At 25.6% G+C, this 133837-nt stretch overlaps 11 protein-coding genes across 21 annotated transcripts in view; 7 read left to right on the top strand and 4 right to left on the bottom strand.

Annotated features, from left to right (window-relative positions):
• The window catches only part of LOC112689555, a 77369-nt gene extending 70139 nt beyond the window's left edge, over nt 1–7230 (top strand). For both annotated transcript variants that reach the window (XM_025563328.1, XM_025563327.1), the window contains exons 7-12: nt 1517–1751; nt 1914–2129; nt 2328–2601; nt 3004–3504; nt 5556–6269; nt 6908–7230. In XM_025563328.1, the coding sequence (XP_025419113.1) occupies nt 1517–1751; nt 1914–2129; nt 2328–2601; nt 3004–3504; nt 5556–6269; nt 6908–6916 (1949 nt within the window). In that variant the 3' untranslated portion in view covers nt 6917–7230. The remainder of the gene's footprint in view (nt 1–1516; nt 1752–1913; nt 2130–2327; nt 2602–3003; nt 3505–5555; nt 6270–6907) is intronic.
• Nucleotides 7231–12268: 5038 nt separating this feature from the next.
• LOC112689488 (2-oxoglutarate dehydrogenase, mitochondrial) lies at nt 12269–27710 on the bottom strand. Of its 5 annotated transcripts, XM_025563221.1 has the most exons (18): nt 27305–27710; nt 25300–25556; nt 25019–25231; nt 21922–22027; nt 19443–19505; nt 18926–19181; nt 18600–18834; nt 18355–18535; nt 17821–18000; nt 17285–17412; nt 17074–17226; nt 16680–16908; nt 16176–16454; nt 15934–16112; nt 15745–15867; nt 15208–15674; nt 14502–14612; nt 12269–12470 (listed from the first exon to the last, which is right to left on the bottom strand). In XM_025563221.1, exons 2-18 carry the CDS (start codon nt 25549–25551, stop codon nt 12371–12373), a joined length of 3255 nt encoding a protein of 1084 aa, XP_025419006.1. In that variant the 5' UTR covers nt 25552–25556; nt 27305–27710; the 3' UTR covers nt 12269–12370. The 5 variants fall into 5 exon arrangements, with proteins under 5 accessions (XP_025419006.1, XP_025419007.1, XP_025419008.1 ...); XM_025563222.1 differs by lacking the exons at nt 19443–19505; nt 21922–22027 and adding an exon at nt 23299–23413; XM_025563223.1 differs by lacking the exon at nt 19443–19505.
• Nucleotides 27711–36411: 8701 nt separating this feature from the next.
• LOC112689489 (N-alpha-acetyltransferase 30-like) lies at nt 36412–38721 on the top strand. Its single transcript, XM_025563227.1, has 4 exons — nt 36412–36944; nt 37035–37155; nt 37215–37270; nt 38532–38721. Exons 1-4 carry the CDS (start codon nt 36510–36512, stop codon nt 38667–38669), a joined length of 750 nt encoding a protein of 249 aa, XP_025419012.1. The 5' UTR covers nt 36412–36509; the 3' UTR covers nt 38670–38721.
• A 2441-nt stretch (nt 38722–41162) lies between these two features.
• Nucleotides 41163–60949, bottom strand: LOC112689497 (transcriptional regulator ATRX homolog). The gene is made up of 29 exons (XM_025563237.1): nt 60637–60949; nt 60332–60435; nt 60051–60172; nt 58965–59069; nt 58751–58884; nt 57800–58556; nt 57614–57684; nt 57467–57546; nt 57374–57427; nt 54779–54898; nt 54199–54341; nt 52643–52794; nt 51453–51638; nt 51321–51387; nt 49385–49510; nt 49192–49323; nt 48929–49048; nt 46919–47082; nt 46547–46836; nt 46004–46179; nt 45471–45680; nt 45321–45408; nt 44495–44618; nt 43495–43695; nt 43246–43423; nt 43024–43188; nt 42671–42887; nt 42034–42101; nt 41163–41421 (listed from the first exon to the last, which is right to left on the bottom strand). Exons 2-29 carry the CDS (start codon nt 60387–60389, stop codon nt 41350–41352), a joined length of 4380 nt encoding a protein of 1459 aa, XP_025419022.1. The 5' UTR covers nt 60390–60435; nt 60637–60949; the 3' UTR covers nt 41163–41349.
• A 170-nt stretch (nt 60950–61119) lies between these two features.
• On the top strand, nt 61120–62767 carry LOC112689492. 2 transcript variants are annotated; one of them, XM_025563231.1, is made up of 4 exons: nt 61120–61342; nt 62050–62196; nt 62302–62466; nt 62564–62767. In XM_025563231.1, exons 1-4 carry the CDS (start codon nt 61250–61252, stop codon nt 62669–62671), a joined length of 513 nt encoding a protein of 170 aa, XP_025419016.1. In that variant the 5' UTR covers nt 61120–61249; the 3' UTR covers nt 62672–62767. The 2 variants fall into 2 exon arrangements, with proteins under 2 accessions (XP_025419016.1, XP_025419015.1); XM_025563230.1 differs by having other exon boundaries at nt 61151–61342; nt 62050–62241.
• A 2795-nt stretch (nt 62768–65562) lies between these two features.
• On the top strand, nt 65563–69919 carry LOC112689509 (ATP-dependent RNA helicase vasa-like). 3 transcript variants are annotated; one of them, XM_025563255.1, is made up of 9 exons: nt 65564–65856; nt 66125–66635; nt 67050–67271; nt 67381–67557; nt 68288–68483; nt 68556–68753; nt 69220–69392; nt 69469–69567; nt 69725–69919. In XM_025563255.1, the coding sequence occupies exons 2-9, from the start codon at nt 66144–66146 to the stop codon at nt 69758–69760; spliced, it is 1593 nt and encodes a 530-aa protein (XP_025419040.1). In that variant the 5' UTR covers nt 65564–65856; nt 66125–66143; the 3' UTR covers nt 69761–69919. The 3 variants fall into 3 exon arrangements, with proteins under 3 accessions (XP_025419038.1, XP_025419040.1, XP_025419039.1); XM_025563253.1 differs by lacking the exon at nt 69725–69919 and having other exon boundaries at nt 65563–65856; nt 69469–69639; XM_025563254.1 differs by lacking the exons at nt 65564–65856; nt 69725–69919 and adding an exon at nt 66043–66067 and having other exon boundaries at nt 69469–69639.
• Nucleotides 69920–70290: 371 nt separating this feature from the next.
• Nucleotides 70291–76103, bottom strand: LOC112689551. Its single transcript, XM_025563322.1, has 3 exons — nt 75733–76103; nt 71349–71615; nt 70291–70630 (listed from the first exon to the last, which is right to left on the bottom strand). Exons 1-3 carry the CDS (start codon nt 75821–75823, stop codon nt 70473–70475), a joined length of 516 nt encoding a protein of 171 aa, XP_025419107.1. The 5' UTR covers nt 75824–76103; the 3' UTR covers nt 70291–70472.
• Nucleotides 76104–76281: 178 nt separating this feature from the next.
• LOC112689524 (ATP-dependent DNA helicase Q4) lies at nt 76282–81460 on the top strand. Its single transcript, XM_025563282.1, has 14 exons — nt 76282–76503; nt 76592–77831; nt 77902–78038; nt 78094–78187; nt 78251–78480; nt 78537–78791; nt 78852–79151; nt 79256–79364; nt 79434–79609; nt 79671–79982; nt 80390–80549; nt 80723–80909; nt 80982–81108; nt 81205–81460. Exons 1-14 carry the CDS (start codon nt 76411–76413, stop codon nt 81448–81450), a joined length of 3666 nt encoding a protein of 1221 aa, XP_025419067.1. The 5' UTR covers nt 76282–76410; the 3' UTR covers nt 81451–81460.
• Nucleotides 81461–83457: 1997 nt separating this feature from the next.
• LOC112689526 (sushi, von Willebrand factor type A, EGF and pentraxin domain-containing protein 1) lies at nt 83458–113622 on the bottom strand. The gene is made up of 13 exons (XM_025563284.1): nt 113310–113622; nt 107353–107559; nt 92102–92314; nt 89702–89925; nt 89227–89438; nt 88910–89142; nt 88271–88447; nt 88031–88210; nt 87779–87961; nt 87531–87694; nt 87207–87366; nt 87042–87123; nt 83458–84996 (listed from the first exon to the last, which is right to left on the bottom strand). The coding sequence occupies exons 1-13, from the start codon at nt 113347–113349 to the stop codon at nt 84636–84638; spliced, it is 2436 nt and encodes an 811-aa protein (XP_025419069.1). The 5' UTR covers nt 113350–113622; the 3' UTR covers nt 83458–84635.
• Nucleotides 113623–113863: 241 nt separating this feature from the next.
• LOC112689525 (nuclear pore complex protein Nup153-like) lies at nt 113864–124338 on the top strand. Its single transcript, XM_025563283.1, has 11 exons — nt 113864–114085; nt 114437–114677; nt 114737–114859; nt 115061–115195; nt 117607–117687; nt 118237–118334; nt 118415–118621; nt 119191–119345; nt 121695–123921; nt 123986–124116; nt 124179–124338. The coding sequence occupies exons 1-11, from the start codon at nt 114062–114064 to the stop codon at nt 124246–124248; spliced, it is 3492 nt and encodes a 1163-aa protein (XP_025419068.1). The 5' UTR covers nt 113864–114061; the 3' UTR covers nt 124249–124338.
• A 4008-nt stretch (nt 124339–128346) lies between these two features.
• On the top strand, nt 128347–133257 carry LOC112689542. 3 transcript variants are annotated; one of them, XM_025563311.1, is made up of 9 exons: nt 128347–128638; nt 129360–129504; nt 129815–130035; nt 130463–130559; nt 130631–130706; nt 130766–130933; nt 130999–131205; nt 131274–131471; nt 133159–133257. In XM_025563311.1, exons 1-8 carry the CDS (start codon nt 128536–128538, stop codon nt 131466–131468), a joined length of 1212 nt encoding a protein of 403 aa, XP_025419096.1. In that variant the 5' UTR covers nt 128347–128535; the 3' UTR covers nt 131469–131471; nt 133159–133257. The 3 variants fall into 3 exon arrangements, with proteins under 3 accessions (XP_025419096.1, XP_025419095.1, XP_025419094.1); XM_025563310.1 differs by having other exon boundaries at nt 129815–130158; nt 130631–130703; XM_025563309.1 differs by having other exon boundaries at nt 129815–130158.
• Nucleotides 133258–133837: the final 580 nt, after the last annotated feature.

Below are 133837 nucleotides of genomic sequence, written 5' to 3'. Positions count from 1 at the left end.
ATTCTGCGATTTCTAATATTTATAATTTATGTGGACCCGCCCGTACTGTAAGAGTCGTAAGGACCTACATTCATGTATGTCCGCAACAGAATATTCAATTTATTTAAATAAAAGTATGCAAAAATTAATTGTTTATTTTTAATTACACGCAGTTAATTGATTCATTCTATTCATTCTCCATATCAATTTTACATAATCGAATAAAAATAAATTAAAAAGTATAACGCTTCAAAATATGTTTTTAAACGCATAACCCTTAATTTTCTACTGCATGAATTATGGTTGAATAATCTCATTTATATAAATCTTTCGGAAAATAACAACCCAATTTCAAACTAATAGTTAACAAATTTTAACCTTAATTTTAACTACATAAAGTTTCAGCATAAAACGATAAAACACGCTTTATGTTTTCCAAAATATAATCTTGTATCCTATAATTTATTCACGTCCCTCTTTCTCCCCCCTGTAATAAGAATAATGATTATTTAAATTTTATATAAGGCAGGAGTAACATATGAAATATTTTTCTTTGAAAACCTTAAATTAAATGGTAATAGTTTGAGCACTAATTTGTTTTTGTTATTCTCTTAATATAATCAAATCAAGACGGTTTTAAAATACTTAGTTATAACTTATAACAATATTAGATTGGTAGATAAAATAATGTTAAAATGTAATAAAAGTTTTTAATATTGTTATTTTAACAAAAAAAAAATAACCAATTAGTTTTCTTAACGTTACATTTTTTTGAAATAATAAATCGAGTATTATCATAGTACATAAATGTACGATAACACCAAAATAAAAAATATAAATAAATTCCTATTAGAAATGTTTTAACTGTAAAATAACTGTAAAAATTTATCATGATAAATTATTAATATTATCATTTTTAGATATGCAAATATTGAAATATACTTAGTTGAGTTAGCTTGATTAACTTTAACTGTAATTTAATTTTCTGATAAAAAATTACGAATATTATAATATTTTCTGAGTTTACAATATAATATTATGATTGATGTTTTTATTTATCCAAAAGCTTATATAATGATTAAAAAATATTAAATAAATAATTCATATTTTCTGGATGTATGTTTTATTTCAATAACCACTTAAAGTTGAGCTATTTTTTATTGTAAATGTAATTTGTTTCATACATTTAGGCCTAAAATTTTATCTTAAAAATTATACATTTAAAAATTTGCTTCAACTATTATTATCAAATTTAAAGTAAATTTAAAAAAACCATAAGCAAACTGTGTTTATTATTTTGTATTCATTTAAGATAATTGTATAGTATTTTTTGTCTAAAAAATTATAATAATTAAATTAAACACCATAATTCATAAATATAAACTTTTCTGAATCAAATCCAAATTATATAATTAAAATATTAAATTTACAATATGAAATTGAATATTAAGTATGAATATATAATTATTTATTTATCAAATACAATAATATAATATACTAAATAGTTTATTTTATTTTTCAACTAATTAATTCATAGGGCCACTTTTAAATACGGGATTTCATTTCAATGTTGGTAATATGCCCGGGCATATGCAGACTGCTGGCAAAAAAAATGGTTCTTGTGATTGGATACTATCAAGTGAACATTTAAGTAGAGATCATCATACTGAAGGAATATTTATGTCAATTGCTCACTGGTATCCTCCACATACTTCTTGTACATATCATTTACTTGGACTACCAAATCAAGTAGTTCGAGTTTATTTTCCTAGGTAAGTACTTGTTTAGCTCCAAAATTTAAGTCGAATCATCAAAAAATATAAATATTTATATAAACATAAAACTTCAAAATTAAAAATAAATGCCGATCATTTTTAAATACGTAATTTTGTACGAAATAATAATTAATATAATTTAAAATTTTATATGATTAGCTTTAGAGTTAATAGCATCGAAAGTCCTGTAACAAGCGATTGGAATGGAGACTGTGGTGAAAGTCTGACGCTTTATGATGCCGCAGAACCAGATGATACAAAAATAATAAAAACCTTTTGTGACACGTTTTCCAAGCCAGCTGAAAAACACGATTTTATTTCAACGGGAAATTCTATGTTCATTCGATTCGAAAGCAAAACTGGTAGCTATTCAGGGTAAGAATATTTTACAATACAAAACTAATTCACAGTTATAGTCTTATGTAGTACCTACTCATGTATTTAAAACAACTATAATAAGTTGATAAATAATACTAGAGCTAATTACGTAGATAATAGTAATACATAAAAAACATTACGAGTACCTATAGTTAATGTTAATAATTAATACTATGCGTATTTATTTTTACATAGATCGTCGTTGTATTATTGGGCTCATTATGACTTTTTTAACAACACAAAATTTGGTACTGCCGTACCCGACACAGCTTGTGATGAAGAATTCGTTAGCTGGAAACCTTCATCTGGGTATTTTAGATCACCCGTGAATACACTAGTGTATAAACGTCAAGGAACGGCTACGAATCCTGATGCTAAATCTCAACCAATAATTTGCCATTATAAGTTTATAACAGATGTACGGTTATTCGCACGGATTGTCCTAAGAATCGAATCAATCAAATTCAAGGTATTTATTCCCATTAAATAAATTTCATGAAAAAAAAAAGTCAGAAATATTTATAACCTGGTTGGTTATAAATAATGTTGTAAAATATAAACTACACATTATTTTGTGTAGTGAATTTATTTTTATAGTTAACAACAATACTGCACTGCAGTAATAAATATATATTATACATATGTATTTACCTATGTCTACGTATTAAATATTATCACCGAAAAATTCAAAAGGAACAATGTATATTTTTCAAGTATATTATATATATGAACAATATACATAATATGAACAGTAAACAGTTGTATATAAAAGAAAATATTTCATTTTTAATATTTACCATTTCATTAAATCCTTGATAGTTTGTTATTTTATAAATTTTGATTTATTGTGTTTTGTAATTTATGTTTTTAGGACCATAATTATAGAACACCTATTGAAAAGGATAATAACTGCTGGTACAGTGAACGCGATAAATTACTAATATGGGAACCGGAAGAGACAGACGAAGGCTTTGGTCTAAACCGAACAATTATCAATCAATCGAACGCAAACAAAAATAATGGTCTGTGTTTATTCAGCAACGTAAATAAAACCGAAACAACGCCGTCCAACCCGTACACCAATGAAATAAAATTCGTTTCGTCGGGGAGTTCTTTGAATGTTGAGTTGAATTTAAATCCACTGCATGCGGCTCTGAGTTATTTCAAGTACGATTCGCCATTGTTCGAAGCCAAATACGAATTCGTGCATGGTCCTCTGTGCGGACCCTCCATTATCAATCCGATTGACGAGGGAGAGCTTATATTCCCGCGATTAGATGCCATGGGATTTGTAGAGCCCCCAAAGACTCTTGAATGTATTTGGGAGATACGTGTTCACGAGGATAGAGATTTATGGCTACATTTCAATCAAGTAATTACAATCTTTTTTCATGGAAATCAACATATAATTCGTAATTATTTTAATATAAAATACGTTGAAATGATATCTAGTGTCGTCGTTTATACAAGCATACATGCATACATTAGCTGATAATGAATATAATATTGAATATATATATTGTACGTTTAATGAGTAACGTGATATACTTGAAACAATTTAAAATACAGCATGACTGCAACTTTAAAACTAAACAGTTACTTTATTTGACGGAATAAGATTTTGAACAATGTAAATTACGATTATACGAGTATTAAAAGAGTATAGTCCCTTTTTGTGTTTAATGTTGCTATAATATAATCATTGTTGAAACTTATTTGTTTTATTTAAATTAACTAAAATCTGTATGTATGATTTTTAAACATGTCTAGTAAATTCTACACGCAAATTGTATGTACAAGTAAACAGCCAACCGGCTCCGTTTCTTAAAGCCGCCTATTATGTAAATACTATAGCACTTTATTTCGTAAATCTCACACAAAAGAAAATAAGTTACATAATTCATGCAAAACCTTTCTCACCTCCTACAATCGTATACTAGCGCTCCTTCTGTTGCTACGTTCGAAATCATTTGGTATACGTTACAAAAACTGTAAATTAAAAACTAATAACAATAAAATACTATGAAAACCATTGATTTTTGTTCAGTACAACGGGGCCAACAAAATTTAATCTCTCATGTTTATATGAAAAAAAAAATACAAAAATATTTACCCGTGTGCTTTGAAAAGCTAAAAAATCCTTTACGTAATAGAGGTTTCGGATTCAAATGTTATACTAATTGTGCCCCATGTTAGAAATCATACTGTACTAGTTGGAACCCTTATAAAAAGTATTATGTTTTCAATTTCAAAAAATTTGAGACTTAACATTAATTTATTATCTAGTTATTATAGGTATAGTTAAAATAGTTTTTTTTGTTATATATATTATTTAATGTTCAATATAATGCATATTTGTACCACATTATATGTTTTAATAATTAATACAACGGTGTAGGGTTGAATATTTTCAAAATATAATTAGGTAGAATATTAGTAGTGAAGTTAAAATGTATAGTCAACAAATATTTACAGATTTTAAAAAAAAATTTTAACAGTTAATTTTCTTAATTTTTTTTGCGAAAATTTTCGTTCGTTAAATTTTACTTGTATATTAAATAGTTTTTTCTTCTACAATTTTCTTCTAGAATTGTAAACAATAATTCGATATGTTAAATAAATGAAAAACAAGGACACGAACGTCAATTCTTGAGAACAGCAATAGTAAATACACTAGGAGCTTAAACAGAATATAGTCTTTGGCATTATAGAATCAATTCGTACATAGTATTGTCATAGTATAGTATATTCACGATAAAAATTTGGACATATCGACCTAAAATCCAATTATGACTTTACCTGAGAGATCAGAAAACGTTTGGGTACATATATAGGTAAATTAATGATAGAACTGCTGCTGACTATTATATTCATTGCCCATAAATTATAAATGAATTAATTTATTAATACATTTATAACTAAACGATTAAAATCGCAATGGGAATGACGGACAGTTAAATATTTTTCACGCATGGCGAGTAAATATAAATATATTTTTTTATTCGACCAGTTTGATTCAATTTTCTAAGTAGTACGGATATACGGATGTTCATATTTCTGAAGTTTTTGAAACCCGTCATGGTAAAAGTGCATTGCAATCGATTAGAGAATTAGAGAATAAAAGAAGATTTAGATGATGTCGAATGTTTTAAAAATGATTGTATGAATTTAAACTTGATTAGGGTCTTATAAAATACTTTTATTACATCGGTTCACGTTTTGTCGAGAAAATAATATAGCACAATTTTTTTTTTTTAACATTTAATGTACCCGAACGTTGAACGTTCACTTTTGGTGTTGAAAAAAAAAGACCTTGAATCTAAACGTGTGTACCCAATCGTTTTCCTGATTTCCGGTTAATAATATCGTCATGTACCCAAACGCGTTACGGCCCGTTGTATGACGCTTTTTTTTCTCGTGCAGGTAAACTTCGTGTCGGACAACTGCAATCAAGGGCGGCTGGAGGTGTACTTGCCGTCCAGGTCGTTGGACTATCCGTTCATGTCGGCGTGTGGGCACAACGCGACTGCGCTCAAGGACCTGCCGCTTCTGACGTCCAACGACGTGGAAGAGCCGGCCGCCACGTTTGCGTCAACCGGCGAAGACGCGTCGCAGCGTCGCGTGCCGCAGCAGCACCGACGGCAGCGGCGACGCCGGCGGCGGTACGTTCACGTGCGATTCGTGGGCAACGAGTACCCGCACAAAGCGCAGTTCAAGATCGCGTGGTCCGAGCTGAACCACTTGCCGCGCAACTCGGACGGCACGCTGCGCTCAGCCAAACGGACGGCCGACGAGTGCGTATTTCCATGCCCCGGCGACGGCAGCAAGTGCCTGCCTGCCCAGCTGGTATGCAACGGCGTGGTCGACTGTCCCGGTTCCCGGTTGAATGACGAGTCGCCGGTCACATGCGAACGTTGGGACGCCGAGTCCGCCACGTCTTCCGCTGCCGGCGCCGGCAGCGATCACACGCCGTCGGCCGTTGCGCTGTTCGCAGCAGTCACTGCGGCCATCGCCATCTTCGGGGTCGCGCTTTTCACGGCCAATGCGTACTGCCGTCGCCGGCGGTCCGCGTCCATTCGTCGAACGACGATGATCACGATAGCCGGTAACAGATCATCCGACCGCATTTATTCCACGGTATGTAAACGGGTGTTACGTGTTTCGTTTTCAGTGCAAAATAAAAACCTTAACGCTGCAACATCAATTACGTCCTAAGTGAGCGCGGTTATTAAATATAATCGACAAATGTTGGGGAAGAAAGAAAAAAGGAAACAGAGTTAGCCGAAAGTTCGGGAAAGTCCACTAAATGTTTGATTAACAACAGTCGAAATCGGTTTGAGAATACAATTTTCTTAAATTTCGATAGAAAACCCTTTTCAATCGAACCTGAAGTGAAAACTGCATTCTCGTTCGATACCCGTTTTTACGTATATTTTTTTCCCCCAACAATTGATAAAATATATATTATATAGTCATAAAAATGCTCACCTCGCCTACTGGAAAATTTGATCTCTTCGACATTATATGTTTTTTGTAATCCCCTAATATATGTTACCGCATAAACATGTACACTCGAACATTCCGTTTCGGAGAACGTTATTCTTTTTTTAAATCTAAGCGTTCCTGGTCAGTTTTTACTTTATTTTAAAAATGAAATATAACACTATACCTATGCTATGTAATCATTCGTATGTGCTTTTCATGATCATTAACCTTTGTAGGAAAATTATAATATAGTTCTGTTACTAATTGATCTTTACGCGTGTATTTTATAGGACTATTAGAAACGATGATTCGCCTAATCCCATATGTAGGATATAATTGTTTGCCGCAGATTGACATCGAATGATGATAAACTGTTAATACACACATCGACACACCGAACGCATTGAGAAAAAAATTACACTCAGCACTCAATAATAATAGCTTAATAAACTATGGATAACACTACAGAATATTAATTTAGTGTTTACGTTATTCGAGTATATAATAGAATAAAATAACAATATTAATGTAATACGCTCATTTAATTATTTCAATATCTACATGAGTATAATATGCACATGATCATATTTATAAATTGTTTTTTTTTTTTTTTAAAAAAAAACTTGTGATAGTTGCATTATATTGATGTTGTAAAATTGTATTCAAATATATTCAAATGTATTAAAAAATACAAGAGAAAATAAATTAGTTCATGTACATAATTTTTTAATTTTAACTGTATGTATGAAAACTGTGCTTAAATCATTGTAATACAAACATAGAAACTACAATGGTTTATAAGTATTTTTAAGGAAAAATCTATTAAATTATCAATAAGGTCATAATTATAAAAATTGAACACTTTAACCCGTACACATATATACATTTATAATGTACCTAGATGAAGTTAACCATTAATTCGCTTTATTTTTGAATAATTAATAAATTATGCATCTTAATCTAGCCTAAAGCAAACAAAAAAAGGGTAAATTACCGAATTATTTTGTAACAGAATCTAAAAATTAATGCGAATTAGTCAAATAACTAAACTAACTTTTTAATCAGGAAATTTTTTAGTCAAAGGTGTATTATTTATTATTTTAACTAAAGGTAATAGTTATACATACATATCTTGGCAGGATTAGTTGTAGTTACCAAAATTATACATGTGTTTAATTGATCCAACGACGTTGAACAAATTACAAATGCAAAATAAATTATAAAAATTAAAAATTGAACCTATCTACTTACAAGATATTTACTTTTTAATAGGTACCTAAACCCACCTATCCAAGATTACATTTTAACGATTTTTCATACTCCTTAGAAATATATATTAAATTAAAAATATTGCTTACATTTTTTTGTTTGACTGACACTAAAGTGATTTTACTAAAATTAAGTATTTATAAAAATTTCTCAAATTTACATTGGTAATAAATTATTAAATAATTATTTACAAAAATGTTCTTCTATTTATGTGCTTATAGTTATAGTAAATAAATAACTTAAATTTGGTATTTAAATAAAACAACTGATACATAGATATACTCGTATAGATTAATTTAGCACTTTGATACATACCAATAGTGCAATGAAAAAGATTCAATAAATAAATACATTGAGCTCCACGAAATGTCCACTAAATCTTATTGGGGGAATAAGTAACAACAAAATATTTTCCTGTTAATATCATATAACATAATACAACTGTCTTAATATTTATTTTTACAAAATTATATTTGTAAAAACCTAACCACGTCAAGGTCAAAAAGAGTATAAGTGCAATAATGGTTCATTAAATTAGACAGGACAATAAATGGAATTTAATGGAATTTCATAATGATACTTAGGTAGCATATTGAAAATGAATGTTTTCAATGTTATAAAGACATTTTTATTATTATTATAAGATTCGGGAAGTACCTCAGACTAATATGTATAAAACTTAACATATATGTAGTTTCTAAAAAATCTGACAGATAACGACAATTTAAAATTGTAACTAGGTATTGATATTAATACTTACTTATACTAAATAGTACGATTTACTAAATTGGATAATATAATATAATTAGTAGCAACTGACTCTAAAATACTGAACATTAATAGTAAATACTATAATATAGTATAGACTATTAATGTAAACATACATATATGGTATGGGCATGCTTAAGGACTATATTTCAAGTTATCGGTAAAATTAAATTAAATTTAAATTTAAAAAAATAATTAATTTAATTTGCTATTGTTTAAAAAAATAGACATGAAATAATTTTTATTTTTGTATTTTTAAGACATGGTCAATTTCAATTCTTGCTTAAAAAGTTTTCACGTTTAAGTATAACACTAACCAAATACATAAGCTGCAGATAGTTATCGAGAGATAGTTTGCAGACCATGACACTAAACCACTATGTACTAATATTTATTTCATTCTTTCTTGTACAATATCGCATAGTACTCTAATGATAAATGCAGTAAAAATAATAATTTTTTTATGAGAATTTCCATAAGAAATGTAAAAACTCTGTTCTTAATGAATACTTTTTATTTTTAAATCTAGGTTTTCATTTGTGTTTGAAGTTGACACATGAAATGTTTTTTTTTAGTTAGAGAAAATAAAATGCCTATAAACTCGTTTAGTTTTATTAGTTCATGCTTTTACGTAGATAATTTGTTTAAAATATTTCATAGAAAAATTAACTATCACATGCAATTTAAAAAAAATCTTGTAGGTATATGCGATGATTTAACAAGAAAATTAATAATTTAATTAACGCTCAATTTGATGTATACACTAATAATGAATGACCAACGTTAACCTTAATCATTGGGTTTAATCATATTATGTATATCCAACTAAAAATCTAATCTCAAATCTGAGTCTTCCGCTAATTTTACTTCTCTAGGCAGATGCCTTCTTATGGAAAGCCACTAGGAACAAATTACTCATCCAAAATCTTCCCTTTATATTATGAATCACTGTTGGCAGTTGGACATTATTTGAACAAACTCAAGCAGATATATTTACCAATCACTTTTTAACTGCACTATAATATTATTTCTCCAACCAAAATCAAACAATTTAAAAACTATCTTAACTCTCCTCTACTCTTCATCTTAGTGAAAAAGGATTTAATTTTAAAAAAACCGTGGTGTTGACCTAATTAAAACTGAAGTAGTGAAATACCTACCCAGAAAAACTATTATTTTTCTATATTATATTTTCTATATTATAACTACAATTGTAGGGTTTCATGTAAACTTTCTAGACACGTTAAGCCGCGTACATACGAGCGCGCCGAAATAATTTTTTATTCACAACAAACACGCGCTGCGCAAACGATCCACTGTCAACGAGCGCAGTTTCCCGCGAACATTTTCACGTATAGTTCAGACGTTCGGAGTCGTACCGTGACTGACCATAGTCGTTTTAATTAAGTAATTTTAAATTTAATTATTTGAATATAAAAAATGGAGGCTGAAGAAGCTTTACTAGTTTGTAGTGCAGCAATAGTTGTTTTGGGAAGTGCTGTACCAAAAGAAAGGGGTCGCAAACGAAGATGGTGGCACACTGAGTTATTTAAAAAACGTAGTGGAAATGAACTTTTAATGGATTTAAAATTTCAAGAAATCAGTGGGCAATATAAAAATTTTACTCGAATGAGTTCTTCAACTTTTGAAATATTATTGACAAAAAATTACAAGTAATTACAAGTACAAATTACAATAAAAACTTACAAGTACACAAATACGAGTACTAGTAATAAGTAGGTTACGACAGTGTACTAGTGTCAAAGCGGTATGCGCGTTTCAACGATGATAAAAATAATATAAACACGTCCACACTGCGCCGAACATTTCCTTTGTGTTCGTCGGAAAAACCGACAAAAATTGGTTCTCTCCGCGCGGTTGCAGTAACATCGCGCGCGTGTTTCAAATACTGTCCACACGAACGAGCGCGCCGCGCGTGCAACGTTGCATTACAGGTTCGGCGCGCTCGTGTGTACGCGGCTTTATGCAATAAATACAAAATAATTACCCTGTGGATCATATTCAAAATTCATCAGAACCCAAACGAAGTTTGATTGGATAAATACGATATAAATTATCATAATATAATTATAACATCTACATTAATAACTACGAGTATATGACAAAACAATTGATCCAATAATCTCTATGCGACCGGAGGATTAACAAACAAACCATAATCCACAGTATTACAGGCCTTTTTCATTATTTGCAACGAATTGCATCCTATACCAGTCGTTATGGACGTATAAAATTCAACATGTGTAGATTCATGTCCATTCTGAAAGGGCGTTCCATATTTATACCAAGGCAGGACCGGCGAGAACTTTTGAGGTCTCCAGAGCTGAACAGTTCCAGGCCCTCTTGCACTTGTTTGGCCAAGATATACAAACGTACTACTTGTATATACTTTAGTACAGTATATTCAAACTTGAATCATATGCTACAGCAAATGAGATTATAAAAAAAATATTGTATAGAAAACTGAGACAACAGGCCTGGGGCTCTAGCCCTCCTTGCCCCATCCTCTTGTCAGCTCTGTACCAAGGCTACAGTATTTATTAATGTCTATTCTGTAATTTGATTATAAAATATTTTTAATATTACATCATAATCAGGCACTATAGGGGCTGAAAAATAAAATAATTTAATCCCCTCTAACAAATCAATCCTGAATATGTGCTTATTGTACAGCAATATTAAATAAAATATAATGGTTTAGTGATTATTTCATTATTAATCCCTAAATAATTAATTTAATTTAATTTAAAGCATTATTAAAAATAATAGCAATTAGCAATTATACAGTTTAGTATATGATAATATTTTGGTATTAAAATTATGTTAAAAATTCATAAGAATAAAAAATACCTAAATATCATATTTCACAGTACATACAGTGCTGTCATTAATGAGCAGATAACTTAGGCAATTGCCTCATACTTAAAAAAATGTAGGGCACTACAATTTACCAAGTTAGAATAGTTATATATATTTAGCTGTAAGGAAATTGTACTGCTTTGCCTAGGACTTCACAAAAGCTTGGGAAGATACTAACTACAAATACTATGAATCAATAAATATACACCTATATATTTTTTGCATGGATCACAATATATTATAACAAATAACATAATACATCTTTAATGACACAAGTTGATGCAATTGGTGCTTTAAGTAAATAACATTAGTGATTGTTTAAAATAATAAACATGTAGTAGTTAAAAATTCATAAAATTATCAACAGCTACCATTATATTAAACTTAAAATACTTCAAATTCAGTTAACTAAATACATTTTTGATAGTCAATTTTAATATTTACTATCTTACAAATACTTTTACAATGAATGTTGGTATAAGTACATAATTTTTTTTGAATTAATAAACAAAGTCTATAGTAGATATTATTATATTTAAAGATTATTGAAATACAAGATTAAAGCTATTAAGGAATTTAAAAAGTAAATAATTGATTTTAAAATTTGAGTTACTTAAAAAAAATACTTATTTTAATCTGTAAATCAAATACTATAGAACAAATAAATACTAATAACAATTTTAAATAATAAATTAACAATTTCTAATACATTTCATGTATAAGTTTAAATTATACATAAATTAGAAAGCATAATGTAAGAATACAGATAATTGGATTTATAACATCTACCACATACTTGAATATTATGTTATACTTTATATTTTATTTAATAAAATTTAAATGGCAAATGAATCATCAAGAAGAGCTTTCAGTTCTTTTAAATGTTGCATTTTACTACCTGTAGAGGTTGATGCTGCTGTTGGTCGTCCACAATACCTATAAAATAATTTTTAATTCAGTATATAATATATTATTAATATTAAAGTATAATAAAAACTTAATGTAGTATTTTTATTCAATATATTTTATTTTTTGAAAATTGTACAATAAAAAAGGATTTATTATTAAAATATGTTTAAAAAAATAAAACAAATCACACATTTTTATTACAATGTATTTAATTTATTATAGTTAATTATAACCTAACAAGTTAAAATCATTAAACACATATTCTGTTTAAATTAAACATTGCACTATACTTTTAACTATGCTAAACCTTTGAACTAAAATTTCCAAAAAAGATATTCTGCTATTCAAAATAAAACATACATGAAAATTTTCAATAATTTTACTTTGTAAAGAATTTATTAAGAACCTTATAACATGTCTCAAATGGATTATATTTTGAAATACACAAAAACTTCATAAAAATTGATTTGATCCTACAATTATGTGAAATTAAAGAAATTAAAACTCATTAAAATTAATTAAGTAATTATAAAATTAATTGGATATAATATATAGTTATTAAAATAATACATTTTATTTAATTGTGTTTAGTTTATTTATTATTATTTCTTCTTCTTCTTCTACCTTGCTCTTCTCTCAACTATTTGGGGTCGGCCACCATTGTCCTAAACTTCTACTAGTCTCGATTTTCTACAATCCCTACACACAAACTAACAGCCCTTATATCATTCTCAATTGTATCCAATCATTTCTTCTTTTGCTTTTCAGAAAATTAATTATGAAATACATGTTCAATAAAATATAACATTGTTTGAGATTAACTTTAACATTAAGAACCAAAATTGGTAGTTTACAAGTGAGAAATCTACAATCCTCAGTAATAACTTACTTAATTTATTTATATTTTATACTCTATTTCAAATAAGAATTATAACAAAACAAAAAAAGCAACCAACTTTTATTGGTGACCATCAGATTTTATTAATTGTATGTAGTTCCTAGTTTAACTTAAAACCAAACAATATATTTTATAACATGGAATGCTATAACTACCAACAACAGAATTATATAATATTTGGCTATAAAAGAGTACCATCATATTTAAAATAGAGTTTAAAAACAATAACTCAAACAAGATAGTGTAATTTTACTGTATTCGGTTTGAATGCAATGATTGCATTTGATAAAAACGATTCTGAGCGGACAAGGGAATCTTTTTTATTTAATTTTATTTATTTTTATGGTGATAAATAAAGCGTTTTAAGAACAGCTTAAGAACAATTTATATAAATAGGTAATTTATAAAATTACCTTTAATTATAATTTATAATTAGGAAATATCATAAAAATGAAAAAAAATATAAAATAAAAGAAAAAGCTCAAAAGTCGCTCAAATGTTTTGAAAATGCTATCATGTCTAGGTATATAATATAAGTAAACAATACTAATTTCAAGTTTTTATGAATATATTTAACCGAATTACAACAAAAAAACTTTAAAGAAACTTTAGAACTTTAAACCGTAAGGAACAAAATCCAAAATACAACAAAAAAGATCTCTAGTCATTTTTCATTTGAAGTAATATTTCTGGTAGAAAACGTCGTCCGTAATTATTGATATTATAAAATCGTGAAATCGTAAAATTTTCTCCTTTAACCACTTTTATTTCGAGTACCATTTAGAAAATCGAAAAATTACCTCCCTAAAGTACCAGCTCAAGAACATGACCTTTCAGAAAAGATGCTACACTTGATACTTTTGAGCAAGTTTAGAGAGAGAAAAAGTGTTTACAAAATAAAAAATAAAAAGAAATAAACATCATTGTAAAACCATTACATTCCTCGCTCCGCTCAGAATCTAAAATTCAAAAAGTTTTCACATAAATATTTATTCATTTTCATAAGTGGTATTATACTCAAAATAAGTAGAAGTAATATTAAGCACAAAAGATGTATTCAATGAAATCCGATTTTAGTAAAAATATAAATTAAAAAAAAGTTATAATCATAAATCAAAAGATTTTTAACTAAAAAATTAATTGAGTCATTGAAACCTCACCTAATACTTCGAGTAGAATTTTTCTGTTCAGGTAAACTTGTTTTTGAAATGTTGTTTGATCGCAAAGAAAATATTCGTGAAATAAATCCTTTAGAATTTTTAGCAAGAGGCCTGCACAGAGAACAAAATGCCTAGGTTCTATTGTTTTTTATGAATGTTTTATCATGAATTGTTATTTCATACTTAATTTAAAAAAAATTTAAATTATTGCGGTCATATCATTTATTCATCAGTACAAATACAATTACAATTATTATTTAATATCAATATAAGTATTTATTTAAATTTAAAAAATCTATTATGAGGAAATTAAATTAAAATTATAGGTATAATTAGAAAAATAATTTAAGTCTTGCATTTTGAATGCTAAAAAGAATTATAATAAATTATTAATTTTAATACACTTTTAAGATTTATTAAAATATGGTACCTATGAACATTCATAATACTAGTATCAATTAAAAAAATATTAACTTCTAATATATGACGATTTCTATAAATAATTTTAGTAAGAAACATGGAATGCACTTTAAAAATAATGAATTAAATTTCATATAATATTAAATAAGCACAAAAAATTATGTTTCGTTTTTACATACTTTTTTACATGAAGTTAAATTTAAATTTTTATTACTATTTATGTATAGGATTTTTTTAAATTTCAATTGTACTATTGGATTTATCAACATAATAAAAATTAACTTACCTAATAGGTTTAGAGTTGTTCAGTACAGTGTGGAACCTAGGTTGTACATACGGCCAAGATCCTTGATTTTTATGTTCTTCCTGTGACCAAACAATATCTGCATTGGGATACTTGGCACATTCTTGTTTGATTAAATCAAATGGAAATGGAGATATTTGTTCAACTCGAGCAATAGCAATACTATCAACAAGATTACGTTCTTCCCTTGACTTAGTTAAATCATAATATACTCTTCCAGAACAAAATATTAATCGCTTAACATTTGATGCATTGTCAGCAGCAGCACCTTTTTCTGGGATTATTCTCAAAAAGTCTGTATCTTCAGTCATTTCATCAAAACTAGATTTAGCTTCAGGATGACGTAACAATGATTTAGGAGTCATGATGACTAATGGTTTCCGGAATGGCAAAGCAATTTGACGACGAAGGATATGGAAATAATTAGCAGGAGTAGTACAATTAGCAACCTAAAATTAAACAATTTTTTTTTTTATTAAAATAATTTTGGTCAAACATTTTTCAAAATATAATACTTACAATCCAATTACCATCATGTAATTGCCGAATAGCAAATTCATCACTTTCTGGAGGGAAATAATCTGGATCATCAGAACTCAATTGCAAGAATCTTTCTAATCTAGCTGATGAATGTTCTGGTCCCTAATATAAATAAAATAATTATACTTAAGTTAATTAATATTGACAGTAATATTGATAATGAATTACCATTCCTTCAAGACCATGAGGCAATAACATAACAAGAGCAGATTGCCGGACCCATTTTGCTTGTCCAGAACCAATAAACTGATCAATAATACATTGAGCAGTATTACAAAAATCACCAAACTGAGCTTCCCAGCATACTAAAGCATTAGGATTGGTCATTGAGAATCCCAATTCAAAACCTTAAATGAATAAATATAAAACATTAATTATGTGAAAATTACAATTTTTTAAAGAATAGTTACCTAACACAGCAAATTCAGACAAAGAACTGTTGCATACAGTATATGGTGCTTGGTCAGGATATAAATTACACAATGGTCTGTATGTAGCTTTGTCAACGAGTTGGTGATGAAGCACATGATGTCTATGAGAAAATGTACCTCTTTCAACATCTTGTCCACTTAATCGCACATGAACACCATCTTTCAAAAGAGATCCAAATGCCATTGCTTCTCCTAATGCCCAATCAACTGTACGATTTTCAACCATTTGCATGCGAGCTTTTAAAATTCTTTCAATACCTGTTTTTAAATGTAATTGAATTCAATAAAAATGTATTCATTATTAAGCACATTTATTTTTTATCAATAAAATTTATTTGAATACATTATGAAAATAGATCAAATTGAAAACCATAAATTAAATAACTTAAAAGGTTTTAAAATATAGTTGTATAATTAATTCAATAAAACTCATTAAAATTAATATATTTATATTACAAATAACTTTTTTTAATTTTTTAATACCTCTATGAATAACAAATTCAGCAGCATTGGGCGGAGGTGATGAAAATCTTTTACCGATATGTACTAATGTTTCTTCTTTAACTCCAGACTTTGAAGCTTTTAATGGATCTTTTCCTTCAAAGAAACCAGACCAAGGGGAATCTAACCAATCTTTGTACTTAATATGTGTTTCTTTTCGTGAAGCCGAGTAATTATCTTCACAAATTTTATCATATTTATCCCAAACATCCTTCAAAAAAAGAACAGTATAATTCAAAATCGGATAGAAAATATAACAGTATTTAATATATATTACTAAATGATAAAATATAAAATAGTTTTATAAATTATCAATATTTGTTGTAATATTTTTGAAAAAAATGTAATTAAATTATCAAAAAAGTTGTCTAATTACCTTAACTTCTTCTTTGGTGACCACTTTTTCTTCTATTAATTTTTCAGCATATTTGTCTAAGACTGGCGGAGTATTTTTTATCACTTTGTACATAATAGGTTGAGTGAACATAGGTTCATCTATTTCATTATGGCCATATCTTCTATAACTTACCTATAGTTAAAATATAATATAATAAAATGAATTTAAGTTTTAATAAATTTAAAATTACAAGATCAATGACAACATCTTTGTGGAAAACATTTCTCCATTCTGCTGCAATATTACAAACATGCATAACTGCTTCAGGGTCATCTGAGTTGACATGGAAAATTGGAGCATTAACTACTCGAGCAACATCTAAATGTAAAAAAAAAAAATGTAAATAATTGTATTAGTAATTAAATTAAAATAATGAATACAAGTACATTTTTTTTTCATAATTTAAACTCTCTATATATATAATTTTACTCATACATAAAATGTAAATTTAAAGTATAAAACTTTAAAAAGAAAATGATACAATTAAACTACAACTTAATGACTCAAAAATAAACATAAAAATAAAAGTATTTAAAATATTTTTTATATAATATAAACATTTTAAATATAAATATATTATATAAATATACTTTAATATAAACATCATAAGATGAATCATATAAATAATAAAATTTGATATAAATACTAGATTAATTAAGTAAAGTACAAAAATACTCATGTTACATTATAAATATAATTTGTATGTATTAGTGCTGTATACATTACCAGTACAATAGGGTGATGATCGAGAATGTCGTGGATCAGTAGTAAATCCAATTTGATTATTGACAACAATATGTATAGTTCCATGGGTAGTGTAATCAGGAAGGTCAGATAAATGGAATGTTTCATACACAACACCTTGACCACAAAATGCTGCATCTCCGTGAAGTAAAAGAGACATTACTTAAAAAAAATAAAATTGTTATACGTATATTAAAAATTATATTTTTAAAATCAATTCAATATTTTATCAAAATACGACGAAAATTAATTTAAAGAATAAATAAAATTATGAATAGCATTTATATTTAAAAAAAATAACACAAATATGCTTCATTTGTTTTGTTAGAATTCTTAACTTTCTTGATTTTTTACTCTTCAAAAATATATTTAGTGCTAAAGTTCAATTCAATAATTCAAAAATCAATAGCAACTTTTATTAGTTATATAACACAGATAAATTAAAAATATCAACTATTTATAAATATGCTAATATATATATATTTTACTATTTACAAATATCAGAGTAAATACAAACTTTTTTCCCTTCTCCATCTCCTTTATAAAATTGTTCAGCTCTGGTTTTTCCTTGCACCACTGGATCTACAGCTTCTAAGTGGGATGGATTAGCCACAACAGCTAAGCGTACATTTTTATTTGTAGCTCGATTCAAACGTTCTACGTATGTACCTAAATGATATTTGACATCACCTGATCCCTAAAAATAATGTACATGATAAAATTGTTTAGTTGATTAAAAATTATTAATTAAAATTAAATACATCATCTTCAGCTTCTAGAGCAGCAAATTGTGTAAAAATTTGACTTAATGGTTTACGGCAAATATTTGCTAAAACATTCAATCGTCCACGATGAGGCATACCCATTATTATTGATTCTACACCATACTCTGTGGATTTATCTATAACTTGTTTCATAGCTGGTATTAAAATTTCACACCCTTCTAGACCAAAACGCTTTTCACTAGACCATTTACGGGCTAAGAATGATTCAAATCTAATAAAAAATAAAAATTGTTATTTAAATAAAAAAAGATACTACAAACAAAACGTGATGATTAGTTTTATCTTGTATATTTAATTTATACCCAGTAGCTCTGGTGAGTCTGGCTAAAATACGCCTTTTTTGTTCTTTATCCATTTCCATTATTCCAGGTGTTTCCATTCGCTGTCTAATCCAATTACATTGTTCTAATGAATTAATAAACATGAATTCTACGCCAATTGATCGACAATAGGTATTTTCTAAACGGTTCAAAATTTCTTTTAAAGGTAATGCATTTTCTTTTCCTCCAATAAATGTTGTGGATGGTAATTTGAACACTCGTTCCATATCTGCTTCTTCTGTTATTCAGTTAAATAATATTGTATTATAACAAAGAAATAAACAAATTTAATGATGAAATATAATAATACAAATTTAAGATACATTATCTTTTTTTGTGTAGGTGCACCTAAATAATGAGATAATACATTCACAAAATGTAATTTAATATGTGAAATTAGTGATAATCAACGGACACACAAAATGATTAATGATGTTTTATATAGCATGCACACAAAATAATAAAATAAAGGTATAAATTGCACAAACTTACTACATACCCATTAATTCGGCTACTTTATTCTGAAGGTGTTGAGAATATGTAGTATTATCGGGTGGTTTGCCTACAAATAAACTCTCAGTTTTTAAAAAAAACAAGTTCAAAAATCAGTAAAATGTTAGTTAAATTTAAAACAGAAGTATTTATTAACAGAAAAATTAAAAATTAATGATTAAATAATTATTTCTAATCTGCTTATAAGCAAAGAAAAAAAATTAATATTCTATACTACTACAAAAATAAATTATTAAATTAAAATAATATCTAATAAATAAAATATATGGGTATACTAATTTAAAATTATAATTTAATCTACAATTTAAATACTTGTTTGGAAAATTATTTTTTTAAATGCTTAATGTTAAAAATATTAAGTGAATAATATTGTAATATCAATAATAAAAGAGTCAAAGAAAATCTTATTTCCTAACACAATTTATTATCCTTGAATATATTTTTACTATTAATAATTATGATCTTGAATTAAAAATATTCTTATACTTTGCTTATTAATTTATTGAGATATTTTCACAATAAAAGTTTTAATCAAACTTACATAATTCATAAACTAAATATCTAAGGTTTGCCTTAGAGTAAAAAATTAACATTTATAAATACAAGTTTGTTGTTAATAAGTGGAGACAATAAGAGAATAAAAAATTACAATGTGAAAAATAATGAAGAAAATGTTTTAATAGTATAATCAGACAAATGTATGTGAAATATAATTATTTATAAAAGAAAATAAAAATATTTTATCTTAAACTCTTAAATCTAAATTTGGTTTACCAATCATAATTTCAAAAATAAGATAACTAAGCCAAGTTAATTATTGATAGATAAACATAAATCATAGAGTAAAAATAAACAATGGAATCAAATTATACAATACCAACTTTTAGTTTAAAATTATATGGTGTATGAAAAGCAAAATGGACAAAACAGGCGGCTAATAAAATTTAATAGTATTTTCAGTTCTTTTTAAATTAAAATTTACCTTAAACAGTTAAATCTCAAAATGCATAAATTAAAATAAAAAGCAAATTGTGAGTAAGTATATCATATAAAAAAATCATTTAAAATGTATGCTATACAACTATAAAATTTAAATAATTTAAATAAAAATATTTATCAATAATACTTAATCTCAACTTATTAAAAATCAAATAAAAGTAGCTGATGTCAAATAATAAAAAATGTTTAGTTTAATAATTAATATTTAAAATTTAAGTTTATATGATACTAATGAACACTAATGATATTAATGAAAATGTCAACAAATTGTATACATTTTCATAAAATTAATTTATTGGTTCATTTTGAAATTGCAAATAATTCAGTTTTTTTTAAATTATTAATAAATTAATATGTATTGTCAATTGATTAATATCTAATTAATATTATTAGTATTAATTTAAAATAAAAAAATGTGTAATATAAAAATTATAACTATTAATATAAATTTACCATATTATTATTCAAAACTTTTAGTATATTTTAGAATGTTAATTGTAAATCATAAAAATTGTAAATGGTTAATTCATTAAATAGGGACTATAAACTATAATAATTATTGGCAAATACACGGTGATTTTTTAAGCATGCTTGCACATTTTTTATGCTTCAGTTATTAAATTTGTCCAATTCTGAGTCATATAAAATTGATGTATACAATAAGACTATTATTTTATTTAATACAAATACTTTTTATAACTCTTAAGGTCTACTCAGAGATAATATTAACTTATGTTTTACAAATGGAAACCCTATTTTATTTAAATGATGAATTGATATAATTGAATCATAAATTTTATTAAATAATTCAAATAATTTTTGTAAAATTTTTTGTTACATAATCAAAATTTGGATCATTACTTTAATTATTATTATAATTAAAAGTTGCATGCGTATGAAAAGTGTAACATATAATAAAAATATTTTGATAAGCATTTAAATTAAATCTGCATTATCTTGAAGCAGTAGCAAATAGCGATTAAATAATTACGATTAATTACATCATACTAAACTAAATTAATAGTAATTTTCTTATACGATTCAAAGAAACTATACTAATTCATTCATAAATTAATTTAATAACTCCAAATGTACTGGTCCAAATTTGGACAATGTATTCTATATAATGGATTACTTATTAGTTTAAGTGAATTAATAATCAGAATGATTTAGATAAATTACATGTATATAAATTATTATTTAAAATAAATTAGATATGAAATCAGAATTTTTTTTTAATTTAAGCAAAAAAGGATGAGCGTACTTAAAAAATAACTTTGTGTACAGTCATAAGAACTTAATACAGTTAGTAAAAATTCGTGCAATAGATGCATTAGTATAAAAATTATAAACTATTAATATTTCATAAGAAAAATTAATTATTCATAGAACAAAAAAAAAAAAATGATTCAATAGACATGAATTACATTCAAATTTGAATGTATGATGCCAACTGTATTACTTACCAAATGGAGGATAACAACCATATAAAATCTCTTGTGGAAGTCTATCATCTTGGTCATCTTTACTTAAATTTAAAGGATCAAGGCGTGCAATATGATGTCCTCGTATCTAATTGGCGGACAAACAAAAAAAGCACAAACATATTTATTTAAAACAAACATTCAACTCATATTAGTAATAATTTAAAACATATTAAATAGAAAAATTAAATCTCACTATAGCTTGTTAGGGTAACAATTAATTTATAAATGATAAAAAACAAATACATTGTAATAAAAATATGATAAGTCAATAACATATAACAATAAAACATAGAATTCAAATTTCTTATACATATTTTAATAAAACCAATTTTAATTTTATTATTATATTATTATATTTTTATATAAACTACTAAATTTAATGTGTAAAAATGAATAAGAATTATATTTGAATTGAATTTTTAGCTAATAAATAAATACAAAATACATTAATAAATGCACATTAATTACAATTAAGTCAAGAAATCTTGTAAAATATTTCTCTCAATAATGTTTCATTATTTAAAATTTATTACATTAATTTATTATTTACAAATAAAATAACATTATTATGTCATTATAATATTATTATGTATGTAAAATATTTCTATTATATTTTACTTTTTAAGTATTAAACCTCAAATGCTTTTTTATTGAATACTGATCGTTTACAAATATTATTAATGATATCCCAATTAAAATTGTTTGAAAATACTTTACATAATTAATGACAATAGCCTAATGTGTTGACTATATTTTATTATATTATAGAACATATGTAAAGTATGAATGATACTTATCAAAAATTATATTTGTATATATAATTATATAAACAGAAAAAATAATTAAAATACAATATTCATCATTTAATTTGAATTTATTTTACCACTTAATACATTTTTGCTCATCAATATATGAAGAAAATATAAATATTAGTCAATCATGTTTTGGTTAAAATAAATCATTAACATGTACTTAAATATGTATTGAAAATATGAATATAAAATTTGTTGGTACATACATATACTTAGTGAATAAATTGAGATATTATATAATTACACCAAATATTTTGTCATTTTATATTGAATATTTTTTGGGCAATAATTACTTGTACAATTGGTAAAGTTACATTTAAAATAAAGATATTTTATGTTTTACATAATTTTTACACATATTCTTACTTGTATTTATACATATATAATTGTATAATATGCATATTTTGTATGAATAATTAATAATACAATTACTTGTTATAAAAATAAATTAGTTAAGACATGCACACACAAGAAACTAGAACTGAGATATAAAACCAAACTATTTAAAAATACCTTACATGTACCTACTATTGCCCAATCTTACCAATGGAATGTTGTCTTAGAACAACATCATGAGGTCTACCTTTTTTGCGAGCATCTACCAAATCTGCATTTGTAAATCCAAGAGGATCAATTTGAGCTACAAAATGACCTCGTACCTATAGTGTATAAAACTTTGGTAATAACTTTTTTAGGTATAATATTTAGCCTATCAAGTTTATTATTTACATAATATTAACATTAATCATAAAATAATAAAAATAATCAATCAAAATGTTCAAACATTAACATATAAGAATGTACACACGACAAGTATATTAAATGTATGTCTAATGTTTGACAAATATACAGATAAAACAATAAGTATATTACATTTATGTAAAATTATAAACAGTAGTTAAGTGGAGTGTACATGATTAATAATTAAGTCTCTGTTTATTATTCAATTGTACCTATATTCATAATATATGTAATAATACAGGGATAATATATATATATAAATACATAGATTTAAAATGATATTCTACAGAAATACCAAAGAATAAAAAATTTAAAGTAACGCAATATTAAAAATGAATAATATATTTTTTATCATACTATCGTGTTACAAACATTTTAATTATCACGTATATTAAATACATAAAATATTAGAACTCTGTTATTAATATAGTTATTTTTTTAACGATTACAGAATGATAATTGTATTTTTAGGTGATAAGAATTAGTTACTTTTATTAGTTTTCATGGTCTACACTTTTACAGCAAAACACTAATTAATATGGCCAATAAAGACAACAAAAATAACAAATAATCATAATATTTAGGTGACAATAATAAATGCTATTGTTGAATACCTAGTGTTTACTATATTGTCTAATACCACAATACAAATTTAACAATTTATACTCATATAAATTACTTTATCTAAATTTAGACAATCAATTAAATGGCTCATTTAAGAAATACTAAATAATAAATAATTTAGTAAGACTTTACCTTTAATTATCTTCATAGTTGTAAGCTAAAACTTTTGGTATATAATTAAGACTTTCTTTTACAAGATATAAGATTCTAATTGTTATTTAGAAACATAAAAATATTAATAGTATTACTCATATTAATATAATTTTTATTTTTGCTCTTTAGAGAATATTATAAATTTATATACATTTTAATAAAATATTACATTGATTAATATTTTAAATTGTATCTTATGAGTAAAAGATAATAAAAACTATAACAATTCATAAGTAATTGTATTCATATTTTTAAAATTATTAGGTTTTAATTATAAAATGACTTATCTTTTAAAGAACAAGAAAGGAAATTAACCTATATTTCCAACTTGTTTAAATTTAAGCATTATTGTTTTTATATATTAAATTCAAAGATGAAGATATACTTAAATTGTTTTCGCTCATTATGTAAGAATTATTATATACCACTAATAAATTAGTACATTAAAAAATTTAATTTAAAAATCAAATTTTTCTTACATAATAAATAAATTAATAATTGATTAATATTTCCAGTAACAACAAACAACTATAACTCCAGTATAACTATTTATGTGAAGTATTAAATGATAATGCCATGTAAGAAATTTGAGTTGGTTTCTTAAACGAAGTATTTTTGGTAATTTCTAATTGGGACTTGTTTCATTCTTTAATATCACTAAATTGTACCAATTCAGTTATTTTACCATTTCCTTTTTTTTTATTATTTCAAAACAAAAACTTAAAGAGTTGTGTGAAATATTTTACCTGATATGATCTTATAATTGCTTGTACAGCCAAGTGATCATCAATCAATTTTTCACTAAATGTTCCTCCCATAGCAGCTGTACTTTGAATAGAAGGTAATATATTAGATAATAACATTTGATTTTTTCCTGGTGGAGCCAGTGAAGGAGGTGCTTGATATGCTGAACCAGGTGGAGCTCCAGCATCACAATTTTTGAAAAAAGCATCCCAAGACTATAGAACAAATAAATAAATAAAACCAAAATGGAATCATAAAATAAACTCTATGGTGTCTTACTTACAACATTAACACTTTTTGGATCTGCTAGCCATGCATTGTACATATCTTCAATATATGAAGCAGAAGTACCATTAAGAAATTGCTCTTGATTAACATTAGTTGAATACTTATTCTCTGACATTGTTAATGACTGAGTTGCTCTTATGAAAGATCTAGATTTAGGTCCAATTAGCCATGTGGCAAATTTTTGTCTGCCAACAATTGTTGGCACACAAGGGACTAATTGATTTACAACCGACTGTGCTCGATGCATTATTCCTAAATAAAAAAAATTATTTAAGTTACATATTTTTTAAAATGCAAAAATATCATGTTGTATGATATAATTTAAAATAATTTTAAAAATCAAAAAAACATAGTAATACAATGTTACTGGTAATTAAATAGAATTACAATATTTTTCTTTGTGAAAATAAAACAGAAGAGGTTTAATATAAATCATGAAAATAATTTTAACTCAATAATATAATTCCTCGTATAATTCAAAAATTATTCAATATACCCCTTTTTAGGAAATGTTTAAATAGACTACATGTTTCTTCAATTATAGTAGTTAATAATAATAGACAAATGCTTTTAAAAGTAATTTTTGAGTTCCACATTAAATAGTATGAAGATATTTTAACAAAAGATATAATAAAAGTATATATGTAAAGATATAAGTAATTAATAATTACAAGTTCAATTAACAAATTAATTTCTTGTTATAAACAGGATAAAATAAACAGGACTGAAATATAATAATTATTATAATCGTACTATTGTAATAAAATCTAGATTCTAGATATTTCACTATTTTGAGACATTACGTAAGGTCATGAAAATCTAAAATTACCAACTATTAAAATACAGGAAAGAAATAAATTAATTTACAAGAAAAAACTAATTATTATTAGTAACCCAGAATTTTTTCTTTCAATTAAATGTTTCAATTTTTATTGAGGTAAGTTAGGTACCTGTCTCATAAAATGAATATGTTAATTCTATAATTTAACATAACAATATGCAGAATAAATAACAATTTTATAAATAGAATATCCAACTTATTTTACTGGTACAAAGCCAAATTGAAAGCAGTACAAGGACATTTATTTTTCTTTTTAACACAATCAAATTTTCCAATAGGTAAATATATTGACATTAAAAATATTTTAATTTTTGAACATGGTTAATTGGTTTTAGGAACAATGGTTTACTGCTATTATTAACATTACTGGCATCAATCATTATTTTAACCTAATTTCTAATTATATAGGTATTTTGTAATAAGTGTTCTGAATAAGTGATTATCAATTATTTATGTCAATGCTAGCATATTTATTAGATTACAAGAATTAATATCAAGCATTTAATCACTTAAAAAATTAATTAAATGAATATTTCACAACTGACACTATGAAATATGTGGCAACCAATTATCTGTGAGTGATTATTAAATTGTAAAAATGATTTATACGGATTCAAAAACAAAACAATGTTATTGAGACTTCCTAGGTAAATCGGTATAAGTAATGAAGTATAAATGACAATGGCTCATTTTCTTTAAATCATAAATAGAAAGTGGTCTATTTCAATCAAAACAACAATAACGAAAGCAACACAGAAACAACAGACACAGTGTAGTTTATGGGAAATTAGAGCACGTCAAGTGCAAAGATCAGTAAAAAAAAAAAAAAAATTGTAGACAAAACGACCAGATATATGAACGTTTAATGGGATGATTGGACATTCGGGCCTGAGCCGATAATCAACAAAAATGATTAATTTGTCCGATCGCAAAAGAAACATCACCTTGACCTAGGATAACTACTGAGCGGTGAGCATTCGAAACAGCGGCAATACGGATTGGATTGTCCTACATCGTTGGGGTGGAGAGGGAGTGGGGCAACGTAAAATCGTAAAAATCGCACGGAGAGGAATGGGCGACACGCGGACCGTTAGAGACGGCCAAGAGGAGGGAAAACTAAAAGTTAAACGATACCGGTACGGAATAGGAAACAACTTACTTTTTGGGATCGGACGAAGTCTACGTTTAATCAATGCTGCTTGCAGCCGTACGCGCAATGTACCGACAGCGCCGTTATCGATAAGCGGGTCACGGGAAAACTACCGACTAATTGAACGGATCAGCGTTACGTTGCATATGGGACAACCGAACGCAGCAAGAGGACCTGGAACGCCGCGGTACGGGTGACGACTACGGTGCGATCGTTGGTTACTGACGTTGCAGACGCGCGCGCAAACAGCTGCTGTGGGCCTCGACGGTAGTGAGTGGGAGCACGAGGGAGAGAGAGGGCTGGCGGCGTGTGTAATAGCCAAACCAATATGTGACCAACGTCCAAGGAGCGGCTGCGACAGCGACACGCGAATGAAATAATCAAATGTTATGCTTTACGCGTGCAAGACGTTGTCACCACTCACTTGTAGCGATCCGACCGAAGGAAGAATAAGAAAAAATAACCTTCCTACTGAACTATTATCACGTCACGCGGCGCGGGAGACGTACGGTGTTAAATCTCGAAATCGATAAAAACCTTAAAAGAAAAACGTACTCTTGATAACCGACTATCTCGTGGCGGTGAACAGTTTACCCGGGCAGAACGTACTGTGACCACCCTTGTCCCGGTAAGATGTCGAATACTACCAATATTATCGTACTATAATGCTAATTCGCTAATTTCAATTATAATTTATATTAAACTGCGTGTCACATTGACTAAAATAATACTAAGCACGGAACCTACATTTTACCGCGAATTACTTAAATATATTTAGTTAATGCAAGTTCAGAAGTAGTATTATTCGTTAATGTAGTCGTGCTCAAGATAGTGTAAATGTATGTTAAGTTAATTTGTATACTTCTGTTATAACGCTTTTTATTTTTTTTATTTTACCATCTACATCCCACATGGACTAAACGTAGATGTTGATTGGTATTTTCCCGTTACGCGCACTTCATAAGCGAAACGTGACGAATTTAAGTGTTACTAGATAGATTATTATAGCCGAATGAGCTCGAAAAAAGTATTTCAAGTACATTATATTTGTAGAGTACATTTCACACGAAGGGGGTGGAGCAAACAACATTCTTGGTATAGCCACATGAGTATACACAAGGAAATTTAATCGAACGTAAGAAGTAAGACTACGGTGACGTATCGATTAAATCTAAACACAACAGTGAATGAGAGGGTGGTATTGCATATGTATATATATGCTCGAGAACATGACCTAGGTACTTTAGTGATATACATAAATGTTTATAATCATTTTCAAATAGTAGAAATGACCTGTGAGCGAGCGTTGAATCACGCCCGACTGATAGGGAGGGAATTCCAATTATCGCAGTAACGACTAAGTGATACGGATAAATGTATCGGCAACTCACACGTTAAAGGTTTTGAAGGGAAAATTAGAAATACAAGTCCTGCACATTAATATCTAATTAAAATTTTACTGCTCACGATACTTCGTGAAGCACAATAAATAGTTGTTATAGCTATTTTGATAGCATCACTCATCGATCGAATGCCGTGACGTGTGTGTAGGTAGAACGTGTACATGTCCTCTTACTGTACACATGGCGTACTAACGTGTAACCTAACATGACGTGTACATGTTCTAAACGTATTCGAGTACAATGTATATAGTACTTGAATATTGGAATAATAATATTATTGCGTGATATTGTGTGTCAGTATAGCTCAAGGTTTATAGATAATATTATTATTCTTTATTTATTATCTACATAAACCTTAGATTCAGCATGTGTCAGTTCAAACACTGAACTGGTGAAATTATATAGATATCTATTTTGTGGTTTTCAGTCATTGATCACATATCTTTACGGTAAATAACATTTCGATTTATAAAAATTCAAAAATATATTTTTTTAATTTTTTTATTTTGTAATTTTAGAATTGAAGTGCTATCTGCATAACATTTTTTACGATTTATTTTAATTACTAACGTATTTTAATATACCTACTAATAAATAACTGATAATAATATTATACACCTGTGCCATAATAATTAGTTTCAAATACTGTTTCAAATGCTATTTGACTCCTACTTCTCATCTCACAGACACTCAAATATACATTATTGTTTATATTGACTCCTTAAATTATTTAGAAACTAAAAACTTTTAGTTATTTTTAGTTAATTTTTTCTGATAATTGAGTTCATTGCCAAAAAAACATGAATGATCTTCGTGAAATTGAAAACATTTTAAAATCAATTTAATTTTTATTATAACACAAATGATTATTATTTATAGAGTAGGTACATTAAAATCATGAATCATATGATATTATGACACACATTGTACAAGTAAATTTATATGAACATGATTGCATTGCCGATAAGCAATCTATCTATCTATACTATACTATATATAAAATTGTAAGGGTTTTTCTTCGACCGCGCTAACCGAGAAAACTACTGAACCGATTTGGCTGAAATTTTTTTTGGCTGAAACCCGACACTCTGCTGAAGGTTTTAGTACCACTTTTGTCAGTAAAAAAGTTCATAAAAGTTCATAAAAAATTAAAAACAATTGTACCTATATTGTGCGTGTACCTATATTCTCAATCAATTATTTAAATACCCTATTTTCATAATTTTACTATTAAATTCACACGTAGTGTGTACAAATAGACAACATCTACGTATTTCAAAAATTATAATGGAAAAATGTCGATTTAATTGTAGAATAAAAATACGGCTTGCAGAATTTTGCGCCCCTGACGTAGTCACAGTTCGCCATACCCTTGCTACGCCACTGTTCCTTTATACCTATGAATGTTAATCTTAAATTTTATATTTGGTTATATAATATGTAATATTTTTGAGTATATTTTGATGATGTGTTTCCTGATACTCAAAATTAAAAATAGCGGGTCAGAGAGTTCATAGTGGCAAAAAAAAGGAAAGAATATATTTTGTATTATTATTTAACATGAATATAAACGGGATTTAACAACTATTATTTAATAAATCGCTTCCTCGTAATGCATCCTGCGCAATGTCATTGACGGATAAAGATCTTACTCCATTTTTAGCTGCTATACCTATGATATTGCATCATCTGCGGGCAATCATTAAAAAACTATCTTTTTCAGGGGTCTCAGACTTGGGATGTAGGCCCTCCGCTTCACATTCTTCAAGTTAATATTGAAGGGTTAATATTAGTTAAGATAAATCGGATTACTTATCAAGATTGAACGATGTTCACATAGGGTGGTCAGGTAAAAAAATAAATGAGGGACAATAAATTCTAACTTGACCTAATCTTTCTATCTAATCATAACTACTAAAAATTTTCATCTTAACATGTTTTACTTGTGGGTTTCATTATGAAATATTAAACGCTAAATATTAAAATTAAAGAAATAGAAAATATATATATTTTAGTATACTTTTATTTTCAACAAAAATTAATTTTAAAATTTTAAACACAGTTTACATATTTTTGTGCTTCATAATGACATAGTGGATATAATGCATACACAGGTAAAGTTTTTTAAGCTTTATCTTCAGCTGTCATCGTGCATTTTTGCATATTGTGGACGTTCTTCAGAAAAGAGTGATTTTTTCTAATTTTGTAGTAAAATTCCATGCAACTTAAATCATATGTTTTGTTAATCAAACAACTTTCTACAGTTGCCACATCCATTTGATTACAAACGCCGATCTAAGTGGAAGTCATCAATGAAAATACTCGTTTTATTGATGCTTTAGAACCAGGTAATAATAATAATAATTTAAGAAATAAGTTAAATTCTTGGACATTATTATGTTGATAGCTAAACCCGGTAACAACGCCCTGTCCCGAAAAACTTTTTCGGAATACCGGGACATGAGTTCCTAAACCGATAACATCCCGGAAAATTCGGAACGAATGGCCACCCTATCAACCTATGTACGGTACACAAGATTGATATCCTACGACTACAAGAAACATACAGGAAACAAAAGTCAACTATTATTGCGTGGAAGTATAACGTAGTTCAAACTTATAGAGCAGCGATAAATGATTACGGGTACTAAATAAGAATTACATAAAGAATAATAAAACAAATTGGAAATTAATTAGTGTGATTGAGGTAAATTAGGTTTTGTTAATAACAATTGAAGGCAATACGAATAAATTAAATAATATAAGTGAATGTAGTTTTTCGGTTCTAATATTTTCTTTGTACACTCTATAAGACCTATAAGCTGATAATTGGAGCCAGTACAACTATTCCTTGAGTTGTTTGTGAGAGTTAGTCCAACCCTGATTTTATATGTGTTTCAATGTTTCATGATAAATTTATTTAAACTATAAAACTTATAAATATGCATTATGATTTATGATTTGTATTGGTCAAATAATAATTTTTTCTAATTAATTTATGTTTATTTACGTGATTAATGGGTGTAATACAACTTTATTTTAGAAATATGAAAACCCACTTTAAATTTTAAGCATTCAATGATATGTACATTGTTTTTTAGTATACATATTAAATGGTGTAAACTGTTACTGTCAAAAACGATATAAAATCTAATATATTTTTATTGAAATATTACATATATAAATTAAATTTTAATGTAGATAGTTTAAACCTTACAAATTATTTAGTAATATTGTTATTTAGCACGAACTATCAAAAGTCAAAATATTAATCTGATCTATTATGATTATTTTTTAAATTTTTTATTTAAATTCTTTGTATAAGGATAACTATAGAATAATAATAAAAGTAATAATTTATAAAAGTATCAACCACCAAAATACAGAATAGATTAAAAATTGTCAGTATAGTCTGGCTATAGAGTATAAACTATATTGCATCGATATACTTAATATACCCATCGGCTTTCAGTGGCATCAACCTAGGTAAGGTATGAAATTAAAAAAATGAATTAAATGTTAATTAAGCAAAATCATTCTCATTTGCTTACGAGTGGGATGCTTTAGTTGCTACTCACTAGCTATTTTATTTTCTGGCGAGAAAAATCGCTTTGTGTTAATCGATATGATTAGAAAAACCGCTTGTGTGCTCGCGAGTAGTCGCGACTAGTTGTGTTTTTAAGTCTTTTTTTTTATTTTTTTCAATTTTATCTTTTTCGTTTCGATAAACGTCTTTTATATTTTTTATTTTGGCTTTTATGTCTTTTTCATCTATTCTCTCTACTAATTTTCAATTGTCAAATTCTGAATAGAAGTTTTTAAATATTTCTTTCTAATTTGATATTACAGTTTTCCTTAAGTTATATATTATAAAGAAGTGGATAGTGTACGTACATTTTTAAAAACAAAATCACTGATATTTTGAATATTCAACTTCAATATATAAATAAAAAAGAAATATTTTAATACTTCAAAAATTAAAAAACTATTAAATTATAATTCAATATTAATATTAATTTTTACTCTTTAACGTTTGATTGTCATATGCATCAGCGAGCAAGTTGGTTAGAATGTAATCGGACAAGTTGGTGCACTTTCACTCACGAGTAACTTAACAAGCATCAAATAAATTTGCCAGAAGTGTACCAAAGATTATATTTAGGTTAAGTTTAGGTTTACTGAAATTTTAACAAATATTTAAAAATTTAATAAAGTTAAATTTCATGAGCTTTTATCGATATTGTTTTATTATATAAGCGATTGCTATCACGGATAAGATTACGGTTGTACCTCTATTTACAATTATATTCCCCTGTCAAATGAAAATTATTAAATTAACCATAAAAAATATGTCTAGTCATGCCCATTGAACATCATATGATAACATATATATACATAATATCTACATGATATACATGATAACATAAGATCGGATTTAATTGATATTGCAACTTTTGTATTGATACCCAGTAAATCAAATCTGATCATTTATGTATACGAATTAGATTAATTACAGTCTTCCTATTTAATTTAATAATGCAATTTTTTGCAATTATTGCAATTTTTGTATACTTCACGTGATAAAATATAAAAATTATTATTTCCAAAGTGGTTTTACTTAAAAAATATAACTACGACGTAAATTTTTACAAATAGTTAAATGTAGTTTAGGATTTTTAAAATTATACTTATCTGAGTTATCCACAAAACTCATAAGTTTAGAAGAATCAAATAGTCAATTACTTAATAGTTTAAACATATTTAGTATAAATACTAAACAAATACTAACTAAATAAAAATATTTATTATAAATATTTCTATAAATATTCTCGGTCCCAATGGAAAACTAGTTAAAGATAAATTAAAATATGTCTTAGAAAAAAATGAAGGGCATAAAACTATTAAAACTTACTCTGAGATTATGACAGGAAATCAAACTGCTTATTTAGATACATCACCCAATTTTTTAAACTATTTTAAATATGCATCGATAACAAGTATCGACGTTAAACATACTTTTTTTATTATAAAAACATATTTTAAGTAACAGACGATACAATTATACAACTTTCAAGAACACAATTTAGAGATGTATATAATTATAAATTTTAATTCAGAATAATGATATATTTTGTAAATGTTATATTGATGTTCATAATATTATTTAAGTAAGTAATTAATGATTATATATTTGATATGATTTTACTATGTAATTTTAATGTATTTCATTGCAATTTTAACATATTTATACTGCAGTTTTGATACATTTTCATTGCAATTTTGGCATATTTTTAATGTAATTTTAAGATATTTTTAATGCAATTATATCCGGTTTTTAATGATAACATATAGAGTTCAATGGCCATGCCTCCAAAATTCGCTTTATGTAATTGAGCTATTACTTCAACTATTTTATTTATGACATACGTATTTTAAATCCTTATCCAAATCCTTATAAGAATTGTCTTTTCTGATCCCCAATATTTTAATGATTGGTTACAATTTATTTATCTTATAATATTTATACTTATTCTAAACTACTAAATATTTTTCAATATGCTTGAGTTTCAGATAGTAGGTAATGTGATAGATATATTGATTGCTGTCCAATTTCATTTTTCGATTTCTTTTTTCAATTTTTCAATTCTGTTTTGTATTACTTTATTAAGAAAGATAGAAAATATATTTCTGATTATTAAATATAAATAATATCTGTAGTTTGTAATAATATATGTTCGTAAACACATTACGCATGTTAGCCACAAAAAAATAAAAAACAAATTAAATAGAATAATCAATTATAAATGTAGTTACGAACATATATTAATTATTAAATTACTTTGTACATTAAAATAGATATAATTTTAAGAATAACATGTATATAAAAATATAGCAATAAATACCATTGTATTATATTTAATCAATAAAAACATAATGATAGAAACGCACAATAACAATAACAATTAGAAACATATAAAAAAACAAGAGAAATGCTCTACCAACCTCTTCTCGGGTAGTCTCCATGAACAGTGTTGTGTCGTGAGTCTTTTACAAAGCATTTACAAAAGTCATGGATATATCAGAGTAATATTTATTTCATTAAAACTTATCATTATTTTTACCAATTAACCACGTCAAAACGAGGTAAGAAAAAACATTTTATACAGAAATATAAAACAATATTTCTTCCTACCACAGAGAAAGGTAATAAAGGTGTTTAGCTTGGTTAGTATATTTATATATCCCTTTGTTTCTTTAAGCTAGATTCTAATTATTACAAGTTTTTAAGGTGAAATTGTTAAGGCGGTTTTGTTTTTATGAGTGAGTTTACTTTTATTTATTGTATGGACATACTTATTGCTTATAACGTTCATACCTACCTAATAGGTAGTACCTTAACGTTTACTGCTGGACGTTGAAGTTGATGACCTTAAAAACATTAAAAAATTATCAAAAAAAAAGATGCAAATATGACATAAAAATGACAAAAAATGTCCTTAAAAATTGACCTAAAGAATTACAAATATTTATTTTAAATTAATAAAAACATATTTTTTTTTATATTTTATTCTATTTTACTATAACATTCTATATAAATTTATCAAAACTTACAAATTAATCAAAATATGACATAAAAATGACAATAAATGTCCTTAAAATATGAAATAAAAAATGACAAACATTTGTTTTATAAATTTGTGAAAACTTACAAATTACTCAAAAATCAAAATCATTGCATTGTATGATTAGAGCCTATTTGATGTTATCAAAAGTAAATCAATGACGATTATCTATTTATAAATATTTATATTTGGAAAAATTTCTCTCCACGTCCACTGAAGTGATTGGGAGACGTAGACGAAAACTAACCGACGTTTTAATTTTCGTCGTTTCGAAAATATTACGAAAAAATAATAAAATTTAGATATAATATTTATTATTCACTACAACAAGACAACGACGAATATAATCGACGAGATAAAATCAGAAAAGTCTTAAGTTATCGACATAATGTTCGATAAGAAATAATAAGAAATTAAATAGTGAAAAATTAGTAAAAATATGTAAAAAATTGCCTAAAAATGTCAAAAAATGACTTAAAATGTAACAAATACCAAAAAATGTAAAGTAAAAATTAGTTATTTGGATTCACATGCTAATGAAACACATTTGTGGCCAGGATAGCATCTTCTAAAAAGTTCGAAAAAAAATGCAAAATGCATCAACTTCCGAGCCCTAGTATACTGCATTACAAATTTTAATAAATTTTTAATTAATTTTACATTTTATTTTATACTCTATTAAATGAAAATATAAAAATTATGTTTGTGTATTACAAGTGTTAATTGTACCTATTTTTAAATTGCTATAATGAAATATTCTATATTTTTTTATATATGTGAACAATTTATTTATGTATTCATAATAATACATATAAGAACTACGTTATTGGATATTTATGTTTCAGACTATCAGTCACGGGATTGATTTTTACAATAACTAAACACTGATTTTCAACTTACCTCCAAGTGATATTATTTTTGTAAAATTAAAAATGATCTATGCCGTCCCTTTATTTCTTCCATGGAAATGTGTTGACAGTATGGTTGTTGATATTTTAAACCATGGTCTTAGAAGAGGTAGAACCATATTTTAAGCCATGGTCAACAGTCTATAATCAATTGTATTATAATTTAATGATAATGGTATGTATTTTTGAGAATTTTAAGTCAACATGTATAGTATTTAGAACCAAAAAATATGTTATAAGTTATAATAATTATTAATGCCGGAAATAAATGGTAACTTAAATGGCAGACGTACGACTTCAATCCCAAGAGCTAGACACAAGAGATGATGAAAAGACGGTGGTGTCTGATGTCAACCATGTAAATGAATCAAATGTTGACTCTAACACCGACCTTATTGCTGATGTGAATCTTCTATCTATATCTGAAAATAATGTCCATTGTGACGACGTAGGACATAATAAATTATATTTAAATTCTACATTATCATCATTGTCTAGTCAATGTAAACCGTCATCGTCGTATTCATCAAATGCTGTAAATAATTGTGAGCTTACCGAAGACGTACAAGAAATTGATGGTGTCAAATATGTTTGTTATAAAAATGAGCAACAAATGAAAGATATCATGCGATTAATACAAAAAGACTTATCCGAACCATATTCTATTTATACGTATCGTTATTTTATACACAATTGGCCTAAATTGTGTTTTTTAGTAAGCTATACACGTACATCTATATATTTAATACTTAAATATTAAATTTAATAAAAACATAAGAATATAAATATTTTAATCATGTTTTAGGCTGTGGATGTTGACAAAAGTGTGGGAGCAATAGTATGTAAGTTGGATGCTCACAGAAAAGTTAGAAGAGGTTATATCGCAATGTTAGCAGTGGATGAAAATTACCGAAAACAACATATTGGTATTATAATTATTTATTAATTAATGTAATATAAATTCTAAAAATAATCTATATTTTAGGTTCTAATTTGGTGTTGAATGCAATTGAAGCTATGGTTAATGATGGTGCAGATGAAGTAAGTTTATTCTATTAATTAATTACAATTATAATTAAATTCATGGATAATTGTATTTTATAGACTAGTGATTTTCATTCTTTTATCTTTCATGACACCTTTAGCCACTAGAATAAAACACCACGTCACCTTAACATCAAAATAATAAATAATCTTAACTATATATATTAGAATAATTCTTGAAATAACAAAAAATAAAAAATAAAGTTCACAGAAAAATAATAAGTACACCTACAATTTATTTGAGTTGCAGGGTTTAATAAACATTAACAGTTAAAATTTTAAATTTGCAAAATAAAAAAAAAAAAGAGAAAAAATAATAATGATTTGTATGAAAACTGATGAAAAATTGGGCTCTAGTGGTTTTTACAAAATTGAAAAAGTCGAGGGCTTATGGTAGAAAGACCGAGTCTCATATTTTCTAAAATTATAGAACTATAACACTACATATCTAGTTACTGTAAAATAACTGACTAACGATCCCAATTAAATCAATAAGATAATCGATAATGCAGAGATTTCGCAAATCAAAATAGTGTATGTATTTATCGGTTCTAAATAATATAAAGACACAAACCTAAAGGTATACTATTTACATGACAGTTGTGAAAATAATATGATTTTCTTAAAATTTTTTTAATTTTCCTTTGGAGATTCTGTGTCACCCCTATACTGCGTCCATGTCACCCCGATTGAGAACCATTGGTATAGACTATTAGTTTTAGTGTAAAGAAAATGCAAATTTATTAATAAACAAAAATACATGTAATAAGAAACTGTTTAATATTTTTAAAATTGTATAAATAATTGTTTTCTGCTTATGTTATTTTGGTCTAGTTTCTTAAAATGATTTATAACAACATTATTGAGTATTTGAGCCAACTGGATATGATTTAAATTATATTACAGAATTAACTTTGGTTTAAACTTATGCTTTTTCTTCTATTGAAATAACAAAATAAGTAACTGAAAAACTACTTTATTAATACTAATGGAAATAATATTATTTTTCCCACTAGAGCTTTAAGCATTAATATAAACATATTATTAAAGTATCAATGATTTTTTGTTACTTTATAGGTAGATAAATAGTTGATATTACTTATAAACACTGATAAAACTACTTAAAATTTTCATATATATTGGTTTATTTAAAGAAAATTAGTTTTATTCAAAAATTATATTTACAATAAATTAAAATTCTATTAAAAAACATTTAAAAATATTTATAATACATTAATTATATTATGTAACATTTCAGGTTGTACTTGAAACAGAAATTACTAATAAACCAGCATTAAAATTGTATGAAAATTTAGGCTTTGTTAGAGACAAACGCCTCTTCTGCTATTATCTGAATGGTGTGGATGCTTTACGTTTAAAATTATGGCTCAGATAAATAACTATGAAACATTTTATATAATATTATGCATCATATGTTGAACAAATAAAAAAAGCAAAATATATGTATTTTATATTGTGCATACAGTGTTTAGATTTATTTAAAATATAATTAACTCATGTATTTCAATATTGTTATGTATAAAAATGAATAAGGTGTAATTTCCTACCCATTGTTGTATAAATTTACTTGAATTAATAAACTTAATTGATATTCAACAATTTATTTTTATTTGTATTTTAGTTAATCTCTTAAAAAAATTAACTACTTTCAGAGTTTTTGAATTTGGACTGAGTAATTCCAATAAATTCATTGTTTTCTATGAAAAATATTATTGTCATGTGTAGGGACGTTGTCATACTATCGATAACAATAAAGTATCGATACTTTTCTTTCAATACAAGTACTTTTTGTATCGATACCATGGTTTCGATACTCTGCTTGTAACGATAAAAAAAACTGGTATCAAATGAATAGTATCGAATCATTTACTAACCACCATATTGGTTCAAAAATCAAAAGTACTCGAATTATTACAATAATTATTATGGTTAGCGTGATGGAGGATTTGTTTACATAAATCTGTCATCACACTATAGTCTATACTGTCAATGATGGATTAGGGGACAGGCTAAAAGGCTTAGGGCAGCTTTTTTTTTTTTTATAGAATTGAGTTTTATTATTGACTTATTAGGTATATTTATTTTAATATATTTTTTTTTTATATTTATCATATAAACACGAATAAAAATAATTTTAAAAAGTTATAGGTAATAATATATTAATATGAACATTGTATATGCTATAGTAAGAATATTACAATTTGAAAATATTTCATTTGTAATAAAATAATTACAATTACTTACTAGTTATTATTAATAACTTATTAATACCTATGTACTTATTGGGAACATCCGACTATCCAAGTATAGGTATTTTCATATCTGGCTATTTATATTTCCGTTATGTGACTGTATAAGCATTGTTTATTTGTACTGGTTATAATGGTATCTGAAGTAAAATAATAGACATGAAATATTTTATTTTTAGAAGTTTTCTATTTTAAAGATTTAATATTAAATATTTTTTTTGATAAAAAACTAAATAAAATTTAAAAAAAAGGTTTAGACCAAATATTGTTGGTTCCATAGTAGAATGATAGGGGAGGGAAGAGTGATTAAGCCTAGGGGCTCCAAAACACTAAATCCGCCACTGTATAATGTACACTATTATGTTATTTCCAAACTACTGTCCACAATACATTAAGTTCACAATTCAATAAGTCAATAAGTTTCCTATTAATCGGAACAATTATTCATATCGGTCGTTATTATACTATATTTTAAACATTTAAATTTACTATAATAATTAGTATTAAAACTTCTATTCAGAATTCAAAATGTTGTTAATGAAAATGTCTAAAAAAAATAAATTTTTCAATATTTTCTATGTAAAACAAAATAATGTAACAAAATATATTAAAGCTATTTAATATAATATGTTATTAATCAAGAATCAAGTTTTCTTGTTTTATTCTAATTATAATTAATTTATTAATTAAGTATTTTTTATTTACTTGAAATTTACGTTACTTTTGACCCAATTTAATGTCACCATAATCATCAGACTGTATATTCAAATTTAAAACATCCTTTTTCGGTTTAATTTTTTCATCATTGTCATTATGTTTATAACGTCCATGGTTACATATTTTATTTGCTTTTGAATCATCAAATGATTCTTGACAGACATTTCAAAATTATTTATTCGTGTTTATGTTCTCTGTTTCGTTTTGTTTTTAATATTCAAAATTTAAGAACATACTTAAAATTAGTCTAACTACTTGTCATGTTTTTGTTGATTAAAGTAATTTCACAAAATGGGTACTGTCACTACAAGTATGTTTCCTTCCCAATTTTACAGGCTTAGGACTGACAATTTTCTGTGCTACGTAGTTCTTGTCGAATTATTTTATTCGGTTTCGTAAATAAGTCACTTTCAAATTTTCTTTTTATTCTGGAATTTTTTATTCGTCTACTATGCTTTCAGAAATTATGTTGTGATTGTGTTCATTGAGCACGCTAAGAACTTTTGTCACATCTTTGTCAACATAAATACTCGTTGGAAAATTGTTAAAATGATAATCTAACCTAACTTAAACTTTGAGTTTTACACTCAGACTGAATTTTAAATAGTATATTTGAAAATTGTTAGAAAGGCAAGACCTTATATTTCACGGAGCGCTATCGAGCTAATTTGCAGGGCGTAATCGTGTGGTGTTATTACCTGTATTAACCTTACCATAAACTGGTAATAAATATTACTCCAAAACCAAATGAGCAAAATTAAAATAAAATACACTTTTATAATTTTAAATATTTAAGTGTTTTTTTTTATTGTACATGGAACTATTCTGTTTATCATCACGATTATACTACAATGTACAATAAAATTAATAAAAATTATACTAATATAAAAAATTCAATGTGAACAAATTATAGGAATACAAATATACTATGGGAGTACAAAAATAATTCAACACTAGACTTTTCCTTAAACACTATATTAATGTATAATTACTAATATTAGTTTTAATTTATCAAATTTGTATGGAACAAAACAAATCAATACATTTTTCAAAGTAAAAATTATAAATATGTTTAGTAAAATTATATTATTATTGTTCAGCTTGTGATTGCTTTACTTGAATTAACATATCATTCAGTTGAACCATGGAAGCTTTAGGAAACTGTAATTTAAAAATAATTAACATATATATTGTATGTTCTATTTTACATTTTTATGTACTGCTAATTAATAAATATATAAAATGTAAAAATTATAATGTAAAATTTATTTGATATTTAAACAAAAATAATAAATTTCATCTAATTCTTCTTCTTCGTCTATCTCCCAAATATTTGGGGTCGGCCACCCTCGTCCTAACCTCCACTTGTCTCGATTTTCTACATTCCCTATACACACACCAATGGCCCTCATAAAATTCTCAATCGTATCCAATCACCTATTTTTTGGTTATCAACTTCCTCTTTTCCCTTCAACATTCATTTTCATAACAATTCTTACTGTATTTGTTTCTTCTCGTCTCATCACATGTCTAAATTATCTAAGTCAATTTTCTCTCATCTTATACACCAATACAGTCCAGCATGTTCAATGCTAAGTTGGAAACCCAGTCGAATAAAGCTTTTTTTTTTTTAAAAAAAAATTGCATACTTAGAAAAGATGAATCTTAAGTTACAAATAATGGGGTTTTATAATCAGCATTAGCATCAATAATTTTGTTAAATGTTATAGTAATTTCATTTAAATTCAACATAATAATATTACAAATACTTACAACATTTCTTAGTGTATTGAACAGTGCTACATCTTCGGGTGATGTTTGCATTCGTGAAGACAGCATATCTATAAATTAATTACAGCATTAAAAATTAAAATCTTTATTTTTATGTAGATGTATTCAATTCAATTAATTTGTTAATCATTCAGATTAGAGTCTACTTTAATTAATTTGATAGATACAAACCATAAATGTAATTTGATAAATATTCTTAGGTTATTACATATTTTACAAAATATGTGTTAATATTTCAATAATTTCTTAAATTACTGGTTTTAAAAATAAATCTATAATGGGAAAATATTTTAGAAAAAATTTAGGTGTTAATGGTAAATAAATTAATTAATTTAATTTAAGTTGTGATGTAACTAGTGAATATAGATATATCATTATCATTATATAATTATAAATTATTACAAATAACAAATAACTAATGCACTAACAAAGAAGTATTATATACATTGTATTTAGAAAAAATTGATTACTTTTTTTGTGATTGATATGGAATATTTAAGATACATAAATCAAAATTATACTAATATAAAGTATTATTTTAGTATAATTTAATTGAGAAATTAGTAAGTTTCTTCGTTGATTAAATTATAAAATATGGAATTAAAACTTCAACACTCACTTTTTAAGTTGTCTATTGAACTGTTATGATTCATATTTAGTACAAATTGCTCTGCACTAATCAGTCCGGATCTTTCTTTTTCATAATCATCCCATGCTGCATTTCTATCATTTTCATCTAATTCTTCTGCTTCATTATTTTGCAGTAATGAATCATGTTCCAATATGTCTATTACAAGATCTTTATGCTTCAAGATCAACTCGGCCATTAAACGATCCTATAAATAATTAGAATTAAGAGCATAGAAATCAAAATAGCAAATTATCTTAAGATTAGTTATAAAATATATTCATAATAAAAATAAAAAAAAAAAAAACTAGAATAATGAGTATTTTTTTAAACAATTTAAATACTTTAGGTAAATTAGTTGTTTTAGGAGTTGTTATGGGCTCAAATTCATATAATTCTTCTTGATTTTTAGCATTAAAATGACGATCAATTTGATGTTCATCAATAACACGGAAAGCCATAGATAACTTTGATATTTGGCGTTCATACATTTTTTGTTCCATTGTACCCTTAAATATAATAAAACTGTAACACATCATAATTTATTTAAGTATTAAAAAATTTACTTCTGAAACAAATCTATATATGTAGCATGGTTTAGTTTGTCCAAATCTGAATACACGAAATATACTTTGAACATTTAGAGTTGGATTCCATGTCACATCAAAAATAATAACTCGATTTGCAGCAGTTAGATTAACACCTAGGTTGAAAGCCTTTGTAGATAACAACAAAAGACGCATCCTGAATAATTAATTACATCAAAATAGTATAATACATTTATGGAATATTTAAATGAATGTAAGCAAAAATACTTTAAATTTGTGACATCATTAAATTGGTCACAACATTCTTCTCTATCTTTCAAATTCACAGAACCATCAATTCTAAAAAAATCTTCACCTTGATACCATGATTTACCATATGGACCACCCATATCACTGCTAATTAATTCAGCATTTTCCAAAAAATGTTGGATGAGATCAAGAGTATTTAATGATTGACTAAATATTAATCTATATTAAGAAAATAAAAAAAAAATGTGTTAAAAAAATATATATAAAGTATCATCAACCTAAAATGTTCACTTTTTAAAAAATAATTTGATTTATATTCTTTATCAAGTTTATTTAACTAAAGTAGGTAAGGTTAAGTACAGCAGAACATCAATTACCAGCACTACAAAAAGTTTTAATATAGCTTTATCAATTGTTATGTTCATTTTACCGCATACATATTATGAAATACAAGAATATTTTATTATCTACTAGTTCAAGTTCATTGGAAATGAAAAAAGTTGATTGTTAATAAATATAAATACATATATTTATATTTATATTTATATTATGTATAAATATTATACTTTTAATAATATATCAACATTAAAATATGAATAATGAATAATATAAACAATATATATAATATTATAGGTACATTATAGACATAGAAAATTAGTTTTTTATTTTATTTTTAATCATTATTTGATTCCCCTCGGCCTCATGTATATTTCCCACGAGCTTATCGAGGTATTATTTTTATATTTATAGACGTGAACATAGTCAGCCTAGCAAAATTAAATAGTAACTTCTCTCTCTCACTGATGTTCTTTTTTTTATTTATATATTATTAAAACATATGCAATTTAAAACTTTGTTAGATTTAAATACTTATCTACTTAAGTACCTATGTATAGAAGAAACATAAGTGTAAGCATGTCTTGTTTATAATACAGTCCACCAGCTAAATGTAACTGAAATTATAGCCTACTTCCCAAAATAAATTGGATAGACTTGGCTTAATAAATATTATACTAACACTTTATCCCCTATTTCTTCACATTCTTGAAGTAATGAAAACATCATTATAAACTTTGAATATGGGTACACACTTTCTAAATCCTTCTTTGTCACTAATTCTTTCCACCAATTGTAATCCACATCTAAAATTTTAAGAGTAACATTAAAACAACTTTGAGTATGTATTAAAAATAAAATACATTTAAATTAAACTTATTTTAATAAAATGTTGAAACTATATTTATTTAAATTAATTAAAAAATGTTTTCCCATTTATATTGAGAAACAAAAAGAAAAAACTATAATTATTATAATTATAGTGAAATTATTACTAGTTTTTTATGAGAATAAAACATATTTTTTATATCTATATAAGCTTAATATCAGAATCACAAAGGTGTTGACTCTAATTAATAAATAGGAGGACTTTTTTTTTACTATCAGTGTAAAGTTCTGTATTAAATTAAATAATATAACTTTTTGTAATTTGTAATACTATACAACATAAATTTTTATGCATATTGGTTTGAACTATATTAATCACAGATCTGTGTATTTTGACGTAAAAGATATACAAAAAAACTCTTTTTTAAAAAAAAGACAAATTTATGGGCGATAATAGGATGATAGGGGCAGATTTCTTTTTATTAATCCATACATTTAAAACAGCCTAAAATATTTTTATTCTAAGTTTAATTTTGAGATTTCATAGAATAATAAAATAATTAATCATCAATATAAATTAATTGTTATAATTTCTAAGTTTATTTTTGGATAATTTACTACTTTTTAATTATTGTTGATGAGATACTTTCATTTTTTAATATAAGGTTGAAAAAACTTACTTTCAATTTGCTCAATTGAACTTGAATGAGAATCAACATCAGAAGTATTGTCACTTGAGGTTGATTCCATATCTTTCAATTTTTGTTTCTAAATACACAAAATATATTATAAGGGCAAGGCCAATAAATTAAAAATGTAGCAAAATATACTTTTTTTTCAACTTGTTTGGAATATATTGCTAGCAATTTTGGATGAGTCCAGATCATTTGAAGCATATGATAATTAGCAAATAACTCTGATTGTCTGTATTTATCTAAATAATACTTATATAACTCAATTTGTTTGCTGGACATTTTCAAATATATGACATATTCATGTTTAGGAGGTAAAAAAGGTGTAAGAACAGTGTAATCACATCTCTAAAAATAAAGACATAAATAATAATTCAATAATATTCTTTACAATTAGTAAATAGTAAAAAGTTTTTATGTAATCTGTTCTTTCAATAAGTAAAGTACAACAAAAAACTTATTTGTTTAAAGTATCCATAAAATTAATATTATTATACACTAAAACATATATTACCTAATAATTTTAAAAATATGTATATTTATTTACTGTAATATAGAATGCATGATTAAAAATATATAAAATATGAATGCACTTGTTTTCCAACAAACAAAATATAATTTATATAGAGATTTTGCACTAAAAAAGAAGAAAATATTAATATAAAAATTACTTGAACAAATCCTTCAAGCATTCTATGCAGTACATGTGATCTTCTCTTCATTAATTTAACATCTAATGGAGTTGAATCAGAGTATTGACCATTAGTGATAGGATTAATAAAACGGTTAGTAAAGTCTTTTAATGAACCCAATAAGTTTGGACGAATAAAATCTACCATACAATGATCTGTATAAAATGAGAAAATAAATTAATTACAAATAAATATAGTAATAAATATATATTAAATAATTATTAATAAATAGTTCTTAGTTGTAGGATTATAGTATTGATTACAATCACAGGTTATATTAATGCTTTAACTAACCATGTAAACATTAATGTATATTATCTTTGGTTATATTTTATATATTATAATTATTGACATTGTATTCATCTCTTAAAATTAAATTTTTTCTACAAAAAACGATTAGTAAAAGTTAAAAAAGGTTTGTTCATATTATATACAATAGTATTAAAGAATAAAACTTAATTTGGGTTCACACACAACATTTAAATTACAATATATAGAAATAAGATACTAAGTAATACGTACATTCTTTCAAATTATTTTGTAGTGGTGTTCCTGTCAACACAATTCTTCGAAGTGTTTTAATGCGATTTACTGCTTTTGATATAGCAGAATTGTGATTTTTTAATAAATGTCCTTCATCACAAATTATTAAATTTGGTCCTGGATCAACAAGAGTTTCTAATAGGGTAGGGAATTTATCAATTCCCTTAAATTTAACAATTGTTCTATATGATTGGTAACTTGTAACTAATACTCCACTTTCTCTTTGCCACTCTTGTACTAAATTGTTACGACTTTCATACGTTTTTGATCTTAAATTCAATTATTTAGTAATAGATACAATTAAATATGTATATAAAAAAAAAGTCTTTATACTTGAAATAGTATTCTTACTCAGAAAGGTTGAATACAAGAAAATTTTTTTCTTCTGGAATGTCTTTTAACCATTTTTGAAATTCCTTACACCAATTTTCAATAGTTGAATGAGGAGTAATAATTAAAACGGTTTTAATGCCTATTTCTGGGTATCTAAATAATGTATGAACTAATGTTATAATCTGAAAAAGGAATTAAAAATATATCACAGTGAATTATTATGCAAAAAGGTCTTAAGTTAGTCTTTAATTTGGTTAAATTAAAATACAATAATTTAAATAAGTATTATACTTTCACAAGCTTGATTATTTTTAATTTTATATCCAATAAGTAGTAAGGATAGTTCATACTTAGGTAACGGTCCAATGTATGATCTTAACTGTTTGATAAATATATACATGATGATTTAATATTGAGTACACTCTCCATTGGTCACTATAAATTGTCATTCCAGTTTTTATTTCATTTTTAATAATTTATTAAAGAGTTTTCCTTTAATAAAAAAATTGCTGTTCTAATAATCTTTACAAATCGATTGGTAAGTGTGGCAATTCTGTTTTATATATTATAATCAGGGTTCGTAAGTTCATGCCCTAAAAAATGCCTGAATAAGCATGCATTTATGCACTTAAAATTGGCAAAATATGCTATGAAATATGCCTTAAATAGTTAAAAATATTCATTTATATGTACTAAATATCTAAAATTATGCACTTAAAAAATGCTTACTTAAATATATCATAAATAATTTTTGAAATTACATAAATTATCTATTCAATTTTTTATAGCTATATTTTATTTTTTTATCTCATAATTAAAAAAAAAATAGATTTTAAATACTATTTAAAACTATTCTTGAGCCTTCATGAACTATGTATAATGTACGTCTTTGTCAGTAATTAATTTTAAATCTGAAACTTTTGGAACAAATTTATTCATTAAATGTCCGAGTATCAAGAATATAAAAAAAAGAAAAGATAGTACAATTTCTATTTTTAATTTTATATATTTTCCATTTAGATTTTTGATAGATTCTAATAGAATGTTGTATAATATACCCGATAAAATAGAAATGTGCATAAATATGTCAAATAAACAAAAACATGCCAAATATGCAAAAATATGCAAAATAAGATTTCACATATTTAACCGTGGTACCTTGAAATGGATTTCTGTGTCATCTAGCATTAAATACAACTTTGCAAGATTGATATGCAAATGCATGTACTTACGAGCTCTGATTATAATGTTACAAAATTTTCTCATAGTGCCATCAAAATTTCGTTTTTATTATTTTTTAAATATTCCACAAGTTAGCCATTACATACAAAACCCTCTTTCACCTTTATACATGTCATTGGATTATCGGCTAGTAATAACCCTCAGTCTTTTAAATATTGAACATATGTCACTTCATCTCTAATAATGTGCCTAAATAAGTGACAAACAGTAGATGTCATGAGGAGTTAAAACACAAAACAAGTGCACACAAATTAAAACGGAATTATACTGACTGAGGATAATGAAGGCAAGTATTAGTTATTGTTTTGGAGAACAGAAATAAAATATAATAAAATACCCACAATGACAATAATCGCGATAAAGAAATCTGTAGAACAAGGATCGGCAAGTAATTTACATTGGAGCCTTAAGTTTAAAATAATAAATCAATGGAGTCCAGTGAAAAAAATCTTTTTCAAATTTTTATATTTTAAAAATAGTAGTATAAAAATAAAAATAATTATTTGGTTACTACAATTAATTTATATTAAAAATTACAATATTAGAAGTATGAAAATAAAAGTTGAAAAGATTAAGAGCATTGCCTTCCACGGTCCAGATCCGGACCGCGGTCCGTCAGTTGCCGACCCCTGTTGTAGATCAACACAATCTTATCTTTAGGTCGCATATTGAACTGTTACCCATACTTATATAACACATAATATATTATATAATGGTTTGAAATAATAAGAATCGCATATAAGCATATATAAGCTAAGTATGAAAAGTTTAAAGTACTATACATACTTGAAGCGTTTTACCTAGGCCCATACAATGAGCTAAAATTGCTCCACTTCCTTTTTTCTTTTTTTTTGTGAAATCCAGCGATTCAAACACCGAATCCCATAAAAATTTCACACCCGCAACCTAAATTTTTTTTTGCATAATATAATTTAAAAACAATTTACTAAGAGTTTATGTAAGATTAGAAATTATTTTGAGGTATAAGTACTAATTAAAAACTTAATGTTTAATAATAACTAAATTAGAGTGATCAGTTATTGTTTTACCTGATGTGGTTTAAGAAATTTTACAAGATCTGGATGAACTGTTACGAGTTCTTTTTTTGTTTCAGAATCAAAATCTAACACCAATTTTTTACAAGATTCAATTGGTGTTGGAGGATCAAATATTTGATTATACTAAAATATTTAAAAAAAATTAAAAGAAATAAGAAAAAGTTAAAAAATATAACATGAATACAAGTTGTTGACGTTTTTCTAGACGCATTTTTCGTGATTTTTCTTCTTGTAAAGCATCTTTAGTTAATTCACTCAGTTCATCTTCATTTTTCATTTTACGTATATTCTTTCGTCCTTTAGTGGGTGTCTAAATGTATAAATTTCAAAATCTTATATAATATTTTATTAATAAAATATATATGATTATTTGCATATTATATTTATTGTCTAAAGTTAAGTTTAATACAAATGTCATTAACATTGGAATTAGAGAATCTTCAAAAATATTTTTTTTATTATTGATGCATTGATTTCTAGAAGGAGACATAAGTTTAGGGCTTTGTAAGTACCCACACAAAACATAGCATGTATACATACATACATAAATAGAAATATACCAGTACATGAATTAACAAACAAAAATAAAACTATTTATTGACTTAAAAAAAAAAAAAAATTATTTTCATTATAACTCTTATTATTCATTATAAGCCATGTGAAATGTAGTTAACAATATTATTATTTTATGTACCAATTATATAGTATTATATACATGGACTGGATTTAATAAAAAATTTTAATAGAAAATCTTTAATGAAACACAAAAACCAACAAATTTAAATCACACCAATTAAATTTAAGTAATCAGTCATAAATCTGAATAAAATAATATGGAAATTGTAATTATTTTCAATTTTTATTCACACAGAAACTTAAATACACTAATCCCCTAATGTTAGTTATTGGGTGTTTTTTGTTGATTATAAACTAAATGTCAAAGAGATTTTCTCATGGATCTTAAATATTAGGTTAGGTCTCATGGTTTGCTATGATAATGTTTATGATCTATAAATCTAAAGCTGTGAAGATATTGAAATTATTATATTTCTATTAAATATCAGTGTTGAAATTATTGATATTATATTAATATTATTGTAGATCCTTAAATTCAGACTATTTTATAATAAAATAAGAGTTAGGGAATCAAAAAAATTTAATTTAAAGGATAATAAATTTAAAGACAATATGATTAAATTCTTTTTTTTATTTTGTAATACATTTTTTTTAAAATATATAGAAAAACAATCATAATCAGGGCTTGTAATTTCATATATTTACATATATATTTTTTTTTTTAACATCAGAAAACATTCTAAGTGAGATACAAATCTGTTTTATTACAATAGTAATAAAAATCTTAAGTTTAATAGAGCATGTTTTTAAACGTTTCGTGTATATTGGCATATAGCTGATTTTTTTAAAGTTATAAGCACATATTATTTTATGTAAATTCAGCGAAATCATTTTACAAATTAAAAAAAAAAAAAAAAATAAGACCAATAAATGTTTAAATTCATTTTCATTTACTTTTCCGAATATGCTTACAAAATCTTAGTATCTTATCAATATTTTTTATTTTTGTATGACATTAGGTATTATAAGTTAAAAGCTTTACCACGAAAAATTTTATTGTATATTACCTTCCTCCTATTGACATGTGCATTGCAATCAATCAATTTAATTTCGTTGCAACGTGTGTTCATTAATTATAATTTTAATAAAATGTGATTGAAAAAATAAAATATAAGTTTAAAAAATATGAATGGAAAATTCTAATTAATATAAAAATTTTTATATATAATTTTTTTCGAGCATAGTTTAAGATTTTTAATACATATAAATTGCATATTTTATCAAATGTTAGTGCATTATTGCATACTTATTAATGCATTTTTAAGCCCTGATAATAGTTATTCTTAAAAATGTAATTATGAGTTATTTAAAAATAAAATATCTTACATAATTATAATTAACTCAAATTAAATTAAGTCTTTACATAAATTATACTATTAATTATTAGTAAATTATCAGAGACAAATTTAAAGCTCCAATGATATTTATAGAGAAAAAAAATTTATTTATAAATTCATAATATACTTATTGGTTATAATACTTACAGTAGTAATATTTTTACCATTTTCCTCGTCATTTTCTTCACTAGATTCATCATATACTTTCCTACTGCTAAATAAAAGTAGAATTGTAAAATTCAAGTTAACAATAAAGTTCAAATTGTTTTCACAACTCACATTCTTTTATGCTTTTTAATGATGACAGGTGAATCTTCTTCATCACTATCACTGTTACTGTCATTACTACTATTATAAGCAAAATCAACACAATTATTTTTACTTTTAGTAAGTTTTTTTGGTGTTTTTTTAAAATATTTTGATGATGAATCTGAGTCATTGGATGAACTAGATGTGGTCAGCTTCCTGTTAGTCATTATAACAATAAATAATACAAATATATATATATATATATATATATATATACTGTGTAGATAATAAGAAATAAAATATTTAATAGTATTTTACTCTAGTTTAAGAAAAGAAAATTATTTTGTGCATAGTTTAAGATTTAATAAAAACTTAATAAATAAATTTTTTTTTCATATATAATACTCAATATAAAATAAGAAATGTAATAATAACAATTAGAATAATTTCATTATACATTTCTTAATAGTAATTTTTTTATGTAAATAATATTTTAAAATGTATTTACATTTTTTAATAAATGTCTTACATAGTATGTAAGTAATTAATTCAATTATTATTTAACCATTGTCAAAAAACTCAAATTTAAAAATAATTTTGTATATTATATGCTATTCCAATATTGTGGATGGCTGTATTGCAATATATTTTTATATTTATAAAAAACAGAAAGAAAATTTTGATAGTTAAATGGTTTAATCTTATAAAACCCATAAGATACTAGATGACGAAATTATGAACTGCAGCTAAAATGCAATAAATGACTGAGATAAAGTAAGGTTATTTAAAATATATTGACTTATAAAAATGTCACCCATAATTAGTACATTTCTTTTTAAACCTAGTAATTATTCAAAGTTTATTATTATTTATCTCTACAATAATTTTAACTTGATCATATGGTACTATTGTTTATTTTGTTGCGCTACTTTATAATTAACACTTAATAGTTTAAATGCAAATTTTATTAAAATATATATAAATAAATCATAAAGAAGTTCAAAACTTCAAAAATCATAATCTTATTATTATAATAAAATAAATATATTTTATAATATTATAATATTAAATGTATGAGAATACAATTTAAAAGTATTATTAAATAATAATTATGTCAAGTGCAAAAAATAATAATAGTATTTTTAATTATTTTTGTATTCTGTCAATATTGATTAAATTATTAAACACTATAATAAAATTAAACTATAAGAGAAAATTACCTTTTTTTACTGCCCGTGTTTTTTTTAACTTTCAAATCAAAGTCACTATTGTCACTGTTATCACTTAAAGATGGCATTTTAAATGGAGAAATATTATTTGAACGATTTGCAGTTACCATCTCATCATTTTTATCTGAAAGTTCTGAAAATTCCTACAAATTATGATTTAAATAAGTTAGTTAACATAAAATAACAATTGTGATAAAAATATTTTTTTCTCTTATTTTATAATAAAAATTACTATTTCAAAAAAAAAAAAAAAGATATTACTGAATTTTTATTAACAATGGAATATTAATATTAACATTAACGGTATAGATATAATGTCAAAGCTAATATAATAAAATACACATTAGTATTATAAACTATTTATTTTTCTAATAATAAATACAGTATGTGTTATTAATTACATATTAATTACATTTATATGATATTCAAATTTTTTTAACTTAACTATACAGGCTTACACAGTAAAACGTTTTTTTCTTAAATAAAAACCACCTATTTTAACCACTAATTATTTTTCACCTAATTTTTTTAAAAATTTTAGTTGCTTCGTATAAGTCCAAAATTTACCATGTTATAGCAATTTAAAAAAACAATGGTAAAATGCATGGGATTTTCAGTATTTATACTGTAATTCTGAAAATAATTCATTAAAAAACTAAGTGAAAAATAATTAGTGGTTATTTAAAAAAAAAAAAGTTATACTGTGCATGCGTCTGTCTAATTTAGTAAAAAAAATTCAATCATGAAAATGTGTATTTTTATGTAATAAAAACCATCTAAAAAACAGAATTCAAAATGCAGGTCTCTACTCAAAGATATTGAATATTCTTAATTAGCATTTATACACTGCATATTTTAAATAATAAAATTAATTATTTGTATACTTGTTTTGTTTTTCATTGAAAATTGTACTAAAAACTAACAAAAAAAGTAAATTGGTAATTTTAAGAAAATAAGACTATTGAAGTAATATCCAATGGAAAAAATGAAATTTTGAAAATTGTTTATACAATTAATATTTTTTACTGAATTTTTTTATTTTTGTTGGCGAAGGTCTTAAAAATGTCTTAAACTGAACGAGTAACTAATGAAGAAGTGTATCAGAAAATAAATGAAACAAGATCAATATGGACAACAATCGTGGAGAGAAGAAAGAAGTGGATAGGACATCATATAAAAAATATATGACTAGATAACTACTATATTTAATGAAAAACTAAAAGGGAAACCCTTATAATAAGAAAATATAACTAGAAAACCTTTTAACTAGAAAAGAAGACTTAGGCAGTCATATATAAAACAAATTATATTAGATATAGAAAAAGTTATAAAAAAAATTGAAGATTCGCATGGAATAGAGAAGAATGGAAGAGTATTTCATCATTCAACTAATCTATGGATTGAAAAAAAAATTGATTTTTTTTTCTTTTACACATATTTTTAAATTTTCCTGAACTCATATGATAATAAATAAATTTAATTATATTATTTAGAAAAAAATTATTATTATAATAATTATTTTTTTTAAAAATATTAATGAAAAATACCATATTTTCTTCATTTTGTAATTCATCAGGTCCACCATTTATTTCTAATTGGTTTTCTTGACTTTTCTTACGATAATGATCAATGTTTTGTTTTCTACAACCAATTAAACATGAATTTATCACATCATTTATTGAACTATCATCTGAAACAGAAACAATAAAATTAAAAATTAATACTGGTTTAATGATGATTTGAAACAAAAATAGATATACAAGAGCTGAAAATATTTTTAGTTCAACTCCGTTTAGTACTTTAAAAAAATATACATATTAAAGTCCAATCAACATTTTAAGTCTTAATAATTATCAAGCGAAAAAAAATAAATAATAAATTCACAAAATAAAATGTAAAATTTTTACTTTATTTTTTCAATATTTAAAAAATAATAACAATTTTTAGATTTTTTAAAATAAAATATCATTTGAAAAAAAATGTATCTGCAACTGAAATTTTTTTTTTAAATTTCTTTTTGGTATTCAATCTGTAGATTGGTATAGAATATATTTTAATGAAAAAAAAATATAAAAGCCTTAATAGTTTTAACTAATTAAACATATTTTATAAAAATAATATAATTACCACTTTCACTGCTGTTGACATTTGAGTAATTTTGAGGTATTAACAGAGAATTTTCGACTAACAAATTATCATTCAATGATTTTTGTGAGTTATCATAATTTTCATTATAATTATCAGCATCTAAAAGAAATGTATTCACTTTAAAAAATTTCTAAAATATATGTTAGTACTCAGGAGTGGATCTACAGTTGGAGAACTGTGGGTCAGGTTATTTTAAAAGACTACTTATAAGAGCTAAAACTGGATTATAAATGTGTATCTTGTTATAAAAAAAACACATGATGATATAATTACATATTTTGTGTTTTTAAGCCTATAATCATTAAAAAATTTAACATTTAATGTATTTTATGGAAGTGTTATATGGGGTCCGGCATACAAATGTTATACTGTACTATACAATTAAACCAGTGGTAATTTATCAGTCGTAATTTAGGGGTGTAGCAAATATGGCATTTGGCCTAGTATGGTATTAACTTCAGCCAATAATCAGCACATTCAAAACATATGAGAAGTCCTCTAAAGGCCAATTTCATCAACAAATATTAACTGTGGGTAAAATGATTTTCTGAATCCCTTTTACCCTTATTTGTAGTAATAGAAAATACTCATCAAATTTACAACAAATAATAAATAGTAATATTCAAATTGATTTTAAAATTATTTTTTTGAAAAATACAATTTTAGTGTTAATGTAAATAAATGTAATGTTACACTGTCTATGTATAATGTAGATAGTTCATAGGTCCAGAGTGGTGCTCTTAGGTTTATAAAAAATATTGAAGATAAAAACAAAAAAATCCACTATTTATTCAGACATCATGCTTATAAAGATTATTATTTTTTTTAATTTTAATCAAGAATTTATACAATCTATACAAAAAAAAGTACAATAAGCATAATATATTTTTTAAATAAAGTGCAATAATTTGAGTGTCTTATGGGAAGAAACTGTCCAGTGAAAGTACTTTGATGTAAATTTACAATTATTTAGGTATTTAAGTATTTATATTATGTTTACTTTATAAGGTCACGTGGCCATTATCGTTTGAGTCTTTTGGGAGGATTTCCTGGGATGGAGATAGATAGTAGCTTTTTAATATGGGAATTAGGGTGATTTTGAAGGTGATTCCTACATTTTGAGTAGTATAGCTTGGCCGTATCAGTGACTTTAGAAATATGAAGATTTGTATGAAGTGTGAGATTTGAAATATACGGAGGAGCATTGATTATGAGTCGGAGGATTTTTGATTGGAACACTTGTATTTTTTGTGTAATTGATATTTTTGCTATGACCCAGAGTGGGATACCATAAAGCCATAGGCTTAAGAAGATTATAGATGTGAATTTTAGTTTTGAAGGATAATTTTAAGAATTTACCAAGAATAGGTCTGAGAGAGTAAAGTCGTTGATTTAATTTTAATTTCATTGTGTGAATGTGTTTAGCCCATGTTAGACGTTTGTCGAAGGTTAGACCTAGATATTTAGGTGTGTCAGTTTGGTATTGGTTTGCTGTTTATATGTACCGGAGGAGGTTTTTTGTGTTGGAGTGCAAAGGTGGTGTAAACAGATTTGTTTTTATTAATTCTGACGCGCCAGGGGAGTACCAGTGTGATAGGTCATTCAGATGGCTTTGGAGAGTAGATAAAACTATGTCAGGATTGGTGTAGGTGGCATATATTGCTTTTTTGTCGGTATATACAGCTATTTGAGTATTCAGATTGATGGGTTGGTCTGTAAAGTATAGATTACAAAGAGTTGGAGATACGACTGCGCCTTGAGGAACACCGGCTAATAATGGGAATATGCTGAAGTATTCGATTCCTAAGCTAACAAAAACGTGCCGTTTGTTGAGGTATGATTTAAAAATAAGGTAATATGAGAGGGGTAGGAACAATTTTAGTTTAAAAAGATCGGGATGCCAAACCTTGTCGAAGGCTTGTACAACAATCAAGAATATTAAATTCATAATATATTAATAAACATTTTTTTCATAATAATTTATAAATTTATACTTCTGATATGTAGGTATAAGACAATGTAATACATATATAAAACATAGGGCATATTTGTTCCTATGTAATTGTGTTCTCAATGCCAAATATTTTTTTCATAATTTAACTACTATGATTAAATCACTTAGTCTATCAATGCAGTTCATAATATAAAAAATAAAAATATGTACATATAGTTGACTAAGAATAGCATTATTAGTTAGTTCACATTTTTTTTTATAAAAATGAAAACAAGATTAACTTTAATTGAGTAGATTCTACTTCAACCGTTATATTACAATTAAAAAAATTAATTATATGTACTATTTATAATATTTTATAATGTTTTGAGTATGCATTTGTAATAGAATAAATATAATTTTATTTCTAAAAATAGTTTATATAAAATGTATTACTTATTTTAACTTCAAATAATTTAATTTTTAACAAAAACTGTACATGACTAATTAATTATAACAATTAATAATCAAGCAAGTCTAAATATACAAAATATGAATTAAATTTTTAATTAAAAAAGTTGAATATGCTACTTAATAATAAAAAAGTTTAATAATCAATTAAATGTATTAATATTAATTACCAGAGTCGTCATCAATATTATTAATAGCTTGTTGCATTGCTTCCATTTTATTTTCTATATGATTTGAACTTTTATTTGTAATGGTTATAGAACTATTATTTATATCAATGAGATTAACTTCAGTTTCATTTTTGTTTTTAAAGCCACGATTAATTGTATTGAAATTAGTCAGTCTAAATTAAACATATGATTAGTCTTTAACAAAATGTATTGAAGTTATATTTTTAAAAAATATTAGACCTGTCATTTTCTTTTTCATCATCGGATTTTTCATCTATTAATGGTTTACTTTTTGTCATATTATTTATTTTCTAAATAATAACAGATTAAAAAAAAAAAAAAAAATTAAATTAAAAATCACAAATAAAAAAACATTGAGTACTGTAACAAATAGGGAAATATATAATGATTTTAATTATTTATTACCTTTTTTTTAGTTAAAACTTTACGATTTCTTAATGTTCTTGAATATCCAGCATCACTACTAATACTACTAAGATCATCAAATAAATCTAAAGGATGAACAGTTTCATCTTCTTCTGTATTAGGAAGTACATTTTTAGTTGAATTGTTATTCCTTTTTTTTAATAAAATAGAATCATCAATTCGTTCTAAAAGAACAGTTGGTTCCAAATGAAATATTGTTTCATTATTCATTGTACATACTGTAGAATTTAAAATACTTTGTATTTTGTTTTGTTTAATTTTTGATGCAGACCTTGTTTTACAGATGGTGGACTTTTCATTAATCTTATTATTATTCATAACTTTACTTTCATCTCCTATATTGTGCCTTGAATTAGAAAATATACAACTATCTTCATCAACAGATTTCAATAATGCTTTTATCATAGCAGTCACACCTGGGTTTAAACTTGAACTTAAATTAAATATTTTCTTAAAATTTGTCAAAGTAGAACATGTTTTTTCTAAAATATATTCACAATTCTCAATAAATTCACTTAAACACTTATCAAATGGAATATAATTTGTTTTTGGAAAAAAATCAGAGAGTTTTTCAGTTAGAATACATTTGTATGATTTTAATATAAAATCAAGACATAAATGATTTCTAACTTTCTCTGTTATAGAATTTTGACCAATTTTAGCTTCATTTACTAAATATTTTCTAACGTTTTGTTCACGTTCTATTTCATTAACTAATAAGCCATTTGGCAAATCTCTGAAAAAATAAAGTATTATTATTTTACAATTTTTCAACTACATCAGAAAAAATAATTGAGTATAAAAAAAATAAAAAAAAAAAAACATAAATAAACAACTTTAAATTGAAAGTTGAAAATATTTTTAAGGCACTTTATAAAAATAAAATATATTTTCATGTTCGTAATTGCAGAGAAAAATTTATTCACTTACAACTGAGAAAAAAATATTTTTAACACATTAGCAGCTTGAGCTCTTTGCTTCCATAAAGCCTGTGGTTCACAATTAAAGCATTTACTTATGACACCACTTGATACTTGAACTATCTTGTGATTTTCAACACAGCGCTACATATATAAAGTAGATAATTTTTAATATTAAATAAGCTAAATAATTTCAACTTAGATTAAAATAAAATGAAAATTACTTTACAAACATTGAGGTTGCATTTTTCACAATTAGATAATTCATAATTAGATTTACATGAAATACAACTATATTCTTGACCTTCAAATAGTTTATAGAAACAGTTCTAGAAATATAAAGTAAAATTTTATATAATATAATATAATTTATAATTATTTTGTTTGTTTTAAAATAAATTTACCATCAACATTTATTTTCAACATAATAAATAAATATGAACAAGAATAAAAAAATTATAGGAAACTTGATCAGAAAGGCTATCATATTTAATAATATAACACTTCAGAATCAAGTTTTTTTTGTTAACTAATTTATTATTCGTAAATATTTAATACATTTTATTACTCAAGATATGCAAGAAGGAAATTTTTGAAAATTTAATTTTTAAGGATCAAAAGTTATAGAATTCAAGTTGGATAAATTTTTTTCACTTTTTAGTTAACTAGGTTATACTTTATTATATTTAATATGTTGAATTTAATAATTACCAATAGAGTTACATGTAAAATAATATAGTATAAATTAATAACAATTAATATAAATATATTTAAAGATTTTGGATTTTTATTGACCTAATATTAATTTTTACAACAAATATCAATTGCTCTAACATAACATGATTAAATATCTTCAAGATAGTCTGAGGATTAAACAATGATACATTTATAGTATTTATTTTGGTTATGTGAATTTTTCTATAAAACTGGTCAGTTTAAGTCCCAGTTTTTACTGTTTGAAAACTGCAGATTTTAATATATTTATATAATTACTAAAAAAAACTTTGGTATTTGTATATTACTTTTTTCACTATTTTTTTGTTAATCATTAAAATATACAATATATTTAAAGCTTAAATTATTTAGATTTATTTAATAAATTTAAATAATTAAATAAAACATTAAAACTAAAATAAATACTAATTTTATCAAAAACAAATTTCTCACAATTTTAGTAATTTGAATTTTTTATTCAGGATAAGTAATGCATGATTTTTTAAGATTGATTTTTTTTTTAGAAATATACTCAGTAGTAACAACACATTTACATAATTATCTACATAATAAACAACTTTTTAAATAAAACTTACATAGCAACACAGAAATAAATGAGATTTATGAACCATTATCATCTTTTTTGATATAATTTCATTTAATAAATCATTGTTGCAAATTGTACATTCAACTTTATCATTCAATAAGTCTTCTATATCTAAACATATAAGTTATTGAATTAATAATAAAATATCTAAAATTATAATTAGAAAATAATTATAGACAGATAAATTTAAAATAAGTAAAAAACCATTACTTTTAAGATAGTTATGAAATGCAATTTATTTAAGTTTAAGTTTATTTGAATTATATTTACTTCTATAATTTTCATAACGAAATTTTATTTCATCATTATCAGGATAAATTGTTGCCATTTTGATCGATAAATGCCAACTTCCAAAAAACAAGTGATTCACTTAACTGCAAACAAGTGGTAAAACAATTATTTGAAAGATATAATAAAATAATAAACCTAAGATAAACCATAGAGTAATTTGTATAAACCAGGATATTGTTCATGGTTAGGAGGAAAAAATTATTATAAGCAAAATGTTATTTTTTATTTTGTTTATTAATGCTAATATTATAAGAATTAAAGATTATATCAATAACTATCATTACCTAAGAGAATAACGTTAGGTTAATGGAAACCGCATATCAGATGTCAAAGCACAAATCCAATTTCCATAATTCCATATAATACTAGTCGCGCCACAACACTAGAAGTCACAGCTAAAGAAATCGGTAAATAAAATTAGATATTATTTCCACTCAGCAATACCGCACTAATAATCCATGATGACAACTGATAAAACAAACACGCCTACAACACTACCACAGGGTCACCACATGTAAATTATTTAAATCCTGTGTTTTAATACATCACTCTGTTTTTCTACCAGAGCCTACCATAGAGTCCTAGAAATTTGGAAATTTAGATTCCAAAATTGCACAACTATATTAATAAATATTTCAATGTGTAGAAAATTTACATAATATGGTTGTCGAATGGAAAAAAATAACCATTGAACCAAAAGTAATCCAATGCATACCGTGACTCTAGTATGCGTGATCGTGCTGTAGCCTATCAATGAGTTTGCCTCCAAATGTTTATTTGTGAATTTGTGATTACAGTTTATTATTTATCAGTATTCAATTTGGCCGTTGAAAAAATTAAATTACTCGTTTATTTGTATAATTTGTAACGTAGGAATTTTATTGAAATTGAATTATCATGTCAGCGGCCACTTCTTCGAATTGGTCAGATGAACCAAAAGTATTCAAATGCAATGCAAAATCATCAACCAAACAACCATTTTCCATTCTTGTAAGATTTAAATATTCTTTTGGTGTTCTATAAGTATGCTAATATTGATTGTGTTTACGTTAACTATGTTAACAATATAATTTTTAGTTATTTGTGATTTGAATTCGTATGATTAATGGTTGATTACTAAAATAAAACAAAACTGGTAATTGTATGTTATAGTTGTATTTAGTTTTTATTTAATTTTGACTAACTGAATCTTTTTAAAAAAAAAATCTTACAATACTTATATTTTAGGTGGGGTAAAGAATATTATTTCGACTCAACCTATTTGCTCTTGTTTATAAACCATCTATTAATATAACTTATATTTTATTATACTTTATGATTAATATAGATCAATACTGGATTGTAATTTTATTAAATGCAGACATTACGGTAGAATATATAAAATATTTATTAATTAAAATATTTTTAAGTGTGTTATGTTAATTTATTTACATTGCAATAATAAGATTAAGTTTTAATCATATAACCTAGTTATTCAATATAACAGAAAATCAAAAAATAAGATTAGAATATGCCCTATTTTAGCCGCTATATATTACTAGTGTAATGAATGTTATTTATGATGAAAATGAACACAAGTTCCAAAAAAGTAGGTTAATTCAAATTAACACTATCTGTGTTCGTTTAAGAATAAGTTGTGCATTTCTTTCAAACACTGCTATATAATATAATAATTTAAATTATCTTTGTTCAACTAGTTGATTGGGAACACTACTTGGAGTACACAGTTGTCAGATTCATTAATCGAGTATAATGAAAACAATCATGTTTCTCCAATTCAAGTACACAAGGCAATAAGTGTCAAATCAGCATTGTCCACATTGTCTAATATATATGCTGATCTTGTAATAATATTATTGGACATAAGAAAAAATGATTGTTTAGTTGATGTATATTAATGTCTACAACATATTCTAATCAGTAATGTTCATAATTGGTTATTTTTGTAGGTAGAGATGAATTTGGTAGCTCTTGAACCAGCATTATTATGTGGCAGAACTATTTTAGTCAATCCAAAAAATGATTTAAAGTTAAAAGAAATGGGAATTTCTTATGAAAATATTGATAATCTTAAAAAAAAATATGATTTACTTATTATACATGGAAATATAGAGGTAGAAATTACTTTTTATCAATATTTATTTTAGAGAAATTTTTCTTAAATTATATAAAAACAAAATAATATATTTTACTAAAATATATTTGTTTCAGGATCATTTAAGTAGAATATTTATAGCAAGGAGAATCATGACATATTCTTATAAAATTAACAATAAAGGTTTACCAAATATTTTAAACTTTACTACATTTGACATGTAGCAAATTTTTTGCATGTTTGTATGATTGTATAAATAATAATATATTTTCTACATTTAAATCAAATAATTAGTAAAATATATATAATTTAATAGCTTTTATGATTTTTTAATTTTTTAATTGCTTCTCTGTTCTTTCCCGTATGGGTGGCCACCTCTTCCCACGATGATGAAGCGTATAGCAGCTTGCTGCTCACTATCGTTCCCAGCAGCATTTTCTTAAATGTTGAGTGGCTCCGATGTTAGGCATAAGCTGCCCTATGGCGAGGGTGGACTGTGTAGCCCTGGCCGACACACTCGCGACGTACGCAGTAAAGGACAGGCGGGTGTCGAATTCGATGCCGAGGTTTCAAACCGTCCTGCACACCGGGATGACGTGGCCGTTTAGAGATAGAATCGGATCGCGGTAGACCTTTTACTTCGTAAGAACTGTGGCCTCGGTCTTCTGGGGCGCCAGGCTCGGACCGTGTGCCGTCATCCAGCCTTCCACTCACCTCATCGCCTCATTGATGATGACCTGAATCCTCTCCATTGTTATTGAAAATACTTAAATTATAATTAATTAAGAATCACCCGTTCTGCAATTTATTAAGTGCATATCCACTTCCCTACCCTAGAAAAAAGTGAAATGATGCCATTGATGAAGGAAACACTTCGAAACGAAGCTAATTTTGATGCCATTTATAATTTGTACAACACCGCTAAAGATACAAATCTAATGTAGACTACTATTAAGTAAATCTATGTAAAATTGTAGGCAATGTTCCCAGATATCTAAGCTTTTTCCTAAATAAAAGAAAAAATCTAAAATAATTAATCATAACCGTATCAAAGTTTAAAAGGTATCTTCCAATAACATGATCACGATTATAGATTTTATTAATAATTGTGACCATGATCACACCCAGGGCCGGTTTTAGCTTTCATCACTCAGTGCAAGAATTATCTTGGTGATCTAAACATTTAACTTAAACAGACAGAATATGGGGAAATGGAGAGGCCCATTCATAAACAAAATATTTTTTCAAATTACAATACTTGCTACATATTTATAAATAGGGCCCGGATTTCAATGCAAAGTGCATATTTTTTGGTTGATCATACACAATGCTTTCCAAAAACATAATTCGTTTCATATAACGAGGGCTTCAAAACTACAAATTTTTTTTTTGCACATTTCGACGTTTTTTCATTTTTAGAGCATTTTTAGTATTATTGGGTCATTTTGTTGGTTTTTAATGCATATTTGTTCGATTTACTAAACAAATTTAACCTATTCAAAATAAAATCAAAAGAAATTATTTTCTTGATATTTAAGTAGATTTATCAGGTTTTTCCATACACATTGTTAATCTTTATTTTTCGATTCAGTTTTTATCTTATCTTAATTTATTATTGACTATTGAACGTCACCAGTATTAGGTCAAATAACAAATCAATTTTAGTTCGTATTACCTCGCAGACTTTGCTCATATTACGTGTGAATGTGATTTTAATGGATTCAATAGTGTGTTAAATAATGCCCAAAACAAAAAAAAATTTCATTTTTAATGTCATATATATATGTATATTGAATCTATGTTGTCTTATTATTATTAGGCTGACTATATATTCATATAGCATGTGATACCATACATGTTGAGGTGGGGACACTCGAGCGCGCAAACCTGTAAAACGGCCTTCACACGATCAATATTACTGACAATATTTTTGATACTGACAGTATTATTGATCGTGTAATGTGAGTACTGATGTACTGTCAGTATGGAAAACCCATACTGATGACTGATGGAAAAATCGGATATCGAGTCGTCAGTATTTATTTACTGATGATTATATTGATAATGTGAGGTCGATATTGACATGTCATCAGTATTGGCATCTCTGAGATGGATGATGGAAGTGAAACCACTAGTCACGAATTCCGCGATCGGGTCATTTTGCGTGATTTTATTTCAGAGTACAAACAATTACCCGAATTTTGGGATGTTAGTTGTAAAGAGTACTCCAATAGAGATAAAAAAAATTCTGCCTATAAAAAACTTATAGTTTATTATAAACTTTTGAAAAACGACTCTACAATTGAAAATGTAAAAAAATTAATACATTTAGAAGCAACTTCAGAAAAAGAAGTGGTACTGGGATAAACGACGCCTATCAACCATCATCTTGGTTATTTGAAGAGCTATCATTCTTAAATGATTTGGAAAAACCAATTAAAAGCGTTTGTTACAGTATCAAAAATTGATCTAAACTACTGTGAAAGTAAAAAATACTGAGTATTGGCTATAATTTGTATTGACCGTTTGAGGAGTACACTGTCAGTAATGTAAATACTGTCAATATTACTGATCGTGTGAGGTCCACTTAATAAATGTAACCACGGATTATATGTATATAATATTCATATAATCTAGGATGTAACGTTGCAAGTGCGTAATTTTTAATTGATTACGAACACGTGCCGCGCAAACGACCATTATCTTAGGGATGGGAATTCCAACTCATTTCGCTGAACTGAATCTTTATTGGCGACGTTTGTTCTATATGAAAGAATATTTTCGAAAGCCGGCCAGACGATAACTGAGAAGAGGAATAGGTTGGACAGTAATAAATTTGAAAAAATGGTATTTCTAAATGTAATTTGTAAACACAACTTTTATTATAATTTTATTGGTAACATATACACTTTCAATCATTTTAATATTTTTAATGTCTAACGTTTTTATAGTTAATAATTTTGTTTCATATTTTATTTATAAAAAAAATTATAAAATGTTATGTTATGATGATGGTAGTAAATATTTATAGTAACCAAATCCGAGGGCAACTATTGTTTAAGTTGGTATTGCATTTTTCGATTGAATTTACAAACTGCTTTATCATTAAGGAAGTCGAGAATTGAGAGCATAGAGAATTATTACTCTATGTCACGGTTTTAAAAGATCTATTAACCGTGCTCTATGTATTAACCACAGAATATAATACTAACCACAATGTCTGGTTTACCTCATGATTACAGAATATTTTTACCTTCGTACTGTTATCAATAATTTAAAATTCGCGCGTCCATCATAGGGCACGAAGATACACTTATTTTACGGCACGTATACTACGACCCGTAGGTTTAACTAATGTATGAAACTTTGTAGCGCAATTTTGTTTTAGTTCTTGTTTCAGAGAAATTAGGTAGGTATCTAAAATAGAATCTAATGAAAATACCTCTTTTTATTTTATTAAGTGATGAATGTATAGTGAACACGTACAGGTTATAGAATAAGTTTCATGATGTTTATTGTTCTAACATTTACTAATGTGTTTTTCAATGTATTTTAATAAATAATTAATTTAATCTACTTTTTTTGTTTAGTTCATTATTAGTTCATTATGTGTAACTAAGGTTTGTCATATTTTAATTCTAATTTAAAATATTTCAATATTGTAAATATTTTTTTAGTATTCTGACAATAAGGACGATGAGTGAAAGTTCTCAGAATATATTTAGCAAACACTGTCAAAATGATGAGTGTTCTAATAACCGTGTTCGAGGACGAGGCTATTTAACTAAAATGATACAACAAACTCATCATTTTGGAAACATTCAACTTTTACCATCAAATATTGATTCTTCTAAAAAAATAATGGATCAATGCATCTACAATAATGAAGTTAAACCAATAAGATCAACATATATTCCGCCTGAACCTGATGAAAATGATGAATCTATTTATGAAACAGGAATTAATTATGGAATAAATTTTGATAAATTTAACGATATTGAAGTTAAGGTGTCTGGTAAAAATGTACCAAAAATAGTTGAAAGTTTTGAAACATGTAATGCAATATTAATGGAAAATATTAAAAAATGTAAATTTATGAAACCAACTCCAATACAAAAGTATACCATTCCAATAATTTTATCTGGAAAAGATTTAATGGCTGCTGCTCAAACGGGTTCAGGAAAAACGGTAACTAATTATGTTTTAAAATAATTTAACAATTTTTATTCTAAATTGATCATGATTTTATTTCTATGAATTTGATTTATTTCTAAGAGATTATAGTAATATTTTTTTAATATCAAAAATATTTTATAGCACAAACTTAAAATAAAAAAATCTGATATTTGATTGGTCTAAATTTATTGAAATTATCTATAACATCATGATATTTAGTTTATGGAATTAATTCAACTTAATTACCTAAATTATGAAAAAAATTAAAATATATGGTCACATATATTTAATTACTTACTATTTATTTTTACCTCCAAGAACTTACATGTTAATCTTCAAATTTTCTTTCTTTCAGTTTTAAATTATTAACATCATTTCTTCACATGTTATTATTAGATCAATTATTTAATTTTTAATTTTTTTCAGGTAGCTTTTGTTTTACCAATTTTACAAAAACTGCTTATGGAACCCCATCCAATAGTAAAAGATATTGATCATTGTGAACCTCAAGTGATTATTATGGCTCCTACTCGAGAACTAGCTGTACAAATTAAGAGTGTTGTGTTGAAATTAAGTAGAGGTACTATGATTTCTTCATTAGTATGTTATGGTGGTACTTTGGTTTCTCATCAAAAAAATCAAATTCTTGTAAGTAAAATTACCTACCTTTTTAAAACAAATAATTTAAATTGTGTTAAACTTTTACTATATAATTTACTTGTTATTAATATTTTAATTCTTAAATGTTTTTAATTAGAAAGGTTGTCATATTCTTGTTGCTACACCGGGTAGATTAAATGAGTTTGTTCAACATGGTCTTATTTCATTTGCATCAGTAAGAATTTTTGTTTTGGATGAAGTAGATCGAATGTTGGAAATAGAATCAAAATCTGATGTTGATAAAATTTTAGATCATTCATCTATGCCATCTGTTGTAAGTTGCTTATTGACAAGGACATGAAATTTATAGCTTTAAAAATTTAATGTGTGCCAAAAATATGCTTAATAAGAAATTTTCATTTTATTTGAAAAAAAAAAGGTTTTTTCTATAAAAATAGTAAGTATAAGTTAGTTCTTCATGAGCTTAGTATTTGGAGTAGCTAAAATATATTCTACCGTATCAAATAAATATAAAATAACTCAAATACTATTTTACCTATATAATGTATAAATTCTAATTTTATTTATTTATCTTTATAATAACTCTAAATTATAAGATGAATTTTAATGATTAAAGGTTATTTGCAAGTAGTATTTTTACAATAAATGACCATTCTTAGTCATTGGGCATTATCAATAAAAATATATTTAGGACAGCTTCTTTTTATATATTTCAAGTAGTTCCAATTCTTATTTTTAAAAATTCATGGTGGGGCGATAAACGAGTTCAAAACATAAAATTTGATTAAAATGTATTCAATGATATTTATACATTGAAATATACCTTAAAATAACATTTTTAGTTCTAAATCAAAGTATCTATAACAATTATAAGTAAGAAAAACTGATTAACAAAAATTAATAATAAGAGAAGTATAAAACAAATTTGCATCTTGAGATGTTCTAAACTTTTGAAAAAAAAATAGTATGCAAATGCTATATCTTTCAAGCTCTGTAGATGGCTATATAAATCATTTAACAATTAAATGTATTTTTTTTTAAAGATGAACAGACAGACAATTATGGTATCAGCAACATTACCTGATTCTATACAGGAATTAGCAAAGTTTTATTTAAATAGAAATTATCTATTTTTAGCAGTTGGTATTGTTAGCAGTGCTTCAAAGGATATTAAACAAAATTTTTACCTAGTAAACAAATTTAAAAAGCGAAAACACTTGATCAACATTTTACAACAAAGTTTCTATTTTTTTATAATTTATAATAGTTAAATATCTAAATAATTGTACTATAAAATGTATTATTTTCTAGATTCAGAAGGTACAATTATATTTGTCAATACTAAATGGATGGCTGATTTTCTAGCAACATACCTATGTGAAAAGAATATCCCATCAACAAGTATACATGGCGATCGTTTACAAAGTTATAGAGAAGAAGCTTTAAGTGAGTTTAGTAACAGGAAAAAAAATGTGCTTGTAGCAACAACCGTAGCTTCTAGAGGTTTAGGTAAGTGTTTTTTTAAAAAAATTTAAATTCCAATTAATAATTGTTTTTATTTCTAAGTTAAATTATTGAAATAATCTAATATAGATAAATAGATTTAATATTCTTGATTTATTCAATTTTGATACATGTATAATTTTAGTTATTTGAGCTCTCTTTGAAATAAATGTAGTTAAAAAATTATACTATAAAAATAATAACAGTAAAAGTAACTTTATTTTTTTACATATGATAGTAACACTAATAATATAAACAAAATTGAATTAAGGTTACTGTTTTGATTTAATGTATGTATACAAACTTTTCTTATTGTAAAGATTATATTCTTATGAAATTCTGTAAAAAGGTGGCCTAAAATTTAAAATTACTATGCTGTATATTTTATACTTTTATTGTATAACTTTAATTGTTAGTATTTAAATAAAATGTTTATTCATTTTTTAATAATCTTAATTATTTTATATTCTAGATATAAAATATGTAAACCATGTTATTAATTATGACATGCCTCAAGAAATTGAAGAATATATTCATAGAATTGGGCGTACTGGTAGACTTGGAAATACGGGAATTGCCACATCTTTCTTTGATATTGAACATGATTATCATTTAGTAGAACCAATCATAAAAACTCTTTCTTCGGTATAAAATTTATATTTTCGTTATAATAATTTAGATTATTTTAAGAAAAGTTTTTCACAGACACTTTTTAATTTAGGCAAGTCAAGAAATACCTTACTGGTTGCTTAAACTTGGACAGGAAGCTAAAGACAAGAGTGTTGATGATGATCAGTATGGAGGCACCGATATTAGAATTGTAAAAATAATTATTGTATTTTCTATTATATTTTATCAAAAATAACATTCAAATATTAAAATACATTTTTAATTAGCGCGTGAATAATTTTTAAAGGTTAATTCCTTAAAAATAGATTATCATCATTTTTATTGTACCTTTTTATTTATGTTTACAGAAGTCAAACAAATTTGATGAAAATGAAGAATGGTGATTTTGTACTTTATATTAAATGAATAATTAAATTGTATAAGTATCATTTTCAATATCTCTTACTACAAACTATTGTTATTTATTTTATATTATTTTGCAAATTTATCTAATATCTCTTATATTAATGTAGTTGACGAATAACATTTTCTTGAATATAATTAAAAATATGAGTTTCTTATAATTTGTTATACAAATGTATTATTTTAATGTTTGATTTTTGATATTTTGTACATTAACTGTATAATTATAAAATACATACAATTTTTAGGTGGCCTGAAATTTATTTATGTTTTATTTTTTTTGCTTATTTTTTGAAAATACAAATTGTGTTAAGTTAAAAAAAAAAAAAATAGTGAGAGACTATTAAAAACTTCTGAAGTACAATATGTGATAATACTATATTAAATAATATACTAATACCAGGTATTGTCAAATCAGTATACATTTTTTATTATTTTAGAATAAATATTTTTGCCTAATTTAAATCAATCAAAATAGTTAACGGTAATATAAATAATATCTTACTTCTGTCAATTATTAATAAATAAAGAAAAATTGTCTTAAAATTATAGTATTAAATATTGAAAAAAAAAATAACTATTTCTCATATTAATTTGACGTAATTATAACATTGATGAACAAATACTACATTATTTTACCATCAAAAATATAAATATTTTAATTAAGTACTAAAAAATTAATGAAAATTAAATTTATTTAGACATCATCATTTTCCTAACTTGCCACCGAAGTTTATCATGGTTTTTTTCACCTGGAACTTTATTAATTTGCCACTCTGTTTTATAATATTGGTGTAAAGAAACAGGATCCATTTTTTTTCTTTTCAAAACTTGTGAATAACTGTCATCTTCTAAAACAACAAATTAGAAATTGATTTATTATTTGCCAACTATATATTTTTTTTTTTACTGTACCAAAAATAATGACAAGTTGGTGGATATTATAGTGGATAAATATAATTTATATATTTAAATTATATAAATAATTAATACATAAAATAATTGTATTATTAACATTTGGTTGTATACATTATTTAACCATTATATAACCATTATATTTATATAACCATTCATTCACAAGTTATATATATTTAAATAGTTTTATCACATCTTAATTATTTAGTAGGTATATATTTGTCATAGATTATAGTTACTATATTACCTATGATACTTGTAAACAGGTAAGAGTATAAAAGATAACATAAACTTATAATGTAAACTAAATTAAACAAATTTATTATTAATTTGTTAATGTACGAAATATATCAATACATTTTTCAAAAAAAAAAAAAAAATGCAGCACATTATTTTTGGAACAAATCCTGTACAATGTTTTCTACCCTAAGTAATAAATATAATATCTGTTTGTTATATCTCATTTATAGTTCTCTGTATAAACCAATTAATTAACTTTAGTTAATAACTTATGTGATAATGTGAATGAGAAATATCAACATATGAAGTTATTGTGATAAGTAAAATTATTATAAAATTTAACTATTATTAATAAAATCCATATAAAACTAAATAATTTATCATAAGCAAGATTTTAAATAATCTATATCTTACTTGTATGTTTATATTGTAAATCAGTTTGAACACCAATAGTTGAAACAGCTTTAGAACAAAGTTTCATTTTTGAACTTGGGCGTGATAATCTTACAAATACATCATTATTTTTTTTATTACAACATTTGTTTTTACAATGAGTATCAGGAACAATACATTTTTTTTCTTTTAATACATTTTCATCTTTAATATTTAAATCTATGTTATCCCTTTTATTCATATCAACAAGTTTTTTTTGTTTTTCATATTTAATAAGTTTCTTCAAATCTGTAATTACAAATATAAAAATTTTAAATTATTAAGTAAATTAATAAAATTTAAATTTAGAATGATAAATACCTACTTATAATATAACTATAACCTTATAAACATGAAATTACAAACAATCTAATGGTACTGAACAAATCATTAAGTGATGTACAGCCTTACAATTATTATTATTATTTTTAAGTTATTATTTAAGTGAATGCATTTTTAAATTCAAGCTGTATAAAATAATTTTTTTTTTTTAAGAAACTTATATAGAAATACAATGGTCTCTATGATTAAAATAAGGTAAAAATCAGAAAGAAAGAAAAATAGATTAAAACTAAATTAAAGAAACCTAATTAAAAAATACATACCTACATACACAAAGATAGAATGCATACAAACATAAATGCCTAAATATTTATATAAATATAAATAATAAATTTGTGTGACAATAAGAAGCCCTCAGAAAGAAAAAAGTTGATAATGCTTTTAATCAAAGATGGATTGGAAAACATAAGGTAGAGTAAAAGAAATTTTGTTGGTAAGACATATAATAGAAAGAAGACACCTGCTATGGAGACCGGGACAGTTAAACAAGAGATGAGAGGCGTTGCATAAAATTAGGTCCACTTGACGGGTGCATAATATGCGGATGACATCGTCATTCTAGGAATTTCTCAGAAAGAAATTGAAGAAAAGGCAAAGAGACTATTCATAGCTAGTCGTAATATGGGCTTACTAGTTAATGAAGCCAAAACAAAATATATGTTTATGTCAAGGCAGGGGACTCCAAAGATTAATATCAAAGTAAATGGATATTTACTAACTCATTCGAGCAAGTGGAAGAGTTTAAATATCTGGGTGTAAATATTAACGAGAAAAATAATATGCACAACGAAATCAAGATTAGAATGTGCACAGCGAATAGAAGCTATTACGCTATGAAAGAGATGTTCTCAACAAAGCTTCTGTCACGCCGAACGAAAAAGAGGTTACATATTACATATTTGCGCCCCATAGCAACGTATGCATGTAAAACATGGGCAAGTACAAAAGGAGATGAAGAAAAACTCTCAACTTTTGAGAGGAAAATGTTGAAGAAAATATATGGGCCAGTGTGTAATGTGAATTCAGGGATATTCGAAAGAAGAAGAAATGACGAGATACAAAGACTTTTTAGCATTCCAAGTATATGTCAATTCATTCGTAGTAAGAGAATAGAATGGGCAGGCCACGTGTGGTGAACAGAAGGATGCCTCATACAGAAGGTTATGGGGGGGGGAACCCAACTGGTAAAAGACCCCTGAAGAGACAACGCCAGAGATGGTTTGATTCGGTGAAGAGAGACCTGTCAAAAATAAACAACACCTTCAACATCGACATGGCAACGGATAGGGATCAGTGGAGAAGGATTGTGGAAGCGGCAAAGGACCTTAATGTTCCGTATTAACAGACCAGAAGAAGAAGACATGACAGGTGCAATAAGAAGAATCATCCAAGGATAAATAAAAGGAGTGAGTCGGGAGGCGATTGTGGCCAAAGCGGAGGCAAGAATAGGAAACTATGATTTTGCGCGAAATAAGAATATTGTGAAACCAGGGAAAAGATAAAATGGAAGGATAAACTAGACGAAAGGATGAGGCAAATGTCAGGGGTAGGTTAACTCATCTTCTATTCCAAGTCATTAATGCAAAGACTTTAAGAGCTGGTGAAAGGCCGGTATGGAATTTTAATAAGCGAAGGTATGAAATTGGAGCATGAAGTGGCGAAAAGATCCGCCATTTCATTGCCTAAGATACCAGCATGGCCGGGGACCTATAGAAAAATAATATTAAAGCTATTACTGACGAGTGTGAATAAGATTGTGCGAATTAAAAGTAGCAGTTTGAAAAGGAGAAGAATTTAAAACCAAGAGACAAGCTTGAGAACAGGAAAGAATGATAAAGTTACGATTAGGTAAAGACTTAATAGAATATAGAGCTTCTATTATCGCAAGGCATTCGGTTGTGAAAGAAGAGGTGGATAAGGGAACATTATTAGAAAACTTCATAGAAACGCTAGGAATATAAAAAGAATAACCAGCGGAAAGAGTCGAAACTGAACCGCTAGTGAAAATTAAGCAATAATTGGGATAATGAGTTGTAATTAAATCGTTAAATAAAACATTTACGGTGGATGGAGGGAAGGATCGAATAGTTGAAATAGGGAAACCCAGAAACGCAGGACAGATAAATGAAGGAACATTTAACAATAAAGCCCAAAAGATGTCTCATAAAGAGGCAAACGGCTGGGTGAAACGTGTATGAAAGGAAAAAATAGGCGAAGGGAATCCGTAATAATAGCTAATAGGAGGGTTAGTTCGGTACAGAACCGCAAAACACGAAAAATTGATAAATACAACGCCGAGACAGAGTTGGATAAAGGGGGAGGATAATTTATTAATGATGAATTTACTGCCTAAACAACGAGCACACACATCCAAGGGAGGAACGCATAGCTCGACTTCCAAAGCTGAGAAGGGGGCGGAACGAAGGGCACAAAGAATCGAACGTAAACACATGTCTTGGTAGGAATTGAGTTTAACGCGGATGGATTTGCAGGCAGTACCGAATAAAAAAAGAGCCATAATCATGACTTGCTCTAACAATAGCCTTGTAGATTAAAAGGAGAGAGGAAGGATGGTCGCCCCAGTCAGTACCAAATAAGGATCGGAATAAGTTGGTTCATTTTGAAGTTAAAGAAAGAAAATTTAGAAAATGTGGACTCCAACGAAGTTTGGAATCCAAAATGAGACCTAGATAGGTAACAGAAGAAATTAATGGAATAATGTAATTGAAAGCCATCTGACAATAGGGAATGCATAACAGACAGAAAATAAATATTGAACAGGATGGGGCTTAAAGCACTACCCTAAGGTAAACCGAGATAACGACGTGCTGTAAAGATTCCCTAAAAGTATATTTACATTTATTTCTATATATAATTATTAAATAATTGTTATTTATTAAACAGCAATACCACATACAGTACAATCTCGGTAATCTGACACATATCAGACCACGCTACTGACGGATTAACGAGGGTTCATATAAAAACGCATTTTTACTTATTGAATTTTACATTTTTACTGACACATAAAAAAATGAATTATTATTATTATTTATCAATAATTATCATAAGTGTATATATATATTATTATTATTTATTATTTATTTATTGTGATTATTTTAAACTATAAATAATACGTACATGGTTATATTTAATTAATATTTTTATGAGACAAAATTAAAAAAATTATTAATATTTTTTTGTTTTTTTGTTTGAAATGAAACTTTTAATACTTTTTCTTTTAGTCGTTTAAGCACCAAAATATCACATGCATCTACTCCGTTCTCTTCTGCCCATATAATGGACGTAGTAAAAGAATTTATTGCAGTGGAGTGAGTTATTGTTTGAACAGCTACAAAGTTAAAGTAGTATGTTTTCGTTTTCGTTGTTGCGACATTTTAATGTAATTCGTAATACACTATATCTAACCGGTATACACAATAACACGCACAATACTCCAACGTTAACTGAATAAAAAAAAAATATCTAATAGGTTTATTCGTATTTAATCTGTTATTACTTAGTTTTATCTAACATTATAAAGTTAATTCGATAGTAATTTTATATAAAAATAAATATTGGTACGTATTGGTTAAAATAGCCGGATGACTGGATGTATCGGATAATCGAACGGCCGGATTACCGAGATTGTACTGTAATTCAAGTATATTTAAAAAAAATTAAATTTTAAATTTGTAACAGTCTTTAATAAAAATAAATAATAGTTGACATAATTTAACTTCATATCACTTTTACATGCATCCAATAATTTATATTTAGACTTTAATCTTCATATTTGGTTTGCAATAATTTCCAGGTCAATTTTAAATCTCAACATCTTCAAACTATTTCAACCCCCCCATCCTTCTTTTTATCTGGAATTAATAATACTTCTAAGTTACCGCCTACAAATGCATAATTTACTTTGTCTAATAAAATTAATTCAAAATCACTCTTAATATAAAAAAATTATAAAATTATAAAAATAACAATATATATATTTTTTTAAGTATTTATTACTTACCCTTCATGAATTTTTGAAGCAAATGTGGTTCAATATTCTCATATCCCAAAATATTAAGATGACGCAGAACTTCAACAGGATCTATATCCATTAGAACTAAGTGCTAAAATATAATTTTACACACGAACCGACTGAAAAGACAAAAACTAAAAATCACAACATTTACTTGCTGAATGGTATTTACTAATTAATTATTTTCTGTTATCTAATTGTAATATTGTATAATTAAGAACTTTTCATATTATAACTTTATAACTTTCCTAATACAAAGACTATAGTATAATATAATAGTCAACAAAAATTGATGACCAAATTACCGATTATGATAAATAATAATAATAATTCTTTGTGAGTTATAAATGTATTATTGTTTAAATGTTGCCGTAAAAAAAATATAAAAGATAAGAAATGAAAAACCGTAAAATATGATAAAAGAATAAAATTAATTGATTGATAATTTGGTATGTTGTCAATATTTGAAATTTGGTCATACTGTGTTTTAGTCTTTTAAAACCCTTCATCACAATTCGTTGTTATCTACAAATGTGTTTAAAACTTAAATATAGTATATTTGAACCATAGACATAATATAATATATATAATGTCTATGATTTGTACTAACTGACTACCAATTCTTTGATTGATTGTATTATATGATATTTTACTAAAATTTTTAAAATGGAGATCAGTGACCCTTATTCAAAGTATAAATATATTGTTAAGAAATGGGAAAATGGATTTATTAAGTCTAACAATCGCAATCCCAAAAAGGTAATAAAAAATAATTTTATATGAATAGAATTTATTGAATAATTATACATATTAAATAAATTATATGTTTCGGATTTTATTATTTTAGGAGGACATAAAGTTAGCTGAACAAAAAGTTCGTCATGCATATAAAATGTATTGGAAAATGAAGACTACTTTGCTTGAAAAAACACTGACAGGAGGCTTAGAAGATACGGATGATTCGACAATTGATGAACAATTATTTCTCAGTAATATAAAAGACCAGGCTCAAGAGAATATACAAAGTAATGAAAATTTGTCTGTTGAGGTAAACAATTCATCAGTTTGGGGAGAACATTTGAATAACAAACCAAAGCCTGATAAACAAACTTTAGTTAGACCGATTGAAAATAGTATATCGATAAAATTTTCCAAGAAATTATTTGAAGGTTGTGATTTTAAGAAAAGAAATCCTAGGAAAAGCATTGTAAAAAAAAAAACTATGGAACTTGATTGTGTACATAGTGTATGTGATGGTATTACAAATATCACATCTATTAATTCCAATACACAAGAAGATAGTGCATTTCTCGATGATTCTAATTTATCTGTTATTGGTACAGATTCTGATGTATCAATTAACAATACAATTAAAATGTCCAATATTTCAAATCATACACCACAGCCATTAAGTTTACTACAAACATCATCAAGTAGCTTTGAAGCTTTACCGAAATTGATGACTGTAAGTAGAAAATTAGATGAAGGCTGGTTGGAAAGATGTAATGAAAATAATTCTAAAATAATTAATTCAAATATTGCTCTACCAATTTCAAAACCAACCAAAGATATTGAAAGTGATACTGACATTGTTTACGAAAGTGATAATGAAACACAAGATATTCCATTATATTCATCTCAAAGAATTAAAGCCCAAGAATTTAGTTATGATAATCAAAATAGTTTTAATCAAGAAATTGATGTAGTAAATAATGATACTTCAAGAAGTTTAAAAAAGCGTTATAATTCTGATGATGATTTTGAAGAACATTTAAAACAACCAAAAGTTCTAAAAGCTCATGATAATGATAATATTAAATTATCTGTTAAAGATACTCGTAAAAAAGTGGTATTGGAATCAAAAATATCCACTGGAAAGGCTAGTGAAAACTTTGTAAAATTAGATATGAAAAGAAAAATATATAGTCGTGGGAAAAGATCAGTAAAAACTACTACTTATAAGAAAAATCAATGGAAAAATAGAAAGAAGGAACTAGGTGGAGATTATACAGTTACTGGTCGAACTTCAATTTTAAAATGTTTTAAATGTGGTGATGTTGGACATTATTCTAAAAACTGTCTTAAAAGTAAATGTTGAGAATTATTTAAATGTTATATTCTATAAATGTATTTGTTTTTTTTTTCTTTGTTTTTTAGATAATGAATTAATTCCTTTGGAAGATATTGATGAGGATGAAAGTCCATTTCTAACTCTTGAAGAAGCTGAAAAATTAGCTTTTGAAAAAAAAGAAAAAGCTCATAGTAAAAAGTGGGCTCAAGAATCAAAAAATCAAGTAATATTTAAGTTAGTAAAAATCTTGTGCATACTAATTATAATCATATTTTTAGGAAATTTCTATTCAATATCCTTCAATATCAGAAGAAACCTCCAAGTATAAAAATGTATCTCCTGTTTATCATCTTGAAAATAATTCTATTATTGGTATTTATTATGCATACGTTTATTTTATTTTTTATAACAATATTAAATAATAAATAATATTAGATACACCAAATGAAGTGTATGAAGCTTTAAAATTATTCGGTCATACAAATTTCCGTCCTGGTCAAGAAAAAGCAGTCATGAGGATTCTCTCTGGTCTCTCAACTCTAGTCACATTATCAACAGGTTCTGGAAAATCATTGTGTTACCAATTACCATCATACTTGTACAGTAAAAAATCAAAATGTATTACATTAGTGGTTTCTCCTCTGATATCATTGATGGAAGATCAAGTAATTTTTTATTACATTTTTTACAAGTAGCTTTTAAATATATAATTAATTTTAAGGTTTGTGGAATAAGTGCAGTGAATATGGCATGTTTGCATAACAATCAAACACCAAAAGAAAGAGATATTATTGTAGAAAAACTGACCAATGGGGATTTATCAATACTTTTATTGTCTCCTGAAGCGATTGTATCTGGTTTTAATACTGATTGGTTATCAAAACTTCCACCTATTGCATTTGCTTGTTTAGATGAAGCTCATTGTCTTTCTCAATGGTCACATAATTTCAGACCATCATATTTAATGATTTGCCAAGTAATGTATTAATAAAAAAAATGAACGTTTAATTTAATTTTGATTACATTTTTGTTTTAGGTATTAAGAGACAAATTTGGTGTAAAAACATTTTTGGGTTTAACCGCAACTGCAACTGTTTCAACTGTTTCAAGTATTGCTAATGAATTGATGTTGGATGATGTCACAAATTCAGTTATTAAGGATACACCATTACCAGATAATCTTATATTAAGTGTATCTAGAGATAAAAATCGTGATAAAGCATTAATCAGCTTACTGAATGGAAATCGTTTTAAGAATTGTAGTTCAATAATTATTTATTGTATTAGACGAGAAGAATGTGAACGTGTTGCTTCTCTTATTAGAATTGCTTTTCAGGTGCTTTATATAACTTTAATCATTATTCTTTATTTAAAAGAAACTAAACTAAATTTATCAATATGTGTGTATGTTAATTATATTAATTATTCATTAATTATTAGTCACAACATATAAATGGTAAACGAGGTCAGTTATCTCAAATTGCAGAGCCATATCATGCTGGATTAACTGCAGCAAAACGGAAACGTACTCAAAAGTATTTTATGGATGGTAATGAAAATGAAGTATTAATAAACTATCTGAATATTACATTTTTAAAAATTAATTATTATTTTGTAGGTAGACTTAAAATTGTTGTAGCTACTGTTGCTTTTGGTATGGGAATAAATAAGTCTAATCTTCAGGGTATTATTCATTATAATATGGCAAAAAGTTTGGAAAGTTATGTACAAGAAATTGGACGTGCAGGTCGTGATGGGAGTGAATCACATTGTCATATGTTTTTGGATTCTGAAGTAATGTTGCTTTTTGCAAATACCTTTTATTATTATTGTTAAACTTAATATATTATTCTAGGGCAATGATATTGCTGAACTAAGTCGTCATGTATATTCAAATTCTGTTGACCGTGCTTCCATCCGTAAATTACTCGAAAGAGTGTTTGTTCAATGTAAATGTAAAGAAAATGAATGTACAAAGCATGAAGTTTCTTTTGAAATTGAAGATACCATTACCAGTATAGACATGAAACAAGAAAATATTCAAACACTTTTATGTTACCTAGAACTAAATACAAAAAAATTAGTAAAAAATTTGCCATTATCCTATATTCGTTGTAAAATAACATCTTATAAAGGACCATTGTTTTTAAAGCAATTATCAAAAATTGTAAGTAAAATTTCTTTAAATATTAATATAATATAATATTCTATATAATAAATATTTATCTATTTATTATAATATATTTAATATAATAAATAATAAATTAATATAGTTCAAACAAAATGTAGTATATTTTATCAAGATGTCTTATGTTTATTTAATCTTATCAAATTTTTCACTGATATATGTTTCACTATACATTTTTAAATTCCACAAAATGACAAAAATAAATAATGTTTATGAATTACAATTTTTCGTAGTTTTTATAACACTTCAAAATCAAATTAAATTCTTAAAAATATTTGTGTAACTTTATAGTTTGATCACTCCTATATATTTATGAGCCACATTATATTATCATTGATCACTATTCACTAATAACATTCTAAAATAATATATTGTCACACATTTAGTGTCCACCTCTTGCTGTTGCTTTTGCTCTGAAGAAAAGTCTTGGAGAGTCTATCATTAATCAAAATCAAATCGAATTTTCAATTTTTGAAGTAGCTGCTGCGATTGGATGGGAAAGTGGTATTGTTAAAAAAGAATTGAAAAATTTGGAATGGTCAAATGGTAATTTTTTGTTAATCTGATATTTAATTATCTTGTTAAGTGAGATAATATTAAACTAATAAACTTAATCATGTTATAGAGTTTAACATGCTTTCTTAAATCTTAATACTGAGTAATTCACAAATTTGAAAATGTTTTTGTGGTAGTGTTAATGATTCTATTTATTTTTATAGTTGATGGCAAGTTTAAAAAAAGTGGAGTAATAGTTGAATTTTCTTGTCTCGGATTTAGAGTATTAGCTCCAGGTAACATGAATGCAGAACTATTAGATTCTACTCTATGCAATTTGTTTATTATATCACATCAACAAGAAACAAAATCACTCTCAGAATTAAAAAACTGTTTTGAAACATTCATGAGGTACATTTGGTCTTCATTTTAAACTGTTTTTACAATAATAAAATTATGTTAATTAAATATTTTTTTGTCTAGTGCTTCAACATCTACATTTTTTGACTGTTGCAATGATGTTAATATAGATTTATGTGAAAAATTAAAGAAATCTATAAGGGAATATTTTACACTTGACAACCTATCAACTCTTATTCAAAAACCACTTGTTAGTTATTTTATTTTATTTTTACAAATAACCATTAAGTTAGTTTAATACTCAAGTTAAGAATAAAATAATATCCTTACTTTTTTTTTTTTTTAGGAAGAAGTATTTTTAAATAAAACAGATGAAACTCAAGTTGCTTCAGATGTTAACCGAATATTAAATAGTTATATAGATTGTAAGTTTACCGCTCGTGCAATAGCTAGAATATTTCATGGTATTGAAAGTCCTAACTATCCAGCATATGTTTGGGGGCGTTCCCCATTTTGGCGTATCCATATAAAATGTGATTTTAATGCTATTTGTAAAATAGCTCAAAAACAAATTATATCTAATTTAAAATAACATTTTTACTGTAATTTGTAATATGTATATTTTAAAAATATCTTCAGTTTTATTGATGATTTATTATCAAATAATTTTATTTGCATATATAAATGTACTTGTTTAAAGGTGATTATATCTGTTTAACTATTTTTAATATATTTTTTTTTAAAGTTAGTAATAAGTAATTTATGTTTAATATAATAAAATTTAAAATTTTTCTGATTAGGTAAATAAAAATTATATATTGTAAAAATTTATTTTATAACGACACAATTTAAATTGTAATAAAAATAATGTTATTTAATTTTATATTGTTATTTAATAAAATATTGTGGTAATACCACAGACCTGTTCTAAAATGGAATAATCTTCCATATCCTATATGAAATATCTATACTTGTAAATATTTTTTCAATATATTCACAGTATCCATTTGATATACATTTGTTCACATAGTGTTAACATTGAGATAAAATTATATGGTACTGAATCCAACTTATAATGCAAGGGATTAAAGTGTAGGTGCTAAAAATGGAAATCTTATAATTTATCATTTCCAAGTTCGTCTATTTATCATATTATTATATTATTTTCAACGTATTTAATTTATAAGTAACAAACAACTGTCATTAATTAAACTATATTTTAGCTCTTTTTTCTTTTTTTTTTCTCATTTTTATATACTACAATATTGCAATACATATATTATATGTTAATTATGTTTAAAATTACGTAACAAATGTCTGAATATTTACACTGCGTCATACAGGTAACCTAAATGCTGAGCAGTTTGTTTTAATAAATGTTATTTTTCTCAAATAAACAGATTTAATATTAATTTATAACATTTTATAATTTATATTTTCAATAGGTAAAATTCAATAGGTTAACACTAAATATCACTAGGTGTTTTACATTTATTAGTTTATAGGAAAATTTTACTAGTTCAATCTTCTCCTGTTTTACTGATGTTAATTAAATTTATCTTAATATGTGCTATAATATGAAATAACCTGGTCCATTACAGGATACACTATAACACAGATACTTTATTTTTATTTTTTTGTTTAATAAGACTTTGTCTACAAGGACATTGGCTTTCTGTTCTTGGTGTTTTATGTTAGAAGAATAGTAGGCTTTTTTAAAACTTAAAAAGTAAACTTTTGTTGAAATGATTTAGCTGGAACTTATTTTTTGAAACAGTTAGTGGTTAGAAGCAGTTTCTTCTCTCAGAACTATCGTGACCTTGCATTAAGTCGGTCACCTAATCCACTCAGTCATGACACTCCTTACAATATACTATTGATGTTTATAATATAGACATTATAAGTGAAATATTTTTGGAGGGGTTTTCTGGGTCTCGACCCCACCACCCTCAGAAGAAAAATAGTTCAAATGTCATAAATAACTTGTTACTAAGGTACAGAGAAAGAGTACATTAATTTATATAATGTGGTTGTAAATAACTCTTCATTAGTATATATAATAATAATAATAGAATAATATAATTATTAATTCATACCTTATATATATTTTTTATAATATTATAAAATTACTTATTTTTTTAGAAAAATGTAAAACTCCCTAACAAAAAATTTGAAAATACGCCAATGGATATAATAGAGAAAATATAAAATGGTCGTTGTAATTATACCTATAGTAATTCAAACAAAATAAAGATACGCATGTAAATAGTTTATTGGTCAAAGTATTACAATACTTTGGATATGTTAATCATATTTACAAATTTCAATAATTAAATAATCTAAAATAAACAAGATGAAAATATTATATTTTTTTTATAATGTTGCGATTAACTTTGGCAGTAATATTATGTATGTTTCATTTTTTTACAAATCTGTCAATTATGTAAAAAATGAATCATAAAAATAACATATTTATCTTTAACGCATTTGTAAAAAATGTTCTTATCAAAAAATCATAAAATAGTATTATATATAAATAAATAAATAATTCATAATACATATAAATATATATAGTAATAATAATCAAGCTTAAATAGTATTGACTTAAACTTCAACGTCAGAAAAGGTAACATTATATATAATACATATTATGCCCAATGCTGACACTATAATTTATAGGGGATCTTATATTTTTAAAAGACCAAAATGAGGATTCCAATTTTTTTTTTTTTTGTTGTTGACTTTAAGCTTCCATCCTTTCCTAGCTGTCAGTCGTTGATAAGTTGCAATATTAGTGTTATACAACATAGAAACATGTCAACTCTTAATCAAATATAAATTAATGTGTATGTGATAATACAATAGAGATAACAAAATATAGAAATAAAGTATACAGTTATAACTTATTGTAACAAGTAAACGACTTCAAAATCGCAAGTATTGAAAAATGTTGTTGTTGGAATAAAAAGCCAAACAATTAGCATATTAGACTAGGTATTCAGACTTTCCTGGAAAATTATCTAATTTCAACTGTTTCTATTTACTATTCACTATTTTGTTACATCAAATATGTACACACTAAATGTATGAATATTTTACACGATAAGATTAAACAATCAATATTATCGTAGATTTGAGTTTTTCAATGAATCAATACTCAATTGTAAATTTTATTTTTATAAATGCAGATTTTAAATACAGTTGTTAGTTATTTAAAAACAACCACGTAGATTTATTAAATAACGAATTTTAAATTGTTATTTTTAAATATTATATAATTTTATTTACATAACAATCATAAATACTTTGATATCTGCTTGAATTAACATTTGTCAATAATAATTTTAAATCACTGTTAATCAATATGTCCATATAAGATATTTATTTACCTTTCACGTAAATATATTCAACCAAATATCAAAGCAACTTGCTCGAAACGTATTATTTAGAAAAATGAATATAAATATTCTTTGGATCATCAAATCAACGAAATTTATCATTTGCATTATCTCGTGTTTTAAATAAAACATCTAATTCTTTGGTATTTATTTAACTCAAGGGTTATTCGTTTTTGGAATAAACTATGGCTACTATTGCGGTCTGGACCTATTATACACGAATCAAATATTATAGGTTCTTGTATATGTATATGGAAATTCACTAGGTATACATTTATATGCGTAGAGTATAGATTTAACGTGGAACCCTCGCGTGAGCGATGCCTCGCATAAAGCAACATCGAAATCCTCATTTGAGCCTACCCCGTGTTGTAATCGTTCAATATCTGTTAACCGGTCTGCTTTGATGATGATGATGATGGTGATGCCGTTTTTTGTCTTGCGACCGTGGATGGTACACATCGTTGACGACCAACTCAGCACCGTCGCGCATACTTTCCACGCGGGGCGACGAGTCCATTACGGTTTCCTTGCGCCTGCCGCCCGCACCGTGATGGTGATGGTGGTGATGGTGCTGACGCGAGTGTTTCGGAGACGCAGCCGACTGGTGCAGGTTCTCCCACGCCTGCCTATAGTACCGGTTCAGTCCGCCCCGGCTCTCCGACCCGGACGAGTCCAACGAAGCCACCGTGTTCGTGTCCGGTGACGCTCGGTGGCGGTAATGTTTGGCACTGCGGTTCCTGCAAAACGATCACGCGCGCGCATTCCAATCAAATACTTTGAATTTACGTGTAATTTTGACTACAATAATATTGTACACTGCGTTTCCAGGGCTTAAAGTGACAAGAACAAAAAATATCGCAGGCTCAATTCTGATCCCAATCATACCATTTCGAGCGTTCCATATACATTTCCAATAAAATTACCAATACTACTTTAGTTTTACGCAGAATTGGGGCTTATATGCATTAAGAAATGATTAAAAATATCCAATGAATATTATAAATGCCATATAATACGGTTAAATGCTTCAAAAATAAAAAACAAAGTTTTACTAGGTACGTTTTAAAATTAATAAAATATTGTTCTACAAGCTATTAACGCTGTTCAAATGTGTCATACCAATTTTACCCTGTGTTTTTAATTTTCAATATGAAAGACCTAAAATTATGTTTTATAGTTAGACATTGCATGACATAATTTTCGTGTATCTAAATTTTGTTGCTTCCCCAGTAGTTAGATTTGTGAAATCGGAATCCAAAGTTCTGTCATTTAAAACATTAAGTATCAAATACATAGATTTAAAAACTTTAGTTTAAAATTTTTCGATAAACTGTTAAAGTTACATACTGCTAATTTGAATTTTTGGTATTTTATATTTTTGTAAACCAAATTTAAACAATTCACTTACAATACACAACGTACACACGTATTTTTGTACAGCGTCAATATATGAGTATATACTTTCACGTGTTGAAATGTTGTACCGAAATTACCACAGAATATTCATTTTTTTTTTTTTTTTTTTTTTTTAATTAAGATGCACAATAATATCCGTCTTATTCAATATGCATTCTATTAAAAAAAATGCAAATTTATAATAAATAATAAAAACAGTACCATAAACTTCATCGTGGAGTTATTTGGGGATATTAGAGTAATATCAGAAGTCGCAAAAAATAATACACTGTCACATATACATCTTAATCCTGATTATATTTATTATACACGTGAAAAATTAATATACGAAATAATTATTATTTACGTTATTATTAATTAACGTAAAATTATTATTATAATTATTAATTATTATTTATTATTATTATCTGTTTCTTGGAAGTAACAACTATTTTCGACAGCTGACTAGACGTAACAGTCGATATTTATAAAATAAAATATATATATTTTTTTTAATGTGTATTACAAAACGAAACTTTGAATAATTATTTATTTTTTTTATTTTTATTAGCTTTTTGTAAATAATAATTATTTTTAATGTGGACGATTATTTTGATCAAATAATTGAACGTTCCATTATACTTTTCAGAGAAATTTTAAAGCCTTAAAAGGGAGGCTTTTTAAGCGCCACGAGACACCCTTCCCTGCTTTAAGCGCTGTATGATCCCCATTAACGTCTTGTCGAAGAACTCTGGACTCATTACAATATAAATGCACCAGAGCCAATACAATAATATAATGTTTTGCGTGCTTAAGCGTGCGAAAAATAAAAGCGTAGCGTGTGATAAAACAGCGGTGCTCTTTTTATAGTTGGACGAGAATACATAGCGTGCGATTAGACAATTGTTGTTGTGATACATATCAGTCGTACCTTAGACTTATAGGTTTGGATAGGTATATGGTTTTTTTTTTTTTTTGTTCGCTATAGTACACGTTAAAATTATGTGCTTATCGATGCGCGGTTATTGCGCGTCATAATGGGTTAGAGAAATAGCCAGCTCGGCTTCTATACGCCCTAGAGAACTGACGCCGTCCGACTTGCTGGTCGGGGAACGGCATTGCTAGAAGTGTATACCATCGAGACGGCATGTTATGTGAGCTGGATGGAAGTTTGTGGTTCCTATTGCTGCAAAAAAAAAAAAACAAAACAGCCCACATATAGCAGCCGACAAGCGATTTTTGTTAGTCGCATAGACGCACTCAAGGATTTCAAATGCACACATACACACACGCCTGCGCGCGCGCGCGCGCACACACACAAATACACGTATATTTAAATTATAGTCCTATACACTGCGAACACCGGACGGTATTAAAATTATGTTACCTTTTAACTAGTATAACGATTGTGGTCACAACTGCTGCCAGGAATACGAATGCTCCGAACACTCCCAGCGCGATTATTGCCCCTGTTTACAAATATAATCATCACTCAGTAATCATATTGTTGATACGTTAATTTTGATTATCATACAAATTAATGGTAAATTACCTAAATTCAGTTTAGGGCCAAGTCGGTGTTCGCTTTCCACCTGAGACGGTATGTTTGCAGCGTTTGGATTTGTTCGGACGTGAACACTGTCTGGAATCTCGTTGTCATGCGGATGCGCCGATGCAATTACCACATTTGACGACGTCTGGCCGCTATCGTCCTGATGAAGTGAAAGTAACATTTACTAAGTTTCCGGTTGATAAAGTCCGAATTTTCAGATTTGAACTAATTATCTCTCATAAACTATTAAGCTTCGAATTTGTAACCCAAATAGAATGCTCCTACTTTTCTTTGTCGTAGAATTTACGTTAAATTATAACTTACTTGGTCATTGATTGGTTTAGTTAATATAGTAGGTTTGACTGTGAATGGTCTTGATTTTTCTCTAGTAGAAGGAGAAGGTGGTGCACGACTACTAGGAACAGTACTGGTAGATATAGTTTTAGTTACTAAAATCGGTGTTACCGCTGGTGTTTTAATAATATCTTCTAAATTAAAAAATATTAAAACATGTCGTAAATATAATTCATACAGTCATTTAAATGTAATATATTCATAGTTGTAGTACTAACCTTTACAATAAGGTGGCTTATTATCATATTGACCACTTGGTAAACAGACTAATTGTTTAGGTCCTACCAAACGAAATCGTCTAGTCACACAAGAATATTCCACTAAAGTTCCAACGGTACTTTCATTGTTTGACATTTGGTATTCACCGTTTGATATTATTGGGGGATCGTCACATTTTTGAACTTAATAGAAAGGTTAATTGTTGATTAAATTTAAGTTAGAAACATAAATGCAAATATTGCTTATTTTACCTGTACACTTTGGAGGTGGTCCATCCCATCTTTCATCTAAATCACAAATTAATCGATCTCTACCATTCATTTTAAATCCTTCAGCACAACTGTATTGTACTTGGCTTAAATAGTTTATCGTACCATTAATTAACTTATAACTGCCATTGGAAATTTCCGCAGGATAGCCGCATTGAATTCCTAAAAACCATTGCGTTTAACTTAGATAATGTTTTACAAAATTAAATTGTTTTAGCTTACGTTTACAGACTGGTGGAAACTCATTATAAAATCCTGTTCCGAGACATGTGCGAGTCGAAGGACCAATCAACAAATTACCCTCATCGCAAGAATATTCAACCGATGAGCCAACATTAAAGTTTTCGGCGAGCATTGTTGAATTTGGTGGTTGTTCTGGTCTACCACACGCATTAGGTTCTATATATAAAAATTAAAAATTAAATTCAAATCGATACCGGGTTTGCTACAATGAATAAAATAAATATAAATATTAACTAGTAATAACTAACCATTGTACCTGAAAAATATTTGAAACTAAGTTACTTTTTCTACAATATATTGTGTACACTGAAAGTATCAAAGTTAGTATTTAAAGATATTATTACATTTTATAATTTGTTAGAAGAATTCGGAACATTTTAAAAATCTTAAAAATCAACTTGATAAGATTTTCAATTGTCTGTTTAATTATTTCTAACACTATTTGAATTACGAAACATAACCACATGTATATAAAATGTTATAATAAGAGTATCACTCATATTAGAATCTATATTATATTTTAAAATAAAATAATATTATATGGTATATCAGTAAATTATATAGTTTTCATATTTTAATCTAATATTAGATTTTATTAGCTAAATAAATAATACGAACGGTGTTGACAGATAAAATTTAGTGGAGCATTGCAGTTAGTATCTGACCATAACCAGCCTTTAGAACCATCGAATCGTGCGCAGTCGCCGCCATTTAAAGCTGTTGCTTCAGGTCCACTTGCTGGAACACTCCAAAATGATACGGTTAGATCGTCACCGTTCAGCCATTTCCAATTATTTTTATCATGGCTATCTCTTACAGCACCCATCCAGTATTGACTTTGTGAATCGCTCCTGAAAAATTTTGCATTAATTAGTTTATATTTCTATATGAATGAAATAAAATTTAATTTTAGTTATTTGGATTTTAAAATGTACCTGTGTCTTCTCCACAATTCCCAACTAACGAATCCTTGTAATGCAGGGTTGCTTTCGTCAACCAATGTCCCTCCTCTTGATCTACAAAAACCTAGAGCATCTCTTAAGTTCATAGGCTGTCGATTATAAAATATATAACACTTTCCGTTATACGTAGCAGTACTTCCTGGGGGTTGATCCCTGAATTGTGGACATCTTTCAATTGGTAACGCCTAGAAATAATATTAACAATTAACGTAATAATAGCTAAAAACATAAATTACCAGAGGAAAGAAAGGAGAAATTTTTGGCGCCAGGATCCGATATAATATTAAAAATCTTTAAAAATATTTTCATATTTATATCATTTATCCTTAAATATTAAACCACATTTCCTATATACGTATAGTGTCTATATATATAGTATAATCATTTATATTTAAATTTATTTGTTTATTTACTTGTGTCATAATTATAGTATGATTATAAAACATACTTGATCGGTGTAAACGAAAGCTTCACATATTGATAGCTGAGTAGATCCACTAGTTGTCTCCATGTGGACACTAACAAATGCTCCTGGCATAGGCGGATTACACGGAAGAAACAACGGTTTGCCTTCATCAATAAACCCAGTGAATCGGTTGCATATTGGATTCGTGCCTAGATCAGGTCGATTGTTTCCCACTCGCACAATTATCGTGGCTGGTTTGTTCTTTCCTGTGAATAATATCATACAGGTATATAATACAATATTGTAATAAATATAAGACAGACAATTTTTTTTTTTATATGTTTATATTGTTTAGCTTAAACGTTCATGAGCGTATCATTATGACAAGCTGTTTGACTTGAGAAATTTTTAGACTGTGTGAAAAGTTATTTCTCAATAACTAAATATTTTTATTGTTTTATTACATAAAAGAAGCAACAATATAATATGGGTACCTATATGTGTACCTAGTTTAGATGGGCACCACTTTCTTTGACCGGTTTCTTGTGCACGTTTTTCGCACGTGCTAATAGAATATTGAGTGATATCATATATGAACTATGTAGTGATTTAAGTCATTGTTATTAATTTACCAAAAATATCTCCATGAATATAAATAGCTTGAAAGTAATAAACTATATTTTATTATAAATAGAATATCTAACAAATGCCTTCTGAAGTGAAAACATTTTTCATTCTAAAACCAATATATTATTTATCGTTAGTAAAAAAATAAAAATGTATTGACTTTCTCAAGAATCAATTAAATTTTATACTAAAATTCAAAATGTATTAAATATTTGTCAATAGGTAAACACTATTTAAAATTAAGATCGAAATTATTGTAATAAATATAACAAGAAGATTTCTTGGTATATTATTTTAAATTATAATTATTAAAGTAATTTAATTATTTAAATAAACTTTGTTCAAACTTTGAATAACAACTCTTATTTTTCAATTTAACTTTATCATCATGTAACTTATAAGTTTTATTTTTATTTTATATAAATATTGATGTTAGTTAATAAAAAATATAAAATAAACTTTTAAGCTTCACGATACTCATAACTTAATAAGTTAAAGAGTGTTAGATAAAATGACCTATTTAATAACAATTTGTATGATAGTAAAATCTAATTAAAATTTTAATTTATTGTATATATTAAAATATATACAATATTTATTGTAATGTATTGTTTTTAAAGTGACCAAATTTGGTTAATTAATAAAATATTAAAGAGATTTTACTGTTTCATAATACATTAAAAAAAATGTCTTACGTATAATTTAAATACTTAAATTGTATTATTAATATTTGTTTGAATTTTGTTATCTGTACAAACGTTAACATCAGTATAATAAGTAACAAGCATGAATTATGACAAGTAGATATGAAAAAGATAAGTAGTGAAACTTAATTGGAGGCGCCTCCCACTAACGACACTCCTGAAAATTAAAATTAAAAAAAGATCATCTAGTGACTTAGTCAAACGTTTATGAAATACAATAGAATGTGAACCATGTCTACTAATAGAACATTCTTAGTAATGGACTAGTTTCATAGTTAGGAGTTAATATTTATATATATATATATATATATTTACGAGTATATGTTATATTACAGATAGGTACATATATTCGATAGGCAACTAAACAATCACCGTACCACAACACGTTTTAATTAATACGCATATGTACATTTTGTAGGTGTGGTAGGTGAATGATTAGTTGCCTATAATTTATGCCGACTTAGACTTGATGTTTCATATTATTTAGTTATTTGATATAATTATTGAATAACCGTATTTAATTAAAAACGTTCGATTTACTACGATTTTGGTATTAGTTTACAATATCTTATATTATTTTATACAGCACTCGACGGCAAAGCGCTAGCTGAAAATAATTTTCAATAATCAGTTTATATTTAATCTATTATTTAATTATTGGACTTGTGAGTACTCAATTTCAATTGTTATGTTTATGTATTAGGTAATTTATCTTTTGGAATTTTTCCATATTGTATTCATTATCATTTAAATTGTTTTTATTTTCTTTAATGAAATTACATTAACTATTTTTCAGTTAATTAAATTCAATTAATAATGGTTATAATGTAATAATAAGATTTACGTTATTTTAATTTAAACAGATCATTGAAAACAATTTTGCATACAGGCAAACTCGTATAGTTGTTTATTTTATATATGATAGTAATATTATTATATTTTAACAACGTTAATGATGGTAATTACTGTTAATATGTGCAATTATTTTACAATATACTTATAATTAAAATATATTAAATTTATTATTTTATATATTATGTATTATACATATTATGATTAAAATATTATTTGCTTGTTTTTTTTTCAGTATATTTATTATTTAAGCACTTACCACAACAAGCTTTTCCAAAATCTAATCTCACCAACTGAACCATATAAGGTTCTAATAGGTTGACATACCACCATGGGGTACGTTCCGGTTTAGTGAGGGTGCAAGTTTCGGGACTGAAGAATGAGCTGGTGCTACCGTCGATGGCTTTTTGTGGTAGACCACCAGGTTCTGAACTGATTTGCATAGGAGCTTTACCTGCAGCCACATTTAACACTGCAAAAAATATTACATTACACATTATTATATAAATATATATTAACAGATATGTCGTCCACAATGATATATATATATCTATTCCTATAACTGATAGGTATAATTATAAATTGATAAGTTATTCATTTGAATATTATATTTATTTAAAACAAAAGTATTAGGACATACTGGTATTCCATACTGGATCATTTAAAATAAGTATTATTCTATCTTTTGATCATTTTGTATATTATTTATAAATTACGCTACATTCTTTCGTAATATTATTATACACATTTGATAATGGTTATGACATTAATTAATACAATGGTGTTATCCCATTTACGGGTTATAATTCCTCAATTAATGTTTTTATATGGAACTACTCAAGCTCTAAATAGTCATATTACTTTACTTTTTAGTTTACGCGTGAAAACCAAAACGAATTTGCCATGTAAAATCATAAGATCCAATAGCATCACGGTCTCATCGAACGATCGGGTTTGTGGGTCAGAGAGCATGGATCAACATAAACATCGTTGTTTTTACCTCAATTATAATAGTGGTAATCATAAAAAATACATTCAATGAGAAAGAAATAGAGAAAATAAACTGTAACTGTTATTTTAATAAAGTATGTATTTTTAATCGTGGCTGGTATTTTTGTAAGTATATTTTGCTAGCGTTAAAATATTGTAAAAATATATTAGTTATTTATTTCCCAATTAAAACAGGTAGATTGTATGTTAATAAGCTTTAAGTATTTATAAGTATTATCTCTAATAATACTAATATTCATATGTACTACTTGGCGATAAATTGTTTCGTTTTTGGACCGAAAACTCTTTGTGCTCACTATATCGGCAGTTCATATGAATACATCGATTTAAGTTTTCCGGAAGAAGTCGCACATAATATGATTCTCCGAAGAAAATTCAATTAGTTTCGCTTCGGTCGAACAATTATTATGCATGTACTATCAAAATAATACTAAATTAAGTATACACGAATGCTGCATTGAAATGTTGCTTTAAATGTTTTTGTATTATAGTCATAATTCATCGAATCACTAAGCTCGTTATTTTAAACATATATAATGTAATGCATTGTGTCGAAACAATCTAGAAGATAACTGCAGTAAACATCTCGCCATGACTCAAAATTGACTTTGGAAATTGTCTGTACACGTTTTGTCATGTGTGTATGTCTATAATAATCAGTATCGTGCATATATTAATATAATATAATCATATATGCGTTTGCACGGAGTAGTTACAGCCTGGAAACTTTCCTGTATGTAGGTCTTCCGGCCGGATGGAACGCAGCCAGTGAAAGCGGAGGGAGTGGTCATGGTCCGTGTGATTTAACCTCTTCAATGGTTGGCAACAACTCAAATTCTACTATGTTAGTTTTGTCAAATCTTATCATATATTAGTTTATTAGTTTTGTAAAATCTTATCATTTTTCCTGAGATAAATTTCATGACTAGACATCAGTATTAACATCAACCTGGAATTTTTACTATAGTACCATAAAATATCCATCGTATAGATGATACACTTATGTAATAGCCATCTTTTTGCAATGATTTGATATTTAATATGTGATTATAATAATATAACGTTTATAAATCATACGTTGTAACTTTATACAGTTAGTTTTTTTTACGAGAATTACCAATTTCATAATCACCCTCACCCACCAAAAAGATTTATACAAAGTTACGGCATGTTAAATAAAAGGTAGTGTACATATATTGTATATTAGAGGTTATATTATATATTATCAGGTGTGAAAACACTTATCATAAAATTAAAATTATGTTTTAATTTGTTACGGGAGTTGAAATATATTACAATTATTTTTGTATAAATTTTAATATAATACAAATTGTATAAAATTAAAGATTTTGCTTAAAAAAATTTACTAATAACAAGCAAAAAACAGTTCTCACGTATGGTCTTCGTTGTTTTATGTATTATAGCATTATATAAATTATGGCTATAAATAATGATTATGTGGGAAACTTACTGACGAAAAATACGGTGATCGTCAAACATCATTGGTTGAATAGACGAAACGTCAGAAAACCTAGAGCACGTTCCTAGTGAGGTAGAACCGGTTGTATGTGTGTGTGTATATATATATATATATGAATACAATTTTTTTTCTCCACGGTATTCTTATTTACGATCTTCGAATCAAACGAAAATAACCGACGTGCTTTATTCAATCGGCAAAGAAAATCATCATTTTTCTGTAGCGTCTGTGGTTTTTGCAGTTCCAAATGAGTGGACTCGACAACGGACGGGCAAAAAGCGAAAATTACACTACTATTGTTGACTGACCCCTTCTTAAACCCCGATGATTGTTCTTATATAGTATAAGGTCATGCAACTCTTCCTTACCCTTAACAGACTAGAAATAGTTATATTTTCTTTGAGATTATATAACTTTGAAAAAATGTTGATATGAGTTGTGTAACTATCTTTTCAGACTTTCAAAAAGTTAAAAATGATACACAATTGAAATGACCAATTTTTATTTTGTTTTAGTTACGTGTATAATATATGTTAACAGGGGCTACTAAGCGTAACAAAGAAAATGGGCTTGTTACTGTTACTTTCATATAGAAGTTTTTTTGTATTTCAAATGATGTTTGGAATACAGATGACCTGCTGAGAGATAATGTTATGACCCCCCGGTAAAAGTTTCACTTACGCCATCTATTGTTTCACTTAACAAAACGTATAAATAAAAATGTAAATGCAATATCACATTAACTAACAAAAACAAATACATACATAGCATATACAATAAACAGTTCTTATGTTTAAAAAAATTATTTACGGGTAAAACAAAGTATACGAGTTCTAGTATTATCAATAATTTTTAATGTTTTAATTTAGTATTCGTATATATATTCTTCAATTATTTAAATATATTTTTATTATTAATAAAGATCGAAAAAATTATTTTATTCATTGAACATTAAAATTATTTGAAACATTTTTAAAAGTATTCAAGTATATTTAGTCATTAGAATAACTAGGATCATTTTTATAGTATTTTATTATATAATTTATAATTTATAGAACTATACTACTATATGTCTTAAGTCTGATTCATTATGTATATTTATAAATCATGTTACTCACTATTGATTATAATATTCTGATGTAATGATATATAGGCAATATGATTCTTATATATTTACTATGGAATGTGGTTAAAGTATTTTAGAGAGAAAATCATCGAACATTGTATTTTTATAATTTAGGTAGGAGATATATTTTTGTAATATAATGTGGGTAGATTTCCACTAAGTGGAACAACTGGTTTTTTTTAATGTTGTCCAAAAGGGTCCAACCCTCTTACAAAAAAAGGTATAAATCATGCGTACAGTGAAAAACGTATAATTTAACAACGATGTATCATGCACCTGCTCATTTCTTTACTTTCGAAAATAATTATTTGTGAGCAAATAAGATAGTATATAACAAGAATTTGAAGTATGAAGTATAATATCATAATATCAAATACAATTAAAATTTTTTTTTTTGTCTAAAAAAATAAGATTGTAGGAAAATTACTAACAAACAAAAAAAAATAAATAAATTTGTTAGGAAATTTAATAATTGAAATAAAATTAATCATGTAGACATGTACAAAATAAGGGTATAGTCAAATAAGAAAGGTTTAAATTATAATTATTTTATTAAAAATTGATTTATCATTTTCATAAAGTTCGCTTTTCATTTTTATTTGTCTTGATTATATTCTTATACAAATAATAATAATAATTTAGTATAACCATTATTGACCAATACAATGGATTTAATAAACAGTGAACTATAGGAACTATTTAAATTACTCTTTATAAAAGTATTAGCTTATGGTCATATTTAAATATAAAGAGAATAAGTCTTTTATGTTAGGACTATTATTTTATTATGTATAACAACATATGAAATAGTTTATTCTTTATAAACAATGTTCAAATGTTTTGATATGCACTTAGTTTGACGTGAAAGTAAATTTAATAAAAAGAAATCGAGCATTATTATGTTTTAAAATTAAATTTTTTATTTCTAATAAGTCTTCAAAATAAATTAAACAATGTTATAAGTTAAATAAAAAACAGGAATATAACCCCTGATTGTAAGAACTGTAGTACTGTAGTACTGTCAGTATATTGTACATGTTATGATATATAAATATAAAATCAAAATTAGAATTAATAAGATAACCTATTGGTAAAATATATAACATTTATTAAGTTATTCAGTATTATTTAATCTTCACTATAGTATATTTTATTGTAGAGCGAGTAAAAACAAAAAATGTTAAAAATACAGAAGAAAGTTATTTATGAGAATATAACATACCCTTGGCCTTATTTTTTATAAAATATTTTATACGGATATTACCGTACTTCTTAAGATGGAATGGTCACGATATAGCAGGTAACAATAGATTAAGAATTTTATCTCAAGGTCCTGCTGTGCATCATCCGACACTTTCAAGTTCACAGGCCAACATCAAAACAATATAAAAAGATAGTGATCACAGATCAATATTTAAATTTTTATTTTGAAATAACTTTTACTTTTGAATCGATTCATCAAATTAATGATAGTAAATAGTAATACAGTACCTATAATAAGAATATATTTTCGTAACATCAAAATTAAAATTAATATATATTTAATTAAATGTACCTAATATATAAGATAGTAGAAATTTTAAATTCAATGTTTCATAATTCATAAGCCTGAGAAATGTATTTGAATAGCATTTAATAAAATCAAGTATTTAAATTGAGACAATTATTCCGGTTTGAAGTAATATTTTTGTAGATACAGAAATTTGGCCAAAAAGTAAACTATGGATAATAATTTTACAATAACTAATTGTTAATTAACTGAAATATTCACTTAGCATCATGTAAATTTGAGGTTTTTTTAAGTTAGTAATTATTGTATCTATTTTTAATCAAATATCACCACTAAGAACATTCACCGAATATGAACAATTAATTTAGTAGGTTTTTGCCATTCGAAAAGTTAATTGAACAAATATTTAAAATATTTAAAATTGAAAATAAATAAAATATTTAGAACAATATAAATATATACATACTAGATCTAAAAGTAAGATATTTTAAAATACTTAAAATGGTTATATATATTGTAATGGTAATACGGTATTTTAATCCGTTTATAAAGATTTTGCCACACCTTTGAATATTACAAAAATTAGTATATATTTATTAAATTTAATGTTATTGAAAAATTTAATTTTTAAATATTTTTAGTAGTTATGAAAAATAAATTAATTTAACTTTTAAAATATACTTTAACAGAGTAATAATATACGTATAATCAGAGGTGGAACTAGGAATTTTTATGCCCAGGGAAAATGTTAAAATGACGTCCTATCATAGACCAATAATCAAGTACTCTTCTCAAGAATTTTTTTTCAGTAATTAATATACAATACAGTATTTAACAAAGTTAAAAATATCAAATTAGTTGTTAATAATTACAAAAATCACACCCTATAAAATTTTACGCCCGGGGACGAATCCTTATCTTCCGCCCACTAGTTCCGTCACTGCGTATAATACATGTATATACAAATAATTTTACTGTTAAGAATTAAAATCAATGTTTTAGTAAGTTTTTATATTTTCATTTATATATTTCCCTTCAAATATTTTAGCGAAAGAAACATTAATGATACTATAAAAGAAAAATCCTTTTTTCATCAAACCATTTAAACTTTCGGACATTAAATTAATACACGCACTCGTTAAAATCATTAATACTAACAATATTAGCTACACACATGTTGTGTATGTGTTATAAAAAGAAAGAGAGAACTACTACACATTTTCAATAGTTCTAGTGAAATGTCTTCGCATCTATAACTTGCCGCGATGCAAGGCGCTATATAGATGCGGAATGTTTGACCTAGATGCTGTGGTGGAACCGGTTGCAAACCAATGAGAGCCGACCGTGGCCTTCACCTATCTGGAGGCCATGAAACAACGTACGCGGCAAAATGTGATACCAACGCATCGCCCCTAATATGAATGTAAAAGATGTACGTATACAATTATTAATAATATTTTTGAATTTTAAGTACCATTGAATGTAATACATTTATATCCAAGTGAAATATATGAAAATAAATATTCTAAGAATATTACAAATGTTCAAGGTTTTAAAATAATGTGTAAAAATGTATCATAGCACAATGGTATTATTATAAATTCAGATTTATAGTTAATAATTAATTACACATTATATATTACAATGTAAAATATTGTGTTCAATGTTGCATTAAATCTGAGAAAATAATTAAGATATTTATACATTCGAGTACAATAAGTAACAGTTTCTTAATTGTCTTAAGTTTATGTTTTAACTTTATATTAAAAATATCATATGTAAAGAAAAAAACAAAATATGATATTAAAATAGACAAATTTAATGTTAAATATATTAAAAACAAAGGGAAAGAGAAAGAGAGAAATGGTTGGATTTTAAATTATTGTTAAATAATGTAATATACGTAAACAGATTTTATTGAGACAAACTAATATGGATTCATTTTCAGTTGATGACTAAGTAAATTAAGTACATTAGATATAAAAAATGTGACTAATGTAAGAGCCATTATGTCAATAATCCATTGACAAACTGTGCATTAACATTCTAAGAATAAAATACGTGTTCCTCAGACACCTCTTTTTATCGTCAGTTTTTTTCTTAACGCAATAATTGGAAATTGAACGATCACGTTCTTATAAATTAAGTTAGCACGTCTGTTTTTTAGAATAAGAAAAAAGAAAAATGTATATTCTTATGTAAGTGTGGTCATCATTCAAAATACTTTACTTTGACCAATTATGAATGCATATCTATTTTAAATTTTACTATGCTAATTAGTACTACATGGTAAGAATATAATTTGTTTTCAACAAACTGTAAGAAATAATTTTCCAGTATATTATAGGGAACCAGTTTGGAATAAGTAAACTACTTTCCCTCCTCTAAGTTCAAAAGAGTGATAGAAAAACCATAACAAGAGCACTTCAAAACAAGTTTTTTCATAATGATGTTTCTTTCTATTTACAATAATATTAACATGCAGATAAATGGTCAGTTTTAGACTTAGTAATTCTAAAAAAAACAATGTATGTTTAATACATCAAATAAAGTTGAAAAAACACATGTATCACTTAAATAATTATAATAGGTTAATTCATAACGTCGAACAAACTTTTAAATATATGTTAAGAAATAAGAGTATGATTTTTGTAATTAGTTATTTTTCATCTGTATTTAAATTCATGCTTTTTCAATGTATAAGACTGCATCAGGAATGTTGTTAAAATATCAATAAAAATGTTATACTTACTATATGTATTTTAGTAAAATAATAATTATGATTGCTATTATTGATAAGTTAAAACATTATAATGGTGTAACGTTATTATTAGAATGATAAAGTTTTTTCTTTCACAAGTTCAATAAATTACAAATTATCCATTTTTTAAGTAATTAATGTTAATATATATATATATATATATTTAACAAATAATCAATTTTTATTTTGCAGTACCATATATTATTCAGTGAATCTTATGCCTTGTATCAAAATCTATGTTGTGCGAAAAAAACGTGACTGGAATTTACTACGGACTGCGGTCAATACAACTTTCATTTTAAAGAAAAATCACACGAAAAATGAAAACGTAATGTCATAGATCGTGTACAAATACACTTCTATATACCAACACGATTGGCTGTGTCGTGATTTTAATGTACCATTTTTTTATCATTTTCAACTAATCTTTCAGTTTTAAAAGTGAAGACATATGATTGTCTACTAAATAACTTCATGAAAGTAGCTATTAAGGTATAATTATTTCATTTTTATAAAGTATAGTTATTAAAGTAGAAAAATAATAAAATAAATTGTTAAGTTATATTATTTTAGTTTTTTATCTAATGGCTAATATTTCATACTTAAAACGATTTTTGCTGTGACTTGATTAATGTAACTTAAGTGTTAGCAAACATAACATTAGACTAAAACTTTTTAATAGAAAGCGAATTAATGAAAATTCAACCAACGAGAACAGTTTTTGTTTTAAAATTCAGTTTTCATTAATTGGGAACACTAATCAGGAATTACGAATCAAACCGTACAGCAGTTACAATGGACATGAAGCATACATTAATGCCAAATGAATACATAAAATAATGAATTAGGTTGTTGGTATGGCAACTGACAAAGACCCTCAACAATTATTCTTTATCTGGCCTTTATATATTTTTTGTTTTTATATGCCGTAATCAATTATTCTCATATATATTCTATCATTCTAAAAACGTAATATGAAATTATTCTATATTTATTTACGAAAACGAATTCTTACACGTAGAGTCTATCACGATTATAATTAATATAAATTCAACGTGGCTTCTTAACTTGTTTTTAATTTAAGATTTACTGGGAATACATATTAGAGACAATATACGTGGACAGGACCTAAATTTTCGCCCACAAATGGAGGATCACGTATTGTCTGTGTAATATTGCCTAGTCTTCGAAACACCGTTATTTTGACATAGAATGACCTAATGTAAATAGTTACGTACTTTAATCTTTAACTATAGTTTCATTCTTATGTAATGCATTAGTAAGTCTTATTTTGTACTTAATATACAAGTTACCACTATTCTCATTAAAAAGCGGTTTAACATAAAAGAAATTGTTACACAACTTATTATTTTACATTTCAAATTTTTTTAATTTATTTTTATCTTTGATATTTCAAAGTTAGGTAAAAATAATTGTAAAATTGTTGAACTGTAAAAATATTTAGAATATATTTTCATCTTTTCTTAGCTTTTACAACATAAATGTATGTAGTGTAATCAAAAACAAAATTAAGACTTTTTAAAAATTTCTAATTTTCTAAACAAATGTAATAATTAAAATAAAATAATTTTATTTCCAAAATTATTCATATTGTTTTTAATTTTGTAAATTATTATTGAAATCTGAATTATAATGAAGAAATTACCAATCAAATTTTAAATACTGAATAGAAACAATATATAGCTTGTTCGAAAGAATAGAAAAATCTACAAAGGAACATCGAAATTTTTTTGTAATTATTTGAAATTATACTCATAATAAATATATATACTTTACTATATATTGATAAAAAATACTTAAAAAAATAAAATATTTACCAACACTTTGTTCTTAATTATAATAAACAATAATGAAACATTTTTTGGTATAGTTTCTTAGTGCTATACGTATATTTAATGTAATATGTTTAAATTCATCACATGTGCATATGTAATATTGGTTAAATATTTTTATTCTACACAATAGCAAATTGAGGTTATGAGACCACGCTTATCCGACATAGGTAAATGCATTATCCATGTACTATTTAAATGGTCAATTATAGTGCGAATCTTACGGATTTATAACGCTCAGGTGACTCTTCTAAAAAACCAACATTATTTGAATGCTCATATATCTTGGAAATGTTCATCATACATATATAAGTATTAAATACTTATATTTTATTTTCCTGTAACTCAATTATATTTAATAATACACCTTCATAATTTACCGTAACAAATTTACAGAATAAATAAAAACCAATTATTATAATATGAACGCGATACCATAAGATTCTATTTTACTGAACTGTATATCTGTATATCATACTCTAAATACCTAGGCGAAAATAATTATATTTAAATAAATTGCATTTCAAAATAAATAATAACAGACAGAATTATAAATTATATCTATAAATCAATCATTGTTTATTTATTTTAACTTATTTATTGTTGTACACGTCACGTACTCGTATATCTACATGTGTTGTTTAGAATTTAGAGGTATAAAATAGATACATTTCGACAGTAACTTCATGTACATTTGGTTTTAGAGTCCAATATATATAGTTTACAACTGACTTATTGAGTTATAGCGTTTGCCTATAGGTATTACTTTGTTCATGGTAATTAAAAAAAAAATTAAAAAAAATTACGAGCATATAAGCCAAGTTCTTTATAAAATTAACCACCTAGATATTTCGTTTGAATCTACGACTGGTTTTGTGCATGTGTTTATCTTCAAAAGTAATTATACAAAGTTGATTATCAGTATTTATTTCATATCCTATACTTCAAATGTATGTTTCACATTTTCGTTTTTATTGCTTAATGTATTTAACCAAAAATGCAACGTAAATTTTATTTATATATATTAAATCCATTATACTTATGAGTAGGCGTAAGTATAGCAATAATTTGTAAATAAAGGTAGACCTTTTTAAACAAAAGATATCGAACATTTCATTTGCATTTGCAGTTATAAATAAAATAATAATTAACACTATACAACCTTATCAACTTTTTTCATTGGTATGTGATTTTTATACGTTTCCTATATAAGGATAGTTGGAATTTATAGTTAATGAAAAACAAACGGCTATTGAATTTTGAGCGATTGCAATAGTTGATACCTAGTTTATGATTTGGCAAACTCATCGATTGCTCATGCCGATTGACAATTATCATGCCATGATGGGTGCCGATTGTCAGATCTAAACGTGCGGCGGAATGAAACGAGACGCAGACGAGAAGGTGTAGTTTACCGTTGTAATAGCGGTATTATGGCTGTTATAATATGAGAAGACGTAAAAGTGTGTCCAAAAAATTGGGCCACGTATTAGCGTGTACACAACACGTAAAGTACTACAGTATAATAACCTGTGTTTAAATTCAGTACAGGTGACAAAACTATTTCCATGAGACATAATAAAATAAGTGTTGTGCTTTATCGAGAATATTATAACATTTTATATGTGTCATCAATAATATATTAACGCACGCTTTTATTGATGTGCTCATTTTCGATTCCAAGATGAACATTTTGAGCAACAGTTCCTGGATACAAATTGTTTAATGTTTTCTTTATCCGTACGATTATCATTTGATTATTTTTAATTCGTTGTTCAACGTGGCAGCTTTAATAAATTCATAGGCCCAAAAAACAGGTTTTCATACATTTAATGCACACTATATACAAACATATATATACAGATATGTGTGTATTGGTTTGGTATGTGCCAGAAATCGCGATGAAATACCTATTGCCATAATAGTGTTCGCTGCTTAAATCGATGGGTCACATATTTCTGAATACGCCATCCACTTTAGAAGTTATAATAGGGTCATAGCTTTCCACTTCTTGGAGTAAATGTAAATAAGAAATGAATAGGTATTGTAAATAAAAGTTACGAAAATTAAAGTATTTATATAAACATTTGTCATGGGTCATGTTAAAATTATTTTCCCTACTTATCATAATGGTATATCGATGTAACAATTATAACAATTATTATATTGTAATAAAATTATATAGATAATTGCAAAATCTTATTTATACAAGTTAATAGATTTTGTTTCATTAATATATTGTATTATTTTAACTGAAGTATTATAGACATTGTTTTTTATGCATATAAATGTATAGAATATACATTTTAAAAAACTTAGTTATTTTTATGTGCATCAGGAAACGTTCTCTTATTAATTATAAAATGTTAATCCTAGTTATATTTCAGTTTTAATGATACATTTTAAGTTATATAGTATGCGTCATATAACTTCTAGAAAAATTTAGCATAAATATAATACTAATATAATACAATAATTTAACATACTAATACTTATATCTGTAATAGTTTTCAATTATAAACAATGTTGTAACATTTTTACGGTTTTGTAATTTGTTAAATTAATACTGATGTTACGTGTGATCTAGCAAATTTACGTAATCTACTAAAAAGAAAAATATATGAGTAACAATTATAATACCCACAATTTTTAAATCGTTAATATTTCCTGAATTGACAATCAGATAAAGCATTTTAGCATTTGTTTTTTATGACTTAATTATTAATATTAACATTCTACTATTCAAAACGTTTAATTTCTGGCCATATTATAATAATATGTTTTCATTATTACATATTATAGTAAATTATTGTTATTTTGCTATCTTGGATTTTTCATTATTTTGAATTACATTGAAAGTTCCTAGACACTACTATTACATTCAATAGCGTTTTCCTCTCGATGATTCCATATGAAATGAATTGTTTTTCCATATATCGAGTATAAAAATATTATATATTATTTTTAATTACGGTAAGAATATAAAAATATGTATATAAAAAAAAAAGTGTATTGAATATAATGATAGTAATTGTGTGTGTTTGTAGTCGTTCATACAATTTAGTAAACGTAAAATATGCAAAAATTAAATGTCCTTCCAATTTCGGACAAAGTTGGTTTATACAGTTAGTTTAGGAAGGTGACCGTAAAAAATGAGAAATTACCAATGTGTTCGATATCCCACTAAGTACAATATTGTTAATTATTAAACAGAAAAATAAAATGTTTAAGTTAGATTGTGAAAATATGAAAAAATGAGGATGACTCCTCATGAACATCGATAAATGTTTGTTAAAATAAAAGACTCAGTGTCAAGTTAGAAACATACCATAAAATATAATGGTTTTACTTAAAAAAACAAAAGAATATATATAACAAACATGACACACTAATTTTAAAGCTAGTAGTTAGTTTGCTTAAAAATTAGAAGAAAAGACATGATGTAAATTTGTGTAGAAAAGTTTGTGGAAAAAGTACTTTAGTAAATACAAATTTTCAAATAATCAATCAATCAAATTGTATTAAAAATCCACTTGATATTTTAGTATGATTTTCTCTTTATGATATTTTTAATTTTTATGAAATGGATTTATTTTTCAAATGCATACAAGATAAAAATTTAATGTCAAAAAGTAAAGAAATATTCGGATGGAAAATATAGTAAAGAGCGCATTATGGTTAGAAGTAGCAAATAAGTCTTGAATTGAAAATTAAAATGATTTTATACATATATAAATAAACAATGTTTAAAAATTAAAATGTAATGCCGATTATCATAATTTAGACGATAGAAATTTTTCACATTCTGTAAAAATGGATAACAATATATATGTGCATGGAACATGGATAGATCACGAAATTTTATTAGAAACCATTGAAAATCCTAACGAAAATGAAGATAAACCTCAAAACGAAGAAGAAATTACTGTATTTACAATTTAACAAACTACACACCCTTTACAAATATTTAGACGTTTTTTTTCTTCATAGTTCATTTAAAAGCAGAAGTAATAAAAATAAACTTTAATGACATTTTTTTTTTTTATATAATATTGTACTGATCAAATGTTATAGTAAATAGTTGTATTTTATGTATTAAATAATTAAGTATAACTATTTTATTATTAAATTTTAATAAACTTCAATAACACGACATTTTTTCTTTTCCCCTTAGATTTGACATAACGAGATTTACTTTATTAGTTAATATATATTTTTTTTAAGAAAAAGTGTGTTATTATTTTAGTTGTAACATTAAGGATGGCATATAGTAGGTAAAGATTAAAAATAATAAAATTATTTTTAAAAAATCACGTAAAATATTATTTTAACATTAAAATAATTTACTAAATTTAAATATTTTCAAAACTTAATTTCTAAAATTTATTTGTCAATTCTTATGAATTAATTTGAATTTGAAATCTTATAATAGTTTTAATAAGATCTAGAGATTCCAAAAAGATAACTACTAATATAAAAAATAAATTAACATTTATGTAATACATGCGTAAACGTGTACTGGTATTTACGGAATTTGTTTTGAGAAATTCAAACATTTATTTTCATTTAGAAATGTAGTTTTCAAAGTTATTTACTTTTATTTAAAATAAAATATGAATTTTAAGTACAAACATAAAAGACATACCTATTTGTCAAACATTGACTTTATTTATAATTCAGCAGTAGTTAGACATTTCAGAATGATTTATTTTCTGTTCATTTTAAGTACATATTATAAGTCAATATAAATATAGTGAAATTTTTATGGGATTTTGCATGTTATAATTAATAGTACTTGTATCTACTTTACGAGATTATTTAATATTAAAGGATTTAGTAATTTTGTTTTTTTTTAATCGGTATTTTGTTGTTATCGTGGATTACATATACCAATTCTATACGCCTCTAAAATATTTTGAAGCATCAGCGGTATGCTATTGTTAAAAATAAATTCCATATTTTTTACCCATGAAAATATACTTTTTCACGGGGCATTAAATTTGCGAGCATAATTTAACACTTTGTATGAATCTAACCGACGACAATCATGATAGTATTTTTTATGATCTTGACCAACGGTACCTATTACTATTTTACTAAAAAATAAAATCTTTTTTTTTTTTGTCAACATTAACTTTGAGTCTACAGAAATACAATCTCATAATTTGTATTATTAGATTTTTCTGTATTTACGAATACACATTATATTTATGATATATTCTACATTAAGCTGTTATAGTTATTTCCATTTTTAATAAAATACACTGTTACCAATATTAAGATTTTTACCAACTATTTAAAGATCATTTTTGGAGGTATCTTATAAAATTAAATGAAATAAAATAGTCTTATTGTTTTGTTAATACTTATAAACGTGAGAGAAACTTCAAAAAAATTACAAAAGAACTATATTATATCCATTAAAAATACATAATGAAAAAGCATTATTTGTAGAAAAAATAACTCTTAAATATCAATTGTTAGACATAACATTATGGAAATTTAAAAATAATATGGAAAGTATCTAATCGTTAAATAAAATAAGCTCTATGACTTTCTAACAGCAAATGCATAGCTTAAAAATATAACGTTGTTTACATTTTTTTGATAGCCAGATCTCATATTTTGATTTATTTTAAATTAATTAAAATTTCATTTTAACGAATAGTAGTTACATAATAATGAAATATAATTCTAGAAGTAAGTTTTATGTATTATAAGCTCCAGCTTAAAAATGTTAAAATGAAGAAAAATATGAATGAAACTTACCGCAAAATGGTATTCCTTCTGGTAGCCATTCACCGGTGGGTTCACAAACTCTTCTCGCTGGACCTAAAAGTTCAAATCCTCTTTCGCAATTATATGTTGCGATTGTACCAGCCAATAAGGTCTCATTGGAAAATGTTACAGTTGAATGTGCTGGTGCACCAGGAAACTTGCATCGACTTTCAGAAGATGCCTTACATCCTATCAACCCTGTAACATAAAATTAAAATTTAATATTAATACTTCATAAGTAATTTGTTATAAAATAAATCCACACTATTTTATAAAAAATATTTTATATAATTATCTATAAGTTTTTCTAAAGCAAAATGTAGTAAATTATTACTATGTAGTAAATATATTATATCATTTGCTGTTAAGTGGGTGCCTATATTTTACTTGGTATATTCACATTTTCAATACGATAGTTCTAATTACATAAATAAATACAAAACACTTATTAATATAGAATATTATACACGATACATTAATATATAATTAATAATTTATATCTGGTATCTATGCACTTATTATTTTTATTTATATTATATAGAAATAATAAATGTATTATAATATCTTAAATTTATGATTTGATTTAGTCATTTAGTTGCTTTTAAATTGTGTAATTTTGTTTATTATAGTAATATAGTATACAATACACAAGGAATAATTAAATTGTTTTTTTTTTTTTTACTACGAGGTTATTATATTTTAAATTACACAAACGATTTTAAGTTGTTTTGATGTTCAGATTTACATTCAAAATTTGATTATAAAATTTAAAAATTTAATAATTACATCAAAACATTAAAATAATATTTTAAGCAGCGACAAACAAATAGTTATTAATTCATTTATAAAAAATATTGAAATATACAAAATGGAAAGATCAACTTAATGCTAACCGTGAAACGTTACGACAAAAATCCTTTTTGCTTTAAAAGAATCTTCTGCTCATTTTAGTTTAAAACATGCGAAATTGCAATTAAGTAACATAAAATATACTGTGTTATATGGAACAAATACGGAGGACTTACGGAAGAAAAGCGATCTGGGCTAATCATAAGCGAAACAAACTACCGTATCAAATGACCGAGTGGCTCTTGGTTATGTCGTAATCATCTTCCAATTTTCGAAATTATCGTGCTGACATTTCTTTGAATGTCCTAGACTAACCTGAATTTGAATTTTTAATGGATAGTGATGATCATTGTCATTTTGAACATATATGTATATATAAACTTTATTTCGTCAAATATTTTTCTATTGGTCTTTTTTAATTTGAACCATTATCTCATTATTTTTCAATCATAAATATGTACACATTAATCATCCAACACCTACTAATTATTAAAATACAAACTATACCTGAATGTATATATTAATGATTTATTTATTTATAATCTATCTCTAATAGATTTTATAGTGAATTCTGATAATTCAAAAATTCTTTTTGTATTACTAAATACTAGATCAATTGGTACTTGAATAGATACCTACAGCATTTTAAATTAACTTGTTTTGCTGCTCGTAATATAAATACAAGCAGTACATTTTCGTAAATTATTATTATATCATAATAGCTAATTTATTTATTTATTATTATTTTTATTACTATTAATCCCCATAATATAATTAAAAGCATTATTCAAAATATAATTTTTTAGTAAACTGACTAATTTAATTGGACACAGAATATTGTGATGTTAAAAGTTTTTGAATTTTTTTTTGAAAAAAAAAAAAAGGAATGTGAAAGTATAAATCAATTATATTTTCTTTTTGTTGTACCTAACAAATAATAGGTATAGTAGGTAGGTACAATATAAATAAATAGGATGTTCGGTAATTTTGTATTTGTTATTATTATTATTTTTTATTGTTGACAGGCTTGTATGGTTTAAAAGACGATGAAATAATATTAGTAGGTACTTTGTTCAATAAAAATAAATTTTTCCTTCAGCAGTGGTGGCCTAACTTTTTTTACCTCGGGCCATAAAAACCAACTTTTTTTACCGCGAGCCATAAAAAAATGTATTTTTAAATTTTTTTTTACGTAAATGTAAAATATTACAGTTACGTAAATAAGTGTTGCAATATAGAATACTTTCGTGGGCCAGATATTCAATGATAGCCGGCCGAAGTTGATCCGCGGACCGTAGTTTGGCCACCACTGCCCTACAGCATTAAAAGACACCCCATTTTTTTCGGGTCTTTAACTATTACATTTTTAGAAGAAATAGATATACTTAATTTCTAAAATGTATAATATTATAAATATAAACTATTCATAGTGCAATATAGTTAGAAATGCATTGCAAGAATATCATATTCACTAAAATAATAATTATATATAGTATAAATTATTTAATAATTACTTATATTTTTTAATGATTTAAAATTATATCAAATAAAATTAATTGGATAAGATTATATCAATTACAAAAATATACTAAAGTATAATATCATAACATTTTAATAATCAAGTAAATTAATTTTAAAATGAACAAATCGATACAATTCTTCAGTTATGAGAAAAAAATGTATGAGACATAACTGAGTAGTCAATATAGGGACTATTAATTTTTATTTCAAAAAATAAAACTATAATAAAAGAAATAAGTGGTTATGAGTAAAATCTATGAAGGTAGAATCGTTTTATTGGTAAGTTGTGGTGACTAGAATTATGGAACATTTTATTAGAGCGTGTAAAACAAGAAATAGTTTTGAAATTTATTAAGGATAGTAAGATGAGAGAATCGATGTATTTAGTTAGAAAGAAGAACTTTAAAATTAGCATACATCTACTCACAGCGAGGATATGTAGTACAGGTGCTTCGACAACAGGAGAGTAATCATGAGGTTCATGTGGGATACCTTAAGAGAAACTAACAAATCTCAAAATCTCCAACAAAAGGCTTCAATTTTGAATAAGTTTTATTATTCACGTTAAAATTAAATAAACTGATAAAGTAAAAAATAAATCCAATAGATCATCATTATAGTATTATAGTAATCGGGATCACAAAATATTTTATATAATTTATTAGGTAATAGATTTTATTCTTATAACATTTATAACTTATATAAGAATTCACATAAGTTTCATAAAATACTTATATTAATTAAAAAATATATATATATATGCGGTGGTGGCGCGATGTGGATTTCATTGAAACAACTGCTTCATGAATGAAATGGGGTGGGTAGGCAATGTTGTACGACAGAAAAGTTTAATACATAGTTTGCACGTTTGACATTAAATACTTTTATGTTTTATTTTGTTTAAACTTCTTTATTTTGATAAAATTTAATAATTTCAATGGGGTGGGGGGTATTCGATAGACGTAACTGCTTCATTGGAAAATAAACTTCGCGCCGCCACTGTATATATGGTTTGGTCTTGTTCGTTATGTAGAAGCTTATATTTCATGCTATTTTAAATTTCAATTTAATTTTTATTTTTACTATGAAATTTATTATGGAATTCGTGTTAATAAAAAGTACCAGTAACCCACGACTCACTTTTTTCTGAAATCCTCTAAATTCTTCTCGTGGTATTTAAAATTCTAATTTTATTTGAAATTAGTTATAGGAAAAACTAAGCAATGAAACTAGTAATGTGATTTTTGATATAATCAATTTTAATAGCATAAAGTATAGTATTATTAATATTATAAGATATTATATTTTAAATAACATTTGTTTTAATTTTCATTGCAGTCCTCAATGAAAAGCTGAACAAAACACCCATGTAGGTAAAAAAATTACCGATCACTGCTTTATTACCTTAAATGAGAATATAATTTGAATTAATTAATATACCAAAAGCAATCGTTTTAGTATATTTAATACATCAAATACAAAAAAAAAGGTAATTACATTAATATAAAATTAAGATCCCAGTATTTTCGAAAACCTTAAGTGTACTAAAATTAATGGATCTAGAAAAATAATTTGTGGATCCACAAACATGATATTATTGTTATTACGTAAAAATTTAAAAATTTATAAACGAGAATAAGTAAGAGATGGATAGTTGAAGGAAATGTGAGTTATAGTTAACTTCTTTGACGTGACGTGTATAAAGAGAAGGGTCATTTAAGGAAAAATTATATGCATGAACAGGAAATATATTGTGACCTAATCTGAGACTGGAAAACCCAACAATGTGAAACCTGGTTAAAACCGTTCATGAAATCATAGGTGTGATGGAATCACTGGGGTAATATATATATGTAAAAAGTACAAATTCAGGCGCTACTGATGACCACATGTTTTGCCAATTCCGATTAAAATTAATTTTAAGTAAATTAAAGATATCGGAAGTCGAAATTTGTCAAATATGGGAGTTTGGACAATTTTTGGTGAAGGTAGCCGGATGGTTATAATGTTGATCATTAAAAGAGTTGAAAAATACTTCTTTAAATTGGCACAGTAAAATTGCTGAAAATTAGTATAAATTTAATAAAATTATCCTTAATTAGAGTTTTGAAGATGATTACTTAAATTAAATCAGCTGTTTAAAGTACGAGGAGTAATGTAATAACAATTCAGATCGCCAATAAAATTAAAATAAAGTCAAGGTCCCTATTTTACACTTAGTAATGTTCACTCGTATTGTAATATAAATATAGTGAGTTCAGCAGCTTCTATTTCGCAAGGCCCAAGTACAAATTAAGATCCGAAAAACAGTTACGAAGTCAGTTTTATATATACAATATTTAAATATCATAAGAAAATTTTATATTTATATAAAACACGGAACATATAAAAATAGGCATTGGAGGTGAATTTAAAAACATTTAGTAAATAAGAATGTTCGCGACTAGAAAAGTAAAATGTTTACAAATTTTCTTTTGATGAAACATTTCATAATATTTGTTTTAAAGAGAATTCTGCTATTCGAGATGTATTGATATCAAATATCAATATAAGTTTTATTGATAAATACACCATATTTTCTAGCAGAACGTATTATTATTATAGTACATGTCATTAGAGCATGAACATATACTACATTATAACTTTATATAAATCGCATTTATTGAAATCGAATAAAAATATAAGCTCACAGCCAAAATTATTTCGTCCTTCCCCAAGTACCTATAACAATCACTCTAAAATCAATCAGCATAATTCATAACGATCGCAGTGCATCTGTCAACAAAATACCGTATATAAAATGTTGACATGTTGTTTTACATTTTAATATATTTTTACATATTTCATTTATGAAAAAAATTTTTCAATATTGTTTCAAATTTAATGATTGTTATACGCAGGCATTTAGTTTATTTAATTAATTTTATTAATAAGTTGATTATAGACATCACTAGTAAAATAATAATTAATCATAATGATAACATTGTTCTCAAATACGAAATCACAAATAAAACATTTTTATATTTTCATTACACTTTTTAAATTAATTTCGCCTAATATTGGCCACCCCAGGAAACGTGTCCTGGACAGGATAATAATTATAACATAAAGGGGGCTATTTCTTTTGGGGAGACTTTTTCACTCAAAAAAATTTAATTTAAAAGTATTGTATAATTGTATAACAAATATAAATATTTTATATTTGTTATCCAACGATTATAAGATACATTGTGGTTCCTTTCAACTTGCAGAGGCTATAGCCCTCCCTAGCCCAACCCCATTGATACAGTCTTGCACGCGCCCAACCGTACTTAAGCCGTAGCAAAGGGGTGATGAGAGATGCCTACACTACGTATGTAATAATTCCTGGGAGGACGCAAAAATGAAAAATTTGCATTTTATGTTAAAAATTACAACGGTCAATATTGAATATTTTATTTATATAAAAACTCCAACATAATAATAATAATATTTTTAAATTAAAAATATATAAGGGGGCGTTTTAAAGTTTCACCACGGGTGCAATATTTTGTTGCTATGGTACTGATGATGCACACTCGCTGCTTAGATAATATTACCTGTGGTCGATAAGATGACGAAAAGTATTAAGCGCCGCATTTTGCAGCGAATACGTGGCGAGAAGAGCACTTCTGCGGGAAAATTACGTAAATTGTTCACTACCGTCGGGATTATGTATGAGATGTATAGTGCGATCGCGTCTCCGCGATACAACAGTAGAAAAATAATAATAATATAAGCGATATGATGAGCGAACGAGCGGACGAGAAACGCGGCACTGACCGGAACAGCGTGACACTTGCGACTGGAGAAAATTGAAAAATACGAAAGTTACCCGGCGGGCAAACCGGTCATCATCTGCGCAATCATAGTCAGTGGCTGTGGTGACGGCGGTGTCGGCAACAGCAACAGGTCCGCCGCCGAATATCAGAAGAAGGAAACGCTCCACGGCGGTGGCTGCAAAGCGCTGACGTCTCGCTCTACTCGCGTCTATCGGTACTGCAAATATATCAGTGTTGCCATCATCCGGCAACGCGACTACAGCCACGGTTGGTCACAACGTAACTATCCGCGCGCAACGACTGATCTAGTTTATCCATCATGGCCGTCACGTTCGTACGCTTGTGTGTCGAGCGCGTTTCTCGTTAACAATAAAAAAAAAAAAAAAAAAAAAAAACAAATAACAACGATAATTTCGGATAAGTACATTTTCACAATCCACCATGCCGCTGTCTCGTGTTCGACCGTAGTGCGTATACGATATAACCGTGTGTGCGCACGTATTTATGTTAATGGAATCGGATCGGGAATCATGAAGCCTTACGACAAATCGAACGTAAGTACCGAGTATGCTAAACCTCGACGGTAGGCCAAAAAATATCATTATCAATGCCAAATTGTTGTATTTGGTCTTCTAGTATGCACTACGATTACGTTACCGGTACCGAAATTTAGCATTCTAATCCTTGCACCAAAGCGCGTAACTACAGATTTCCGTGATCTTTTTCCCGCCTGTTTAGTACCATGCAATCACATGGTCTTGCCGGACAAGCAACTCAACAGCGGGTTATTACTGATACGCTTCTCTGATCTTATGTGTGCTTAAATATTATTGATTATTACAGAAATATACTTTGAATTATGAATTTTAACCGATATTCCGTGTTTTCTGGTTATTTTTTTTCAGTCTTTTATCCATAGAGTGACTAAACGCGTGTCTGGGCTCATTCCTGGTACGGCATGGATGAACTCTTTTCTTAGTGAAACACAGTCTAATGATGACCCTATATCATTAAGTGAAAACAACGATCAACCTCCTGTAAAAAAATTGTGTACATCCAATAATACTTTTACGGCAAACTCAAATTACCGCTCATCCCTGGATACCAAACCATCTATTAATTCAACTGATGATCTTAGGAATTTTCGTAAGTTAAAATAATAGATCTAATTGTTACACAATTATATTGTATTATTGTTCATGTAGATGTTAATGTTGTATCACCTGAAATATCTGCTGTTACTTGTGTGCCAAGTACGAGTAAGCAAAGTCCAAAATTTACTAGCTTGTCAAATTCTTCCCTACAAGGTTATGATGTTGGTAATAAAAGTAAGTACTTGAGTTTTATTAAAACATTTTAATAATTTATACATATAAGTTTGAAAATTGTTTCCCTGAGAATTAGTTTCAACAGATGTATTTTTGTCCAAGTTAGATTTAATTGCTTTCTAAACAATTATTTTAATGTTACATTTTCTATATTTTATATATTAATGTATCTTCTACAACTGTCGTATTGTTCTTATTAAGGTTCTTTGAAAAGAAAATCTGAAGTTGGAGAAATAACTAATATTAACCAACAAATTCCAAAAACAATAGCATTCAACTTTGCATCATCAACACCTACATTAGTCACAACAAACAATTTAACAGGTGCTAGTACAAGTAAGTATTTTTTTTTTAAAAAATGTATACAATTTAAGAGAATTTTTTATGTAATTAAACTACCAGAAATAGTAATTTTCAAGTAACAATGTAATAGTTTACTTCTAATTGTATAACTAAATAATTTTAATTTGTATACTTCCATTGCAATGGAATATTTTTTTCAGTGACTATTATGAGAGTGTAGAGTTCATATTGTCTTTATGATATACATACGTAATGAACTTTAAATTTAATATTTTTTAATTATTAGGAGTAGTCTGATTATTACATGATATCGGCCAATATTATATTGATAAAATTAAATTTTATTAAATATTGATTTGGTTTTAAAATAGCTTGTTGTTAATAAACCTAATGTCACAAGACTGCTGTGGTTAAAACAAATTATTATTGGTTCTATCGAATATCAGTTTTATTTAAGTATCTGCTATGTTTTTTTTAATAATATTGGAAAATGAGCTTATTAAAACATATTTATATAGTAGAAACTCGAAATTGTGTTACTCTCTGTTATCCATCATCGCTATCGTTAATGAGGCAATTGCAATAAACTTGTGGGTATTATCAAGCGTGTACAAATTTTTTTTAATATTCATCATATATGAAAAACATGATGTGAACAAGCAAATTGAATTATTTTTAATTTAATTTTATCAGTGACTGATAAGTAGCCCGGTCTTATGGCTACATAAAGTACAAAATATTATAGCTATAAAAGCTTGAACGCCTAAAAAAACAAAAAAAAAATATATATTATTTTGTTTAAAATTGTCAGTTTTAGTTGAGTGGTGTTTAGTATGGCATGTAATAAGTAGTATATAAGTGTAATATTTTTTTTTTTGAAAATACACATGTAAAATATATATGTTAATTGAAATATTTCTGTTAACCGTCATAGTCCTGTTCCCGACAGTGATGGTTAATCAAATTTATATTATGTATAAAAAATTATGTATGCAATTTAAAATAATCTTATTATTATCTTTTTCGCCTAAACAAGTAGCTTAAAAAATGTTATAAATTATTCTTGATATTAAAATTCACAAATTATGTATATTATATGCTGAGTAGAAGTTTATGATGATAATTGGTGATAATAATTTTATTAGCTCAATTCTTCATATAATTCTATGAAATGTATGACATTTCTATTTTATTTGTTAATTAAAGCTATTATTTTTTAAATTATATTTCCACACCAATTAAAAATATAAGTTTGTAAAATTTTAATATTGTTGAATAATTTTTTCTTTCAAATATTGTCTGAAGTAAACCACAAAAAAAAATGTTAGACAAAGTTTGTTGTAATCTAGGGAAGGATTCCATGTTAATCAATGTGTTTTTAATTAAATTATTTACTTTTATTGATAAAATAATTTATGAATTATGATTTTCAAGAAGAAATGTTTTGGTTTTACTATATTTATTTTTTCTATCTTTACACAATTTAAAGTTGTAGTACTGTGATCATCGTGACCATTAAAGCTTTTTGATAGGTTAGGATTTTGATAGAAATTGTTAAATTGGTACTTTAAAAGAAGTAATTTTACATAAATAATTTTCAAATAAAAAGTTATAAAAGCATGATAAATTTTGCAGCATACTGATTTTCAACAATATCAACATTTATTTTAATAACTCAAAAAATAATCGTAAATACATGAAATGTTCACTGAATAATTTTGTTTTAATTTTTCATAGATAGTATAATTTTAAGAATATTTGAGTTATTTAAAGAAAATTGAAATTTTCATTTATTTTATTTTCTTTTGAAAATGTCCATATTTTCAGTGTCTATACTTTGAAAATTGGATACAACATTTTTTTACATCATTATTTTTTTTTTTTTTTTGTAATCAAAAAATTATTGGAAAGTTTAAGAAATGATTTATAGGAGTTGCTAAATGAAATTTTAATGAAGTTTGTGCTGTATATAGACACTCAACATTTTTAATTATAGATAGATTTTTTTTGTGTAAATGTTCAAAAATTCATCCTACCTTGTTAAGAAATTTGGTTCTTCTACTATATTTACTATCTTTATAAGTATTAATAGTTTCGCCCATTCTCTTTCACTCAATTTGATTTTTCAAGAGCAATAGTACATTGGTTACAAATTTAAAAGATAACGTTTTCCCAATATTTGAGTTACACCCTTTTAAATGATAAAAATATATATAAAAAAATAACTTATTTAATTATTTTAAAGTCTTACTATTTTTATGCCATTGGCAGTATTATTATATTATTGCTATTGCTAAATTCATGTACTCTGAAACAGCATTACTGATTTCTTAAAATCAGTGATTTCTCCGATTTGACATAATATACCTATATCATTTCTTTTTAGTATCATGTTTTTATTTAGGTTTAATTTTCTAAAAAGTATAATGCACATTTTTATATAGGTTTAAAGAGGTCATTTAATTCAGACAAGTTTTCTTCAAATGAATTTTCAACACCAACTTCAACCAAACTAATTAAAACAAGTAAGATAAATAATTTTTTTAGATGATTATTGTATATTATGAATGTAATTTTTCATTTTTCACTAGTTATGTACTGCAGCAAAAACAAATTTACTAAAAAACCAATTCAATTTTAATACACTAAAAATATACTACTAAATATTATATTTGCATAAAAGTAAAATGTGTAATAACATTGAAAACATTTTAAATTAACTTTCTACATTTTTTTTTTTTTTACCTTAAGGAAATATCGCTTTGTCACTTCAATCAATTTTCCCTATTCTCTGCTATTCTCTTCATTTTTACATAGCTCCGTAGAGATAATAATTTAATATCAGATAATAGATAATTATAATAACTTTCTAAATACCCATAAAAAAAGAAAAAGCTATTTATTTTTATTTTAAATAAATGTATTTGTATATATTTATTAATTAATTCCAAGTCTTATGATATTTTTTGTAACATAATGACTTTTTTACAAATCTGTTGCTCTTAATTTTGGATTCTTTATTTAATTATATAATGATATATTTTTTTTATTATAATATAAAATTTTTATTTAAGGAGAAAATGAATCTCAATCTTTGTTAAAATTCCGTGAGACAACAAAACCATTATCTACAGCATCATTTAGATGGGACACGTTTGTCAATTATGGAGAAGTAAGTTAAAGTACAAATTAAATTTATATAATTATTAAAAATATAAGTTTTTCTATTAAATTATTGTATTGTTTTTACAGTTATCAGAACGCCAAAAGTTATTTGCACAGAAATCACCTTTAAACTGTTCTCATGTAATGTATGGTGGTAATTCTGCACGTTCCACCTTATCAAAAATTTTAGGTAATACTCCACCAATTCATAGAAAAACAGTTATACCAATATCTCCTACAAATACTGAAATTAGAACAACTTCATCAATTCTTCTAGAAAACATTTCTACTAAGGTTAGTCTTCTTTAATAATTAACTGAAGATCTTTGATTATATATATATATATATATATATATATATATATATATAATAGTTATGTTAAAAAGCATTGGTAAGTAATGTGGTTATTTATATAAAAGGAGTAATATACAAATATTTCTCAAAGTAAAATGTATGTATTGTCTAGTTTCATATTAGACTTCAAATACCACTTAAAAAAAAAATTAAATTGATGTATTTTTCTCTTTATAAAATATTATTTAACAAAAACATTTATATTATTTAATATAATTGTTATAGTAAAAGTAATGTAATAGCCAGTAACATCTTCATAATACCTTAATTTACAATATTTATAATATTATATTGTGAAAATATTTTCTTTAAATTTAATTAAAAAAAATAAAACTACTATATTAACACATTCATTATCATTTTTATTTTATGCACCAGAATAACAATTTTTCGAATTTGTCCTCTATGGTATAGTGAAATGGAAACTGCTATTGTGCTCTTTTAAAATGAGTCAGATCTTATTAAAATTTTAACAGTTAATTATTGTACTGTATATTTTGATTGTATAGGATAAAGAAATTGAAGAAAATAAATTTATTATCGAACCCAAAGTACATCTAAGACACAAAGCTGATCAAAAATCTGTACCTCTTAAAGTAGAAACCACTATTAAACACGTGGAAACAACACCAGAAAAAGCCAATGATAAATCAAGGGATGTCTCGTAAGTAAACCTAACTTCAATAAAACTTTTTAGTATGACTCTCTATTTAAATTAAATAGATAATTTTGTTTTAAAAATTTTTTTCATATTTAACAAATTATAAAAGATTTGTGATGGATTATATAATTCATTATCTATTTCTGAATGAATGTTGATATTCTGTAAAGTTTTATTAATTTTTTTCTGTTGATATATATTATTATTTTTTATTATTAACTTACAAGAAAATATATGGTCTATTTATTTTAGTGATTGTAATATATTTTTTTTTAGTAAACTCGAAATCAGTGGTGTATGATACACACTTTGCTAGTTCCCCTGACAACTAAAAAAAAATTCATTTTTTTTATCTGAAAAAATATTAAAATCTTGCCCCACGGGTTTTCATACTAAACATATCTTTTATTAGCTTGAAACTCGTGATTTTTTCTAATCAAGTTCTAAATTATAAGTATGAGCTTCTTTCACCTTTCAATTTTTATGTAAGGCATAGATTTTATACCAAATTAATATCACCTTAATTTTTAAATCTTTTATCATAATGTATTGTTTTTTTATTTTTATTTGGTGAATCGACTACTGTAAAGTATTCTAGAATAATTAATTTAAGAAATAAAAATGCAATAGTGAACATTTTGTGATTAATTGCTAATATATTGATTATCTTATCTGTAACTTAAATCAATCATCTTTTATAGTCATTTTAATGTTTCATTTCATTTAATTCATGGAATGTTTCATTATACAATATTATAAATTGAATAAGTTACAGTATAATTTCATCCACCAGAGACAACGCATTGGCCAAACCTTCTCCTTTTAAAGTTGTGAAATCTTGTAATATCTTTAATTTCAAATTCCTGAATGAATTATTTTACATTACAAATAATATTTATTTTTCAAATTCATATAATTCTATTATTTTGCTTATCTTTAATATTACTTCTTTTTTGGTAAATTATTACATAATTATATTTATAATAGTATAAATAAAATCACCTTGAAAATATAGAAAATTGATTTATTATATGATTTTTTTATAGCTAATCAAATCAAAACTAAGCTTTTTTTTTATGGTTGGATCCTTGTTATAATCTTGTCAAATCTTCCACAGTTAAATACATTTCTTGAACCTACACATGAATAAAGATTATGAGCTCAAGTTAATCACATCAGTATGAAAAATCTATCCATAAACAATAATTTACAAATTCATGCTCAAACCCTAAATTTATAATAATATACCTTCATAGACATACAATTTAAAATTAATATAATTTTTAAAATCCATTTGATAATTTTGATTTCTTCACTTATGGGGGGGGGGGGGGGGTTGTGAAAAAGTGGAATATGATTAATATTCAAAAACATCTAGTGACATTTTAGATCCCTTTAGTTTAATTTTTTTATCCATATAATTTGACAATGTTTGATGATTTTTGTTTATTTTCTTTTATTAATGTCTATTTATTTCTACTATTTCTATTATATTTACTTAATGAAAATTGTTTAGGAATAATAGAACTAAGTAAAGAGTTAATTCAAGTACATAAGGTAATTAGTAATAAATGCAACATAGAAAAGATAATGAAAGTTTCTGGTGAAATTTTATTTTATGACTTTAAAAAAAAATGCACTTCATTGTTATCTTTTATAAATTTTGTAAAAATTTAAATTTATCCAAAATAAATTATGTTAATGAAAACTAATAAAAAAGAGGGTTTATGTAGTAGGTAGATAATATTTTAGAAATTTTCTATTGAATTTTCAGAAATTATGAACATGATTCAAGATCGAAAGGATAACTATTTTGGCATTACAATATCTACTATATAAGTCCATTAATAGTTAACATAATTACACCAATTATATTCAGGTGCTACTTTGTCCTATGTAAATTCTACGTGTTTCAAAGATAATGAACAGGTTATATGTATGTTGATTTGGTTTATGTTCTTAATAAATTATCAACTGGAATAATTTAGTAATGCCATTGATATTAAAATAGGCGCATTAAAATAATAAAAATACTTATTTTACTTAACAATAATAACAAGAAGAAAATTCTTGGATATATATATATATATATATATATATATATATATTATTAATATATTTTTTTTTCATTAAATAATTGTTTACTAGATTTAATTTCAAAATGTATTATTTTTTTTGTTTCATGTATTACTATTAAAATTAATATTATTTAATCAATTAGAGATATTTCTAAAACAGAATAAATAAACAAATAAATGATTTTTAAATGAATTAGTTAAAAAAAAAATTGTTGTTCTTATTACTCCATTTATTTAGGTTGTTGAATATAATCATAGTTTCCATTTTGTTTAGGTCAATATGTTCTGGTCGAGATTCATCTAGAAAGCTTAGAGCCAATATTTCAAAGAAAGCTCGTGGGCTTATGCCTGAAGAACATGAAATGCCTACTAAAGTTGATTTACCGAACATTTCTTTAACAATGCCAATACTGCCAAATATAAAATTGTCTAATAATGGTATTGAGGATAATGAATTCAAATTTAATCAACCATTAACAATAGAGCAGTTCAGTTTACAAATTGCTGAAAAGACATGCAGAAAAAAACAAAAAACTAATATAAAGAAAACACAGATTACTAACACTGGTTTAAATAGTAATGACCATTCTAACTCTTTAGCCCAAAATTCATCATATAATGTTTCTACTTTTGATACATTTAAAAATGAAACTGAGAAAGATTCTATGTTAAAAAATAAGATTTTGGAAACAAATGACAAAGTATTAGACACATGTAAGTTAGATCAAAATTCTAAAGATACTTCTACAAAAAAATCCATTGACAGTTCTGATTCTATTTTAGAATCTAAAAATAAAGTAAATGATTCATCCCAACTATCAGTGTCTAATGAAAATAATTCATCACTACCACAAAAATTAACAGTTGCACATAAAAAATGGACCTGTGACACTTGTTGGGTTTCAAATGACAGCGAAAAAGTTAGTTGTATTGCATGTCAAACTCCTAAACCCGGTTGCTCTCAAATACCATTAAAAGTTTCTAAATCAAGTACATGGACTTGTGAAAATTGTTGGGTTCCCAATAAAAATGAAATTGATGCATGTGTAGCTTGTCAATCGCAAAAGCCTGGAACTACAAAAAAAGTTATAGAAGAAAGTAGTACTTGGACATGTGATGCTTGTTGGGTTAAAAATAAAAATGAATGTATTTCTTGTATATCATGTGGAACAGCTAAACCTGGATGTGTTATAGAAAACAAACCACAAATTTCTACTCAGTTTAAATTTGGATTAAATAATAATTCTGAAAAATTTGGTGAATCAGGTGGTACTCAGTTTAAATTTGGATTTGATGGTGGTAAAATAGGTCAAACATCAAGTCAGTTTAAATTTGGAAGTACTGCTTTTAAAAGTTCTGAAAATGGAAAATTTGAGTCATCTGTTCCTGAATTTAAGTTTGGTGTTAATAATATCAAAACTGATCAATCACTTGGTACCTTTAAGTTTGGTACTGATAGTGTAATAGGCCAGTCAAATAAGGCACTAAATTATGAAAAAAATACTACTACTGATCAACCTAATGATAGTAAATTCAAGTTTAGTTTTGAGAATAAATCAGATCAACCTGAAAATCAGTTTGAATTCAGTAATACCTCAACTAGTAAACCAATAGCACAGTTTAAATTTGGTTTAAATAATATGGAAAGTGATAAATCTGTTCAACAAAGTCTTACCTCCGATAGTAAAGATGCACAATCTACAAATGAATTAAAATGTGTAGTTAATAATAAAAATGAATTTAAAGAAATACAAAACAAAAGTATTCCGTTTAGATTTGGTGATCCAAAAAAAGTAGAAAATTCGACCCCCCAAGTAACTTTAGAATCTAATGAAATTAATTGTAATTCAAATGCATTAGTTGATATCGGACATAAAAATGAAGTTAAAACAAATTTGTTATGGGATAAAAAGGATAAAATTGAATCCAAGCCGCTAAACTTTGGAATACCTCAAACACTTCAATCTACAGTTGAAAATTCAAGTACAACTCAAATGGTAAATGGTCATTCGCATTCTAATGAAACATCAAACGAAGATCAAAAGCCAAGTTTAATTAAAACCTCTCAGTTATTCAGTTTTAGTTCTTTGGGAAAACAAGACCAACATTTGTTTGATGGTCAAAAGAATCCTGCAACTTTTACTTTTGGATCAGCTACTACTGATAATAAGTCTTTTATTGCACCAATATCAACAACTAGCAGTTTTTCTAGTACTGCTCCGGTATTTGGTGCTAGTAATTCAATATTTAGTAGTGGACCTTCTACATCTATTCCAGCAACGTTGGGCTCATCAGTAGCAGCACCACAATTTTCATTTGGATCAATAGCTCCTTCGTCCTCAAACAGTTTTTTTTCTAAACCTGTCAAAGACAATGATAACAAATTATTAGCTTCAAATTCATTTACTGCTACAACAAATTTAGGTTTTTCATTTGGCTCTCAGTCTACACCAGTATTTAATGTACCCAATTCTGGAGTGCTTGTAAAATCTTCTGTCCTGGTAATTAAGTTATAACACCTGATGTTTATTACAGTTCAAATTTTATTAATAATTATTTTTGTAGGCTGACGATTCAGTGAAAAGTACACCAAATATATTCAATCAATCGCAGTCAAATACCAAACAAGCTATAAAATTAGATCCTAATGCACCACTATCAATCAATTTTACTGGTGGAGCAACAACTCAATTTACGTAAGTATTTATAAATTAAATTTTTTTTTTATTTTTTTTTTTAATAAATATTTGTTTATTAGGGCGAAACCAGAAACTAAAGAACCACCTACTAAACGAAAAATTCTAAAACCCGTTCGGAGAATTCGGTAAACACATAAAGTACTACTTATATTATGAAGTTACTTTATTATTATACTGTAATTTATTTTAAATGTAATTAAATTTGTTCTGTTTGAACTATGTCTTGTTATTATATTCTTATAATTATTGGTTAACAATGGCTTAGTAAAAAGTACAGGTTGAGGTCAGTATTTTTAAAGTTTAACATTTATTATTTCGACATACAATTAAATTGATAACATTTTATGGCGCACACAAAATATTAAGGTTTATAATTAAATGATGAATTATCACTTAACAAATATTTCAATTAAGACTACAGGAGCTATAAGTTGGTTTTTTTTTAATTTTTTTACTAAGTTTTCTTTTAATATTGAGTTATGAAATTTTTATTCTGAAAGAGTATACTATATTTCCAAAAATATTTATGTTATTTTGGTAAAAACAAATAGCCAGTTTTTTATTAAAATATTGATTTTACTTTTATATTTAGCAGAAAAATATTGATTAAAAGAAAATATGTATATAATTGAGTAATCATTCAATTAAATTATATTTTCTTAAGTATATTTAATTACAACTTAATATCAATGTGCTCATTTTATTTCCTTAGTCTTGTACATATTATTAAATGTTATTTATTTTATAAATTTGTAAGCTATTTAGTATTTTCATATTTGAGTTAACTATTTTAAATTGTTAGTATAAATTTATCTTATGAAATATCAAGAAATAATTTTTTTTATAATGTTGGAATATTAACATCTGAATATGCGGCTTTTCACATTTAATTGTACTTGATGACAATTTTTTTAAATTTTTTTTTTTGACAAGTAATAATACTTTGATACCTAATATAAATTATTATTAACATTTGCTTTATGTTCAATTATAAGGATGTGTTTTTCCTTTACCTTCAAAAAAATAAAAATGTGCAACGTATCATATTATAATACATTAAAATACAATTATGATTTCAGTGAGTGTATTGATAATTGGCTGTTTTGTGCCATTTATTGTTATACAATTTTTATTTATTATTTTATTACCAGTGGTATACAAAACATAACATAGTTTAACGTTGTACATTAATGTTAATAATTTTTTTTTCTTTTAGTGGTTATATTTGTTTTAAGTTTAATATTGTAAGTCTGACCCAAGGAATTTCTATTAGCTACAAAAATGTTTATTATATAAATAATCATTTTTGCTATTTAATTCCCCTATTTTTATTTTTCAAAAAAATATTACAATTCCTTTTGCATAGAAGTATTGTATTTTATTTTTGTATTGTAGAATGTAATAAAAAATTATTACAACTCTTGTTAAGTCAGCCAAATGATATGAATTTCTGTGATATTCTTGTGGGTCAGGCTATGTTAGATGTTTATTCATCAAAAAGTATAGCAGGCTCACTCCTTTTGAATTAAATATATTTTTAATTTAAAACTTGAATGTACGTGTATTATGTTATGAAAAGAAGTAAATAATTGATATTTTAGAATTTTTTTTAAAATTTCTGACTTGTTTATTTCCATTTACATAGTCTTGCGTCAGTAGTTATTATATTGTTGTCTTTTTTTATATATATACATTTGTTGTACAGTGTTGCGGATTTAATATTTTGTAAACACTTAAGTGGAAATAAACTAATTTGACTGTGATGTAAGGATATTATTTATTTTTGTCCAAGTGAATAGTTTTAGGAGTAAGGCTGCTAATTCGAGCTTCATGTAGCCTATTTTTCTTTATTGTACAGTTTTAGTATCATAAGTTATTTTTAAGTTTACTTCTAATTTAAATAATGCTAACATTAATTTCTTTAAAAACTGTAATAAGGTACAATATAAAATAAAATTATATGTTTTATTTTTTAAATGTTACTTATTATGTACTTATTAGTCAAACTAAAGCTCTAAAAAGACCATTTAATGAAATTCAAGTAACTGGATATTTCAGAATTATTTGTAAGTTTCAAAATAATGTCCTGAAATAAATTAACTTCACTATGACATATTTTTTATTTTATAAATTATAAATCAATGTTGTTATAAAACAAATTAAAAATATATTTATTTTGTATCATTTTTTAAACACAATTATATATTTTCTATCATCGTTAGGAGTGTCATAACATATCCAAATATTTTGATGTTTTCAATATTTATAAATATTGGTTGTTTTTTTGGTTTTGGAATTTAAAGAATTTAATTTGATTTTGGTCATTGACTGTTGATTAATGTTACTAAAAAATAAGATTAGACAAAATATTTTTTATTTAACTTCTATAAAGTTCATAAACTAAAAATAACCCATTGTGTTGGCACAGGATTGTTATATAACAATAAATAATTATTAAAAAAAAAAAAATGTATGTTATTATCTTTATGTAACTGATTTATAAATTGATATAGGCTTGTAAAATAACATACAAAATACATTTATTTTTTTTTTAAAAATTAACTGTTCATAAATTATTTAATGATAATATATAATCTATTGTAAATAGGTTATTTTTTCAATTAATAAATATTTTGCTTATTCAGATTTTACTTAATTTACTTTATAAAGATATATTTAATTCATCATTTATTTTTTAAAAAAATTCATGAACAAACAAGTCTTCTTACTACATGTTAGAATCTATGTGTGCACCATATTTATTTTTATAGTTCCACACATTGCGTCAATTATGGAAACAAGATTTAGTGTTTATGTTTCATACACAATCAGTTATTTTTATTTTACCGTGACCAAGAGCTTAGCGAGTTTAAGAAGATTAACTGTTAACAAGTATGTTATATGTACCTATTGGTATGACAGTTAAAATTTTTTACCCGCCTACATGGTATGATAAAAATTATTTGTGCACCACCTTTTTTAAACTTCACGAACCGCCACTACTCAACAATGAATTTTTAATTCGAAACCGGATATATTTAACAAATATAATAACATGTCAGACTAAGCTTTTATTCATTTATTTATTTTAATCTATAATCTAATTGTTTATTGATAAATGAATTTATGAGTATTAATCTTTTTTTAATTTTTAATCTTTATTTTATCAAATTATGTAATTATTATTTTAGAAATTGAACAAGTCATAAATGCTTCCTTGGTGGGGCGAATAAAAAAATAATCACTATATATTATTTTCCCTTGAATTTATAAAATATATTTATAATTATAACACAAATATATAGGTACTTAGTATTATCTAATTTTTTGTTGTAAATTAAGTACTAAATGATAATCTAAAGGCTTAAAAGACAAGTAGACAGTGAATAAATGATATATTTTTCATCGTAATAAATGTTAACAATCTCTTGACTACCTACCTGGACAAATCTTGAAGAATTTTAATCATTGCCCATGAGTAATTATTAAGTTTATGATGTGAATCATGCTTTAAATTTTTTATCATATTTAAAGTAAATTATTTCATAAACAATAAGGATTGTAGATAAATTGGTTATGTATCTTATATAGGTACTAAAATAATGATGTTAAAAGAAAGATACACTAAAATGTATTATTAAGTATTTTTCATTACTTAGTAAATAAATTATTACATTAATTGTTGCAAATCTAAAAAAATTGAGACTTGTAAGGTTTAATTCAACTCATTTATTCTTTATTTTTTTATATAAACTTTTATATATAAAATATATAAATATAAAATATTTAAATATATAAAATATATAATAAATATATATATTTTATATATATATTTATTATATATAGGTGCAAAACTTTTTAATCACCTTTTAGATACCTTGTTATTTCTGAATGTACACATCAAAGCTTAAACTCATGGGTTATTTTTTTTCATATTTTATGCTTACAACAATTCACTAACGTACGAAATCTATGTTGAACATCGAAAAATGAAAGAAATGCATTTTAAAATTAATATAGTATAATATATATTTTAATAATATAAATATATTTAAAAAAAGTTTAAGTTGCTTACTTGAGTTGTGTTTAGGCCGTATCTTAGATGCCCGTTCATTGGCAGCACTGGAAAAAACCATCCAATCGGAATACGAATATTTCAAAGTCCATAATAACGACTAATTATAATGAACAAAATGATAAACGGTCAAAAAGTACCTATATCGGCCATTCTTGTTACATTTTTCCCATTTACGCTCCGACTGTGTTGAATGCGTTGATTTACTTCACAGTTATTGCCTCCTTACGATCCTCGGATACATCTGTTCTAACAGCGATAGTTTTCGTGGATATTTTCAAAAGGTCGTGCGTTTGAGATTTTTTTTTCCGGTGTTTTATTTTTTACTTACATTATAAAAAATGAACAAGGAAGACGATATTTTCGAATTTGACGCGCCCTCAACATTTGCCAATTTGTACGAAATAGCCAATGCTTCTGACGACGGTGCCGATAAGTATTTCGGTAAGTTACTAATTGTTTGCCATACATCGTTTCTTTTAATTCACTCGCTTTGTTGTCCGATGGGTGTTGAAAAATAGGAATTTTCTATCATCCGACGTATATAATATCAATATCCCATCTGTTTTAAATTAAATTTTAATATTAGTGAGTAAAAATTATTTTTGTGTAAATATAACCCGGTACCTAGTACCTTTGGTGTTGCTGTTATTTTAAATTTTAATGGCATAGATGTCTAATTATAATAGAAAGTGTATATATTTAGGAATATAATAATGACGTTAAATTATTTTGTTGTTATGATATGTATAGGTAATTAATGATATGAATACTTTTATAATATTTTATTTTAAATTTTAATTACCTATAACTTAAATTATCTATTTATAATTTTTATGTTATCCATTAATAAACAACATTTGAAAGAAGTTAGTTATTCTGGAAATTACCATAGGTATCTATATAAAAATAAAATTTAAAATTAGTTAATAAATATAACAAAAATTAAACAAAATAAATGCTAAGTATTTATTTATTTATTTACTTACTTCTATTTATGAACTATTTGTTTCTTTATTTATATAATAAAAATTAAATTATTTTAAAGGATTAATACTTTAAAATAATAATAATTTATATTGATATTAGAAGTATTGAATAACTTTTAATAAATTATTTATATATATAATTATAAATTATATATATATATATTTAATTTTATTAGATATTATTGCTGAAAAAATGGAAGGTGCTAAATCGGAACCGAATTTGGGAATTATTAAAAAATCTAACCATGACAATGACGATGACTTTGAAAATAACAAAGAAAATTTTGCACCTGATGATCAATTTGATGACAAAAATATTAAGTAAATATTTTCATATTCTTACCCTTATCTTTTACGAATTAAGAGTATTCATCATTCTCATCTACTACCTTTATTTAATGATCAGTCTCTTTCCTTAATTATATAAACTATCCTTGTCTAACCATATCTTCCTTGTCTTTTATTTTCCTTTCATTATCATGACCTCTCTCATTTATTCTTTCATTTTATCATTGTTTTCTGTTATTGGTATTAATTTACTATTATAATTTTGAAATACCAAATTTGTAATTTGTAACTTAATTATTTATTTTACATTTAAATGTTCTAAGAAAATGTTACATTTTAATAGTTCACTTGCTCATCAATTAATTCGTTCTGCCAAGAAATCAAGAACATCTAAACTACATAATAGGCATTCAATTACAATAGAAGGAATTGAAGTGGAATTACCGCGGATCAAGCACCATGCTATGATTACTAGGTTGGATGAATTGGAAAACACACCAAAAATTGACTTGCGTACACGTTCAGTCATCAAATCTGGGTACAAATATGAACACATTAAATCAGGTTCGCAAGAAAATATTATAATAGATAAAAGTTCAAAAAAATTTATGAGTATTGCTGAAAAAGTCAGAAATTTCTTCAACAACACACCACCTAGGTTTCATTCTAAACCCACCATTCCAGCTGGTGAGTCACTATTATCTGGTGCTCGTTTATTCACTTCTTGCTTTCTGTTAGCGCATGCTATTTTGTTATGTTAGTTATTTCTTGTTGATCTTTTTTATAATTAGTTTTTTTATAAGAAGCCAACATTTTATAATTTTTAATTTTTCCTTAGTAATTTAAATTTCATTTTTTCTGTGTAATGCATTAGACTAAACTGTTTCTATTAATGTGTTTTTTTCTAAAATAAACTAAAATTTACCGTTGTTAAATTATTATATAATGTAATAAAAAATAATAATAAAAATAATAATTTTACTTGTTATAGGTTCAAATGTACTTAAATCAAGAAATCTTTTTGCAAGTGCTTTTGAACCAAGTTCTAGTTCAAATAATACTAGTAATATTATTGATAAACAAATAAAGTAAGTGTTTTATTCTAAAATTATATTTTTAATTATATTAAACATAATGTGTTTTTAAAATGTTAATGTAGTAGTGGACATGATTCAAATCACTTACAAAATAATCAAAATGGAAACTTTGATATTCATTCGAGTGCCGTCAAAGTAGTAATGAATTATATTTTAGATTAACTCTATAGTAGTAATTGACCGATTGTAATTTATAGCCTGTTAAAACTCAAAAAATTAAAGTTCTTAACTCTCATGGTGGAGTTCAAGTAATTGAGAACAAAGAACTTGGTCATGGTGGTATTAGAGTACTGGAAAAGCAACTTCATACAGTTCCTAAGCCTTTTAGTTTTGAATCACGTAAATCATGTGCTGTTAAATCACAAGTAAATTCAATAAATTTTTTTTTTTCTTATAAAATTATAATTTCAAATATTTATTTTTTATTAAGAATTTGAAAAATATAGAGCCTCAGTGGACATTTAAAGCTCGTCCAGCAACTGTATTAAAAAGAAAACCATTTGTACCTAAACATGAAAAAAAATTTACAGAACCAAAAAATATATGTTTAAACACTGAAAGGCGTGCTCAAGAATGGATGGTTTTTGAACAAGAAATAAAAGAAAAATTTTCTCACTACGAAGAATTGTTGAAAAAGGTATGAATTATAAATTATGTACTTAATTATCAATTTTATTAAGCTTATAATGTTTATTATTGATTTAGAAAGAAGAAGAAAATAAAATGAAAGAAATGAATATGATAAAAAATATGCGGCAACAAACTATTCATAAAGCAGAACCTATTAAAAAATATAAACCGATACTGATAAGGAAGTCAGAAAGACCTGTGACAGTACCACAAAGCCCTAGATTTTCTATTCGTCCTATTAGAAGTTGTTTAAATTCTGTATGCGAGTAACTAGTGAGTATTAATTACACTTACTATAGATTTACATTTTTTATATTATATATTATTCTATTTATATATTTATTCTATTTAAAAAATGTATAATAGTATTAAACTTAAAACATGCATAAATAAAAAGAAATACTAAAAAAATCTTGAAAATGAATCTGACAATTAGGTTTCTATTTTGTTATAATACATTAAAATCTGGTGTGATTTAAAATAGCAATGCACAAGTTTCCTTTTAAAGTTTGTTGTGAATGGCAATCTCTATGTTTGTTTTTATTATTTGAAGTTGTGAAAATGCAGATTCATAGAGATATGTCGTTACAAAAGGAATAATTATAATTAAAGTCGTTTTGATATTAATGAATACTCTTGCTGTCATATTCTTTTAATAGTATTATTAGAAACAAAGTTGGATCATAATGTCTCTGTAGTTTAATCTCCATGTACAATTTCTAATATTTTTATTGCTGCAAGTAAAATTAAGTTTTCTCTAACAGTAAAACTTTTCTTAGCTTTAATAATTAATAAAGATATTTAAACAATGTTTTATTTTTTTATTTTTCAGAGAGTTTAGTACTTAAATATCTATTTCATTTTTTGATCTTATGCAATCATTCGTGTAGTTCAATATATAACTTACATTGGTCATTCTTTTTTATTTACACATAACTAAATTTTTTAAAAAATGTATATAGTTACTTTTTAAAGATATATTTTAATTAATTAGAAAAATATAAGAAATAAATACAATTATGATCATATCTTTTAAAAACTTAAAATTGAGATTTTTAGAAAACAATTTTTAAGGGTTTGAGAAAACTATTTTTAAATCCTTGCTGCTTTACTATAATTTTCCATTGATAATTGTATTTTTTTCCATGTTTTATTCTAAGCAGAATTTCTACATGCAAAGGCTTTTTCATTTTGTCAGTACATCTCTGTTATAATCTCCCTAAAGGATCTAATAATTAATTAATAGTAAATATTTGGAGTATTATTGAGTCTGTATTAGTTCATGGTGTATTAAATACTGTCTTTGTATACTTCATAAACAATGATGTAGTGCTAAAAATATAAGTGGGTATACGCCAAATTCTGTCAAAGTAACTAAATTTCTTAAAAATATAATTTCTCAGTCATTTATTATGAACTATACAATATTATTTATTTTTAATGTAATATAACTCAGTGCTTTATTATGATTTAGTTTAAATGTTGTGCTTGATAAAATGTTACAGCTATGTCATACACACTACAATTTACATTTTCATTTATATTTATAGCAACTATAAATTATAAAATATTGCTTAATAATTAAACTTATTGCAAAATAATTTTTAAGTGATACTTAATACATGACTAAATTAAGATTAATGAAGATAATACAATACAATTCACATGAAACATAAGTGTAAAATTGTAAATTAACAAATGTTAATATATTTTTAAAATAAATATAGACACTAAAGAGTGGTTATACGCATGTACATGACTGTGAACCCACGGACTTTGGTTTTTTTATTGGGTACACGTATATTCTGAAAAAATGGAAATGGGTACACAACGTGTACCCTCGTGTACCCTCCACTACATCACTGTTCATAAATATATATCAATAATTTATGAAACTATTATTTTCTTAAAGATAATTTGAGTTATATATGAAATATTAATTTAATTTTTATCTTTTCAGAGTGTTCAAATTATCGAAGCATTTTTTGAAGTATATTTTATGATATAAGTTCAACATTTTTTTTTTTTATATTAATGATTTTTATTTTATTAGTAAATAGATAGGTTTTTTAAATCTTATCTTTTCTTTTTATTTATTAGTGAAAACATACAAATTTAAAAGACAAATATATAAATACTAAATAGTAAAATATTATGTATGTTGACAAAAAAAAATAAAAAATTAGAAAAATAAGCAATTTCTTTTAAAAATAGTTTTTCTTCCAAGATAAGACTTGATAATTTTATTTTTAACTTGTTTTTGTTATTTATGAATTATAATTTATGATAATAAATTGGTGTATAAACTTTGTAAACAAAAATTCTTTAAACTAAGTTACTTTTATTTTTACAAATTAATATAATCAGTGTTTTATTTATGAATTATTTTTTATCCTCTGGTTAATGAAAGATATAAATTAATTCCTGTATGTAATCTCAAAAAAATTAAGAAGTTATGTTATGATTTATATCACTCTGGAGGTATTATGTATTTCCATACTTATAGTTTTCTCAATCATTAAAATGATAAATTTTCTTAAATATTGATTTTTCCATTTTTTAAATTTAATCATAATTCTTTATTGATTAAAAATAGTTAAATGTATCTTAATAGATTGTACCACTAAATTAATTTACTT

The sequence above is a fragment of the Sipha flava genome, unplaced genomic scaffold (assembly GCF_003268045.1).
Source record: "Sipha flava isolate LNK unplaced genomic scaffold, YSA_version1 44_pilon_pilon, whole genome shotgun sequence".
Lineage (NCBI taxonomy): Eukaryota > Metazoa > Arthropoda > Insecta > Hemiptera > Aphididae > Sipha > Sipha flava.
Note: the sequence above shows the minus strand (reverse complement) of the source record. Positions and strands in the feature narration are given on the sequence as shown.

Bases quoted from the DNA above. Each gene is read 5' to 3' on its own strand.
- LOC112689488 (XM_025563221.1), bottom strand. From the start codon at position 25,551: ATGCATCGAGCACAGTCGGTTGTAAATCAATTAGTCCCTTGTGTGCCA. The intron at 16,113-16,175 runs GTAACTATTCTT...TATTCATTTAAG, and splicing joins GTCTGAATTTGCTGTGTTAG to GTTTTGAATTGGGATTCTCA. The intron at 15,675-15,744 runs GTAAGTATTATA...GTTTAATTTTAG, and splicing joins TACATGATGGTAATTGGATT to GTTGCTAATTGTACTACTCC.
- LOC112689489 (XM_025563227.1), top strand. From the start codon at position 36,510: ATGGCAGACGTACGACTTCAATCCCAAGAGCTAGACACAAGAGATGAT. The intron at 37,156-37,214 runs GTATTATAATTA...TCTATATTTTAG, and splicing joins TTACCGAAAACAACATATTG to GTTCTAATTTGGTGTTGAAT. The intron at 37,271-38,531 runs GTAAGTTTATTC...GTAACATTTCAG, and splicing joins TTAATGATGGTGCAGATGAA to GTTGTACTTGAAACAGAAAT.
- LOC112689497 (XM_025563237.1), bottom strand. From the start codon at position 60,389: ATGGCAACAATTTATCCTGATAATGATGAAATAAAATTTCGTTATGAA. The intron at 54,899-57,373 runs GTAATTAATATT...CATTTCTTTTAG, and splicing joins TAATATTGATGACGACTCTG to ATGCTGATAATTATAATGAA. The intron at 46,180-46,546 runs GTACGTATTACT...CATTTTATACAG, and splicing joins ACAAAATAATTTGAAAGAAT to ATCATTGTATGGTAGATTTT.
- LOC112689492 (XM_025563230.1), top strand. From the start codon at position 61,250: ATGTCAGCGGCCACTTCTTCGAATTGGTCAGATGAACCAAAAGTATTC. The intron at 61,343-62,049 runs GTAAGATTTAAA...TTGTTCAACTAG, and splicing joins AACAACCATTTTCCATTCTT to TTGATTGGGAACACTACTTG. The intron at 62,467-62,563 runs GTAGAAATTACT...TATTTGTTTCAG, and splicing joins TTATACATGGAAATATAGAG to GATCATTTAAGTAGAATATT.
- LOC112689509 (XM_025563253.1), top strand. From the start codon at position 66,144: ATGAGTGAAAGTTCTCAGAATATATTTAGCAAACACTGTCAAAATGAT. The intron at 66,636-67,049 runs GTAACTAATTAT...AATTTTTTTCAG, and splicing joins AAACGGGTTCAGGAAAAACG to GTAGCTTTTGTTTTACCAAT. The intron at 67,558-68,287 runs GTAAGTTGCTTA...TTTTTTTTAAAG, and splicing joins ATTCATCTATGCCATCTGTT to ATGAACAGACAGACAATTAT.
- LOC112689551 (XM_025563322.1), bottom strand. From the start codon at position 75,823: ATGGATATAGATCCTGTTGAAGTTCTGCGTCATCTTAATATTTTGGGA. The intron at 71,616-75,732 runs GTAAGTAATAAA...TTGTAATTACAG, and splicing joins GCTTCAAAAATTCATGAAGG to ATTTGAAGAAACTTATTAAA. The intron at 70,631-71,348 runs GTAAGATATAGA...TTGTTGTTTTAG, and splicing joins TTTACAATATAAACATACAA to AAGATGACAGTTATTCACAA.
- LOC112689524 (XM_025563282.1), top strand. From the start codon at position 76,411: ATGGAGATCAGTGACCCTTATTCAAAGTATAAATATATTGTTAAGAAA. The intron at 78,481-78,536 runs GTAATTTTTTAT...ATTAATTTTAAG, and splicing joins TATCATTGATGGAAGATCAA to GTTTGTGGAATAAGTGCAGT. The intron at 79,365-79,433 runs GTAATGAAAATG...ATTATTTTGTAG, and splicing joins TCAAAAGTATTTTATGGATG to GTAGACTTAAAATTGTTGTA.
- LOC112689526 (XM_025563284.1), bottom strand. From the start codon at position 113,349: ATGCGGCGCTTAATACTTTTCGTCATCTTATCGACCACAG. The intron at 87,962-88,030 runs GTAAAATAAGCA...CTTTCTATTAAG, and splicing joins ACCACCTCCAAAGTGTACAG to TTCAAAAATGTGACGATCCC. The intron at 87,367-87,530 runs GTAAGTTATAAT...TCACTTCATCAG, and splicing joins CTAAACCAATCAATGACCAA to GACGATAGCGGCCAGACGTC.
- LOC112689525 (XM_025563283.1), top strand. From the start codon at position 114,062: ATGAAGCCTTACGACAAATCGAAC. The intron at 115,196-117,606 runs GTAAGTATTTTT...ATTTTTATATAG, and splicing joins TTTAACAGGTGCTAGTACAA to GTTTAAAGAGGTCATTTAAT. The intron at 124,117-124,178 runs GTAAGTATTTAT...TTTGTTTATTAG, and splicing joins GGAGCAACAACTCAATTTAC to GGCGAAACCAGAAACTAAAG.
- LOC112689542 (XM_025563309.1), top strand. From the start codon at position 128,536: ATGAACAAGGAAGACGATATTTTCGAATTTGACGCGCCCTCAACATTT. The intron at 130,159-130,462 runs GTGAGTCACTAT...TACTTGTTATAG, and splicing joins TAAACCCACCATTCCAGCTG to GTTCAAATGTACTTAAATCA. The intron at 130,934-130,998 runs GTAAATTCAATA...TTTTTTATTAAG, and splicing joins CATGTGCTGTTAAATCACAA to AATTTGAAAAATATAGAGCC.